Genomic DNA, 123,167 nt, shown 5'->3' with positions numbered 1-123,167 from the left:
ATACGACAGCGGTAATGGACAATTCCGTTTCCAACCTGTAGGGGGACCGAAGAGGAAAAGTGCTTTGTTGTTGCTTTAAGACTTCACCACTAAGACAGCAAGACTTAAAGGTGCAGTAAGTAAGACTTATGAAAGTAACGTTCTGTCATATTTGCTGAAACTGACCATATGTTCCAGTAGAACTACATGAAGCAGGTAATTAAAAAAGGGGGGAGGGGCTTAGGAGACCGTTTTGAGCTTCAGAAGAAACGGGGGAGGGACTGAGAAGTTTTCGGAGTTAAAATTTTTTGGCTAAGTCCTGGATCTTCACAATCCTACCTACAGCACCTTTAAAGCTGCTGAAAAGATAACATATTTTCAATGTCTTTTTTTTCTTCTAAAACCAGTGATGAACGACTACTGTAATGGATCTGAATAAAAAATGAAACCAGCAAAGAAAGTATGTATGGCCTTTTGTGGATTGACTGACTGATGGATCCTCAAATATTCTCAAATTAGCCAGTGAATATTGATAATTATTAACTTAAAATATACAGCCTAAATAAATAAATACATCTCTACTCAGAGGAGACAAAAAGTGGGACAGAGTTGTATTAGCATTAACTCCCAGTGTTTTCCTCATTGTAATGTTTTCCTGCAGATTATTTCTGCAGTTCATCAAATTGCATGCTTTCTGTAATGTTTTCTAAGATGTGGTAAATATAGAAGTGTAATGTGGGTTACTAAATCTTTGCATTTCAGAGACATATGCACTTTCTTCACTTCAAGAAGAGAGCCTCTGTTGATAGATATATTTAATTGGGTGTCATTCATCCCTCAGTGTTTCCCAACACATTTCTGAAAGGCTCCTGGACTTTAATAGCACAACACATCCACATCATGTAGCACCAGTTGTCTAAACATAGCATTGGGAAAAAAGAATAACCATTAAATATTACATTGTATGTTTGAAATAGAAATGCGGTAGTTCCAGCAGTAGATCAACTGGATAAGCTTAATTTGTGTATGTGGGTGCTCGTGCCCATGCACTCATTATTTCTTTGCAGTCGAGTTATGAGGCTGTGGTACAATAAAGGAGAGCTGTGAATCAGTAGTGACAGTGCACTGAGGTTAAGGAGACTGTCAGTCAAAGCAGACACAGAACAGTTAAGATGCTCGCACATGGGTGCCTGCATGTGAGTGGGCACCAAGGTGTGTGCGTGCGTCTGCATTATGATTCAAGAGTTAAATGGATAATTCACCTTGGTGTTGTGGAGGCAGTTAAGAGTGATTCTGGACAGTGCTAACAATAATGTTTTACTGTTTAAAATTCCTACTGGAAAATGTTCTTTTTACGTGCACTCTTCAAAGGAAGGTCTGGGTGAGGTGGTGCAGGGTTGTCTACAGGTCAGCACTGCTAGAACTAATAAGGATTTTAGAGTCCGGTTTGAGGACATTTTGTGAGGGTGGATAATTGGCATATTGGGGGCTTGAACTTGGTTCCCCCAGTTGAAGGATCTGACTTGTCATTAGGCTATGATGTTCTAAGTTTCAAAAACTGAGAAAATAAAACGTAATTGCTAGTTGTTCAAGGTCTCTCAACTTTAGATTTTTAATTGAAAGCGGGCCTCCTTTGACTTCAATTATTTTAAATGAGGATTTGATGGTGTTTATTTAACCTTGGGCATGGCAACCATCCGTGTAGGTGAATCATATCCAGGGAACAAAACTCACACCACTGAGCAAAACTGTTTGTCTTTGGATTGAAAAAAATAGTAACAGCAGTAACAGCAATAGCAGCAGTTAATAATCATTGATGCATTTTAATGTATCTATTCTCCAGCACCATTGACTGCTTTATCTTTTTGATGAATCATGATTAAAGGACAAGGGGATTAAATAAAAGGCACCCCAAGCCGAATTCAAATTCTCTCACAGCTGTTTAAATAAAGTCAGACAAAAACCTCAAAAGTAGCCTACTGGAAGTTTGAAAATCGAACTTCAAAATAAAAGCATAAGAAAACAGGTGCAGGTGGCTCTAAATGGAGGGGGCCAGTTGGTAGAGGCCTATATCGCTTACACATGGAAATGTGGTTATTATACAGTACAGGGTGGACATATAAGTAAATGAATAAACAAAAGGCGGCTGCATTACAGTAACATGTTTGTGAGCATGATCAAGAAAATGTAGTCTGCATATACAGTATTTATGTGTTGGTCAGATTGTATTAGTGTTTTTTTAGAAGCTATCTGCTGTAGTTATGGCTGATACTGGGGCAGGGCCATCACATAAAAAAAAGAAATTAAACGTAGAACAACTAAAAGCTAAACGTGAGAGTGACAGATGATGGGCAAAAACCCGAGTCAAACTTGGTCGGGCTTTCAACAGATGGAGACAATTACGGGATTGTAAATTATTCAAAACCAACACCAATTTGGCCCTCAGGTATGTAATATGTCTATTTCATTCATAAAATAACTTTACAATGTGCAATGTGGTTGTACGTCAGTAGCCTATATTAAATAATGTCCTTCTTCCATTTAGCACCCGGTTGTTATTTTCGTTTCAGTCCATGTTTGTGTTGGCCTACTATTTCCTTTACCCTTGTCCCCCTGTACCTGTGTAAAGCGTCCGTGGGTTTCACGCAATGCGCTATATTAATCTAAGTTATCATTACGTTGGTTGCTACAACAATCTCTTAATGCTTTGGCTCATGACACAGTGATAGTGATAAAGTTACCTGGTTTAGCTCATGATAGGTTAAGTTACCGTATGCAACACTTGAAATGCAACGATGCATCTGTAATGTATTCTCTTATTGTAAAGAATGATTTTCTGTCTGAGCAAAACAGTCGTTCCAGATATACTGTATGACCTTCCAGCAACTCTAATACAGTGGGTAATACACATAGACAGTAAAACAAATGGACAATGTGACGCCGTTGTTTTCTATGGAGACCAGTGACGTATATTAGAAGCACTTTTCCGGTGAGCGCTGAGCGTTACTGCGCAGCCTCGAACTGAGCTTGACGATGTAGATATGACGTGAGCAACCTGTCTGAAAGTTGGAAGTCTTCTGGTAGCTGTGCCAAGAAAAAACTCAATCATTCCCAATCTTGCAGAGACGGAGAGCGCAGGTATATGTAAAGAGATAACATAGGCACAGGCTAATTATTGCTAACTAAAATGCTAGTTAACATTAGTAATTTAACTTAAACAGCTAATGTAAGTACAAACTGCCTGCGAGCTTCTCCTGTACTGTACGGTAATAGACCTTTTTCACAGCAGACATTTTGACTTGTCTTAGTAGGAAAATCCCAGCTGAAATTGATAACCTTAACGATGGCTCAATTCCATCAAGTCTCCCAGTAAACTATTTCAGTGAGTCAGCATGCACAATACCAGGGCCTCTCCTAAGTGGAATGCAGCCATCATTAATGGTTTTGAATACTCCTGTGCTTTTCTTACTATGACATGTCAACATGTCTGCTGTGAAAAAGGTCTATTCCTCTACTATGCGACAGTAAGTTGTGTGGTTATGACACAATCATTAGCCTATTTTTCAAAAACATCTGCTACGGAGCCATAACTTGAGATACAAGATAGTGGAGCCTTTTATACATTGTTGTGTTTCTTTAGAAATAAACAATGGACAAATAAAGTCTTTAAACACTTGACGTCAAAATGAATGGCAGTCAGTGGAATGCTAACGGTGGGTGAGTGCTAGGTAGCATCAAAATGGCGCCATAGGAGGTACGCCTTGTGACAGCTGGCTTACCCCCTTGGTAATACAGCACTGTACAGAAAAGACCTTTACGACAGCAGGTGTGGTAAAAACACTACCGATTTTGTCCAAAGCGGCCGCTAGAATCAACACAAACTGAAAGTTACAACTAGTCACTTTAAACAATAAAACCCAACTAACTGAATTAGACTATTTAATTAACTTAATTGAGTTTATACATCTTAAGAGTAGTGCCTATCACAAGTTATTACAGCCCCGGAGATATGTTATCAAATTGTTTATATTGAGAACCAACAACCTTAATGTAGCCTAGGTTTTTAATTTACAGTAATATGAAACTGTGAAAAGCAGTAAATACTCGTAGTCTTACTACTGCAATCAACACATGTTTGGTAGGCTATAAATCCAGTAGGTTTACACACCAATTCAACAGCTCTGAAAACTGTAATTATATCTATCAATTATTTTAGCATAAACTTTAATAACTATCAACATTGGTCAAAATTAGTATTAGGCTATATTTGGGATTACTCATGCTAGAAGCTTTATCAGAGATCTTATTATCTTATTTGCTCAAATCCAGCAATAAGGATTTTATTTTGGGAATTGTCTCCGGAAGTGTAACAGGTTATTGTGGCTGGCTTGGGGTTGATCTCTGCTGCTCGCGACACAACCGCGCGCAGCTGCTTTCACTTCCCAGCGCTCGAGACGCTTCGACGGAGAGAGCAGCTCGCGCTTCTTTGCTCCAGGCGTATTACCTCTGATGGACTTGAGATAAGACAAGACTACGCAGTTTGTCTCTGTTTATGACCACTTAGTTAAGTTCCGAGTTTAGTTTTGCTGGACATAAACTGCTCTAATGTTTTTAACCGAACCCGTTTTAATGTGTTTCATGTGTTTGCGCTCAACAGTGAGGTAGACTTATATTCGGGAACATTTTACAGGAGTGTCGGCGTGTGATTTATCCCGTGGATGCTGCTGTCGGGGTCGGTGTCTGAGCCCTGCAGGATCAGCCTGTCATAGGGCATCATGGTTTCTCTGGTTCTTCACAAGTGGATGAGGAATACTTCACCGGAGATGCTGCTGTTGGTGCCGATATTGTGGCTTTTACCTCTGACCGGAGCGGCTCCGTCTCAGACTACCGAGCAGCTGGACATGGGGGTTGTAAGTGTTCTATATCCTTTCTACCTACTTTTGGAGAACGGGGGTGGGGGTCTAAAGTTTTATAGCACCAGTGAATGTGGGGTGTGTTTTTTTTTTCTTCTATCATACCCTGACGTGAGTGTGGGGCCGTGAAGTGGCAGGTTCTTCTCTCCTTTCCTACTTGGGCTACTCTTGAACGTCCAAGAAAGAGCAAGTGCTGTCTTCTCCGAATACTTGCTCTGAATTTTAACACCGCTCTGCAGTCCAATGCACGAGGCAGAGTGGCGGTACACACTGCATGATGAAACATCTATAGGCTATGTGTATCGGAACTTCATTTACCTGATCAGAAATCACCACGTTCCAAACATACTGTTGCCTATATTAAGAAAATATTATATAATCAATGTGTTAGCCAAATTGCCTGTAATAAATCAATGTAGGCCTAGCCTATAGGACGGGATTAGCCTTGGCGTTATATCGACCTCTTAGTATGCTGACATAGTGTGCTAATAAGATAACTGGAGCTCACTGGGACAGATAGACCTATGAGGCGTTATAGGTTATTCTATTCGCTTGTAACAGATCACCCCCAGAGTAGTCAGTGGCTATACATCATCCTCACCACAGTCCCACAGCATGTGGCATACAGTCAAGACTGAGGTTAAGGGAGCAATGCACAGGATAGACTGATGTGTGTAAGTGTATACTGTATGTGTGTGTGTTTATTCTTGCCCGTTATCTAGATACAGTATGCTCTATGTAAAATATGTGATTATTCAAAATTCCCTTTGAAAAAGCTGTAGTTCTTAGCTTGTATAGAGGATTATCATCTTCATAGTTTCATCTTCATTGAAGTTGCATTTTCCTACATGTTCCACTCCTCAGGGCAACATCTGTTTTTGTTGCTGCTCATCCCAACTTCTGTCACACTTTCTTTTAGCACTCAAACTCTTCTTTCTGAAAAAAAAAACCCACGCTTGGGGATTACGGTTTTCTTAACAAAGACTAAAACATGAGCACTAAAATAGATCAGTTTCTATTTATTTACTTTACTGTATAGTTTTTTTCACCCACCTTCAGGCTGTGTACCGTATCTTTTTTGACTCACTACTTTTACCCACACACCTAACACAACAAAAGCTTTAGTTGTGAGATTGTATGGACCATCATTTTTTATTTAGACTGTGTGTGTGGGCGAGACAGAGAGAATGTCAACTTAGATGAAGTTTGTACAGAAGTTACATGATCTAAAAAAAAAAAAAAATGTTTGTATAATAAAAGAACACACACAATATGCCCAGTAAGCTTACATTAACCACGTTTTATGTCAGTGGGCCTCATTGCTGAGGCGGATGCCAACAACCCTGACATTAGGACACGATGTGTTGAACCTTTCGCTCTGAATCAATTTCTGGTTTTCCAAAAGGTCAGTTTGGCCACACATGGCAGGACTTTCATCACAACCTGCTCACACTTCTTCCTTACTGTGTAGCTTTGGCCACAAACAACCAAAGCCTTGAAACAGGCTATTACTAAACAGAATAGCCCTCCTAACCGTTTTGTTTTCCAGTTGCAACATAATTCTGCTGCTCACTGTGAGCCCTAGCCATGTTTTCCAGCTTAATTTGACCATTTGGGGATTGAATGTTGCTGGAATCAATTTATCATTTTCTATTAATAAAAAAAGGCTTGTTTTCTGTTAGTTTACTTCTAGTGTGCATTGCCAGACCTTCCTCCACAGCACTGCGGAGGAAGGTCTGGTTAGTCCACACAACATTCTGGGATGGGAGAAAAACATGCTCTGGTTTATTGGCATTTCTTTTAACCAATCACAATCATCTTTGGCAGCGCTAAGCACTGGACGGAGCAACGGTGCCTCTGCAAAATAGCCTCAGGAAGGAACTTGTTTTGGTGGAACCCGTGTGCGTAGGGAGGCGAGCTCTGGAATTGAAATGGCTGTTGAGTGTGTGAATTTTACTCACAAAGAAAAAGATAAACATAATTTGATTCACGGTTCTAGCTTGAAGGATGTATGTCGAATTGACCGGAGTTTAGAATGCCAACAGAAATAAAGCGAAAGCTGAGGGACATCCAGCCGAAAATAAGGGACATCCAGCGGCACCGGAACAATCCCGTAAATGAAACATCGTAGATATAGAATAGGTAACTTCTGTTTTCTTTCTTTCTCTTAAGCACACGCATAACTTTGCATCTCTTTCACTCTGAGATAATTAGTACAGTAGCAAAGCAGAGGGGTAAGTTGAGGATTAATATGTAAGTCTAACTGAAAGTTAAAAAAATGTCTGTAGTCGGTTCGATTAATCGATGTCAGTGTCCTCCTGATCAGCCAATAATAATTATTGGCCGCTAATACCTTTCTTCTTTATTTGTAGATTTTACTAAACATAACCGGTTTTACTGTTGTACAGTAATTCTTGCACAAACCTCTTTTTCTTTTTCTTTTCTGGAAAATTGGGCAGACTATAACACTACAAACCCAGCGGTATCAGCAGATGAAAGGCTGTGGTAACAGCAGCGATTTTCCTCTGTTCGCCATGGCAGAGAAAATAATACTCAAGGTGGAAGCTTCCCTACATTTCTAGATAGAGCTGTATGACAAGCTCAGTCCAAAGTGGCGCTGCAAGTCTCTGTGCAGCCGGCAGTCTGAGGGCCATTACTCTTGTTTTGATGTCTTTGATGCCCTGTCCCACTTCATGTGCCGGTAAACGCAAAGCAATACTGCCAGTCCAGTGTCGGATTCAGACCCGATAATGTCCACGTTTGTTCTTTGGACCTAGAGGCACTAAATACGTCTCTTGTTGGAGGTCACACAGTTAGTTCATGCAATAAAAGTTACCATTTCCTTGATGTTGAGCCTCTTTTCCCAACTTAATTCTGCTGAAGAAACCCTTTCAAATGATAAATTCTCACTTTGGCTGTAAAGTTAGCAGCAAGTGTTACTATGGGCTTTTTTTTTTTACAAGGCTGATAAATGTCCTGAGCGCTGTCATCTCCCCCTTCCACCATGATTCCAACTTCAAGAAACGCACTGTAGGCTACGCAGTGCGCCCATGCGGCAACTTCAGGAGACTCTGATGAAGCTGGGAACACGCGGTTTCCACACCGTGGTAATCCACCGTGATAATATTATTTTAAATGAAAACGATAATTGTTCAATCATCAACATTTTTATCGTGGTTTACCGTTACAGGTAATCGTTCCATCCCTACTATGTTTTTTTAGTTTCTTTTTTTTGTAGAAGAAGAGCAGCTTTAGTGACCACGTCACATAGAAGAAGATATTCTTCTATAGCACTACAGTATCTTTATCACTGTGTCCACACACTTTGAAAAATAGGAGCATCTGTGCTGACCCTAAAAAGCAAAATGTAGGGACTTCCTGTGCCTAGAAAACACAAAGACATGAAAGTGCCTTTCAAGTGTATTGTTTTGAACCCAGCTTGACCACTTCTTAGGAGCAAGTAGGTGAATGATCTTCATATTTCTATTTTTATAGGATATCTTTGTAGAAGCTCCTGGGGAACTGTCCTCCTGCCTGCTGTTTCAGTGGAAGTAGAGAGCAAAAAGTCAAAATCGTAAAGTTATTGCACTAAAATAAGTGATCATACCGTACGCAGAAAAAGCACCGTTAGAGGGGAAAGCATGTGTGAAGTTGTGGAAGAGGATAAACCGGATGAAGGGGGGAATAATATAATTTAGACATACACTGTTCTCAATTACGTGTGCTATAACGGGGTTTTCCTGCTTTATTCATTGTAAAAACAGAAATTCTCATGTTTGATCACCGATAGCAAAGACACTTTATCTACACAATATAATCTAACTGCAGCTCCTAGTTCGTCATGAAAGACTGAGAGTATCAGTGTAGACAGCTCCGATCATGATTACTTGGCCAATGACTGATTTCTTGTCACTGGAGTGCAACAGGGAGCCACGTCACACACAGAGAGCATCATTCTGCGCCACTGGAAGGGCTGGAAAGTACAGATATGATCAGGTGTGTGTGTGTGTGTGTGTGTGTGTGTGTGTGTGTGTGTGTGTGTGTGTGTGTGTGTGTGTGTGTGTGTGTGTGTGTGTGTGTGTGTGTGTGTGTGTGTGTGTGTGTGTGTGTGTGTGTGTGTGTGTGTGTGTGTGTGTGTGTGTGTGTGTGTGTGCATAACTGCTATTCACTCAGGACTTGAAACACCTAAAACAACCATCTAACTGCAAAACAATCCAGGCAGTCCCATTTTCCCTTTATTTCAGTGATGCTCCATCATTTGGCATTTAGTTGAGATTGTGAATCTTGTTGTGCGTGTCTTCATCACAACCACACACAGAGTCCTTAAGTAAGTGAACCGCACACTCCGAGATCAGAGGTATTCATTTTGCTAGCATTGCTGCTATCCAGGTTGATATATCACTTTATAGCACCGATTTTCAATTTCAGCACCTGAGGGAACTAAGTCATAGCTAAAACGTTTTCTGCTCATTGTATTATGTTTCTCGTAAGGCATATTTTCTTCACTGAGATGGAACCGCCCAGCTTCCCAAAGGAACTATTCACCTGAACATTCAGGGCTTCCCTTCTGATAAGCGAGAGTGATTCTGAACAGATTAGCAGATGATAAATTGCCTATATTACTGTACATCCAGCCACCTGTGGAATTTTAGACATTAACGTCGCACGGCCACTAGTCATGCACAAATTTCAAGACTGTGTAAGGGTGTGTGCCCCCGGAAGTGCAACCACACCTCGCCAGTCAATTTCTCACTCTTGTTTTGCCGTTTAATTTCTTCATTGAGAACACCATCTGGCATTCTGGCGAATTCCTCTGGAGCGGTAGGCTCGCTCCTTCTGCTCCCCTATCTCTACCACTTACTCTCGTTCCCTGCTAGATATCAAAATGATGAGTTCTTTAAGAAAAGCAATGTAAAACAGACATTGTTTTCCGGAATATGTGGTGGGAAGATAAGGTTTAAAAAGAGTCCCACCAGGATACTTTTTGTGATAATTCCAACCCAATATTCCTCAATTTGTACTGGCTTTTCTAATATAATTCTGATGCAATTTACAATCCTTTTGGGTTATTTTGCCCGGTTCCAAATTGCAAGGTTGCTGAAAAGACAATGAAGATGGGGCTCACTAATACCCATAGTATGTTTAGTAATTAGGTCATTGGTGTCTTAAGAGAGCCACAACAATGACTCAAAGAGCATTCAGCACCAAAATAAAACCCTAGCTTTAAACATGCTCATGGAAGACCTCCTCTCACTCACTGCTGTGTGAATCCCGACACTTCATGTACCATTAATCCTCCACCTGACAATGGTTCAGGAATTTTTTTGTGTGAAACATAAGATGGGAATATGTTCATTTTAATCATTCCGTTTTTCTTCTGAAGGGTATAATAGGGAAATCATTTCATTTGCAAGCCCCACTACAACAGTACCACCACCCTCATTAGTACCGTGTTTGCCTGCAATGTGTGTACATTTCTTCCATTTTACTCCTGCACTTCACAGAGGAGGCTTTCTTTCTACTGGCACATCATGGTTGTTCCGATTACATCCAGGGGCCCACGGATAGAGGAGACTCCAAAAGTAAACAGGATGCAGTAACAGTCACGGGGAAGATGATGGAGGGATTTCTACGCTGAAATTACAAAGTGTCAAATAAGCAAAATCATGTGCTTGATAAAGAGGAAGAAGATGTTTCAGCCAAAATATGAAATGTTTTGTCTTAGATTTTTGGTTATTATAGTGATTGATTGATTAGGTATGCAGGGATGTTAAACCACACCAGAGAAACACTATGGATGCAGGTTTCCGTGTGAATCTGTTATTACACTCTCAGCCTACATCATAAGGATACTTTTAGCACCGCTGTCCCACTTCCATCAAGCTGTGTGACCTTCTGTCTGTAGAAATGCACCGTGGGACTCAAATTCAGGGCGAGGCGATTATTTCAGGAACAATCTCATGTGGGAGATGACTTGAATGTTGTAGAGAGTATATCTCTCCATAAAGATTGACAGAGAGTGATTGTTAAGCAGCATGTAATATACAGTATAATGCATTCTCAGGCAACTTCTCAGGCAGAGGGAGGCCAGTTCTTCAACCTGCTCATATCCAATCTCTCACCTCAGCTTTGTTAGGCGTAAAAGTTCTCCAGAGACATGCAAGTTTCTGAGGAGAATGTCAGTATTACTGTACTGAGTTTTTGATTTCCTCAGAAACCAATTCAACATGGGTCTCCAGAGGCCTGACACCTTGTTGGCCGCCACTGTAGCATGGCGGTTTGGGACTGATGCGAGGCAGCTACAAGACGTCTGCGTGACCCTTTCAGACAATGACAACACATCGATTTCCAGATCAAGTTTGACAGCATGAATTCAGAACTTGATTTACTGTAGGCAGTCCTCATGTTGACTTAGGAGAAGATCAATATAGGATTGCAAAATAAGACTTTTGGCCACATACTCTCATCTTCAAATTGAAGTAAAGCAGTTTGAGGCCTGAAGAACCATCAGCAGGTCAACAGAATATTGATGTATAAAGTACACGTACACATAAAAAACATGCATACACTACAGTATGTCCCACACCTGAACTGGTATTTCAAAAATTGCAGTTTCCCCCCCTGTGTGCATGGGCTTCTTAATTTTTTTTTTCATTTTTGTAAAGCATGCAAACTCACCATTGGTAGGGCTCAATCCGAGGGGCGGGATAAATGGTTTTCTTTCAAATTCCATCTGCACTCGTGGCCAACCAGAGCAATGCTAGTTGATAGATTCAACTTTTTCCATATCCGGTCAGCAAAACATTTTCCTTTTTTAAGAATGACTTCAGTGCCGTTTTTTGTTCTTTTTTCAAAGAAAAGCTTAACTCCAAGTCTTCCAGAGTCGCGGCCAAAGCCGATTCAAAAGACCGCTGTTCGCCAGCAGCGGCAGCCATCTTCTTTGTTTTCAAGTAGCAGGGAATTCACGCGGAACCGTTGCAACTCTGCTGTCATTATGTTAAGCCCGCCCACAGACTCTATACACGATGTGATTGGCCTGAGCAGAATTTGGTTTTTCCAGCTTGCAAGCCAACGGAGAGTTGCTTGACGCAGTGCAGTAATATTTTTTTTTGCACTGGGTGCAGGTCCGAACACCCCCCCCCCCCCTCCCCCCATGAAACGGGACTGACACTTTGCTGCAACACAAACAAATATATTTATTCAACTCTATTCACACACACGAGGCATATTTTCATTTGCCTCATTTGTTTTGATTTAACTGTATTTTTTTGAGTTACTATCATAGACTGTTAATATATGGTTACTATATAGGCCAACTTTGATCTTGACATATAGGCTAAGCATTCTGTAGCAAATAACAATAAACCCACTATTAATTACATTATCTTAATGCAGTGTAACTACTTCAGCATGTAATATAATGCACCTAAAATACAAACGTGAGCAATGGCTATTATAACAGCCACTTGCAATTTAGCTACCAGGTAAAGAATACAAACACGAAAATCACCAGTTAAGTTAATTTAAATTTGTATGACCAGGCTTAAATGAACTGACAACATAAGTTATACGACTTACAGTTCTCAAGGACGTACACACACGATCTCAACTGGTTTATCATCCGGACAGCGTCTCTTTTTCCTTTCTCCCTTTTTCTGCCGAGTGAGTGCGCTATTCTCCGACATGCACTCTAACAATGCAGCCCTATTTCTGATACCGTGGGGTTGCAGAAATGTTGCCGTGGGGGGCCGCCATGGTCAAATCAACATAGAGGAAACACTGCTTGACGACCCTGGCTTCAAATTACATTTGCTGCCGCTAAGGTGCGTCTAGATTTCTAGGCTAACTCTATTACTGAGTCTGCTAGAAACAAGATCATTACCTTTCTGACATGTGATGACGTCGACTGACATACAGTATGAGCCAATGATAGTGTGCAGGTGCTGCATATGTGATGGATGAATGCGTTAGTGACACTATGGGCTCTTTTTAAGTCACGCAAGCACAACAACGAGCACAATAGTGTGGGGGTCTTGGGCACATGGGACTGTGTGGGCATCTCAAAAAGTGCAAAAGGGCTATATAAACGAATATGTGTTGTATGCATGCGATTTGATAAAGAAGTAAACAATTGTGCATAATGGCACTGCGACACAGTCGGAGGCTGCGGATTTATCACATATAACTGTCCTGCTTACTTCAGATCACTGCAGGGATTTAATGAACTGAACAACAAGGTTGTCGAGCACAGTGTAAAGCAGCTGTAAATAATAGATACTGCACGAACCACCTATATTAAAGGTCCCATGGCATGCTGCTCTTTGGATGCTTTTATATAGGCCAAGTGGTCCCCTAATACTGTATCTGAAGTCTCTTTCCCGAAATTCCGCCTTGGTGCAGAATTACAGCCACTAGAGCCAGTCCCACAATGAGCTTTCCTTAGGATGTGCCATTTCTGTGTCCATAGCTTTAAATGCTATTGAGGAGGAGAGATGGGGGAGCAAGGTGGAGGGTGGGGGTGTGGCCTTGACCAACTGCCACTTTGCTTGTTTGCAAGGTATGATGTCTCTCTCTCTCTCTCTCTCTCTCTCTCTCTCTCTCTCTCTCTCTGTCTCTCTCTCTCTCTCTCTCTCTCTCTCTCTCTCTCTCATGGGTGGGCCAAATTCTCTGGGCAGGCAAAGCAGAGAAAGGGGAGGTAACTTGCTCCTTATGACCTCATAAGGAGCAAGATTCCAGATCGGCCCATCTGAGCTTTCATTTTCTCAAAGGCAGAGCAGGATACCCAGGGCTCGGTTTACACCTATCGCCATTTCTAGCTACTCGGGGACCATAGGCAGGCTGGGGGAACTAATATTAATGTTAAAAAACCTCATAAAGTGAAATTTTCACGCCATGGGACCTTTAACTTATAAATGAATGCATACTGATTTACCAACATTGTTGCTTTAACCACATTCTATTTTTATTTAAATGCATCTAGTTGTTGAAGATTGTCTAATTAAAGTAGCTTAATTACATTTTAAGTATTATTTTGGTTATTTCTGCGCATTTGCTGCAGTGGCGTAGTCAGAAATATTAATTTAGATAGGCATGTGGATGTAATGTGTGCAAGAACCAAAGTGACCTATATATCAACCATCACATTTTTTTTAAGATCTCATTAAAACATTATATAGAGTTTGTGCCTACTATACATTGTATATCGATCGCAGCCTACTGGTTTTGTTTACTGTTGCTTAGCAACGTGCGATAATAAGGTGGCAGAGGCGAGCTGCAACATTATTATTTGTATTTATTTAATGCTGCAATGATGCTGCAATGATTTCCCCAATAACATTATAGCACAACTGTTGTATAAAAGCAATGTCAAACCTGGAGTTGTGGCAAGTGCAATGGTCTACTCACTGAACATCTGCAACATTACATGCAACTACATCACCTCAGATTCTCCAATAGCAAGGGTAACCACACAACCATATGTTTTTAGGCTAAGCCTATAAGCTGTTTGTACGATGCAACTACATGGTGTAAACAAACTGACAGCGTGCAAGATCAACTAAATGGAGTTTAATTTATAAACTATCATTACATTCATAAATCTCCAGCCAAGAAAACCCTAGGCTACACCAGCAGGTCCCATTTTAAAAAAAAAAAAAAAAAAAAAAAAGGAAGTGCTACCATCAAAAAGCACATTAGTATGACTTAAATGTGTCCGCAAACTATAGGAGCAGTGTAAGCTACATACAACAGCAACACAGTGCAAGACCACAGTGCGTGGTTTTGAACAATGAAATGATGTAATCATAATCCAAAGTGTCTGGAAGCTCCTTTTTCAAATGAAAGAATAGATAAGTGGTTAAGTCGGCCTGTGAGCATATTTGTTGCTTGTTTTGATCCAGTTAACAGTTGAAAACAAGAACTCAACTGTGCAGCTTGTTATCAGACAACTAATGGGTGCCCAAAGTAAACTGTTCGTATTTGGAAAAATGTCTTTTGTACACAGGAGTTGAGAACCTCGATTAGTGAGTCAGCGACTCAGCGCAGGGCAACTTGGCAAAGAGTTTAAATGAGCGGACACAACTGGCCGGTCTGGCCTGCCTCCAACACTGGCTCAGAAGGTACAACATGGCACAGATGGATCTTATTATACATCCATGGCTAGGATGGATGGCATGGGAAGGGTCTCTGTCCATTAGAGCCTATTTTTCCAATTAATTTCAGTAGTGCATGCAATAATATTAAGACTTTTTTTTTTTCATTTGCAGGTAACTCAAACATTTTTTATGAGTGTGTAACCATAATTTTTAGATGGAACAGGCACACCCATGCCTAAACGCGGGATTAGCTGCAAGTAATGTAGTTTGATTCTTGTTTACAAAAATCACCTTTTGGTGACCAGATTGACTTATAAGCATCAGAAACACACGTGGTTCTGAGAAGTGTCATCTCAGTGCAACATGTCCCAGGGGTGGTGTGCGACTTTTAACAAGAGTTCAATATGTTTCTCTACTGGGGAGTTTTGCCGATCCAAACAACACACAGACAGAGATTTGTTTTTTAAAACAAACTTTTGCAGCAACTCAGCAGTCTTATCTGGTTACTTCAATCCTAAATTTCATCAGGAGTTTTTGGTGGTAAGGTGGAATCATAAATCTATACTACAACATAGGGATGAGCCAAACGCAATCTTTAAATTAAATCCACTACAAACAAAGGAAACCACAACGCAAACACAAATAAAAGGCTCTCTCCCATGCATAAAGTTCCCTTTTTGTTTCTCCGATGATTTTGGTGGCAACGGGTAGAAGTAGCGCTGCTTCCCTAACGTGTAGTAACTTGCAGCGTATAATAAAATGAGAGGCTTGACTAAAGGAGGGGTGACGCACCCAATTTCTACTGAAATGACTCTTTGAGCTGCCTCATTTGAATGAAGCACCCACCCACCTGTTTGCGCCTCTCCTCCCACCTGTGTACCATGCGCTCAGATCTGGGAAAAGCCAATTTTAAGGTCAGGACAAGGGCCGCCACGATAATCGGGCCCTATGGGTGTTACAACTACAGCCATACTGGTGGTTGAGTTAGCCAATGCAATTCTGTGAAATTGTGTTTCATCGAGAGACTGGAAAAGCTCGTAGAGGCATTTTATATGCAAACAGCCTGTGTGCACATAGGCCCCTTTTCCCAATGATTAAGATTTATTTTAAAACAACCATGCACATGCATGGCTTTATAATTTTGACAACAATAATGTGTTAATCCTGTCTACATGGAGTAGGAAGCAAATGTTAGAGTAGGGGAGTGTACAGAAGTAATGGACCGAACTGTGTAAGCAGTTGAGCAGGAATTACGGTTTTCCCCAGCTGCATATGATTCTCTCTTCCTGGTTTCATGACTTACTGTAACTGTCGGTTAGAAACAAGCTGGCCCTCTCTCAGGCTCCCCATGTAGAAAACCCCAAATCAACTCCATGTGGCAGTCCTATTTTAACTGAAGCATCCCGGCCCCTTCTAGTCATATACCCGATCGAGGTTTTGGTCAAAGCTATTCAAAGGACTGACCAGATCTTGTAATTATGGTGGTTTCTGGATTTGTGCTGCTTTCCTGTTAAAGTTAAAGGAACACGCCGACTTATTGGGAATTTAGCTTATTCACTGTAACCCCCAGAGTTAGACAAGTCGATACATACCCTTCTCATCTCCGTGCGTGCTGTAACGCAGCCTGACGGTTCCAGCATTAGCTTAGCCCAGCACAGATCCTTCAGGTAACTGGTTCCAACTAGCCTACTGCTCCGAATTGTGACAAAAGTGACAAAATAACGCCAACATGTTCCTATTTACATGTTGTGATTTGTAGAGTCACAGCGTGTACAAAAAACAACGTAACATGAGACACAGCCATCTTCTAACAGTAAACAAACCGGGAACTATATTTTCAGACAGGCTTGCTGCAAGCATATCACTCCGCCCAAGTACTATATTCTTCCGCCTGAGAATATAGTTCCCGGTTTGTTTACAGTTAGAAGACGGCTGTGTCTCATGTTATGTTGTTTTTTGTACACGCTGTGACTCTATAAATCACAACATGTAAAAAGGAACATGTTGGTGTTATTTTGTTTATTCGGAGCAGTAGGATTACTGGAACCATTCACCTGCATGTTCTGTGCTGGCCTGATGCCGCTGGAGCCGTCAGACAGCATTACAGCACGCACGGAGATGAGAAGGGTATGTATTGATTTGTCTAACTCTGGGGGTTACGGTGAATAAGCTAAATTCTCAATAAGTCGGTGTGTTCCTTTTTAAAATAATTCAAAGGGCCCGCCAACTGAACTGGAGGAAACCTCAAAGCAACAACAGAGCTCCTTTTGAAGTTTGTAATTAAGAACTGGAATAAATAAAGTATGTATGTATGGGTGTTTGTATACAAATGCGTACAAGATGCATACTGATTTCCGCCGACATTGGCACAGGAGTGATGGGCATTGCAGGCTTTTAGTGTATTTCATATCAAAGTAAAGGACAGTTGTGTGCAAAACAAGGGGGAAAAACACTTCGTAATGAAGTGCTCGATGGGTCCCTCAGAATTCAATTTCAGTACAGTATGCACTCAAGATGAAGGCCCATTTGTCTGTATATCTAAGTGAAATGAAGACAGAGTGAGAAAGACAGGCAGAGACACAAATTGCAACATTGTGAGGCCTTGGTTGTTTGGCCAATGTCTGTAAGTAATGTGTTTATTAGAATTATGATAAAAGCTTGGATGCATTAAGCATTAAGGCATACAATTCAGACTTTGCTACTGAGAGCAAAATCTCTTTGTTCCAACGCACATACACAGCCCCATTAATTTGGAGAGTGACTGTTAACATTCAAGATTGTATCTTGAGGTGGCCATTAACTCAGCAACTATTCATTGCCTAATTAGGTATTTGCAGTGCTTTTTCTCTCTCCAGCCCATGGGAAACAAACAAAAGAGTTGTTTCTCAGTATGCCTCTCCCTAAGTGACAATTAAACTAATTACATATCCTCCACAAAAGAACAAGTTATTTAGTGATCACACTGTTTTCCCAAGTACTGTAAACTCTACGAATTAAGTAGAAGAAATGTCATCAAAGTTCAGGATCATGGCTTAAGAACAGAAGTTAGCTCAGAGCAGGTCACCCGCATAAACACATTGCATAAGCAACATAGATTCCTGTTTGACCTTGATCAATTATCAATAAATTGATGATTACACTAGAGTAAAATAGCAACACTGGAAGTGATCTCAGAGTGCTCGCAAAAATTTGAATGGATTTGGCTGAGCTGTTCTTAAGTTTCCCCTATAATCTGGAACCATCCTCGAGTTCTCGGACTGGTCTCGGATTTGAGTAACACATCTCTCAGTTGCATATTTCGAACGATGGGAAAAATAATAGATTCCATGTTGTGATTCTATTTTGATTGATTGGTGCATCGGTGCAGAAAACTGCTCAATCTGAATTCAAAGGGCTGCCAGAGCCTCGACTGTCCGGGTAAACAGCTGACCACTCTCCTCTGTCTGTCTGTTTATTTTAATACACCATGATGTAGTCATGTTTAACTGATATGATGTAACAAATGTGATATTAATTAAGCACAGCCATTGATCTTGTTTAATTTAATTAACTGTTCCTGAGAAGTGTTTTATGGCTCTTCCGAAGACTTATTTGTTTTTATTATCCTCACTGACAAAAACATCACTCTGTGCATAGGCATTATGGATATGGTTTTAATTCAGCTTATATTAATTAAAGAATGTTTCAAGATAAATGAACACTTCATTGTTATTTATTTTGATGTCTTTTAATATAGGCCTAGTTGGACTAAACCTATTCAGAGACTCATACTGCTCCTGTTTCTCACACTGAGGTTTTTTTTGACTGAATTCAAATTTAAGGCTACTACAGGACAGAGTTTACAGCCAAGTCTTTCTGAGTTTGAGCTGTCATTCTGGATTTTCCATCAATCCAATTGGACACATTTTGGATTTTACACATTGATAGGGGGGGAAAAGGGAGCTGGATAAGAGCCATACGGTATGCAAAGTGGGTCATGGAAAGATAAAATATTTTAGCAACACAGCTAACATTCACATTGCACATTTCCAACTGGAGCTGGATGCATTGTTGATGCCAAGCAGAGAACCCTGGAGCAAGACGTGTCAAAGCAGCATACATTTCTTTTGTCTATTTGGGAATTCACACTGTTGGAGAATATACGGACTTCCCCACGCATGCACCACAAAGTTGGCTTTTGCTGTGTTTTTTAATCGCATCACCGTGAATTGGTACACTGGTCCTTTCACAATAAATCTGAGCATTTAACACAGGCCGTGGCTGCACATTGATTTTATTTTTGATGCTGACATTTATTAAAACTTGTATATGCTAAACAAATCCTTGAATCTGACAGCCTGTCTGTAATCCATTGTTCCTTTGACACTCACATTCATTATCATTGGCACAGAATTGGAGCTACACTCTGTGAGTAAATATTACACAGTGGCCTGTGCAGCTCTGTGTTCAGAGTAGAGAGTCTGCAGCGAGGCAGTAGAAGTGACAAGACCAACAGATGTAAGCACACGATAGAATATGTAGCATTCTATCAAGAGAGTTTTTTTTTTAGGATTTGTATAGTTAGCCGGCTCTGTGAATGCAGGCCCAGGGAGCTACAGTATACAGCGGTTATTTGATTAAACTCACTGATCAAATCAAATTTTAGAGACATCTAGTGCTGCATTCTAATGATTATTTAATACTCAAAATGGATTTTTCATCCAATTAGACTGGCTGTGATGTGTCCAAAAAAAACAACCGGACTTATGGTCATTGCAACTCCAGGAGCCTAAGGTGTTGTTTTACTTATTTTGTCTGAACGGAGGGATTCCGTTTTTAATGATCTAAGATAAAGAGAGGCTGTGCATCAGAGAGGCTGGAACCTATAAATGTTGGGCATTTTTAATGATAAACTACTAAAAATAAGTAAAAAAGTTGATTCATTTTCCCTCAGCCAACTAACCGCTCAATCGACCAATCATTTCAAAGACAACATGTCTTGGATTCCTGTCTATGCTGGAAACTGTTGTCTGTATCAAAGTGGGGTTGTTGGAGTGCATTGCAACTTCTAATGGATTTTTTTTATTAATGTTAGAATGAAGCTGCAGAACTGCAGAACCTACCAGATAATCTTTATGACTGTTCTCGCTTAAAGCTGCTCTATTGTTTTGAAGTAGTGCTGATGTAATGTAAACTAAAAGTCTGTAGCTCCACAACCTCTGCTATACTCCTTAGACTTATATGTTTCTCCCTGCTCCTATCTAGTGGTCTTATCAGTTTTGTCAGCAGGATAAAAATATGTTCATTATCCCAGGACTGTAGGGCTTTCCCTCTTCTTTATCTGGCTTTCCCCATCTTTGTTCCATGAACACAGGCTCAGTCTAAATCATTACTTCTTTTTTTATCCCCTGTGCATTTGTAAAGCAGATTTGACTAGATAAGGAATTTGTGCCTAAGGTTGTAATAGGACACTGTTCTGTTAGTTTCTTTCTGTACAGTATATGTATATGTACTTGCTTATGCATGTATTGTAGTTGTTGATTGGCGGGTTGGTTGTTTAGTTGGTTTAGTTTGGACTGTCTTTGTGGCCTTTTTTGCCTTGGTTCATTTACTATTATTTGATTGTTATAGTTTGGCAGCCTTTTACAGGTTTTTTTTGGTTTCTAGTGACAATAATCAGCAGGGATGTTACTACAAGATGTAATTGATCATTAAAGTGCCAATATGATATGTGTTGTGATTTTTGTAAGTAGTATAGTTTCATCACATTGCGGGATTCTTTTGTGTGATTTTTGGTGATGTGTTTTGCTATTGGACTTGGTTGAGTTACTGTCAGTGATTTTCGATCTGTAATTACATTTTAAGAAATAGAAAAGTAGAGTGAAAATATCTTTTTGATTTGATTTAACCTGGAAAGTTCCATCTCTGTTGGTGTACATTCACGTTTAAATGTGTTATTTCAGCTGTGCATTTTTAGTGCTGTTTTACCCTCTACAAAAATCATAAAAAACAACAGTTATTGAACTGAAATACTTTTTTTTCCACAACCACCACACTGTCTTGAGTGTAACATGAGCTCCACTTGGATTTCTTTTCTAGTACTGACTAGAATTCTCCTGGTATACAGTTTCCCACTTAGCAATGCAGCTGGACTGTGCTATGCTCGACAATCACCTTACTACCATGTAGCATCACAGCTTTTATCCACAGGAGGTGAGTTGGAAACACACACACACACACACACACACACATATATATATATATACACACACACACACACACACACACACACACACACACACACACACACACACACACACACACACACACACACACACACCACTACCCCCCCTGGCATCCAGCATGGAGAAATGGATGCATCAGGAAGGAACACATAGAAGAGTAACTGATAGGCCATGACATAAATTGGTTCATACTGTACACACGCCTGTGCATACACGCATTGAGAAGCTGTCTGTGTCAGTCTGGAGGTGTGGTTGGTTATGCACCACATTTCATTCCCAGGCCAGAGGTATTGCTGGAGTTTGAACTTTGACCTCATTTTTTTAGTCTACAGCCGTGTCGGATAGCAAAGCAAGCAAGCTCCCTCTGCACCTCATTTTGTCCAATTAAACTTTCCATTCTTCAGCCTTGAAGTTTGACTTTGTTGTGTTCCGAACTCACTACTGGAGGTTTCAGGGTCTGGCTGCGGAGGAATCTACATCGTGGCTGTGGTTTCTTTTGCAGCAGTCTTATTAGTATACAGTAGGTCCAATATAGCTCCTCTCAGCTTCACTTCCTAATAAAACAGCACATATCCAGACAGCTCATGTCTTGCTGCAGGTGCAGCAACACACACACACACACACACACACACACACTACCTCTTCTTTTCTTCTGGTACTACTCTTTTCTCAGATAATGCTTCAGTGTGCAGTAACAATAACTGCCCAATTGGTGTGTGTTTTTCACAGCTGGGAGTTGTGGGGTCATTTATGTAAAATGCTGATGTCCTTGTTGTCATTTGCTTGATGACCTTTTTTTGGGGGGGGGGGGGAGAAAGCTGCACGATAGCAGGTGATGAAGTTTTTGCATGCTGGAGGGTAAAACAGCTTGTGTGTGAAAATGAACCAATTAAGGTTTGAAGCCTTGTAGGGATGAGAAGTTTGTTTGACAGGTAAGGAGCTGTTTTTGTTTTGTTGTCAGACACACTGGCATGCATGAGGTATCACATAGGGAGACGGCATGCACACATATAAAATGTTAGGCTGCATTCAGTAGTAGCAATATCTCCGAGTGCAGCCTGAAAGAGAGTCAGAGTTTTAATAAAAATATATATAATAAATATTGCAATTGCAAATTCGAGGTGGATTACTTTGGGCCAAAATACAGTGTAGCTAGATTTACTGTTTACCAGGCAAGCTTTGAAAAGGATCAGCAAATTGTTGCTGCCATTGTTTAACAACCTAGAATTGGAATCGTATTGCCTCGAGAACCCCGTTTACACCCCAAATGCCCAAGTCTGACGTTACGCGGAGCAAGGTCAATTATTTTAATGGAGATTGAGGCTATGCTCTCCTGAGCAGCTGCATGAACACAGTGCAGTTATCTGCCCTGACTTTCTGTATCCCTTTGTGGCTAAAGTTAATTGAACTACAGTACAGTTTGATGGGACCGAAGAAGTACTAATTTAAATTTGGATTCCAAGTATTCTGACCTCCATGACATGGCATTCTGGCATTGACAGCAGGCAGATGTAATGATGTCAAGAAGTGATGGCATCAATTTCACTGCAGAAATTGTGCACCGGTAAATTCCTGGCGTTATATAACTCGTTGTTGCCACTGGGACTTCACAAAGAGGATGGAAACACCAGATTAGAAAATGAATACCACAACTGTTTGCATTCTGATGCAGTCCGTAGCATCCTAGTTGTTTTGCAGAACGGTAATGCTTAAATTAATTCTAATCCCTACACGCTCTACCTTGCACAAACCTTATCTTGCACATTTGGTGTGGAACCAGCATAAGCCAGTGTTTCATGTCTTGGCAGCTGATAATCCAAAACTGGACTTCCTACTTGGTATTTTAACTTCTTAATGGTACCCAGAGCGACATGTCCACGCCAACAGAGACATTTTTAGTTTGTATGAATTGTTTATGGGTTTAAGGGGAAGGACATTCCAGGATGGGAAGAGGTGTAGATAGTGTGTGTGTCTTTGTTTTTAAGACCAGTTGCCACCAGTTCTCAGTGTGTGTTGTCATGTTCTGGCCCCATAGCTAAACCCACAGGCCTAGTATAAATTACATACAAGATCCATAAATACACTTGTGTGTATTCCTGCAGCTTGTTTGAACTTGGGAGCCGACAGTGATACCATCTCTCATAACTTCACATAAATGCAATATGAGACAATAATCCTATAAATAAAAGTAAACAGAAGAGAAACACATCTGTCTTCATTCACCAAATTCATTTTGACTGTTATACAGTAAACTTTGCACATACTGAAATTCACTTAGAAATTCACCCTCTCAGACAAACACTTAAAAGTTAAGATTATTCTTGGCAGAAGATTGCTTTTGTGACAGTTGAGCAGATCAGTCATGCATCAAGCGCACGTGTCTTCTTGTGTTTGAATGCATATCTGTATGTGGTTGACTCTGCATCTTTCTTCTTTATTGTGGCATATGGGATAAATGCCACAGCGGGGATGCTGGACAGGCGTTATTCAATCCATGTGTTTGTGGGCTTTGGCTGGGTGCCATGCCACATTCCCGCCCACGGAGTGAGGAACTTCAAAGAAGGTTTGGGGTCTTTTTCCCTGAGTGGAGCCACTGAATCTTCTGCCTGTTAAAATAAACTCCAGTTAAAGGGGCATGTCCTAATTGGCTCCAAAAGCCATCAGTTTGTTTATCTTTAAACCTAGGCTGATTTATTTTTACTGCGCGCACTCTGTTTGAATCCCCTCAGGAGCCAAACCTAAAATATGCCATTTGGTGGGTAACTTTGTCCAATGTTGTTCAAAAGTCCACAACACTCTTGACAGTTGTGAAAAGACTGACACCTTAGTAGTGTTGTTGCTTTGCTCTCTACTTTGATAGGACCACAAGCACAATGTACTAACCCACACATTGCAGCTCAGACATATTAGAACAATGGATTCTACTTTGGTACTTCTATTCTTATTTCTACCTAATGTTGCATTGCAATGCAATGAGTGTTTCATTTTGTAACTAATATAAAAATGTATTCTTTTTACAATGTTAACTACACTCTTTACTTTTAAATAGCTTCACAGGAATGTATAGCCACTGCAGGGCTGTTTCCTCCTTGGTCTTCAAAACAAACACAGATGTAATGACGTTAAAGAGGGCAAAGAGGGACATGCTGCAACATCCTCTTTGGAAGCAGCAGGATTCATGAAAAATGTTGTTTTAGAAATAGAATAGCATTGTGTAATTAAATGTTTATTGTAAAAGAGTTTTTAAAAAAAAGTCCAGATCTCAGGTTTTCCAATTAAAACAAACTACATTTAAACCACTGCCTCATGGAAACATGTTATGACTCTCAGTGGGAAGGACTTTATCACAGTTTATAAAAGACTTGTTTCCAGTACACATTTGTTAGGCATTTGCACCTGGAATCAAAACATGTAATGTAATCCACGATGTTCCATGAGCTGGATTGGTAATGTTTATAGTACTGCCACAGTGTGCAACCTGGCCAAGCTTTTATTTCACTTTGTTGCTTCAGGGGACTCTCTCGACTTCTCTCGCTTGAAGAATGTGTTTTTTTTCTTTTCTTAATCTTTTCAGATTTTTGTTGCATCATGAAATGGCTCATGCTTTGACATCACAAACGTAAATGGAAGGTGATTATAAACTCCTACAGCTGGTTACAGGGGCGGCTGTGGTTCAGGTGGTAGGTCGAAGAGTCCCTTAAGCAAGATGCTGAGCACCAAATTGCTCCCCGAGAGAATCCTAGCACCTTTCATGGCGGGCTCCGCCACCATCGCTGTGGGACTACCTGTGTGCATGGATAAATGAAAGGCATTGTGAAATGCTGTGTAAGTGCAGTCTATCAGTACAGTGGTACAGATAGAATAGCGACAAGCCACCTCAATGATTACTAGTTTCAAAGTAGTAAAATGATAAACGGGATTAATATCTGTCAATGTCCATTAGGGGTGTTGAAATAAATCAATGTATCGCGATGCAGACCCAGACGATTCTGCATCAATGCAGTGACAGACCATAACCGATTATTGCCTATGGATGTTACTTGTTGATTTTCTAGTCACTGGTTGTCTGCTGTGTTCAGATGCTATATATATATATATATATATATATATATATATATATATATATATATATATATATATATATATATATATATATATATATATGAGTGCATGCATTTGTTGATGAAAACCATGCGTAGTAATATATATTAATATTGAGGTGATGCATCTTGATATCGAATCAACAGGATAATCGTAATCGAATCGTGAGACCAGTCAAGATTCACACCCCTAATACCCACAGACAAATGCAATGCCGTGTGTCTCTTTAAACCCCAGTAACCACGACAGTAGGTCACCCTGCCCTATGTGCACAGCTTGAGAGTCTTTACATGCGTAACATTACATCGGTGTCTTTGTCAGTTACCTCCAACACTGCTGTCTTTCCCTCTATCGCCAACTCTCCATCAATGCCTCCATCCGTATTTCTTTCACTGCTCCATGTTTAACAGGATTGAACAAATGGCAGACCCCATTAACCAGGCATGTCTAGGTCACTTAGTGTCTGAGATCTAAGAAAGAGAGGTACCAATTTTAAATCTCTCCCTGCTTCTCTTTCTCTTTTTTCTCTCCCTCAGTCAGCAGACGGCGGCTTGTGTCTCAACTCTCCGTAGAACCAGCTGTCTCTAAGCCAGGGATTAAATGATTCACTTACCAGCCGTATTTCTAATCCTCGCCGTCACACTCTCGCTCTCAGACGCACATACACACACACTTTGTTGCTTCACGTGAGTCCACTAAATTGAATTATATTTGAATTATATCGGAGAGTTAGATATGTGTAATTAAACATTGACATTCGGCTGTGAATGGAAACTGGGTGTTAAAACATGCACATCCAGCAGAACGTATCCTTATAACAAGTCAGCCATGTGTTCCATTATAAGCACATTAGATGGAAGTACTTGTCTAATGAGGTGATTGAGTGCTTTAGCAGACTGGGGTGTGTGCCATCTGCTTGCAGAATAGTGGGTTTGAATCCAACAGATGAATATTATTGTATGTCACTCCCTGGCTGTCTTTAACGCTTCAGTCCACTGCATGGCAAGGATGATGGGGTGTAGGGTTTGTGTGGGTGGCCAAGAGTATTAGAACTGAAAACGCCTGTGTATCTGAGGGAAGAAGAGAGAATGCCATTAGATGGAGCACGACGGCATTTTTTTGTTCTCTGCTCTGTTTTGGTATTTTTTTTTCACCTACGTTGGAGAAAAGGTTTTTATTTAAACAGTGTCCATGCTTGGGCTGCCCATGGACACAGCGTCAGCAATTCATGGCCCAGGCATTCTGCGGGCCCCGCCACCAGCATGGTAAGCCGACACACCCGCTCCTCTACCTGGTCCAGCCAAAATACCCACACACTGTTTTTCACTGTCCACTCATCTTTGTAGATCCAGTTTGGGTACGTGACAAGGTCATTTCATCTTCTATACATCATTGTACGTTTTATATTGATCTGTGGCATTTTGACCATTGGTCCGGGGAAAGTGTAATAGTTTACGGAGTAAAAATTGACCGATTAATAATTAAAATAATTCGGCGTTGCAACCCTGGTACAGTGTGAAAATAATGGTAAAATCATTTGGACACAACATCTTTATCATGGTCTTCTGACTGAATATTTTCTTGGTGAAGAGGAAGATAAGCATTCAAACACTGACTGGTTTTGGTGCCAACATTGGCTCCCTGTGTTTTGGGGCTCCTGCTTATTTAACGTTTCTCTCTGTGTTTTTTTATTTATTTTTTTAACTCTGTGCCATGTGCTTTAAGTCCTTCATTATGAGCCTGTGAATGTGCCAACTTCCTTTTGATTTGATTTGCTGCTGACCCAAGGATAATGTATAACTAAACACAGGAGAAGAAAAGGAAAAGGAGAAGAAGGAATGATGGTCCTCTTCGCTGGAGGAAATGGAAATATAGATTCCTTGTGGTCTTTGTTTGCGTCGTTTTCAGATGCCACATAAAGCAGCGGCCAGCTCCGCTGCACCACAGGACTACTCTTGATTCTTCCCGTGAACTACTGATTGTACTGTATGGCAAGTCTGGTAAAGTTTGCTGATGACACAACCCTACCGGCGTTACAGATGTGAAGTGACCCACTTGGCAAGTTTTGTGGTGCTCTGAAAGCTTAGACACTCAAGCTGAGGGTTGCGTTCTGTCATCTTTCCCTGTAAAGCAACAGCACAGCTGTGAATGCGGTGGACTCATTTCCAGCTCTCTGTCATGGGAGGAAACAAAGCCACTATCATCAGTCTGTGGCTTCTAACCTCTGTGAAAGTCCTTGTGTGCACCACAAGTGTGTGTGTCGTAACCTGCACTTGCATCAAGGACAAACTACAGCGTGTACTGTTGTACACAAGGCTAAGTGGTGGCCACCAACTGCTCTCAACTGAGAATCTGCATGAAAGTCAAAGCCAAGAAATAAGTGCTCGACTGACCCGCCGAGGAAACCATCTGTTTCTGAAGCACCTTCCCCCCCCCTCAGGAAAATGATACTGTTCTATCTCAGCTTGCAATATCTACCACATCAACAGCTCCTCATCCAATGTTGTCACTTAGCTTAGCAGGCCAAGTAAGATTAAATGAAGTCATATCGACTGAAATACTGTTGTCTAAAGATTAGATTCTATTAAAGGTCCCATGGCATGAAAATTTCACTTTATGAGGTTTTTTAACATTAATATGGTCCCCCAGTGGCTAGAAATGGTGATAGGTGTAAACCGAGCCCTGGGTATCCTGCTCTGCCTTTGAGAAAATGAAAGCTCAGATGGACCGATCTGGAATCTTGCTCCTTATGAGGTCATAAGGAGCCAGGCTACCTCCCCTTTCTCTGCTTTGCCTGCCCAGAGAATTTTGCCTGCCCATTAGAAAGAGAGACATGATGGCTTTCAAACGAGCAAAGTGGCAGTTGGCCAAGGCCACACCCCCACTCTCCACCTTGCCCACCCCCTCTCTCCTCCTCAGTAGCTACAGACACAGAAATGGCACATACTAAGGAAAGCTCAATGTGGGACTGGCTCTAGTGGCTGTAATTCTGCACCAAGGCTGAATTTCGGGAAAGAGACTTCAGATACAGTATTAGGGGACCACTAAGGCCTGTATAAAAGCATCCAAAGAGCACCATGTCATGGGAACTTTTAATTACAACCTGAACAGTAGAAAAGAGCACAAAAAAGTATTGTTTTAAACAAATTGTAAATTATATCTAGTCTCATATCACTGTATTAATAATTAATATGCAGTATGGTAAGTTGTTTTTTCAGTGAGGTAGTATGTGGTCTGGTCATAATGTGGTCAGCCCCCATTTTCCATTTTACTTATTGGAAGGCACAGACTGTGCAGAATCCCGCTGCAGTGTTAGTGATTATTTTCTCTCTGGTGTCCACTTGTAATGCGACATAAGAGCCTATATGTATCACATTTAATTAGATAATGACTGCAATATATCAGATTCCGTGTGAGAGCACTATGGCTACTGGAAGCGTGTGTGTGTTCTGCTTATAATCAGCTTTCTCTGTGGCTAAACACACTCCCAACCTACTCTATGTTTTTGTGTTCCAGCAAACACATTATCAGGGTTTCTTTATGTTAATTCAGAAAGTAATAGGTTCATAGTGTTGCAGTCCGCCTACATGGGAGGTGTTGTTTTATTTATTTATATTACATAAATTTTTTTAGGAAGTTTGGTGTTCAAGCACAATTTTACACAGCAGGCAGAACAGTGGTGTCCACATTTACATAACCCAGAAAGTTGATGAAACCTTGAAACGTGTACACCCCCACTTATGACCAAAAAAAGAACAATTTGCTATTAGCTTCAGTACACACACTGGTAAGCCCGAATAATTGCAGCACAGGTCATTTGCATGTAGACAGCAACCAACCTGGCCACTGAATTTGGCAGAAAGCCTCAACAACTAGACCCCGCTGTTAATGCTGCATCAGCTGGAAACTACACAGACATGAACTAATGTATAAAGAAGTAGTATGATTTAAAACTGTATAAGTCTCGCAGCCAAGGCAGGAAAAGAGAACGTCAACACAGTAGAAATGGATGAGAGATGGTGAACATTTGAAGTGGTTGCACTGATGGGCATGAACTCCAGTTACCCCCTGGATTGAACTTATCGTTTACACTACAACTACAAAATGCTCAAAAGGTTATGAGGAACTTAAAATGATTGCAAGATGCAATCCAAACTATGAAGCCTATTGCTCACTTGTTTTGCACTTTACATTTTTTTTTTTTTTTGTTGATGACATAACGGTTGATAGAAACCAAGTCAAATGTCTTTTTCTTTTCTATGGTAAATGGCTTTAAAAAATTGCAACATGATTTGTACTTTCAGAAGTCTTGAGGATTTAAAAATGTCGTTCTTACCTATGAACAAATGGAAAGATAATGTTGTAGAACGTTGCCTGAACACTTACCGCAGCGTGAATCTTTGACCTCAGCTGAAATTTATGTTAAAATGTCTCAAAACTCAAAATGTCTGAAGTCCAGTCTGTATTAAAACTTGCAAGTGCTTAGATAAGTGTGATTATTATCATGCACATTATGAATGGATTTAATATTTATGTGATTTCCAATCCTCTCTGTAATGGCTGCCTGACACTGAAGTCCATTATTCATAATTCCTCCATTATGTTTGTCCCTTTTAAAGTCAGAAGTACCTTGCCCTCAATCTGTGGCTGTGCCACTCCTTTGTATCCCTTTTTTTAAACAGTTTTTTATTTAATTGGATCTACTGTGCAAAGCTTTGCCGATATAAGATTCCTGCATATCACATTACTCACCATGCAAAAAAAAAAAAAAAATGTCTGGAGTACATTTTTTTAAAGTTTATATTGAGAAGCAAGTTCTAAGATGTGGAAGTCAGCATGCCTTTTTAGGATCTACATTTACTTAGCGTATTTATATAAAACTTGTGTATTAACTCAAAATGCCCATTTCTTTTTTGTAACGGTTTGACCCCCAGTGCAAAATGCAATAAAAAAAATAAAAAAATAAGTTTCTATAAATAGAAAAGACATAGAATAAACAAACAATTTAACATGACACAAAAATAAACAATCAAACAGACATAAAATAAGAAATCAACAATTTAACAGGACATAAAAATAAACAACAATCAACAAGACGTACAACAAAGGTCATAAAACCTACGGAGGTTTTATGGTGAAACTTTTCTCAAAAACAATAGTACGAAGAAAAAGATTGGTGAGTCAGAATCAGTGTGCTCACGTCAAATGCAAATGTGTCAGGTGTTTATGGCTTTAAACAAAAGGGCACATCTGGCTGTTCTTACCGACAAAGATGGAGGAGTGAAATACAGTACTTTAGTTCAAAATGGAAAAATACAACTTTTTAGTGTAGCTTTCGAAGCATCTTAAAACATCGCTTTAAAAAAACCTTTTGAAAAGTTTTTTAAAGCTACTCAGTTTCCAAAGAAACTGAAGGACCACGTCATTGTCATCAGCCTCCAAAGTGTGCTTTCAAAAGTGTATCTATTTTAATCTAACATCAGTCGTACATCTTCCTAAAATGGGCCGGTGAGACATCAAGAGAGCTCAGAAGAATGATGGAAAGGTGCAAAAAGACAGATAACGTCTAGACACACATTAAAACTTTGTGTTGCCTGCTTCAATTTTATTTGTGAGTGTAATGTGTCTCCAAGGCAGCCCTCGTCACGTCACCTTTTCAGACGTCGAAAACTGACACTTTTCCGTGTATCTCAGTAAGATTTACATGTTGATGGGTGACATGGATTGACAGAGTGCAGTGCACAAAAATAACATGACCCACTCTTGTTTAAATGTTTAATATTCAAAAACTTTTAAATAGAATTCAAGCAGATTTTATTCTTTAAAGAATTCACGTGTCAAGGACATTTGTACGGACGTCTTTAAGGACGGACGGTTTGAAGTTTTGCCCACAAACGATCCAAAAATGTTCTATATGAACACCACCTATAGTTATTCAACATGTGCACTTTATGTACAGTAATGGCACTCCACTGTAAAGTACACTGTACTGTATGTGTACCCAGCTGATCGGAGTGTTCTGTTGTCTTCAGAGTAGTAGGCTTGATACCAACTCATCAACTTTTAATTTTTCAGCTCAAATCTGATTAAATAGATTCACACAGATAAATATTTCCTACCCATTTTTAAACATTGAATTATGCCTATTTGTGTCATGTCTGCATGAGTAGATTTTCATTGCAAACAGCCACCCTCAACACCCTCTGCTCCTTTAATACCTGCTCCTTTAATACCTAACAACAGCCGGCATTGTATCTGTAACAGTATTGATTTCTTTTTTTTTTTCACTTAAAATTCTTTGGATTGGAATAGCAAGTTCTATTCATTGTATACATTGTTCAAACAGTTTAAACACTGTGCCCACAAACGGAGAAGCTGTGAGAGAGTGAAGAAGCGTTGGCATCGCGTTAGCACCAAATTTCCCCTGGTGAGATGATAAAGTTTAATTTGATGGTTGACTGACTTGAGATTACTGTAAGGGCAGTTGTGTATGTAACCTGCAGCAACTAAGGGTCTACAGCCGCTGCTAGTCCAGCAGTTCAAAGATGTGAACTGTCTGTGCAGTACAGTCCCTCCAACCATCCTCAGTGATTCTCTTTGTGCAGCGTCTCTGCCCTCTAAAGCACACATTAGATGAAGAGAGAAATGATGTTTCTCTCTCCAAGTTTCCATTCAACTTGTCCTTACTCTCTCTGACATCATGTTTGAAAGTGTGAATGCCACACACACACACACACAGAGGCGCATACTGTAGGAACGTCTCGGATTAAGCGGGACCGGGGGGGTCAACATATGCTGTTAGTCACCACTGTTTGAGTTTCTCACTCAGCGCACTGTATCACACACTCTAACCAGCTACACACGAGTCATCCACGAGCCTTCTGGCTCTAATACATCCGAGATTAAAGACATTCTTATGTGAAGATGTACCTTAAGATGATCATAACAGGAGAAGCAAGAATGTAAGTATTTAAATGAAAAAGCCTTTTGTGGAACTGCCTATACACTTAGACTAGACATTAGGGCCTTAGTGAGTTGTTGACCTTTGCTTTTCCAGGCAACAAAGAACAATCCCCTCCGTGCTGAGCAGGCGAATGGGAGTGAGAGAAAAAAGGAGAAGAGGTAGTTTAAATACTAATAAATAGTAGACCATTTATTATCATCTGCATTACAATTATTGCAGTGCATTTCAACCCAGTGAAAAGCATGTGCCTTGAATTCTTTCAAGGACAACATTCATGGGATTCAAGAAGGTGTTTTGCACAAAGCTATGCACAGATTAAAAAGAAATACCTTTGCCATTGTCCCGTGTTCCTGAGTGAGTGACTCTGTTGTCGAGAGTTGTTAAGTTAAGACATTTCACTAACAGAGCCCAAATAGAAAAACATTTTGTAATCAACCGTCTATTTGGAAAAGTAGGCTGATAATCACTCGCAACAAGAAGTGAACTAAGATTTTTATATTTATTTTCACATTTTGTGTGTCTGTGTTTTGACGGGTGTCTTTCGTCTCTGTTCTACTTCTCCTAATTGGTGGTGTAGTGTATTCATTTCTCCCCCTCGTCCTCGTCCTCCCTTGTCTCCTGATCAAACAGGTGTGGGCTGAGGCAAAAAGTCAGAAACTCAATTTGCTTTTAATTATGCATTTAGAGTTGCATTTCTGATGACAGAGTTATTTATTCAGCCTTTTCTTGAATGCAGACTAGGTAGGTAGAGTGATAATTCCCACTGCACATTGATTTACTGGCTCATTGGTGACTTTCAGTCAATGATGATCTTGTTTATCGTTTTGTCAGCACTGAGAAAGAGATTATCTATACGCCACTGAGACACTATTAGTCCTTCACTTTGGCTGTCAAGCATCCATGTTGTAGGTCAGACCAGTCGTGTGCAGGGTGTTACATTTACAGATGTGGATGTGGTCTAGTCAGTCTAGTTCATCTTTCTTTGACTGGAAAAAAAAAGTTTGTTTGTGAAAAGTGAGACAGCAGGTGGAAATGCATCGAAGAAAACAGTTGATAGCTAGGCACAGTTTAATTCTCACATTTTACTGCCTGGTAATGTGGCAGCAATTTCTTTTGTGTCACAAAAAAAGTGTTTCTAGGGCTGTGCAACCATCCCTGTATATCACCTGCAATTTCTCTCTCCCGCTACTTCTTATATCCTGTTTCTTTCACCTTCTCTTTTTTGCACAGGTGAGAGAAAATCCTTCATTGCTTCAGGAAATGGTGTTTGCTTTAAGTCTTCCGTTGGTTTCTGTTCTTATGAGCTCCTCAGTCAAAACACACACGCTGTCATTGCCAGCCTGTTATATCATCGCAGTGTAATGCTTTAAGTAAACGATTTCTCAGAATAAGCCGGTGATATAAAATGGAAAGCTGCTTCAGCTGCTTTTGAAAACGATAGCATCGCTGCAGCTATTGCATACACTCCCTGGGTGTTATGGAGGGAAACGTTTTGGAGAAAACTCCTCGGCTGATAGCGGAGATTGTGTGTTGATTGATGTGCCACAGAAGGGGAAGGGTTCTTTATAGACTTTTTGGTGCACTCTGAGATGTTTTTTAAACACAACAGTCAATCTTTTGTGTCACACTGTGGGTATTTGTTTGGATATACACGTATCTTATGTGTGACATTTTAGTTTTGGGCCTGTATGTATTCATTAAATTTCTATAAGATTTTTTTTTTTTAACTCAAATAAAAGAAACTTAGAAACCATAAGAATAAAGGGTATTTATCATTTAATTTTCTTAAGAAATACACTTTGTGCCTACCAAGTGGCTTTCTAAACATTTTAATGAGGAAAGAGACATGTTTGTAAGAGCGATGTCAGGGATGGAAACAGATTTAGATTTTAGATTTAGTTCACAAGAAAGCATCACAGGGCACCTTTTAATTGTTCACAAAGATGGTAGAAATCTCACACTAATTATATAAATTGGTATAATATAAAGAATAATGACTAAAGAAATAAGGATTTAATAAAAAGCATATATGTTATTCATCATTTGATCACTTGAGAGTTGCTTTTAAAGGTTAGCCCTTTACTGTGCTGTAAGTCCTTTGATATTTTTCCAAAAAACATTTTTTACTCAGCTTTAACTGTAGTTGGCTCTGTAGAGTTTACTAAATAATGTTGTGTGTGTTAGTATGAAAGAAAACATGAAAATAAATGCTGGATGAGGACTGCATTAGTCCAGCACAACTTCATGTCTTTACTGTAAAGCGTGACTCCATATGAACACAAAGAAGACAGACAAGTCTGCTTTGTAGCACTTTACTGCTTCACAACCTTTCAACAGACAGGAAAGTGAACGTCTGCCTTTTGTTTCTAAGGCATTCAAGAACAATGTAAACCCGAAGCGGCCACCGCTACTTTATCAGACTTAGAGAGACAGTGTTGCAGGTCGTAGGGTTAAACGTCTCTCTGTGACTCATTTCTTGTCAATAAGGCCGAGGTTGATGGGACTCAGCAGCTGGTCATCGGAGAAAAACAGAGGAAGGTTTTGTCAGACAAGCAGGGAGGATGAAGCAATCTGAGCTTTATATAGAGACTGAAGGAATGGCAGAGTGAACTTTGACCTTTTCGGGCAAGAGAGTTCGTCCCATCTGACAGGATGTGTCGCGTGATGTTGGAATAACTTTAATCAGTAACAGGAGGATGAGGGAATGCAGTTGAGTTAAATACAGAATGCTCTGTTCAAGGGCTGTTTATAGGCTGTTGTTGTCTACTTCCCTGGCTTCTGTGTCGCTCTGTCTGTGTCCACACTTGTTTTCTATTCTCTCATCTTTATGATGAGTGTCACTCTCATTTGTCAGCAAAACAGGCCAGAATATTTGAAGCGTTGCGCAAACAGGCAGAGGGAAAGGCTGTGAGTCCATGGGGCAAAGCAAAAACCTAAAACGAGAAAATGGTATGAAAATAATAAAGTATGTGAAATGTAAAATATGTAGCCGTTTACCTGCTGTAGTCCTCACTCTATAACAGGATTACAGTGACCAGAGCTCACACATTTCAGAGCAAACACATTTTATTTCACAGATATTGTAGCACAAAATGGAACAAACAAAACCTTGGATGATTTAATACCCACTTGAATACCCATTGACAATTAGTTTGAGAGGCTGAGAATGTGTGCATGCGCATGTGAGGACTATTAAATTATAGCAGGACTAAACTGACAATATTGTACGGATTGATTTTCAGCTCCTATTATAAAGAAGTGTGGATGAAAGACAAACTGGATTCATTGTTTACTGGAGCGGAGTACTTTTGGAGCTTTATCAAAGACTTCAGAATTGTGTTATACACTCTGGTGACCCACTTGTTGCTTCGCTTTTTCTGGGATGCTTAAACGGGTGGGACCTGGCCAGACACTGCATCTATTCCAGTAATGTTCCTGGGTAGATAACTTAAGTGGCAATATCATCTTATGCAATGGTTCCTAACCTTTTTGGCTTTCCACTTTTAAGCAAAATAATGTCTCCTCACAGCCTCCTGTCACAGGCTGTATAATGTCTAGTGATGTTCCAGACTCAAATTGTACTCAGGTTTTGAGGCTAGAAGAGGTGAAACTGTTTTTTTTTTTATCATTTCCATCCGCATCTTGATCATTTTCTTGGGACCTGTCTTGCAACCTAAAAAGACGATTTCAAGGTCCTCTGAGTCCTGAGTATGATAAAAAGCCTTTACAAGTGCATGGCTGGCTCCAGGCTGTTCTCATGAACCATTCGTACATAGTAGTTACTAAAAGTAATGCACTGTGAGTCGTATGTATTCCACATATTTATTACTGTATGCCCTTCATTGACTGCTGCTGTATAAGACCACGAAGATACACATGGGGAGGAGGTCGGGGTGGGTAGGTGGGTCCTGAAACACAGGGCTTTCAAGCGGTGGAGTTCATGTCCTGGAAGAAGTTAAGGGGGAAACACAAGATTTTTAGTCCAGGAAATGTGCGTTCTTGTCCCAGGAGTACTACTTAAGGGGATCAGTGTTTTAACCATAACCACAAAGTTTTGTCTAATCCTAACTAGTCGGTCAGCTAAACTTTGCCACATGACCCACGTTGGTGGACATAATTCCGTAAAATATCATACAAATTGTTACGCATACGTTTTCGTGCATCGCTGGCTTCTACACATTTTGGCTAAAAGTTTTCATCATTGTTTTAATTTATTAAAGCAGTACAGTGTAAACAATACATATAGCATGCTATATGTACATTTTACATTGTAAGCAATGACATCACATCTGAATGCCAAAATCAGACTTCCTCTACAAGTGCTTAATGTCTTTTTCTATAGTTTAACTCCATACCTTTTCTGTAAAGTTTAAGATTTTGACACATCATCCATGACAGTATACTCTGTATGTGTTTACAGGGGTTAGTGTCAGGGTAAAATTATACTCAAAACTGCTAGTCGGACTGTCGAATAGCTTCCGGCGGGGTGGGCTAATATGGTTATAATCGTATTTAAATGATATTAGCTCTCCTCCCTCTCCATGACAACTGGCTTTTCCCTCCCCCTTCCATTAAGGCAAGTCTGAACAACTGTAAACACTTTTGCCATCTGACACATTGTACTAGTTCTTTTCTACCATAAACTAGCCCTTTGTTAGTGTATGCTGTGTCTGTGTAATTACTTATTCATCATGCCTAAGGCATGATGAATCAAGGCTTGTGAAAAGCAGTGTATAATTAAACGTTTGCCATCTTAGTAAACAGTACACAGAGTGATGGGAAATATAATGATGTTATATAATCACTATCATTGTCAGTGAACACTTAGCTGTATTTTTTCACTCTACCTGTTTAGAATCACTTTTTGCAAATCCTTTTGAAATATATGGATCATTGCATAACTGTTTTACTCATGTGAGAACTAAGTGGTTTGATGTGTTGCACACGTAGGCACATGAAGGATGATAAATTAGTAAAGATGCACCAATTACAACTTTCTAGGCCGATTCCGATTTTCATTGAGTTAGGCCAGCCGGTACCAATTTTAGCCGATTCCGATTTTCATTTTTTTCATATTTATTTTCCATCTTTTCTTTAATAGAACATTTTGCACAGAGCATAGAACATTTTTTGAACAGATAATGGATCACTATAAAATAGAACTATATAAATTACTCCCGGTGTGGGAAATTCACACACATCTAAAGTGCAATGTTAGAACCATTTCCTTCTTTTCACATCCAATATCCAACTAAAAAAATGTAATTTTGGTTTTTGGTGTCGTCCCTCCACGCCCTACTTTTTCTTTGCAGGTGTTGCATATTGCAAACTTGTTATCTTCTGCACACATGCTGAAGAATTTCCAAACAGCTAACATGTTGCAGGTTAATTCACAATGTTCCCTACATGTGCAAGAATAGCGCGGACACACGCTTAACACACAGCGAACTGTAACTCGTATTACTTATGTTGTCAGTTAATTGTAACATTGACCGGCATGAAATCGGCATATGTAAGACTGACCTGCCGGTCGCCGGTCACGGCCGAGCATGTGAAGACTGGCCAATTCCGGTCACCGGCCGGTCTATCGGTGTATCTCTATAAATTAGGGATAGTAATTGTATAAAGAGACATAAAGGTTACACCAGGAAAAATAAATTGTGTTTTGTTTACTGTTTCTATATTTAAAAAAAAAATCTTGCAATATCTTTCTTTTTTTTATGTAAAATGTTGATTCTGTGTGTATTTATGTATTCCACATTCTCTCATCTTCCCCCAGCTGTTGCAGAAGTTCCTCCATACTGCTTAATTCCTAAATTTAAACAACTTGGGGAGATCAAAGTGTCTCATTAAGAGGCAGATACAAATCCCACAAAAAGCAGCAGTATGTCAGACCTTGCACAGTGAATGCAGATTGAGTTTCAACCAAATTATATAAGCATATAATGCTTTATCTTGCAAAAAAAAGCATAGCATAATGACCTAGCATCATTCTGGTTATTTTTCTCAATACAGGCCTATTACTGTTAACACACCTAATTGTGATCTCAGTTCAACCAATTTCCACATATCTCTCACTGTGCAGGTATACAGACAGACTGACAGATAGACAGACTCTATCTTAACATCATGCCACATCCATCTATACCTCATCTGTCTCTGTCTGACACTCACTCTCCATCTTTCTTTGTACTTGTGTAAGCTCTACTCTCTCCTTTGTCCATCTGACTCCTTGACATGCGAGCGATAAGGAGGACCAGATGAAAAGATCTGCTTCATGTTACGCCTCTCAACCGCTCTCTTCAATCAACGTCTTTTCCCACTCTGTTACTTTTCTCTTTCCCCCATGCCTCTGTTTTAAAGGCGCCTCAGTCAAATCATGTTCACCGACTAACCTCATGTTGAGATGTGCAGGATCAACACTGAGTCAGTTATGAGGCAGAGAGCTATGGGGTGAGGGAAGGAGCTGAGGGTGAAATAGAAAGATGAATCATCTTTGTCTTTGTAATTCAACATGTTATCATATTTGAATGATACAGCCGGCAGAAAGACATAATTTGATGTAGAAAAATGACCTAGTCAATGTGTGTGCAGGAGATCAAACCAGTGATAAATTAAATAGATAATTAAATTACATTGAACATGCTTCAATTATGTCTAACACCAAAGAACACTGCTGATTGTGTTCTCTGGAAAATCGACTTTTCTTTGCACAGCCTTTTCTGTGTGGTTACTGGTCCACAAGTATTGGTTAGTGCAAAATATGTCAAGAAATGCGGTTACTGAAAAATCTGCCATTTTCTCTTCAATTACCCCTTTTTTATGCTTCTGTCAAGGAATCCATCCATCGCTTGATTAAAATATCCTGTTAGGATGATTGGTCCCTCCACGCTAACCAAGACTCTTTTCATTCCTTGTAAAGAAGCCAGTCCACATTGGTGTGTGCACAATAAATTATAAAGCTTTAACGTTATTATCAATGCCCGTTATTCTGCCAGGACTTTCATTAATAAACTCTCTAAAGAATAGACCCAAATGACCCTGAGTGAACTATAAAACCACCTTCTTATAAATTGAAACTCTTTCTCCGTTTTTAATTATCCCTCCTTAATGAATACCACATTACTATTTATATTTAATATATGGTGAATCTATTTTAGTAGAACCCCTTAAACCCTTAAATCTGTCTTTTCAGTACAAATACTCTCTCCTTTGTTGGCTTTAAAAGTGGCTGTTAAAATGTAGTTTTTTTGTCCTTCATATAAAACCGTAGCCGCGCTCAGCTTGAATTAGGAAACATGTTTTACGCTGGAAAAAAAGTGGCAGAGTGCTCGCAGGAACTTCTAAAACAAGTCTGACTCGACCCGCAACGCTCCCCTTTTATCGACTCAAGTCTCCGTAAAAGTTGTTATTAAAACACACCAGGAGATGCAGCTACCTGTCACACACTGACCCGCTGACCTACCGCGTTCTAAGAGACTATACATCCGTTTTTTAGGAAGGTCAGATGGAATTAGGACGGTAGGAATCAACGGATGCCTTGATGAGTGTATATGCGCATCTGTGTGCTTTTTTTCTTCTTCTTCCTTTTTGGTCGATGTTATTCATGCAGCTCATGCATGAATAACATTTACACACTCCCTCTCTCTCTCTCTCTCTCTCTCTCTTGTGGTGTGTGAAATCATAGTCAGTGGTTTAGTTTGATGTTTACAATGCTGTACAACAGAAGGCTCACTTGAGGATGAGCAGATCTTAAGACACAAGAAGCCCTTCTCATCAGAGGTCTCCTTCCATCTCCTTCAGTGTCTTTCATCATCTTTTCCATCTTTTTTTTTTTCCCCCACGTCTTCTCTCACCTTTTTTCTCTGGTGTGTGTCTCCTCTGAGTGAGGTGTTTTGTGGGGTTAAGTTCTGACTTTATTTTCGCTTTCACACACTCTTACACACACATGCATGCTGACACTCACACTCACTGTACAGTCACCTTTTCTGAGCAGCGGGCAGCCCTGACAGTGAGATAGATGACAGAGTTTGGGATTCTTGACAGCACATAGAACAACAACCTTGCTGTGTGTCCACAAACACACACCGCAATGACATACTGCTTTCTAATAAGTAACCCTATCTCCCAACGGAAAGTTGATGTTGGACGGCTCTGAAAAACTCCAGATTATGTTCAATGACAACGTTTTTGACATTCAGTTGCCAGCCTTCTCTGTTTGGAACTTCACACTCTTACTTTTCGCTTTGTTCAATAAAGGTCAAAGTGGTTCCTGCATTGAACGTTGCCATTGGCCGTGAATGGTGCACTGCAGGAATCTTAAATATAAAGATACATTCCTGCTGTGACCAGATGATGAATTGTGTACTGTTTTAGCTGAACTCTTGAACTTTCATCTAGCACATTGAAGCTCATAACATTGTTGTTTTTTAGTGAAATATCTCAACAGTTGGGTACCCACATTCCTGTCCCCCTCAGGATGAATTGTAATAACTTTGGTGCTCCCATGACTTTTCATCTAGTGCCATTAGCAGGTTAGATTTTCACTTTGCTTGTTTCTTATGTTTATGACCGAATACCTATAAAACTATTTTTCTTTTTCACCAATATCCATCTGTCTCAACAGTACTTTGTGTCCAAGCCTTTACTAGGGTTGGACAATGTCTACTGAATTGGCATATGACAATGGCCACAGTAAAATATCACACCTTCTGAGTGCGGAGCACTCGGACTGCAGCTGTGTGAGTCATCCTAACTGAAACTGAAATCCTATCACCACCATTAAGAATTAAAGGATATCTGTCATGTCATCTTATCAATGGTTTTAAATCACGATGTTGGGGGCTTAAAACACCATCGAGCTATTCTGTATACACGGAGACAGTTTAACATAAACATAGTAAAATTTATTTCTGCTCATTTTAGCAACAGATAAATAAATAAAAACAAGAAGTGGTGATATGTATAAGAATGGGCAGTGTTTATACAGTGCTTGTACCAAGTGATAATGTGTCAAGGACAATTAATCTCTTGTTTAACTCTACATTTCTCTCATGTAGCCATTGGAATAAGTGTGACACTAGACAAGTACCCGAGCCAGTTGCTTACTTGTTTAATACTTGAAAGACATTGAAAGAAACTTTTATGCCGACCACAGCAGAGCAACTGAAACACGACGGCTTACAACTGTACAAAGAAGAGATTTGATTGTTCACAAAAGGAGCTCACTAAAGAGGCAGCAGGCTTGGCAGAGCATGTTTTCTGAAAACACGCTTCTCATTCGAGGTACAAGAATGGGGAATAGTGGAGGGTTAGACGTTATTCTGTGCCATCGCTTCCTATGTCTGCTTGTCTCAATAAAGCATGATTAAAGAAGACTGGAGTCTCAGCCATCTGCGTCAGCCCCCTCGTGCTGCAGTTAATCACAGATTTAGAGAGAATAAAGTTGCACGGGGCAGCTTTAGCTCTTTCATCATATAGGGCCTTTTCTGCTTCGCATGAGAGCAAGATGTTTTTTTTATTTTATTTATTTTTTTAGAAAGTAGTGATTATCTTTAGTTTAAATGCAGGTACTGCACTTACACTGTATTCTTTGCCCATCATTTTTTTTTCCAATTTGCATTTTAATTCTTACTTGAACTGATTATTTTCCATTCAGTATGTCTATAAATATTCTAATGCATTTTCGTGCCTCATGTAAAGACCCATGAATTGCCTCTGGGTTTGAAAGGTACTCTCTGCTTTAAGACAGTACTTACAGTATGATAGAGGCTCTCTTAGTTGTTTTAACACCGTGTGTGCAGAAAATACTCAGTTGTAGTCCAAAGGTCCACTAAAAGGCATATTGCCTTATGTAGTTTTATATATATAGTACCGATATTTCTATTATTTTGCATTTTGCTTTTGGGTGAAGTAAAGAGGCAGATTTATGGATATGCACACCCAAGCTGATGTCACATCGATGTTGTTCTTTTCTGCACCAATATATACTTTTTTATTGAGCATTAGCAGGTTGGTGAAATAAAATCATCCTTCTACTAAAGGGACTGCGTTCAAGTATTAGCAAGCTGAATCTATAGCAGCTGCAGGGCTTTTATTCTGTAGCTGACCCTGCTGCGACTGCCCTGTGGATAGGATCGATATTGCCTGATATCATTATATTTTTCTTAACATTCTGCCAATACGTTCAGTATGCTGACATACCATTCAGTTACTGAAAAGTGGGTTGGGTGGCTTTTGAACCTTAAAGTGCTTAGCTTGAAGCTTCAGCTCAGCATAACCTGCCCCAGAATCCCAATGCCTTTGACCCAGACCACATACATACAACATTTCAACAGTATCAGGCTGAGCCTTTGCCTATGCGGTTCAGACTTCAGAATCAGCGGTTTCTTTTTTTTTTCTTTTTTCCGGTTTTCCTACAACTACCACATTTTGTTCCATCATTATTTTTTCTCATCTTTCTAACCTTTTAACGGCTGGATATGTAATGTACTCAGATTATGTCTCAATCATAAACCTGCCCTCATCCACCTTTTAGGCTATATCTAAGCCAGGTTTCAACCACCTGGCATGAGAGCAGACGCTAAAAGCACATCATGACATAGACAGTTACTTCAGTTTTATTAGTAAATGAAAAGAGGCTTGTCTTGCTGACATTTATCAGGACATTAAAATAAAAGATGGTGTGCATAAACACAGGGACTAGTTATTTTTCAGACATCAGATAGATAATATAATTTAGTGCTCATACATTGTGGTAAACGAGAAGTTAACTCTGGAACAGAAAGTTGTTACGTTATTCGGGTACACGTTCTTTGTCTTCTGCTTTCTATACACTTCTTCAAGAATTGTTTTTCTTTCTCATAATCCTTGATATTGGATCATCCATATTCTATAAACGTCGCTCTTTCTGTTAAGCAAAGCCATTGATGAGGAGGCAATTATCAACTGTCAACAGGCCGCTAAAGTTAATTATTAAGTTAATGGAATTTCCCCAGTGTTGTCAATCGATAGCAGTTGCCTTGTTATCGATCTGTGTCACTCATCTTTGGTGAGTGCTTATCAAAAACCCATTAGAAAGCTGATGTGTCAGACTGGCTATCAGATCATGGAGGGGTAGAGCTCAGAGATGGAGAACAAGAGACAGCAAGATACCTTGTGTTTAAAAAGAAAAAAAAAAGGACTTCTAATGAAAATGAATCCTTCAGGAAAATAATAGTTTTCACAATCATTACTTACTTTCAAATACTTTCAAGTTGACACAACTTGTAAAATATCCCAAATGGTCTTGGCAACTTAAGGAGAGACTTTTCAGTTACAAAACACTTTTAAACAAAACGTATTATGTGTCATACATGGAACATTCCAGGCCAAAGTTTGCAAGTTACAAAACCAAGCAAAAGCAATCCAACGGTAATCAGAATATGGGGAGGCAACTGAATAATAGGGCTTTTCTTTACAGAAAGCACATGTGCAAATAATGAAATTAATGATCTTACTGGGACACTTGAATACAACAGAGCCTTCGTTAATGTTATTAGTAACACCTGTTCTCTAATTCCTAGGACTAAACAAAATGTCTGCTCTGAAAAAGACCTACGGAGATCACCAACAGACCCAGATCTTCTTTCATTTTCCTGCAACTTTTATATCTATCTTTTTTTTTTTTATCCTTCTCACTTACTACTACACTTACTTTAGCAATCTAATCTATATATGTGAGTCACTGGAAAGCATAGTCTGTCATTTATATACAATATTGAATAGCATTATACACTTACCTTGTCATAACCGGAAACGAGCATGTGTTACTGCTAATGTTATTAATGGCTGTGTTCTATATACATTTCCCTGTAAGACATGAGTAGTGAGCCAATATGAACAATACCAGGGTCCTGGATGTAGAACACCTCAATGGAATGCAGCCATTATTAATCATCATTATTCAGTTGCACCTGTGCTTTGCCTTTTCTTTGCCTATTCAGTTCAGACTTCAGAATCAGCGGTTTCTTTTTTTTTTCTTTTCCAGTTTTCCTACAACTACCACATTTTGTTCCATCATTATTTTTTCTCATCTTTCTAACCTTTTAACGGCTGGATATGTGATATTGTACTCAGAGTATGTCTCAATCATAAACCTGCCCTCATCCACCTTTTATATCTCTGCCAGCTTTCACAGTTCACACCAAATGCAGAAAATCAGTTTGTGAAATTGGACATTATTGGTATTTTTTTATCCTTCACACTTGTATGATTAATTTGATATGAACAATACCAGGGTCCTAGATGTAGAACACCTAAATGGAATGCAACCATTATTAATCATCATTATTCAGTTGCACCTGTGCTTTGCCTTTTCTTTCTATGACATGTTGAAATATCTGCTGATCTTTTTTTAATGGTTCATTTTGTGTTAAGAGTGATGGGGTTTTAGATAGTGCTCACAGTGTCAGATTAGGAAATATGTACAAAGATTGCATTCATATGCACATAGACACACAGTATCCACAGACAGTAAACATGAACAGGTGTCAGACCTTTTCAGCAGTTTTGGGATACTTGGAGATCTTGGAATGCCTGGGATGACTCTTGAACTCTCTGTCTGTGGTTTCCCTTCCAGGACTGGCTGAGTAAGTTTGGGTACCTCCCGCCCCCTGACCCAGTGACTGGTCAGCTTCAGACCAAAGAGGCCCTGACCAAGGCCATCAAAGCCATGCAGAAGTATGGAGGGCTGAAGGAGACTGGAGTCTTAGGTATGTGGCTGTGTGTGATCGCGATAAAAGGGGAGGATTATATTGGCACTTTGGATGGATGAAGGCACTATGTGTGTGTTTACTTCCTGATTACAGTATGTGTGATTGAGAGAGGGACTAAAGTGTACCTGGGGAAGAAAATACAACCTACAATTTTACCCTATCATATTGAATACAATCCAAGCAACACAAACACAAAATGTGACTTTAGAAACTGCTACTGGGTTGAGTCAATCATTGTGACAAAACAACCATTGAACATTAGAAAGGTAAAATGTATTTCAGCTCCTTTGTATTGGATTTCATTAGATTGCTTACACGCCTTGAGACACCTTGTAAACATAAATCATACTTCTCTGTCACACACAACCACAGTAGAATGACAATACTGCATACTACGTGATTGATAATAGTGGTATGTGTAAAACAGAATAACAGTATATTGATTAGTATACCTTCTGCTATTGTCTTGTACAAATCATTTTTCGCACATACAGAACATACTGTCAGCCTCACATGAACATGCACTCCACGTGCAAACACACACACACACACACACACACACACACACACACAAATTCTTCTCGTCTAGAAACATCCTTCTTTATCATATTTATAGAGGCTATAAAGCATGATACTTTAAATGGTTTTATGACAGTGGTGTGTGTGTGAACAAGTCTAATTTATGGACAATAGTGTGTGAGAGAGAGTGTGACTGTGCATGTATCGTACAGAGCAAGTATGATTTATGGCCAAAGCGCCCACTCATAACCTCCTGTACATGCACATATATATATGCATATGAGCACATACAGTATAGTATGAGTTACAGCTACTTAAACAGTCATTTGCAAACATATGTTGAACCGTAGTGGTGGATGTCTTCCACTGTGTTTATGTTAAACATAATCTGTATTCATTCTTGTAGCTTACGTTTTCCAGCTGTCATAAAACTGTGTTGTAATAATATTAGGTTTATTTAATGTCCCTTCATTATTCTGTATCACAATTACATCTCCTCTCCCCTTTAGACCACGCCACATTGGGTCTTATGAAAACACCCAGATGTTCTCTGCCAGATGTTTCTGAGGCGGAGGTGACAATGGGCCGCAGGAAACGAGGCTTGAACCCTCAGAACAAATGGAGTAAGCGGCATCTATCCTGGAGGTAGGGATACAGGAAATGCACACTATGATTAGGTGACTCTTCCTCAAGAAATCTTTTGGTTTCTGGATCAATTTTGGCTCAGAGGCAAAGCATGAAATGCATGGAATGGTTTTTGCACACAGCCATAATCGCATCTCCACGTCTATGCAGTTCTACTCCAAACTCATTTGTATGACTCCTAAAGATAAAAGACTGCGTCACAGAGTCATTCTGCAGTTTATACTGTACGTGATAAAATAAGATTCGTTAAGTGCAGCTGGACCATCTGTTAGGGATACAGCTTAGTGTTAGACAGCAGAGGAAGAGGCAGTGAAACATGGTTGGCCTGAGCTGTTTCACACACACTATCAGGAGTGATTCAACAAGGAGATATTCTAATCTGGTGTGTCACTGGTTTGTGTAATGTGTAATCTCCACATTATCGCAGTAGATACAAACAAACATGCACACACAAGCACATGCAGAAAATGCAATACAAATACACCCACACTGTCCACTTCCACGTGAGGTTGGATTTCCCATATTCTCTGAAACCATGCATTGTACAGCCACTGCTATTATGTGGCTTACTGCACATGCAGACACTCGGATGTTAAGCACTTTGTGTTTAGTGCTAATTAGAAAATTATAGCATGCTAACATGCTGAACTTAGATGGTGAATCTGATACACAACAGCATAGCATTTTCACTGCTCCTAATTAGTTAGGATGGGTAAAATGCAGAGGATGCATTTCTCATACAGTATATGTAAATGAACTTGGCAAATAAAAGACATCTTATTATCATTACATTTAGTCATGCTAATGAGACATTTTGGCAAACACATTAAAAATAACCCGGCAAGTAGTAACCACAACTACATTCAATGCTGCTCTTCTTTTTTCCATTTTATTCTTCTCCTCTCATTAATTGCTAGTGTTGAGCCATTTTTCACGAGTGTAAGTGGTTAAATTGCTTAAGTTTAGATGAGGAGCAGGTTGTTTACTGCTGACAGTTCAGTACGGCATCTCTGCTCAGTGGCGTGTTGCTTTGCCAGGAGTTGCAGTGTGTACTTGACAGCAGGAACACACTGAAAAAGACAGGCAGGCTGTGAAAGACCTGGCTATGCTTTCAGAATATGTGATGCTGAGATATTGTTTATCAAGAAAGTAAATTTGGTTTTGCAAGTGTATACACAGCACTGAGAATGCACGTGAGTACAAAGCAAAGGTAGCAGTGATCTGTTTGGTGGACAAGGGTCGATATTATATTGATATCATGAGACTAGATATCGTCTTAGATTTTGGATATTGTAATATGGCTTAAGTTTTGTCTTTTCCTGGTTAAAGGCTTACAGTGACAGCTTAAGTGATGCAATTTTCTGAACTTACCAGACTGTTCTAGCTGTTCTGTTATTTGCCACTTGGCCACATATTTATATCCACATTATTGATGAATATTTATCTAAAATCTAATTGTGGAGATATTTAGTTAAACCTACATTGTGTAATTTTTTGAGTTGATTCTTAGCAAAAACCCCTGTGTTCTTTCACAAATATATACTCATTCATGTGTACTTACTTCCACCAACTAATCAAAGTATTCTCGTAAGCGTAGAATCTGACATTCAGAATCATTCAGAATACATATGAGCGTTCGCTTGAATGACGGGAGCCATGTAGCGCCTCCATCTTTAAAATACATTAGCCAAAGAGGGACATACTTACGCATTTCCTCCTCTTACACCTTTTGGCACCGTGATGAATGCAAGGAGGAGATTACTCTAACCTGACTCTGCCAGATGGATTGCTTCACATTTGCTTGGCATATCCATCTGGGAACTTGCCGTTGGAGAACTTTTGGGAAGGGGCGAAAATACTGGTTAGCTGATTGGATAAACCATCTGTCTATCGATAGACAGGCCAAATGAACCAAGCAGATCAACGAAGCGTATGCAAATACAACCACAAGCCAGGCTACCCCTGCTGCTGCAGGCAAAGCATAGCTCGTTAGCTCAGCAAGCAAGCAACATGTCAGTAAAGGATATTTGCAGTTTGTGTAACGGGAATTTACGAATAAAAGGCACCATTTCAGGTTCCCGGTCCATATTCCTAAAGAAGGATCCAAGAGAAAAAAGCATTAGTGAGTGGCTAACAGAATTAGGGCTACCGCTGTCTGAAAATACTGGTTAGCTGATTGGATAAACCATTTGTCTATCACCACCTGTTGGTGATAGACGCTTCTCGTTGCGTCACACCTAAACCCGCCTCAAAACGGTCAGTCGGTCGGTCATTTGGCGAACGGCTCCAAAGATGCCAGACTGATCTGCGAGTGGAAAACTGGAGCTTGTGAGATCAGGACGGTCTCACGAGGCTAAGATTACTCGCCAGGGAAGCGAAAAAGAGAATTAAAACGACAACGCGACAGACAAGACCAAAGTTAATACTGGAGTGGCTAGAACAGCATCGACGTGTAAACAATAGAGAGACCTAGTTTCGGGTTCAGTCGGTGTAAGAGGAAGGGCTAGAAAGTAATATTCAGTTGGTTGTCATATACAATTTCACCGCTAGATGGGAGAAATTCTTACACAATGTAGCTTTAAAGCAACAATAGTCAACCCTATAATATGGTTGCAATATCAACATTGAGGTATTTGGTCAAGAATATCGTGATATCTGATTTTCTCCATATCACCCAGCCCTATAGCAGACAAGTACCAGTTAAACAAGTATTTATGAACCTGAGAAAGCCTTTATTTCAGCCATTGCAGGCCAAGTTAAGGAGAGTAAGTACACGGGCCATATGGGCCAAGGCAACTTGCAGAGGAACAATGACCTGAGGAGGCTAATAGATCTACGGTAGGAAACAAGAACAGCAAAATGAAGCGAGATGCGGAGGGAAAGCAGGACATCAGGGCACTGGAGGATTGAAGAAACCGGTCGATAAGCAAGAAGGATGGGAAGGCTGTGGGAGCATGAGGGAGTGAGGGGGGGTGCTTTAGTTACTGCAAAAGCAGGACAGAACATAAAGTAGAGCTTGGCTGAGAGAAGATGGTGAAGATGATGAGGCAGCAGGACGAGGACGAGTTGCATAATATTGTGTTGAGTTCATTTCAAAGACACAAAGACCTAAAAAAAAACATCTGTCTGCTTATTTACTGAGCTCCCTGCCCAACACTGTTTTGCAGCGGCAGAAGCAACAGATCAGACTGCGAGAGGGATGAGTTCAGAGGGATGAATCACTTGTCACCGCGGGCAGGATGGCTATAGCTTATTGATAATACCAAATTACCTGGTGACTTTGTCCCTGTGGCATTGCCTTGTTGAAATAATCCCCCACATCCACCCACGGGAGGATTTCTGTCAGAGATACAGACATTTCTTTGGGGTCAAGATATGATTGCATGGGGGCTCTCGTGAGGACTCAGCTGACCTGGAAAACTGAGTGGCAGCAATCCAGCATCTCACTGCAGCGAAGCTGTTGCATAGAGTCTGCTTCGGGGGGGGGGGGAACCAGCATGCACGCTGCTGTGAAGACCTGCTGTTTTATGACTGGAACATTTTGCCTTTTCTCATCACTGGCTCTCTCTTTACTCTCTGCTTCTCTCCGTCCTACTGCTGCCCATCACACGCCTCGCGATGCTCTTCTGGCCCCACACATCTTTGTGAAATAAGGCAGCATGTCTTTTCAGTCCAGCAAAGCCACCTTTCAACTCACAGCTCTTACATTTGCGTGCAAAGAAGCCAAGTTTTACTGGAAATTGAGACATACAGTATGGAGCTTGTGTCTTTTGTAGATTTCTTTTCAGCCTGGAGCTCCTGCCAAGAAACAGATGGTAAATTTATAGTGCTTTTATTATAAACACTTGTGGATTACTTGTTGGTTTCAGATTCAGTCACATTTTGAGAGGTCGCCATATGGTGTGGTTTATCAAAAGAGCAAAATAGGAAAGCATAGATATTCTATACAGAATCACAGCTACCCTCGGGTGTGTTTGGGTGCAATTTAATGAAAACATTTCTTTTTATCCAGGTATTTTGTTTATTGTGGAAGATGTATTGTTCCTTGCATGCTTCTTTATTGGATAAATAGTTACTGTAATGTTCTGGTGCTCAACTAATTTGTGAGGTGCAAAATCATCAGTTACACACTCATACACTCAAAAGTATCCACTGTACACTCATACAGAGTTAAACATTTTGACTTCTATTGTATCCTGTGCCTTTATTCAGCTCCAAGGTCTGTGTTTATCTGCACTAGATGAAGTGCTGAGGTACTGAATTGTGCTGAAATACTTTAACATCAGTTTGGGAAAACACCTACCTAGACTATTGAATAGGTATTCACTTAGGACTGTATGTGTGGCTTGAATAATAGTGATGTTAACCTTAGAGTGGCAGTCAGAACACACACAACTCTTTTTAGTGACTTTATCTTAACCAGGGGTGGAATGTAACGAAGTACAAATACTTTGTTACTGTACTTAAGTACATTTTTCACGTATCTGTACTTATGTACAATCAATAGTGCATACTTTTGACTTTTACTTGTAATAAATCCAAAAATGACACCAATGCCTCATCAGATATTAAGGAAACATGTTAAACTGAAATCCTATCTTTTCTGACAACAATGCTAATGTCGGTATTTTTTCTTTTTGAAATTTAAAAAGCATCTAACGTTAGCTACTCTGCTGTGCTGTGTCTGGCTATGTGAGAAAAGCGTCCAGCAACCTTGTTGTGAATGCTGCAGTCTCAGCCTGGCAACCCCCGTGAACTTAGAGTCTGGGCAGGAGGGGACTCTCCAGTATTTTGAATTGGTAGTGCAGTAACTATTTTAACCGCTAGCTGCCAGTATTACATACAATATTACATATTGCACCTTTAAGAGAATATATCGTAATGCAAGTACTTTTACTTTTAATACTTAAAGTACATTTAAAATCAGGTACTTTTTACTTTTACTTAAGTAGGGTTGTCATTGTTGTACTTCTACTTTTACTAAAGTAAATATATCTCTGGTTATTTGTACTTTTACTTAAGTACTGAGATTCAGTACTTTGTCCACCACTTATCTTAACACAACAGCACATTATTTGCAAGCACTGATGCTTATAGGTTTTGAGTTGAAGAAATATGAACAAATGAAAAAGGCCAAATATAATGAGAATTCACATAAGCATATGACTTAAATGGGTTATTACTAGAAATACTAATGAATTTGTGCGATCAAGCTACCAGTGTGCATATGCTCCATAAGCTTAATCAACATATAAACAGTGAAGTTATATTTATCCAGTTTCAAATACACACAAGAAATAAATTATACTTACTGCTCCATTAAGTTGCAATACAAAAAGACTTTGATCCCATTTACATACCAGAATGCCAACATTGTCCAAATCAGCTTAACTACCACTGGCATAAGCAAGCCGCACGATAAGTAGATTAGCTCGGCTTCTGTAAAACAGCCTTCATAAAAATCAATGTGCAGAGAAAGACTCAATAAAAGTTGCGTTCAGTCAGAAATAACTGGTTTTACTCGCGGTTAGTCAGAGACACACACAACTCATACCACTTGGATGCAGTATAGTGTGCTTTGAGCTCTGTTCTGCCGACGTGTCTCTTGCTATGTCGTTTTACTGACTCACAGCACAGCTCCACATGCTCAATAGCACAATGTGCAGTTTGCCACAAGAGGGCACATGGTCAACATTCAACAGCCTTTTGTACTGTACATATTCTACAGGTGTGTTAAATCAGTACCTCAATATAAAAAGCAACATATTGTAAATGGACTCCTGAGATAATATTTTGGAATGGAGTCTGTAATGGCATAACTAATTATAACTATTAATTATAACTATTAATTATAACGTAGTTTGGCTAAAGACCTTGCAAGGATGGTTTCATAGACATTCATCTGTCAGATAAGGTGTAAAACCTCTATAAGCACATACTGTATTCACTCTACGACTGTGAAAAAGAACTTCCCACAGCCATTTTATTTACCTGGTATCTAGAAGGTTTATTAGGTTTACTTGCAATAACTTAGTTATATTTGCTCATACATGTCATTACATGCATTATCTTGACTGTTGGGAAATGAATCTTATTTTTTATATATATATATATATATATATATATATATATATATATATATATATATATATATATATAAAGTTTTTTATGTGTATCAAGTCTCAGATACATTTTACTACTGTGCTGTTTTGTTTTTTAATTACAGACCTCATTATATTTCTACATTTTTTTTTATACATTTCTTTGATTTCCCAGTAAAGGGTGTAAAAGCACTCGCAGAGCTAGTTAGGGGTCCCAGCCCGAGGGGGCTGGAACACGGTCCACAGATCCAGCGGAGCTGTGGAACCCTATTGCTTTCCTATGGTTTCTTATTATTTTTCTCTGCCTAAAACAGATATTGCTGCCTAAACCGTACATGGTGGGGGGGTGCCGTTTTCAGGACTGGTCCAGATCCCCGCACGGACCTTGGACAAAAAAATTTAGCAGAGATACACGTTTGGCCTTACAACTCCCAAACCGTACATTGCACATTAAAAAACACATATCCACGCGTTCCCTGTTTTCAGCTGAATCTCGTGATATAGGGCACGGCCATTTCCGCCTAGAATTTTACGCACGTAAAGTCTTGATTTATCGTAAACCTACCTTCTCTAACTCCTCCTAGACCGTGCAACCGATCTGTACGAAACTTGGTGGGTAGCATCCCCAGCCCGACGTGACAAAAGGTTAAAAAAATAATTTTTATCAGATACAAATGACCAAATTTGTATAGCTAGCTACGAAAACACAAACTTTGCCATATCTTGGCCAAAATTAATGCTATCAACCTGAAACTTTAGATTCTTGTTTACCATGACCCTCTGGGGCCAGATTATATGACATTTGGCCACTAGGGGACGCTGCAAGTACAAAAAGTTTATATCTCATGAACGGCTCATCCAATATTTACGAAATTTTGAGGTTACCATCTAGGGCCACTCCTGAGCCTCCTCCCCCCACCCCTACAGTGGGGTACTGATTCGTCAAAGTGGGCGTGGCCTATGGGACCCAGGTTTGGATTTACAACTTACACTAGGGTGAAGAAGTTTTTTCGCAGTATTGCCAAATGCGCAAAACCAACTTTTTCTATTTCCTCCTAGGCCGTGCGACCTATTGGCACGAAACTTGGTAGGTAGCATCTCCAGATGGACATGAATTTTGCTATGTTAAAGTATTCGCAATTTACAAGCAAACATCCCACTCCGACTCTATGTACCAAATTTGGTGAGGATCGGCCATTAGGGGGCGCTATAATGAACGTAGACGCGTTTTGGCAAATAAGTCAATGCATTTAAATGGGAAATTTGCAATGACAATATCTCTGCCGCAGTAAATACTATCATCACAAAACTTGAGATTATTGTTTGACATGCCACTCTGCGGCTCTATACCAGATTTGGTGATGATCGGCCGTTAGGGGGCGTTATAATTGAGGTTGAAGCGTTTTGGCCTTTTACTCAATGAATGGGAAATTTGCTATTGCTATTTCACCACAGACTTTGGAGCTCGCACTTGGTGAAATTTCCTGACTTTTGCCTTGCCGCTATCGTGCTTTGGCTTCTCCTTTCGTGGCCTCCGCTTTCATAGGCTCCACGTGTCATCAGGGGCGACTTGCGCCAGGGGGGACTCGCAACGGGGAGGCTTGGACCCCATCATAACTGCTTGCAGTTCTAGTTTCACTTAAAAAGCATCCAACTCAAATACAATAACTAGAGTATTTCTTTGTTTAAAACAAATCAGCCAGATTACAAATATTAATTTACGTTTTTTTTGTCAATCAAGGATATAGTTAATAGTCAGGTGTAGATAGATATTATTATTATTATTATTATTATTATTATTATTAAAAGCATGAATAAGTGGTGAATCATCATGAATACTGCATATTGCATATTTTAGCTTGCTTACTCTCATCCCTACTTCATTCCCATCCACCTGTAACAGTGCCCCTTTCTTTTCTCCTTCCTCGTGCTATTTCCTCCTCTTCCATCCTCTGTTTGTGAGCTAAGCACCATAGTGAAAGATTCGCAGTCCGTCCAGGACTGCCTGCTCAGTAGTGTCAGGGTGTGCTTTGATGTAAGCAGTTCTTTATGGAGGTATTATATTTGATTGATGTGGAAACGTCTGACGGTACACTCTGTTCTCAGATATTTATTTGTGAGTCAATGATGCACACTCAGAAGCTCTGCTGCTGCTAAACAGCCCTCAGCCACTGAGCCAATGATGACTCCTGCTCTATGCTGCAGCTAAAAACTCTGACATCTGCACTTTATTTTTCCTTTAAACTTTGCTGGCTCATGTGCTTATCACTTCCTAACTGCTCATCAGTCACGGCCATTAAATCTAAAGAAAATAAACATTCACGCCGTGATCACACAGCCATCAGCTTTGACCAGCCACAAGTTTATTCTTTTAGGGCTGAGCTGAGAAATCCATGCAATGAAATGACTTGATCACAACTTTTGCCTATTATCAACAACTTTTTGGTCTGACTTGTTTTAACCTGGCGATAATTACAATTTGAGAGCGACTGTGATAACCTGGTTACGAGAGCAAATTCAAGAATTGTGTGTTGCTTTTAAAACCCTTGTGACCACATCAAAGGAATGCACTAAAATGTTAAAATAATAATTATAATAGCAGAAGAAAACAACTGGAATGTCCACTTGACTGTCCACAAGATTTGACCAACAGCTTCAAAATATCTTCCTTATTGAGAACGCTTAATCCAACAAAAAGAATGTGCTCCCCTCCCAAAACAAAACTCCAAAAGGAATCAAACTCGCCAGCCTTGGCTTGATTCGCTGCTCAGTCTTTAGGGTCCTCAGTACACACTCGTTTCCACCATGGAAGGGAGCTAAATGTGTTTCTTTTTTTATAGCAGGAGGCTGCCTGGCTCCAATCTTTCTCCTCTGCCCCCCTCACAAACAAAATTAAAAGATTCCAACAGTCCCGTAAATAAAACCATTCCAGTCATGACCGAAAGAACGAGATCCATGGTACAGGCGGAAAATGCCGAAATGGGATTCCTCAGGAGGGTGGCTGGCGTCTCCCTTAAGGCGCTGACACACCAACCTGATTATCGGCCGTCTGGCAAGGTCAGTGACCCGAGTCTTTTTTGGTGTGTTCCATGCCGTCTTCAGCCAGAGGAGCCGTCTGCTTTCATTTTGGCCGATTTGACATGTTGAATCGGTGGGTGGGCAGTCAGACTCAATGACCAATCTGATTGGTGGAGTGCTAACCCGGAAATGACGAGCGGGGTGAGCGTGACAAACGCCTCTCAAAATCTGACGAAAATCTTTTAAACTGACCTTTGTCGATCTGAAATGAAGACAGAATCAGACACTTCCTTGGCTATTTCTCGCTTAAAATGTTTTCAGAAACACGTTTCGGTGAACTATTTTTTGTAAAATTTGAGATCATATTCCGAACGAGCCGCCATTATGGAAGCCAGACCCAACGTGACGCTTTTGTCCAATCAGCTGCCGGTTTTCATTTTTTGGGCGACAATACAGATTAGCGCCGCCTGCTGTTATGGAGACGTATTACGTCTTGCGCATGCGCAGAACGTACGCTCAACTCAGCGTCACTTTGGTGTGTTCCGAGGCACTTTTTTGACCAACTCAGGGAGGGAGTCAGTCCGACTGCCTTTTCTGCTGACGGTCAGCCGTCGGGTTGGTGTGTCAGAGCCATTAGAGATGGGGTGAGAAGCTCAGTCATCCGTGAGGAACTTGGAGTAGAGCCGCTGCTCCTTTGTGTCAAAAGGAGCCAGACCGTCTGAGCTAGAGGTTGCCCCAGTAAATAATTTTCTTGCCGATAGATAGAGGAGAGGATCGATACCACTCTCATGTTTGTAAGCTATGAAGCTAGCCAGCATGGAATTAGCTTATCTTAGCATAAAGACTGGAAGCAGAGCCGGACTCCATCCACAAACTATACCAGCATCTCTAAATCTCTCTAACTCTCACATTGTATTTAGTTGTTCAAACTGTACAAAAACTGAAAAAGTTGTGGTTTTATGAAGAGTTACTTGCTAAAAGTACTTCTTGGCCAGATGCAGTGACCTCCTGGAGTGTTGTCATCACAGTTAGGTTGCCAGGCAACTAGAGGAGACTCCTCTAGAAGAAGAAGAAGTCAGAAAGCAAATAGGTGTGTTTTCTCACATGTCAATTCCTTTAAGTACACTGCCATGATCAAACGGGTGCATTGGATAGATGTTGCAGTGAGACTTGTAAAAGGTTTTGACTTGGGTCATACAGAAAATGACAGTAAAAGATAGGTCATTACTGGAAGGATAATTTAATCATGTTTATTTGTTAGAGCATTTTTATGTCATCATAATCTCAGTCTTGACTTGTCGTTGTCAAATGTATCCTTGAGGAACAATGTTGTCATATTTTGGTGATGACATATTAATTCAACATATTCAATTCAATTACTCACTGAAAAAAATTGCTCATTGTGTCAAGTAAAATAAGACTATATAATTAAGGTTGGTATAAGGTAAATATATCTGCTTAGGTCACCTGTAGTTCAGTTGTAGTTACTGTTATTAGGAGGAACACATACAAAACTAAATACTGGGCAAACTGACTGCACGTCGTGGCTTAATTAAAACATAATCAATAAGGTTGTTAAAATCAAGTTGTATTATTGACAAACTGACAAGATCCCAGCCATGCTCCGTGAGGTTAACCAAATTTAAAGGAGGCACCACAGGGATATGACACCTGGTTTATTTACTATGCACCTACAGTATAGTCTCCTTATGTAAACACAAGCAGTTCCCCGGGGCTCCTCACTTCATCTGAGATGCAGGTCAGGAATGTTGTCACCTTGGCTGACCTGCCGTCAATTACACACACACACACACACAGAGACACACACTTTCACAATCTGACACACATAATGGATGCACATACATACTCGCACAGTGACAAACCCATGCACTCTGCCTCTCCATCTTTCTCTCTCATCAACACTCTCCCAGACGTACACAATCGCCCACCCTCGTCCGTCTGAATTAGGACTAATAAGCAGCGATGTTGTCCGTGGAGGTTGAGCCATTTGCACTGACCTTGGCTAACTGCGGTTTGCAGTGAGGGTCAGACACTCAGGCAGTATGAATAAGTGGACTGTGTAGCACATGTTGTGTGAACAAATCAATCCAAGAACAAAATCATACTCACCGCACACCACAGTTCTCCCCAAAGAATAGGCGATCTAATTAGATTTTGAAGTGACTAGCTGCATACATTTTTGTCTTAAATAGGTAAAAACTCTCTCTTCAAACTACTACCACCTTATTGCTTCAAGCTGAAGTGGCTAATGCCGCCCATGTGTTTACTGACAACATGTTGACATAGACATATTTGCTAATTAATACATTAATTAGCCGCATTAATAAAACTCATTCGCATCACTGGGTGTGTTAAAGACACCGCGGTAACGGCAGAACAGGCAGCTCAAGTGTTGACTGCAGTGGGGAGCAGGAGAAAATATCAGCTTATGTAGGCAGAAATTATGGAGAGAGGTGACAGTTTCTGTTTTTATAATTAAAGGCTGATTATGCCCAAACCCTATCCTTTACTGTTTTTTTACATGCATATACTGAATCATAAAAGAGGACACTTATAAGGCTTGGAGCTCTAAAAGAAAAAAATGATATGCTGTATACACATACATCATATGGCCTCACAAGGTGAAATGGGGATTGACTTCATTGCAAAAAGGAGTAAATTGAGAATGGTGATGGAGAGAATAACTGTCTGTCTGCCTGGCTGTATATATTATGTATGTACTGTAATAGTGTGTATAGTATGTGTACCAAGATGAATCACTGAACATTGAAGAGCAGATAAAAAGTAAACCGTGATGAATGAGAACAAAACTGAAAGAAAGATGAAACCGAACAAGCTGACTTTTATGAGTGTGCCTTGAGAAGTGATTTGAGACATTAAAGAGACCTCGCTGGTGTGAGCTCCTCTGGCAGGTGTTCAGAAGTTTGACTTTGACAGTAAAGGTCCGGTCACCCTCCGCTACAAGCGGAGTCGTTGAAACAGCTGCTGTTCTGGCTCGTGTGGATGAAAGGTCTGAAATGTAGCTGGTGGCCAAAGTTGTTTTCGACTCAGAAGTTATCAGTAAAATATACTTATAGGAACAATTTATTCCACTCAAAACCTTTGTCCGTGAGCCTAAGACGGCGTTCGAGGCAAATTGTTGTCATCAATTTAACTCTATCCCTTTTGAATACATTTCTACAAAGGGAAGGGAAAGGGAAAATTATGCTATAAACCAGGGTTCTTCAACAGGGGGTCTCGGACCCCTAGAGGGTCCTCAGAGTCAATGCAGGGGGGCCTCCAAATTGTTGTTAACTCTTGAAAGTAAAAAAAATATATATATATTAAAAGTCTTAACATGAGTCCAACATATTACTAGTAAATATAACTCCCCACTAATGATAGGCTTACTGGCCTATAGGTAAGGTAGTCACTAAGGCTACTAGTCACTAAGGCCATCCACAGATACAGTTCATCGTAAGGATTCACTGTGCCTGTATGTTTAACATTAAAACATGATTTATAAAATCATGCAAACAATTATTAGGCTATGCAAAAAAGGTATGTATAAGGCTCTAGGCCACCCTACGCGTTATTGTACGCTCAGTATAATATGCAACTTAATTTTGTACAATATGTAGAAGGGGTTCCTGTTTTGTCTCCCTTTCATTTAAGGGGTCCTTGGCAAGGTGAATTTGCTGAAAACTGCTAAAACAGGCCTGAGAGTGAAAATGTGGCTCCTAATAATCCCCACATCTTGCCTTTCTTTCCTCTCTCATGTAACATATCTGCCTCCTTCGTTTCTTCTCAGAGTGAGGACCTTCCCTAAGGACTCGGCCTTACTGGGCAGGGACACTGTTCGAGCCCTGATGTACTACGCCCTGAAGGTCTGGAGTGACATCGCACCACTAAACTTCCACGAGGTGGCTGGCAGTGATGCAGACATTCAAATTGACTTCACTAAGGCCGACCACAATGATGGATATCCCTTTGATGGGCCAGGGGGCACCGTGGCGCACGCATTTTTCCCTGGAGAGAGGTTCGCAGCTGGGGATACACACTTTGATGATGATGAGGCCTGGACCTTCAGATCTCCAGGTGAGGAACTATTGTTAAGTGTCAAAGTGTGTATGCATGCATGTGAATATGCATATTAATTAGGGAAAGTCGGTGTGTGTTTGAATCAAAAGAAGGGTAGAAGATGGAAGGGTGATGGGGGGGAGAATGGATATGGACTGATATTCTGGGAAACATCTCACCAAAGCATTTCTTAGAGACTCCCAGAGTACTATAAAATGTGTCGAGGAAACTTAAAGAAAAGGAAAAAGAGCCTGGAAATTGTTTTGAACTTTCATGCTCACTAAAACTTCTATATACAAAACTAGAACACTGAATGCATTTTGGAGCCAAGCTGTGCTTCTACTCTTTGTTCAGGCTCCAGATTCTATAATTAATATTTAATTTGTTAGTATGAATATAACATAGAATGGCTTCAGACACAGAACTCAGAGTAGTAATTAAAGCAGTGGTTGTTATCACAAGCGTATTAGGAGGCATAGAAGGTGTCCTTTAATTTCCTTAAACTGTCATAAACAAACTAGTCTACTCTAATACGCTCTTCTTTTTTTTTAGCAATACTTACTTATATGGATCCCACTTGATTGTTCAAATAACCATGGGGTTTTCACAAGAATTGAGTGCTTTGCATTTCTTAACAGATGATTGGGCAGAAAGAAAAGGCATGTTTTGAGTGATCATAAAATATTTCCTTTCTTTGATTTATGGCAATAAAATCTAAAAGGCACATGTCTCTACTAGACCTCGAAGTAGCAGTATTATCTGTGATGTCAACTAAGGGCTGCTCCAATGACAATCGATAAAAGAGTGATCTGGACACAATGGCACAGTGATGAGATTTCCAGGGCTGTGGACAGACTCTTCTGTTCTGTTAGAATTAAAGTCCTTGTGTATTTATTGCACATTGCACTATTGCACTAAGATTTAGCATTAGAGTTCAGCAGCTCGATGGAGGCTGGAACAAACGATAGCTTCAAGCGGTTTGATTTGCACGTTGGCACACAGTCTTCTTCCGGATGGCAGAGGTTCATATTCACAGATGAGGGGATGTTGAGACTCTGTAATGATTTTTGTTGCTTGTTCCATGACTGCCTGCCCGTACAGGCTCTGTATGGGCTCATATTCCTTCTTCCCTAGTACCTTTATAGCTGTTTTGTGCATGCTGGCAAGTCAGATTTTTGTTTGGTTGCCAAACTGTACTGTAATTCTGCATCTAATGATGCTAAATAGGATTGCCTGGTAGAACAACAGCATGATTTGGCAGCTCGCGCCACACAGCCTCAACCAATCACCTTCGAAAGTAAAGTCTCTGCTGCAGTCCATTGCACAGGTTAGCAATGTGTGTATTCTATGTGACATTTAGAATGGGATAGTTAGTGTCACACCACTATCAGGATCCGTTTACTTCTTCCACAGCTGGTGAAGTTATCACTTGTATAACCCATGCAGATCAGGCACTTATTTCAAAGTGTGCAATACCATGATGATCACTTACCTTGAGACAGATAACACACAATTCTTCATGACACATGCTCCTCTCATGATTGTGTATAAAACCTCAGGCTGAAAAAGAATAATCTCCTCGGGTGTTACAGGCTCACTATCCTCTCCTTCTCCCCTGAGATGGAGCTTAAAGCTTGTAGCGGGGGTGTAGATGACACTGGCTGCACCAGCTGCTGACTCTATGATGCAGCCAGGACCTCTGTTCATTTCCATTCTTTTGCTTTTGCCCTCGTAAAGCTGGGAACCATATGTTACAGCAGCTCAATCTGCTCCAATTAGACCTCACTGCAGGCCGCAGCAGGGGCAGGACATGATGGCATGATGCTGTAGTAGTTCACAGAATCATCTGCACACATAGGGGGTTAATGGGAGCAGGGCGCGGAAGGAGGGAGGGGTCAGAGGTGGGTTCTTGTCCTGCACCCAATCTATTTCTCTATTCAAAATGTTCAACATAATGACCAACAATGATTTAAACTGAGAGATTAAACAAAGAAAATGATCTGTGCAAATTAAAAGAATTATGTTTCCAGTCATAAATGGAATTGTCAGATGGAAGACAGCCATGGGGTTGAAAACGGCCTTCGCTGGCAGCGAGAGTGAACAGGTGCTGGCTGTGAATCATCTTACCTTGTTAGATGTTCCTGCTTTCAAGGTCCCTTCATTCACTCACTTCACTTCATGAAGACAGACTTTTTCATTTGTAAATAATGCATCTGCCTCTTCCCATTTGGCGGCATTTAAGCCCTCTGTTTCTTATAAAACAGCCACTTGTATACTGCTGCCTTTGATTTTGTAACATTATTTTAGAACTTAATTAGGGTTTATGTGATTTCAGATAAAGATACCATACCATGGACATTTGTACGCTATAAAAACAAGATATTGATCCCCTCCTTTCCTTTTGCCCTTGCTATCTTTGTCTTTCCTTTAAGACTGTCTACTCAAACGCCTTTAGCAATTTAAGATTTACCTCAAGGCCAGCCAGTGTCATCTACACCCCCGCTAATTACACAATGTAACATTTTCTCTTTCTAATGAACTAGAAAGGATAATAGCTACACAATCATCTCTAAAGCAATGTGGTATTCAAATGTTTCAGCATGACATTTAGGTCATTTCACAGTGCTAAGAATGCACTTTTAGTAATAAATCACCTACAGCATGCAGTACCTACGATTCTGACTTCAGGATAGCTGATGATTCTTTCATTGTATACTTGAATTCAGCCTTTTTCTGTTTCTTAAACGTGCATTTAAAACATGTTGTACACTTGGGGGCAGTGCAGAACTTAGCTGTAAACACAAGATTGACATATACTGATGTTAGGAAAGTTGATATGGCGAACATGTTAGGAAACAGTTGCGTATTTCCACATCCTGCAAACACAGAGCAGCGTTAGCATTCCTTCAAAGTCATGTTTCACGCCCCCGAATGAATGCAAATCCAAAATTCACTATCCTTTTAGATAAATTCTCCACTATGATAGTCGCTAACTTTGTCGGTGTGCTGAGCAGGTAGCGCACAGTGGATTTTTAGAGCTTTTTCGCTGAAAAAAGTTGCCCGCTCCAGCTGAAAACGATACTGAAGACAGCGTCTGAAGTGTTACAAAAGTTGTGGCGCGTAAAACCAAAACAATGCACATGGGTGATGCGATACACATTCCTAGTAATGGAGTCATACTATTTCACTGATCTACATGTGGTGGTAATGTGCCATGGTATGAAGAAATACCGCAACAAATGCAGAGAAGAAGAAGACTGCTAGCTAGTAAACAGGGGTGTTAAAGGAGAACTCCGGGCAATTTTTACGTTAATCTTGATTGCTATATGTATATGAGTACTGCCGATAACAAAAAAAACAAGCCAAATCGGTGCTAGCAAGACGGAGCCGCTGCAGCTAATGCCAAGAGCTCCCACTCAGCTAAAACGGCAGTTATGGGGGCATAGGATAAAGAGTGCCTTTGTGCCTCTTAACAGACACAAAATGCAATTAAAATGTCTGTGCAAGACTGTTCAAGCCTTCGCGGCGAAAATTTTTATTTTATTTCACCCTCACAAATAGGTAATTGAGTACTGTAGTGGTTATGACCATATTAGTGACTATGTAACTAAAAACTCAAAAGCCTCTTCCATGTGTTCAATATCTTCTGTATTCTCCATAGTTACGTTACTCTAAGCTTCTTTCCTTGTGAACACCTCCGATCGTCACTTTTCACACACTACGCTCCACCAACCTGCACACTGCTATGTACCTTTTTCACGCTACAGCTGAATTCACACGGGACTTCAGCGCGAGACTGCAGCTAGCAGTCTAAAACACTATTTTACTGTACAGGGCATAAACATAATTTGGTCCGTTTCCATGTAGTTACATAGTCACTAATATGGTCATAACTACTACAGTGCCAATTACCTATTTGTGAGGGTGAAATAAAATAAAAAATTTCGCCGGGAAGGCTTGAACGGTCTTCTGGAAGACCTCCACCAGAGCAGCGGGCGCTTGTTGGATTGTTATCCAATTTGTTGAATTTAAACAATGGCTAAGTTGCTAATTGCATCTTGTTGTCATGTAAGGGCCCTGTTCATGTTGCACAGACATTTTAATTGCATTTTGTGTCTGTTAAGAGGCACAAAGGCACTCTTTATCCTATGCCCCCATAACTGCCGTTTTAGCTGAGTGGGAGCTCTCGGCATTAGCTTCAGCAGCTCCGTGTTGCTAGCACCGATTCGGCTTTTTTTTTGGCTATCGGCAGTACTCATATACATATAGCAATCAAGATTAACGTAAAAATTGCCCGGAGTTCTCCTTTAACAATACAGGATGGAAGGAAATTCATTCAGCACTTGTGTTAGACCTTGAGAATACACTCAATGGGGTTTTATTGAGAAGCACTCAATGTAAACATAACTTTTGTTTGTTTATAACCACAGGGTGCCTTTTAATATTAAAATATTGATTATAGCCGTTTTAAAGAGATTATTTTATTATTTTACAATTTTTATTTCATACTGAGACAGTTTTGGTGAATTCTGGGTACTTTTATAATACTAGACCATGAAAAACAGTTGATTGATACTAAATCCTAAAAAAAAAAAAAGTGTGGGTCAAGAAAAGCAGCAGGTTGCATCCTCTCTTTTTCCTGCATGTTGATTGTTGCTCATTGTTGCAAACTGAAAATGTATTAATTCAATTTGGACCCTTGATGTGACAGCCACACTTCTTCTGTTTTGTATAGCTGCCATCAGTCGGTTCAGTAGCTTAAAAGATTGTTACTCTAGAGCTGCCAACTTGCCTAATTTAACACACTAAGAATTCACAAAAGAAATCGATGAAGACTTACATTCCTCTCAATTAATTTTTGACATGACATAATAGCTTTTTGTATCCACTTTGCCTGGGAATGCCAACATCTCAGAGAGGGGAAGTGTCTCCAAACACATAGGCTACAAACCAGCTGAAAAGTCAATAACAGAGTCTGACCAAAACATTGGCATGTGGGATATTATCAGCCAATCATCTGCCTATTTCCCTGCGGATAAGTAACAACTTATTGCATTATAGGGATGCCAAATATATGATCATTTGGAAACAGGGCTGCCATTACACAGTTTGTCCACCAGAGAGCACTGAGAAGTTCATTTTTCAACTATAAAATGTTACTTAGTACATGTTGTGGGCAACATTCTCTGATTTCCAATTTTAAGTTACTATAACTCCTAACATAAATAAAAGTTTTGCTTTAATTTTAGTTTCACTTCTTGGGGCCTAGATTGAGTTCAATAAACTTTGATAAAACTATGATTAATATTTCAAATTGCAGAAGTGTAATTTTCATTTTGTCTGGACACCTTTTTCATATATTTCCAGGATTGAAGTCCGTTCCTCCCCCCAGAATTATTAATATCATGATCAGCCTCCCATATGAGTTTTAGCGACTTAAAGGTTAGAGGAAGGAAGGCTTAAAGCTGTACTCGAGCATGGAATACAAATCAGCTTTCACTGTACTTTCCAATAATCTAGAATATAGTATGGGTAATGGCATCCTCACTTTCGAGGTGAAAAAAGTAGGAAGGAAATATGTGGGTCAACTGGGGCTGCAGATATTACTAGAATAGATTTTTAGGGAACTCGTGAAATAATTTCAGTCTGACAAAATAAGATCAACCGCTACAGCAATTATTCTGCTTGAGCAACTCTTCCATTAGAATTGATACCGCTTAATGTGTATCCTCGGCCATTTGCACTATGTTAGACTCTTAGAACCGATGTTGTCTATTGATGACGGTCAGTTGAAGCTGCCGTCTCTCATCTCGTGTCACTGCAAAATGGGGAGGGCACGAAACTTGACTTTTCCATGACTGTGTTTGCATGCAACTTTACTCATATTAAGCTTCTGTTCAATCTTTTAAATGATGAAAGCCAACTTATTTAAGACCTGTTATTTAAACTGCATGAGTGGGGGGCTGCTGGAATTGCTGTATCATCATCCTCTGTTAATTTCACCGACATGAACAAATTACATGAACAGTAAATTCTCCCATCGCCTTTAGCATGTTTTTTTTTTCCCTGCTTTGAACATCTAAAAAGCTATTATATACCTCAAATGTCCTGATAAAAATATTGACTCTCGAGTGGCACAAGGTAATGCAAGGCACTAGGATTCACATCAAATGAAATGAATAGCCCTTGGCTAGTTGTGCTCTTGCTTCTTTCCATCTACCATATGGTATACTGTCCTTATTAAACTTTAAGTTAAATGCTGCAGGCTGTTTGTAGCATTCTGGATATTTTATGCTGTGTCCAAGGTAGAGGTACCCCATTGTCTTTACTGTGCGTCGAAGTAATACCATTTTTAATGCAATATTGTACAACAGTTCTGTTAGTTGGATATGTGTTACTGATTATGCAGTAATATCATTTTGCTTCTGTGTGTTTACTCTGAACCTCTCTACTTTCCTGCTCTCTGTCTTTCTACCACGGATGTCTAACTAAGTCAATGAGTCCCGTTCATCCACCCAAATCTCTCCGCTCTGACTTTGTCCGCAGGCATTAGGATTTCTTTCTGTCAACCTCAGATGGACCGTAAATACGATGACATGGTACCTACTTTGTTCTGAATCCCTGTTCTCTCCCCCTCGATCCTTCCTTTTATCCACCTTTCCTCTCTGCGCCATGTGCTCCTGTAGATTAGAGTTGGCATTTGGTTTCGGAATACCCCAGGTTTTGTAAACACAAGTGCATGTCTCCAATTGTCCTTTGTCTTTTGACCGAGCACAGCACTGAGATGTTCCCAAGTCAAGGCCAACATAAGGTTAACAGAATGCAGACTTCAGCCTAGCCACCAAGGAATTCTAAGCTAGCTTGGCTCGACACGCTAGCACTCACATTTTTGCAAATCTAAATCTCTAAACCCCAGGTTTTGTCTTGCTTAGCAGAGCCAGACAAGGAGTTTTTGGAGGCTTTGCCTTTTCTTTTTTAGTTGAACATCGAGGGAAATGTGCTTTAATAGCCTGCGGCGTCTTTAGGTGTCTTTCCGCACTCAGGTTTTGATTGGCAGCCCAGGGGCTCAGGCAGAATTACCATAGTTATCTCACTACACCACATGCCTAACAGCACTCACAGCCACCAGAGCTGTCTGTCATGCCTCTTAACTTGCAACCTATGGAGTTCACTCATAAAAAGGGATAAACATGCAAACAGGGGTTGTATTGGTTCGACAAAAGTGACAAACTCTAAGCCGGAAGGTGATCTCTGTAAAAGCTGAAGCTGAGATTATAGTGGTTAAAATAAAAGTAATTGATGATTTATAGTCATAGTCATAGGTACTAAAAATGCTTGTTTTGTGAAACTTTTATTATGAATCTCTCATTATGTCCTATACAAATATTTGCATCTCTTGCTTCTCTGTCTATTGTTTCCTCTCACTGCCTGACAAGGCTGCTGATTCATTTTGAAATCTTGATTGAGCGAGGAAAGAGAAGCTGTGTCTAAAATTTTGAATGTCCAATTTTCTTGTTAAGTCATTTACTACTACGCTGGACAACAACAATTGTAGGGAAGAAAAATAAGCTGTGTGCAGCAATCTGTAGCTGCTTCTTTGATTGAATTGACTGCTCACCTTAAATAACTCCAATTTAAAAGATGAGGGGAGAAAATTTACAATTGGAGGGTGTGTGGATATCTCTTATTTCTGGTCCAAGTTCAAATATGCATTGTTATAAGATGCAAGTACATGACACAAACATAATGCTTATTTTTTGGAACAAATTGACTAATGCTGCATAGCATAGCATTTACATTTACATCTACATCTAACAGTAAAGCAAGGAATCTCTGTCTGTCATTTGCATAATTTGAGAACTGTTGATCAGATCTACTGCACACGGGTGTATTTGGCGGGTGTATTGCTGGGGACCCAAAGACAATTTGGCCAGATGGTGGCGCTAGAACTTTAGACTTTACGTGTTGGCCTTTTTCCTTTGAATGGCATCATGGCCATTTTTCTGGATTCTGTGGCTCCAGAAGAATCTATCTATAGAAGCCACGCCCATTTGCACCATTTTCGCTTTATTTTCTTCTGTTGTTACTCCTACAAATTTCATTTGGTACAGAACATCGCTAACTAAAACTAAAAAGTTTATTTTTTCAGATTTTTTGCTATTCCATACAGTTTTGCTACAGGGCAGTGTTGAGTGTGAAGTAAAAAAAAAAAGGCACTGCACTAGTATCGCTGAACAGGAAAACACAACTAAAACAACACAAACAATATTAAATAAAGTTACCTCAGACTCTTAATCAAAGGCACCCAATCAACTTTTTGATAGTTTGAACTTGGGTTTAAAATGGTCCCATTCATGCTCCATTTTTAGCGGGTAAGGAGTTCAATATTTCGATATTAGATGTATAAAAACTGTAAAAAGAAATATGCCTGGTGATGATTTCAGTGTGTATCTCTCTCTCTCGCTATGTCTCCTTCAGACTCTCATGGGATGGATCTGTTTGCGGTTGCAGTCCATGAGTTTGGTCACGCCATCGGCCTGGTCCACACCTCAGCCATAGAGTCCATCATGAGACCGTACTACCAGGGACCTGTAGGAGACCCTCTGAAATACGACCTACCTTATGAAGACAAGATCCGCGTCTGGCAGCTCTACGGTACAGCAGCTCTACATCCCTTCACTGCTGTGTGTGTGTGTGTGTGTGTGTGTGTGTGTGTGTGTGTGTGTGTGTGTGTGTGTGTGTGTGTGTGTGTGTGTGTGTGTGTGTGTGTGTGTGTGTGTGTGTGTGTGTGTGTGTGTGTGTGTGTGTGTGTGTGTGTGTGCGTGCGTGCGTGTGTGCAAGTGTGTGAGCAAGTGTGTGTCTGTGCGTGTGTGCAAGTGTGTGCGTGCAAGTTTGTGTCTGTGCGTGTGTGCAAATGTGTGTCTGAGGCAGAGAGAGCAAGAGCAATTGCTCTGTAAAGCGCGGTTATTGATTAATGAAAACAGGGATTGAGTTAATTGGACCTCTTTATGCCATATGACCTTATCACACCATTGACTGATATAGAGTGTAGCAGTGTGTGGGGGAAGAGACTAATGATCATGAAGACTAGAATGAAATGCAGGAAAGAATGCTGAAGGCCAGGACTGTGAAGGAGGGAGATAAAAAAAAAAAAACACAGATACTAAGACAAAGCTAAGAGTAAGCATTTTATACTGTATATTTCATGTCATACCGTGGTGCAATGAAATAAATGCATAATACAAAAGAGGAGGAACTGAGCCAACAAGTAAAAATCAGCAGAATGTCTATTGGTTAGTAATTTGATTAATAGATGGCTTGTTCGCAGAGCTATCAATTAATGCCATGTCTTTTGAGGGTTCATTTCATCTTTAATCACATGTTCTCCATAGGCGTCAGAGACTCAGTGTCCCACACAATCCGACCAGGCAACCCCTCCCAGACGGCTGAACCTCCTGTCCTGCTGGACCTTCCTGAAAACAGATCCACTCTCCTGTAAGTAAAGGATCTGTTGTCCATTTAATGCAACACAATGAACTCAACTATTCTGGTTGTCTTTATTCTGATTAACTGGTCTCTTGAATTAATAGGATCAAGAGAGGGCAGCTCTTTTCGGGAGTGGTCTACCTGTGTTTCAAACTACACTGACAACTACACCCAATGCTTGCCGACGTCCATGCATACACATACAAAGACTATGCAGCAGTTCTAAACTAAACAGGCATACAGTATAAAGCCCTCTTTCTCTCATTGGTGCCGGCCTTCCACTGCCCTCATTACTCATTTTGCAGCACCTCCATCTGGTCGTGATGCGTGGAAAAGCTGGATTATGCTCGAGAAGGGTCACAAACGCTGACCACTAGGCAGCGATTTCGTGTTAATAGACCTCTGAATGGAGATCTTTGTTGATAATGCGAGGGCTGGCAGCCTCCCACTCACAGTGGCAGCCCTGTGATCCTAATGGCTTCATCTTTGGCAGGCTGGCCACGTCAGTGCTTTAAATCACTTATTAGCCCAGAGGATAAATGAACTGGGGGACCTCATCGTGTCAGCGTGATAGCATTTCACCTAATGTTTATTAGCCTATTTAATTGAAGGAAACGTGTGCATAGGGTGACCAAACGTCCTCTTTTGCCCGGACATGTCCACTTTTTACCTACTGTCCGGGGCGTCCGGGGGGGTTTTATAAATTCATTAAAATGTCCGGTTTTCACTGTTTTTCATGGGACCATTAAGCGTGTACTTAAATTGACTGGCACTTTGCTCAACACAATACTACGGTAGGCTACTTTGTTGTGTGACGTAATTCCCGAGAGGCTGCCTTGTGAGCGGCTCTGTGACGCGCACATACACAGGGACCAGGGCAGACAGACAGGGACCAGGGCAGACAGACAGGGACCAGGGCAGACAGCGGAGCAGCATTACACACAAAATGCCCAAGCGTTTCGTGCTAAAGATTTCCCACCGTGGTCAGAAAACACAGGGGAGACACTTTGTTTCTCTCACTATGACTCTAGAGTCGGTAGGACTCGCTCGCTGTCACTCTCACTTCTCCCCCGCTCTATATCACCCACTCCCCACACACACACATACACACACATGCCGTCTCGACGCACACACTAGCGCACAAGTATAAACATCAGTCCACTTACAACCATAAAACAAGACTAAAACTGCAAAAAAATGTCCCACGTACCATCCTGGTTGGGACCGGACAAGTGGGAGGCGGAGTGCACCGTGTGCAAAGCTGGCACATATGTTTCAGTGTCTTTATTATTTATCTTATTACATTGAAAAGGTATTAAGAGATATTTTGTTGAAGCTGGATTTTCTAATACAGGTCATATTTAGAACATTATTTCATATTATTTATTTATTTTAAAAGAGAGCTATTATTTTGTTACATGTTGTTACAGATTTTATTTTATTACAGAAGTTATTTTTGCACAATTGAGGCATAATAAAGCATGTTCATTAACCTCTGAGAATCACCACTGTCTGGATTTGTCTCGAGGCCAGGCCGAGTGTCCTCTTTTTTGGAAATCAAAATATGGTCATACTACGTGTGCACATTCATGCACACAGTCAGACTCTCTCAGTAGGTGGGTGCAATTATCCCACAGTTGTTTTTTTATGCAAACGGTTTAATTGGTTTGGTTTTTTTTTTTTTATTGAACTACATACCTTACAATAAGTGAGGTTGTTCTATGTGAAGATAATGTAGGTGTGCATTTAGCCGCAAGCACTCTATGTTCAGAATATCAATTTGAATGTAATTTCTTTTCTTTTTCACAAAAGTTTTCTTTCCTCCAACTTTTCTCTCTCAGGCTGGCACAAGATGCCCCAGACCGATGCACCAGTCACTTTGACGCAGTGGCCCAAATACGAGGGGAGGCCTTCTTTTTCAAAGGTATTCAGGCCTAAATGGAGAAAGTGAACAAGAGAGACTGACGGACAGACAGATAAGTAGAGAGTGGCAGTGAGAGAGAAGAGAGAGAAAAAGGGGGTGAATGGAAAGGAGATAAAGTGAAAGAGTAAGAGACGGGCTGGGCAGAGTGGTGGCTCCAGCAATCAATAGAAAGCCAAATCATGTGTGGCTCCCAGGGCTCGAATCACAGGCTCATACACCGTCACATATTCTGCTGTCTAAACAAAATGGTCCTTAAGGGGCCAGACTGTTGTTGTATACTTGTTATCTGCTCAGCTTGAAATTGATCTTTTTTGGCTTATTGGCCAGCGTGGTAGGAGAGCTTTCGTTAGCCAAAACATGTTAAATATAGTCATATTGAAAAATTATTTCTTAAAACATAACAGTACATGATGTGTATTGGTTATTGTTTCTCCCCTCCTGCTAATTAGTTATACCCCTCCTCCTAAGCACAAGACCAACTGCCTAATTTCCCAACAGTGTTTTTCACAGGTAGATAAAACTATCCAAACAAAGGTAACAAAATTCAAATTTAAAGAGTTTAAATAGACATTTAAATTCACTTTAATGGTAATTGTTGGAGCTTTAGTTCGACCATTAGCCCTGTGGATGTGACCTGCAATATATACAGCGCATTGTTGTCAGACTGAACACAGCTTTACTTGTCATAGACTCCTATAGGATATTGTAAAGACATTCCAAGCTCTAACCTGTTCCTGTCTGTCATAGGGAAGTACTTTTGGCGACTAACTCGAGAGAAGCACCTGGTGTCTCTGCGTCCCGCTCAGATCCATCGCTTCTGGAGGGGCCTCCCACCCAATCTGGACAGTGTGGATGCTGTGTATGAGAGGCCCGGGGACCACAAAATAGTCTTTTTCAAAGGTCGATATCTCTATCGGATTTCAACTGTCTCTTGTATCTGTCTGTGTGGTTTTAGTTGATTTAGTAGAAATTGCCATTTTGCTACTCCATATCGGGCACAAATGATATTGATGATTGTTTTAATGTATACATTCCAATCTATGAATGTGTTATTTCTAGGGATAGGTCGTTTTTTGGCAGTTTGCAGATATCTGTATCAGTGTTTTATTTACCGATAAAGTTCATTACTTAAAAAGTGTTCTACTTTGGCTCGGCTACAGCTCTGTGTCTGTCCCTCTGCTTTGGTTTCATTCACCACTGAGTCTGACTTAATGTCCCGCCCACAACACTATCTGACTATCTTTTACTGGGGATTATGTTGAAAATTTCTAATTTATTAAATAATTGCTTAAAGCATTTAAACTAAAACTAAAATTCCAAAATCTTAATTTTGACTTAAAGATTTTCATTTACAACGTATATTCATATCGGTTCCAAATATCGGTTATCGGTTTTATTAACTACCAATAATCGGTCGATCCTTAGTTATTTCTCCCTTTTAATTATGATCTATGTGTCCACCCTCTTCAGGTCTAAAGTACTGGGTATTTAAAGACAATAACGTGGAGGAGGGCTACCCTCGACCAATCAGTGACTTTGGCCTACCCTTGGAAGGAGTGGATGCAGCCTTTGTTTGGCTGCACAACGACAAAACCTACTTCTTCAAGGACAACCACTACTGGCGCTACGATGACCACCTGAGACGTATGGACCTGGGCTACCCTAAAGACAGCACGCTTTGGAAGGGCCTGCCGCCACAAATGGACGACGCCATGAGGTGGTCTGATGGTGAGTAGCCATAAGAATCAACACTGTTTTTTTGACTTATTATTTTACTTTAGTTAAATTACTTAGTTGGTCATCTGCTGGGTGTAATTGCATAAGAAGATTCAGTAACTGAATGCCACAGAGAGTTTTGAAAAACCTCTTCATCTTTATGTTCGCTACCAAAATAGTTACGTTAGTTTTAAAATTAACCAACATTTAAACACAACCACAAACATGAATTTGCCCGTCAGTGGAAAATTACTCACAATGGGAACACAGGTTTATAAAGTATCATGTGGCTCTAAAGGGAACTGTAAACATTTAGGGAACTTGACTTGGACTTGGAAACGGCACATTTTATATGGAAAAAATACGCTTAATAAAACTGTTGTGAAAAACTGGTGTGAAATTTGGCAGACATTCCAGTATTTAGGCCTGCAGCAGTATCTGGCACCACCACTTCTAAAGGCTACAAACAATTAGCTTAGCTTATCTGAGCATAGATATTTATATCATAGCTGTAGCAAGGTATTGGTTGGAAGCGAATGATCATTTTTAGCAGTCTTAACAAATACCTGCATCTGTGAAGTATTTTGTCATGCAAGTAAACACTATACACAAACTGCACACTCACACAAACATACACGTACGTCCACACAAAAACTCATATAGATACTGTATATACTTTAGGCTCTTGGTTATATGATGTGTACATACACAATAACAAATAACTGGTGACCCATAAAAAGTGAGCTGTGGTTATGGAGAACGTACAGCTGTACGTTTGACTTTAGGGTTTTAAGTTTTCAGACAACAAACTTTTTAGATTACAGACACTGAGTCAGTCTACCAGAATGAGGTTGTAAAACTGGCATCTCAGCTTGCCAACAACAGCCCTGACCTGCAAACACAATGGAGAGCTGTGTTGGGTGTGTTGAATCCACAAGCAGGTCTCCCCTTATTAATCCTTGCTGCCACTGTGAGCTCAGTGGAGTCAGTCAGATTCATGGAGAGCACACTTTTGAAAAACACTAAGGCTACGCTCACACTGCAGGCAAAACTGACCCAAATCAGATCCAGAGTTTCTGTCATAAATGTGTGAACAGCACAAATCATATTGAATCCGATCGTTTCATTTCTGATTTTGGCCACTTTTCTACTAAATCGGTCAGATTTTCTTTCTTTTTTTTTGCAATGCGACCTCAGTCTGAACTGTCATATCAGAATTCATGAGACTTTTACGTTACACTAGATCGATATTCGTCACAATTCTGCACAATTCTCTGAGGTCTCGATTCCATCACTCCTGGCTCCAACTCCGCATCCACACAGACACCTCAGTTCAGAAGTAGCAGCCATTGCTCAACAAAAAGCCATACTTGTGCTGTCCATCTCATCATCCTCGTCCTTGGTATCATTTGCTCACAAATTCGCTGGCTTCCACTGCACAACAACTTATAAATGAAACTGTAAACGCTGACTTTAGTGGCCAGAGTGCTGCATGTGATGTCTTTCTTCATTTATTATATATCAGGGAAGTCATGCTTCCAGTTTGGCTTTGAACCTCCATGTGTAGCAACGTCAATGTTAAAAATTGATACAAGTTGAAAATACAGTCAATAAATTACTTTACAAACAAAAAATGTCAGCTTGGTACAGTAGTGTGCGTTTTGTGTTAAACTTTGTCTCTGTGTTTGGTTGAACCACACGATGTCTGTGGCGTATTGCCGTTGACTGTGACTGAAATGCACAAAAGAAGAAGCTAATATGGTAATTTTAAGAACCATTGACTCATAATCAAAAATAGGTGCAGACAATGCTAGAAAGATGCATTCGCAGGCCCAGATAAAATCATGTGATCTATTGTTTTAAGTGGAACACAAAAATGGTTAATAAAAAGTATGCAGTATTTATATGTTCTAAGCATTATGACAGAAGTTCAAATAACTGTTTTAGTAGTTTAGTTGAACACTTTTCTCCTCTCCATGCTGCGGATGGATTACAAACACAGGCATTTTATCAGGCTCCCAACTTGTCTCTGCTTATCTCGACTTTCAGGCGGAACTTTTAAAGTTCAATGTGTGAGTATCATCCTCACACATACTGCAGTATTTGAGCTGATTGTGGCTCTCAGTGACCACAGCCAAGACTTCATTCTTTCTGAGAGTGTCCTACTCATCTGTTGTTGCTGAGTGATGGCACATGAGAAATGTTTCACTGTTGCAGCATGGTCACTGCCTTCTGTTCAGAATTAAACTGGTTCCAGAATATGGTCGAGAAATTTCTGAAACACATCAGGGAAGAAGTGGCAGTGGCAGATGGACGACACAAGTATTATTCTCTGCTAACTGTCTTAAATTGGCTCAATTGGCTTTTATGACATATGGCCAACCACTGACCCGGCAAGGAACTATACCTTTTAAAAAGTCAACACTGATAACCTTTCAAACAAAAATCCAACCAATTAGGATCTTTGATCAATCAGTGTAGCCTAAGTGTTCACTACTAAGTCGAAATTGTTCCAAAACACTTATGCAGAGTTGGCACAAACACTTAATACAGTAACAAACAAAAAGATTGAAAATAGTTTTGGGGTTTTGTGAAACACTATATGTAACATACTGGAAGCAATACATTTGCAGTCTGATTTAGATGGATGTCTAATCCGTGTCACACACAGAGTACATCAGCAGGATATTAATATTAGGTCTCAGATCTATGGCACGTATGTATGACACATTTTTTTACCTGCCTTTGTTGAATGTTTCTAATTAACACGCTGAGGTGGCTGGAAGGAAGTAGTTTAATCTAGGACAAGAAACATGCTTAGAATATTCCTGCATGTCCATATAATGATAATAGACAAAGTAGCTCATAAATAAAATGGTTACCTTACATTTAAGATACGTCTTTTTTAATGTCCTCCATGTACAAATAATGTCCCAACTCGTCAAAACAGATTGGATCATTAAAGAAAGCCCAAGGTGATACTCACACGCAACAATTTAAATTAACAACTGATACACCAATTAAATGCGTTAGCTTAAATGCATATTTCATTTATATTATTCAATTACTGTGTGTGTTGATGCGTGTGTGTTCCTCTCTTCCTATCTCTCTCCTTCACCTCCCTTTTACACCTTCTCCTAACCTCCCCTTCCTCCCCTCTTCATTCTCTGGCTATAGCTTAAATACATGTAGGAGGAGGTGGGGTAATGTGATCATTATTGGAGCATGTCACACCTGAATCTGCCATGTCAGTAATCTTGGCAGACTGGTTGCATCTGGGCCTGTAAAACATTGTGGTCTTTCACCTTCTATAAAATGTCCATAGTGCCTTCTATAAAACGTGTGTGTGTGTGTGTGTGTGTGTGTGTGTGTGTGTGTGTGTGTGTGTGTGTGTGTGTGTGTGTGTGTGTGTGTGTGTGTGTGTGTGTGTGTGTGTGTGTAAGCTCACAGCTGGCCCTGTGTAATAATGTGTGGCATTAGCATGACATTACCCATTATGTGGATGGATTACAAGTGTATGCTGAATCAAAATTGCAATAATAAAAAAGAGAGGACAATGAATGATCTATCTAAAAGAAAAATAATCATCAAAATGTACCACTCAGAACTGTACTGTATGAATGAACTTTTTTTGTGTTTGTGTTTTAATTACAATAGTGTGCATAACATACACAATTTCTGTCTGCAGCCAGAATTTAGTTTTAACGTTTCTCTCACAGTTAGAACCTAAAACACTGATTAATCAAACCCCCTGGCTAAAAATGTAGAAACGTAGAGTCTGTTTCTTTAACCACTGTGCAGCATAGTGGAGGATAATAGCATAAGTTAATCAATATGGCAGCTGTTATACTGTCAATGAAAGTCTTTATTAAAGAAGTATATTAACACTAAAGCACACTAATGCCATTTTCACACCAAAAGATATTTTTTTCATTGCTTTGAGATTTTTTTATTTTTAAATAAATCCATTCAGCTTTATCATACGGGGATACATTACATATGTTCTGTATAAAAAAAGTTTAACCTGTCAGTCCCAGTATGCCAGTGCTAGGTGCACTGTTGCACATGAACCAATTGGTATTGGTGTTGATCTTTCTGTCAATCAACATATTATAGCTCTGGTCCTTAAAGTGCTCAAATAATGCTTTTTGGCTTTTTTCCTTTCCTTTATTGTGTTATATATCTTTTTTGTGCATGTAATAGGTTTACAAAGCCCAAAGTCCATCCCAAAGGGACGTACGATCTCCAACAGAAAACACTGTTCAAAAAACTGCTCCAAACAGCTCTATTGTAGTCCAGCCTTTACTTTCGTGATGAACGTGCGTCACTTTGTAACACACGTTAATGCTCGCCTAGCTGCTAGCGTGGAACGTCCTCATACTCTGCTTCTGACTGGCTAGTAGTCCTTACCTAGCTACTGCGCATGTGCGACTCCCACCAAAGATGGTACAGAAGTGAGATGCTTCACTCTGTAGCTAAAAGGGAGAACTCAACACACAGGGTGAAAAGAGGAGCTGCAGTAATGTGCAGTACAACAGAAATATGGTGTTTTTTGAAAATTAAACCACATAAACCTATTCTGATATAACCTCTAAATACAATTATGAATCTGAAAATGAGCATAATATGAGCACTTTAAGGGTTAAATGAGCCTACATGCTTGGTTGTAACTGCATGTCGTCATAGCAATCCAAGTAACATCTGCCCATTTGGTTGTTTCCCATTTTCCCTAATAAGGGGAGAGGATGTTACCAAGTTATTAGACTGGTTATGGTAATAAGAGACTTATTTTTTGTATAGGCACATAGATAGGAAAATGACAGAAATAACAGTTTTTGGCCTAAAAACTGAAAGGGTTAAAAAGAGATATTGTGTGATATAAATATAAGTTTAAGATGGAATGTATTATTGCAATGTTATGACTAAACAATGTCAGAGATAATCTCATATATTTTGATAATTCTGGCTAAGAAAAAGACCCTTTAAAATGATGACAGTGGCTTGGTCCTGGCATTTCCTTTAACTAGACAAGGGCCTTAGATCTGGAGTCGGTCCCCTGATGCTGGAGAAAGGTTTCCTGCTGTTCCTCGCAATTACAATAGGTCAGATGCTGAGGACATATTGCCCACCCATGGAGATTAATAATGTTTACTTTAACTTGCACTTGTTTTTGGAAGCCTTTACCAAGCAAATCCTATTTAAGCAATGCCTCCACCAGTTGGCTGTACAGATTAGGCTTTGATAAAGCACTTGTAGATGTTCAAAACTGGCACAAAAACAACAAATTAGCAGCAGGCACTCAGTCCTTATTTCAGGCTACTCTCAAAGGGAGCAAGCAACATCACCTCTTTCCCCTGCAGCAACTCCCAGCTGAATGTGTGGAAGCTCTTTTTCCTGTCAGGTGTTTATAGGTCTGTGTTATATCTGAGCTTTTGCCAGCTTCAGAGGTCCTGCTCTTAAGATCTTTGATGTGTGTGCGTGTGTGCAGGTTTGTGTGTGCTGGTCTACCGCTGCCTCAATCAGTTAGTTAGTTTGTGTTATTTTGTGGCTTTGATGAATCTGAACTAACCCTGTAAAACACCCAGTCACAATTAAACAAACAAACTAACCGATCAATATAGCCTACACCTAAACCAATATAGATTTTTTTTTTAGGTGGGCCTTTTTTAGGTGGCTATTATACATTTTGGTGCTGCCCCCGTCAACAGCAGTACATTGCTTAGCTTCCATGTCGGCACTTCTGCCTGATTCTCCAAACTGGGCGCACTGACCGCTATGTACTGTAGGTATACACTGACTATGGATAAGTACCTCATACAACCCCAATTCAAAATATGTGAACCATCCCTTTTAAAAGATGGATAAGAAATATGCAGGAGGGAGGAGAGGAATGTTATGATGAGAACAATGCTGGAGGGCGAGCAAAAATAAGTTATAGGAAGCAGCAAAAGAACATCCATATTGTTAGTTTTACATTTGTCTGTCTCAATAATCCTGCTAATATATTTGTTTTCTGTATTTTAATACTTCATTTGCGTCCTTGCACTTTCATCTGCCTTAAGGGCAAAGACAATGTAAAGTTAGTAATTTATTCGGTTCTATGTTGTTCTGTTCTAGTATTTCACTTTATTTTAAAACGTACACTAATACCAACCCTTTGCTCTTTCTCTCCTGAAGGCTCGTCCTATTTCTTCAAGGGAAAGGAGTACTGGCGAGTACCGAGCAGCGACATGGAGGTGGAGGCAGGATACCCCCGCCTCATTGCTAAAGACTGGCTGCTGTGCACCCAGATGCAGTCGGACTCTCCGGACACAGAGCCCAAAAGCACGGAGACGAGAGTCAACGTGCACCATCACCCAGACCACGCAGAGAATGGATACGAGGTGTGCTCCTGCACCTCAGACACCGCCTCGCCTTTGGGCGCCCGCCCCTCCCCATCTCCCCTGTGGCTGCTGCCACCTCTCTGGACGCTCTCGCTGGCCCTGCGCTCTGAACTACTATGATGCCAAAGCATGGGACAAAGTTCTTGAACTGGGTGCAGGAAAGAAACTCTTTGGTGGAGGGCCGGTCGACACTCAGTCTAAATACTAACTGGAACATTTTGTTCATATAAATATCAATTAGTATGTTTTTGCTATTTTGTTTTTGTTGCTGTTATTTATTTCACGTGCCATTGGATGGGGTCATCTGAAGCGCCTTGCAGTATGAGTAGTACACACAGTTATCATTGATCATACTAGGGTATGTCTAGTGGGCATCAATTCACTGACATTGATAATGCTCGTACCGTGCAACACAGAACCATAAGTTCTATCTCTTAGTTTCCTCTTAAATGGCTAAACTATCTCATCTTTGCAAGGAATTGAGTGGGACTGTTCAGAAATATCTTCACATGAAAAACAACAGTATTCCAACAGCACCCATAAAACATATTAAAAAAAAATGTAAAACAAGTTTACAGCAATAATGAAGGGCATCCTGGGATGTAGGCATGTCAGTTTTCCCCCCTGTTTTCATTGTTAAGAGCTGCAAATTAAGCTTCTCTAACCTCATATTTTTCATATTTTTACAAATATATGACATCAATTTTCTCCTCTAACTCTTGGCAAAAAAAAACGCGTAGTTCCCAAAATGTCTGAACTATTGCTTTAAATAGTAGCCTCGTGAGACCATCCTGATCTCGCGAGCTCCAGTTTTCTACTCGCAGATCAGTCTGGAATCTTGAGATAGAGAAAATTTTGAGCCGTTCGCCAAACGACCGACCAATCGCCGTTGGTTTAGAGGTGGGTTTAGGTGTGACGCAAAAAGGAAGCGACTGTTAGTCTAAACAACATGGCAGCTTCCACGGATGAGATGAGAGTAGCGATTGCGCAAGTTTTATCATAATTAGAAAGTATTTCTTCATTGAAAGAAGAGCAAAAAAAAAACGGCCACTGGAGGCTTTTTTCTGAGGAAAAGATGTTTTTGCTCTTCTCCCGACTGGTTTCGGCAAGAGTTTGATCTGATTGGTTGAGTTGGCCCATCTATCACCAACATAGGTGGTGATAGACAGATGGTTTATCCAATCAGCTAACCAGTATTTTCGCCCCTTCCCAAAAGTTCTCCAACGGAAAGTTCCCAATCCATCTGGCGGAGTCAGGTTATTTAAATAGTGCCTGGCAAGTAGAACTTCCTGCCAGGCTGATTACTGCCTCCCAGCACTCTCCATCAATCGAATGGTTATGTTTAGGTTGGTCACAGATAAGGTTACGGCTATGACTATGGCTGGGGGTTTGAGCCCACCAATCCCTAGAGAAAGAGACCGTATTTTAACTCAACAGGAAAAGCTGCCGGCTAGAATTGAACAGAGGTGGAAAAAAAATGACATCTGGGATATAGATACTGTAGTTAGACAGGTGACTGACACCCCGGCATGTATCCAGGCAGACAGGTGAAAAGTACCCTGAAATGTAGTGCAGGTAGATAGTTAGGTTTACAGATGAATGGCCCCGTGGGATGTTGACAGGAAACCAAATGAATGGCATGCTGGGATGTCGACAGGTAGATGGATGGCATCCAGGGCTGTAAGCAGATAGACAGGTGAATACCATCCAGTACAGCTACACGAAGACAAGGGCAACCTGTGCTGTGGGAAGTAGGACGAAAGAAAACTTCCTTTTAAGACAGAAAGTTCAAATCTTAAAGAGTTTCTCGGTGTCGCTTAACGCCGTTATCCTAGCTTAACTCACTTACCTGTACTCCTTCGCTCTTTGAGGAACTTCTGCTCATGGATCTCCATGAAACTCATCATTTCCAACCCTGGTACAGAAGCATTCCCTGCCTTTTATAAGAGGTATATTTGTTTTGTTGTATTGTTTTGGTAATAAATATGGATAGATTGTGATTCCATATTGCTTTGATCAGATTATAGTTTCCGGAGCCTTTTCTTTTTCCTCACAGCTGGACAATTTCCTCCATCAATCCAAGCTCCTTCTGGTGACGCCGTTAGCAGACCTCACAAGATGGCAACCGGATTTATTCTTGCCGATATATTTACCTACCGTTTAAATATAGACACAGATATATTTGTGTTGAGATGTTCCATGGTTACTTCTAAACCAAGTGGGCTGTGTATATTTCAAGGTGTGTTTTCTAATGTAAAATATTTTTGTAGAAAAATAAAAGAATATGAATGTCTTTATTGGCTAACTGACATGCATTTGTTTTGGAGACAGAATATTTTAGTAGTCAGTGTTGCGGCTGTTTGGGCGTGAGTGGGTAATTGTTTAGCGTCATTAAAAAGGAGCCCGGCCTTGAAGACAGATGAAGGTAACATGACAGCTTGCAGACACCAGCTGGGAGCTGCTCTCCGTCTCTCTGGCGTTCTTAATGTTTCCTCGTGTAATGGTCAATGCTGTTCATCAGGAATGCAAACCACATCGTGTCAATCACACCACACACTCCCTCTTGAGTGGCTTCAAGAACAGATTTGCTGGCGGGGGATTATACATCGGCACTTTTTTCAGGGAAGTACATCAGAGGAGTAATGCCACCTGATCCAAAAGATATTCAGCAGCTCAGACACTGCTTAGTTGGGGATCAAAGTGAGCTGAATTGTGGGTAAACAACTAAGAAAGGGCTTAGTTACACTGCGTACCACAAGAACCCCATGTCAGTCACAGACTTTTAAAATGAAAGCGACTAAGTATAGAGATAACCTCCACCAAACTTCACCATAATTACTGCTGTAATGACCCTCCGGCTCGATTGTTTATTATTCTGTTCCGGCCGAGGTTAAATGCGCACGTGCAATTGTGTTTCGTTGTAATAGGTTGTACTCCTGTTGTGCTTTTCAATATCCTTTTTTTTCCCAAATTTGTGTAATTTATTATCATGTTAGTTTAAAATGAACCCATTGTTATTCCCCCTGCATCTCCCTTTTGTCACGCCTTGCAGGCCGGGGTGTGACACCACCAAGAGCAGCCATTTTTCTTCCCTCCTCTTGACACACTCGAGTGGTGTTAATTAACTGGTGTTGCTCGGCGGCCACCGGGACAGCCCCTGCTCCCTGGGGGCGAATGCAGCACGTAGGGTCACTTTTCAGCAGTCTGTCCAACTGATCCTTTTGGAGCTGCTACTTTCAACAGAAATAACTGCTAAAAATGTAAATATCTGTTAACAGGTATTTGATCAGGGAGGTGCACTGAGCATTATATCAACTTTCTTTTTTTTAAACGGAACTGTTCAATTTAGTTTATTGCTTTTTCAGAAAGCCTTTTTTTATTTTAATCAGCAGTTCCACATTCACTGAATTTAATTAATACATCAGAACCTGACTTGGTCTTGATTGGCACTGCAGTCTTAACGACTGTGTTAAATATGTCCAGCCAGGCAAGACTTATCTGACTCCTGAGGCTGTGAACTGTGATTGTTTTGTGTTTTAGGGCCAACAGCATAATCCAAACTGATTCCAAATATTACAAATACACACACAGAAGATACAAATAAGATATTAGGCGTTTTACTTGTATCCTGGTACATTTAATTTCATAAGAAATTGATTTTTTTTTTAAATGAACCGTAATCATGTTATGCAATGAACATATGGGTGGAATCCTCATTCAAACCACTGATACAGCTCTAATGATGAGGTATGTGTTTCAGCATAAAATACAGAAAAATAAACTAAAGACAAACATGTCAAAACATTTGCTACTTGACTGCTATGCCAAATATCTGGAAGAAAGTAAATAACTGCGGTGGATTATTACTATTTTTTAAATGTAATTACAAAAGAATTGACGACTGCAAACAGAGGAAAAGCTTCTACAACAACAACAACGATTTCCGTCTGATGTCTGTGGTCCCTTGGCAGAAAGATGTCAAACTCACAAACTTACCAGTACCACAGTGAACAAGATGAAATGCATAATAGCCTGTGCAGAATAACTAAGCCGTGGAGCCCCTGTTAGTCAGCGTTCATGTGTAGAAGTATGTGTCCATGCACCAAAGTGGGCTACAACTGTTCCCACAGTCACTGCACCGTGGAGAAGTGATGCTGTCAAGAGCCCGCTCCCAAATTGATGCATGGCAGTGAGGTTGAGAGGAGGGTCCGCAGAAGGAGCCGGTTTGAGCTTGCATGGCGAGAGAATCATTTGGCAGACTTGTCAGACTGGACTCTGGCAGCCCTCTGCCGTCACAGTCCTCACAAGGTGATGTTGAATTCAACTCTTGCCCACACAAGCCGGGGGATTCGGCAGAAAGGAAGGAAGGAAGGGTGCACCCAATCGTCTCTACTCAGTCAAAAGTTTAAGCAGAAGCATCGCCTCTACTCTTGACGTCTGGTGTGACAAATTGACAGTTTTGGACAGGATCTTGATGGAAGATGTATGCACTAATGTTGCAAAAAAATCGACACAGGGTACAGCTACAATATAATGTGGGTAGTCAAAGCACAAATGAAACATGTAAGTATGTGTGTATCAGCTAGACTGTCAAAATATACAGTATATAGCTATAGTTCATCATTATTCTGCTACAGCCACGCTGAAGAGTAGGGTGGTTGATGTTATTATGACACACAGGCAAAGTGAGCAACAGAATTTCAAAAAAAGCAACACACAGCACAGTTGATGAGAGCAGAGACTCTTCTGATCTTGCTGGACTGTCAGTCTGGCCTTATCTGGTGAATAAACTGACACATTTTATCAGGTGATAACTGTCAAATGCCCCCGAGGCTCCTAATCCGGTTGAGATAAAACAGCAACAAGTGACTTTCTAAAGCCTACTGTTCTCATTTCATATCCACAAGGTAACAAGTCAAACGCAACTCTTTAATGCATTCAAATCAAACAAGGGGTGCTGCTTTGCATGTAAACAATTTATAGATATGCAAGCATGTAGATCACATGTGTCCAACTCAAGGCGCGTGGGCCAAATCCGGCCCCTTGCAGATTTACATCCGGCCCGTACATCAATTTGGGTTCACAATCAATTTTGGCCCGCCTAGTTGTGCGCCAAACCAAAAACACAGGAAAGTGTTGTTTTTTTTAAATGAATTACCTGACATTCAAAGCAGAATATGGCAGATTTGCCAGCTCAGAGTTTTCATATTCAGAAACGTATCATTGTTTTGCTTGATTTGCTGAATTCTATGATGGCTAAGGAACTCTTTTGATGACTTTTGTAGGGCTTCATGTCAACAAAAATGCGACAAGAAGTGCACAAAAATGTCGGAAAAAGCAACAAATTTATAAAAAGGTGACAAATGTCTGAGAAAGACACAAAAAAGGTCTGAACAAAAAGTTGGATACAGCCTAGTACAGCTCCAGAGGGAGCTGCTCAAAATCTGATAAATTGCCTTAAGTGATGTCACTTGAGTCAGCATTGGTTGGGGCTGAAGACTACAAGTGTGAAAATGAAAACAATCTGGGGGCTTGATAGAAGAGATCATACTAGAGTTTGCTACTTGATGCTAGCGGATTTAGGCTACATTAGCTGTTAGGCTACTAGAATAACACACCCGAATCTCCAACCAAACAGTCGGCGGTTGAGCTGCATTATGGGTAATGTACGTAGGTGCCAGGTTTTGAAAAGGAAGAAAATGTGTGGAAAAGAAAAAAGATATTTTTGGTTCAGCTTCAACGATTTTGATCTTTTTCTTTTTAAACTGTCCATCTTGAGTCTGTCAATGTTACAGGAGTGCAATGCGAAGTCTGTGGAGTACTCTTTTACTTTCTTTGTAGGGCCTTGACAAATGAGCATTCAAACTGATGGTTTGTTGGTGTTATTGAGAATATTTAACACAGGTCCTTAATACTGTTGAACATGACTGCATCCCTAACTCCATAAGAAAAGCGCTAGCTACTTTCATCCTCCAGTAGCAGAATACTGGTTAGAAATGAAGCCATCTTTATAGTCATTGAAAATACAGTAGGTTAAGGGTTGACGAGAATGATCAGAAGTTTTTGATTTTTAAGAATGTTCCTCTTCATTCAGCTACAATACCATGTTATAATATACGGTATATGTACTGGTCTGTAATGCGACATCTCGACTTGTGTTTCCAGTGGGAGTTAGAGATACTTAATGCTTTAGAAAAGCTTTATATCCAGTCTCTGAATACCAAAGGCTCCCCTGAGTCCAAGGTTCCCTCAGTTGTAATAGAGCATAGGCCTATTGAATTTCCCTCAGCTTAGCAGTTTAATTATCTGGCATGACCTATTGGCGGGGATCACATGCTTGAGCATTGCAATGCAGTATGCAGACAAAACTATTATGCTGATAAAGTCTTAAAAGTTCATTTCAGTGCGGAGATGGGTTTTGATAGAATTTGATCAGATGGCTTAAAATTAAAGCCACATGAAAAGACAAGATAAATAGTCTTTACAAAAATGCAAACACACACAATCACATTCATTCATTCATTGTCTCCCACAGTTGTGAGGAATTGTGTTGACAGGCGTATCCTTACTCTACCGTACCCTTGCCTCACTGAAACATGTAATCATATCCTATCCTAAACTTAAAAACAAATCTTAACTCGTAACGGTTGACCTCACCTTGTGGGGACCGTGTTTTGAGATAAGTCCCCGTAGAGTAAAATAAAGAGTCAAAGAATGTTGGTTGGGCTTTTGTAAGGGAAAATATAATTAAAAATAAAGCAAATATTATAACATTACTTTGTATGCCTAAGTAAGCTTATGTGCTTTCCATAGTTGTCCTGAAGTGATCATTAGTGTGGTTAAACATTGCTAAAATGTATGGGGCCTAAGAAAAAGGGCATTATTACTACTGTGTTACAGTAGTGTGCATGGATGTCTAATTACGGATACAGAAGTTGTAGTCATAAGAATATTTGTGTATTGTTTATTCATTTGTTTTACACATAAATACAAATCACATTAAATAATTATAAAGTGCATGTGGGGGTCTGGTAGAAAACTAATGGCTTATATAAAAAAATAAACACCCAAGGACATACAAAAGGTGAAATGTACACATATAAATACATTACATAGCATTGTACAAATTAGTGTAAAAACATTTCACATAAAGTAAGTGTAAAAGTATAAACATGGCAGTATTGAAATTGGATAATAGTTTGTAAAGGATCCTGGATCACCTGTTTTAAATAGAGGAATAACTTTAGTCATTTTTAGGTCAGACGGTATAATGCCAGTTTCCGTGGATATTGCAAAAATGAATGTTAAAGGCTCAATAATAGGAGTTATGATCTCTTTGATGAGGGAGGTGCCAATTCCATCCTGTCCGGAGCAGATTCTTTTTTTATTCAAATACAATATCATTCACCTCCTTAATGCCAGGCAGATCAAAACTACCAAAAGATGGAAAGGAACCCATTATATAATCTAATCTAATGGATTCACTTTTGTATCAACTTTCTTTTTGGCAAGAGATGCTCCAACACTGGAAAATAAATTATTAAACCCTCAAGCTATATCAAAGGGATCAGTGAAAGAAGACTTTCCATCTGTAAAGGTTGAAGGAAGTTGTGAGGAGGCCTTTTTTTCTTTGAAGTAACTGATTAATAAGTTTCACTTAATATTGCTTTCAGAATTTGTTAACTGTTCACTGAAGAACTTTTTCTTGGCTGCTCTAAGGATATCTTGGGACACTGCTGGCTATGGAGTCTTATCCTGGAACGAGTGAATATCTGAAGGCCTTTTGCACCAACTGCCACCAGCAGACACCTAATGTGGGCCAGGAAGAACCAATCAATCATTTTGAGGGAACCATAGAGCAGAGCTAAAATATTAAAAAGCAGAGCAAACCCCATGCAGAGTGGACACCTGTGATGGTGGCTGGTGGGCTTACAGCAGATCACACCAACTGCCCTGTTTAGCCAAACTTTCTGACACAGTTAAACACACCGAAGAGTGGTAAAGTAAAAGCTAATTTGCATATATATATATATATATATATATATATATATATATATATATATATATATATATATATATATATATATATATATATCCATGAACACATTGCAGCATCAACCGAGCTGTCTTTGGTCGGCAGTGCATCACCTTGCAGCCCTGCACAGCACCGTGAATGTAGTCAGATTATTTGCTCAGGAAAACTACTATGACTAATTCATAATAGCAAGCACCAGGATTGTTGGACAATACTGCACCAGTATTATACAACAACCGGCTGCCATCTCATTGGTTATCAGCTAAGATACAATAGCAATTTGATAACAGATTGCCGGTGAGGGTGGGCTGGGAGTGGGATGTTTTAAGGGTGATTTTACTGGTCCTTCCACTATGTGTCAAAACATCTGAAAATATAATTCTTAAAAGGTCATCTTCCTTAAAGAACTGATATAAGACAATGCTTCCACTACAACTCAGCTTCTCTGAACCCCCTCACATGTGAATTTTAACAGTTTACTGTTATAACTTGCCTCAAGTAGTGAAGATGTTCACTACTTCAGACAATTGTTTCCAGGTAAACTTTTCATGATACTGTCACTGATTACATGACATTTCCTGAGTGAATATTGTTGTTGATTATTCCATGTTTAAGGAGAATGAATATCCAAGGACTGAGATCAAATAAATGGCATAATGACCTAAGCGGAGACATTTTCAGACAAGTGCTAAAGAAAATGGTGGAGGACGTGAGCAGACTACCAGTCTTTTGCAGTCCTCTACCGCCCTCCTCAGGCCCAGAACGTGTTATGAAGGGTGAACTGCCTTGTTGTGTTAATGTGTGTTAATGGAATCTGGCCATCAGGATCTAAATTTACACAATTTGTATTCAAGGATGTGTTACAGCAAAAGCTTCATGGCATCTGCCATGCATACACTGAACAACACACCCCTCAGCTGAACACCTTGTGGCTATACGATAGTTGTAATGTTAAGTTATGAGCACATTTATCATCTGCACCTGACTGTGCAAAGACTTTTCTCTTAAGGACAAAATATTATAATGAAGTCAGCTGTATTTGTCAGAAATGCATCAACTCATTCAAATAGAAACATAAATACCTAACATTAGATTTCGTCTTTCTTAGAGACCCATACAATTAATGAATTGTTCTGTGTTTATAGCAGGCTTGTGATCTGAGTTGTTATATTACTGCAACATACAGTGATGTTGCAGGCATGACATAATAATTTAGTTACGTACCAGTCTCTTCAATCACTACTGCTACGCCTGTTCAAAACCAACTTACATATTGGCTGCCATCTTAAATGAGGAAAGGTTAATGCACTGGGAAATGGGAAAAGTGAAAGGTCAATATGTCTATGATCAATACAAAGGGAAGTAAAACTTTGTAATAAGGTAAAGGCAGACATCTTGATATTTCACCCTAAGGGAAGCAGTTACACTCTGTCTTTTGTGAGTTTTTTTTTTTATTGGTTGCATTTTATTTATTTCTTTTTACATTTTCTGTACAGATTATTAGTGACCCCATCATTTTGGCAATTTAGGCACGTCAGAGGTCTTTCCCGTATCAGCCCTTTTCTTCTATTCTGCCTTGCTTTAAAGGGCCTCTAGTGTTCTCTCAACATGTAATGTTCACCCAGATGTTCTCCAGCCTTAAAATAGCCCTTGAAAAGTTGGAAAAAAGTTGATTAAAAAGTAATTACGTTACATAATGCTGGACACTGACTACACCGTTTGGTCAGTTGTTTTTGCTCTTCCATCCCTTTCCCCTCTACTGTTCTGTATTCTACTGCTTTTGTTTCACAGCGAGTTAAACTGCACAATAGTTGTGCAAAGTTGACACTCCTATAATAGCCTTCATAGCCATGTAACAAATAAGGCAGATTGTTTTTTACCTGGTGTTGGTAACTTCCCCTCAAAAGGCTGACGAAAATGATGATGATGATTATGATGATGATGATGATTATAGTCCTAGTCACCTAGTTGGGAGTTTAATTTTAAAAACAATTGTGATGTCACCAAAAATGTAGGGGTTATTTCCTCCTATTAAAAAGTGATTGGTTTTTATTAATATTGTGGGACAAATTCAACACACACTTCAAACCATTTTAAAAGCTACTTTCTTTCAATTGCCTCATTGCATATATTATTTATAGAAAGCAGTTGTGAAAATGTCAAGGCTGTCTGAAACACACAGACATTGTATACTGCCAAAAGTCTCTGTATTATTTTAGACACACATTGTATTTTTGTCATGTTTTTCACAAAATTATAAAATTGTCATCGAATTCTGAGGACATCACCATGTTGTTTCTATTAAATATTATCGATCACTGCCCTCTACATCCATGACTGCCCTGCATTTACTGGTTTTTTTTTTTTAAATATTTTTTTCCCACGTTAGCCTGCCCTCAAATACACATTACAAGCCGTACAAGCACACATGCACATATACTGCCTCATGGTGTATTTTAGGGGTGGCCAACCAGTTTAGCATAAAGAGCCACAAAAAAACACGCACCATAGCAAAAAGCCACACAACACATGCACGTCCATATTACAACAGCAACAGTGACTTCCAGATCTAATGACATTCATAATACATAGCAGTTTTCATAGTTTTTTTCTTTCTTTCTTAGATTGACTCAGTGTGAAACCTGACAGTCTTTGTTATCCACACTCCTTTTTAGGTCTGGTTGTAGCCTACTCAGTTGTGGCCACTCTAAGCGACTCTTTCACTCATTTGTCACTAGAGGGGCTTTCACACAATCTGATTCAGCAGTAAAAGGGTTAATCAGGAAGCTGTTTTCCTCAGGTTGCAGAATCTGTCCATAAAAACACTCCGCTGCATTATTTTTTATTTTAAAATAATTGGCAAATGTATTGGCAGATGCATTCAAATGCTTTTTTTTTTTTTACTTATCTGAAATGTTTCAAAAAGTTGAAAAAAAAAATCCACCAATAACACAGTACACAGTAAGAGCCTCAAAGGAGCAGGCAAAGAGCCGCATACGGCTCAAGAGCCACAGGTTCGCCACCCCTGGTGTATTGTGTTCCACACATTTCATATTAAGAGACAGTTTCTAATTTCCAGGTCTAAACTAAACTTGTTTAACCAAGCCAAAACAGATGTCCAAACACTTTCATTTTATGACCAAGGACCCTGGTCTGACGTCATCTACAGCTGTAGTTGCTCTGCGCATGCGCTTTGATGCAGAGGCTAGACGCCAGTCTGCTTTGTTGGGACCATCGATGCTACGACTTTCGGAGAGTCAGCTGTGAATTGCAAGAGATTCAGGGGCATATTTGCAGCATTTAACCGGTTATTAGCCATTTTTAGCTCGTTTTAAATTCACAGTCAGCGTTTTTGTCGCCTTGTGTACGCTTCAGACAACAGAAGTGAGGAGCTCCTGTATATAAACAAAACGCAGCGAGCTGCTTTTTTTTTTAAGGTGGCACGTCAGAGACAGCTGCAACAACAAGACTCATCCGATCCTCGTTTGTTAAGTTAGCTAACTTCGTGTTGGCGGCGTTGTTAGCGATGGACATCACCATACAGCTTTGTTAGGAGTTAAACTCCAAAACGTGTGCGTGCGAACATGAGAGAAGAGGACAGTTTGTTGTCAGGAAGGCAGCCCATGGCAAGTGAAAGAGGGGGTGAACGTCCCTGCTGCTGCCCCTACTTGACAGAGGAGAAAGGAGCACTTGCTGTCCAGAAGAGTGACCTGAGGCCTCCTGGTCATTTGTCCGCCTAGAAAATCTGACTTTGGCACGATATGGAGACGGTGGGGAAATTTGAGTTCAGTCGGAAGGACCTGATAGGACATGGCGCATTTGCTGTCGTCTTCAAAGGCAGACACCGAGAGGTGAGTATTTTCCTCGTCTACTATTTGTGTTTCTTTTAAAAATATATACTGTTGCAAAAATAGACGAAATTAAAGGTCGCATAAATGGCTTAGTTGTCTTGTTAGGCACGAATCGCATTTTATTGCCCATCTGGTGCATTTGTTTTCATTGTACGGCCTTAAGAGGCCCGGAGCACAAACAGGAGTTCCTTAAAATAACAGGCAGTTAATGCATTAAATAATCAAGATTTTTTTTTAAATGCATGTGACACCTTTTCTTAATGCATGGAAAGTGATTTTGTGAGGGGTTTTATTTTTCGGCTGATTCGGCAGTTGATGAACGTCCATAATCCTGGTGAATTAGAGGCTCCATACTGAGACCATTAATGAACATGTTGAAACATATCCTACACCTGGAATGAAAGAGTATGAATTATAAATGGCTTTGCAGTAATTTGATTACACTTCGGTGATATAATGTAACACATCTGCTGATACAAATAATATCCTAGGGGTAAGGTAATTTGGTCCTTTAGCAGCTTTGTTGCTTCATTTGTAAATTGGCACATAGATCAGTTCCATCTATAATACAGGATTATGGCCTCCAATACATTCAAAAATGCTGTTAATTCAGAAAAATCCACTGAAAAAGGAAATGCTGCTCTTCAAATCTACCTCAATAACCAGTCCTGGCTGATTACAGTCTCAGCAGGTGGCCAGTAATCTGTACCAAATTGCATTAGGAAACTTGTCTAACCAACAGGAGGGAAGTGTGTCACCTTAATAAAAGGTGTTATAAATGTGCTAGAATCTGTGTTTTGACAAAGGACATGTTGAAAATGGAACTAATTTGCTTATACCTAGTGCAAAAATAGATATTCATATAACATACAGTGTTACACATACTACACATGCTGCATTGTATTTGTTTTATCTGCCCAAAAATGATTTTGCATGCAATATTTCCTTCTAGAAACATGACTGGGAGGTGGCAGTGAAGTGCATCAACAAGAAGAACTTGGCCAAATCCCAGACACTGTTGGGGAAAGAGATCAAAATTCTCAAGGTAAATCCGAAGCTCTCAGGAAAGTACTATTGTCCACGAGTTCAATGGTAATCAGATTACTATAGGTATTTAAAATATTATTATAAGGAACACATTTCTTTATTGCTTTATGTATATCTTATATTTGTGCATTAACAAACCTGCAGTGGTAAATCTCAGAATTACTCCGCTGGTTTCTCTGTTAAAATGTGTCACTTTGACATTTTAAAGTCTTATAAAGTGTTTATTAGATCATCTAGCTAGTAGTGCTTTAATAAATCATGCTTGCTGTAGTGAACATTTCAGTATAAGGTGCCATATGTTAGAGTGAAATATGAGCAAGGATTATCTCAACATGATCATCTCGTGGAACATGGAGATGTCATAGTGAAAGTAAAGGTTACATTTCCTGCAGACAACAAGGGGCCTTAGTTGGACATCTGTTTAAAGTTCAAAAATGTATCAAGCGTATACCATCCAAATAGTGATTATCTCTGTAATTACTGCAGGAACTGAAACATGAGAACATCGTTGCGTTACTGGACTTTCAGGTATGTAATACCACACCCACAAATGATATGTAGATCATGGTAGGAACAGGCTGATTGCACATCATGTCACGGCCCCGTTTACATACACTTATCACACCTCTCATTGTCCCAGTTTCCCCGATCAGTCTCTGCAATGTCAGGGCCCCGTTTACATACATAGTCATCACACCTCTCATTGTCCCAGTTCCCCCCCATCAGTCTGTGCTTGCAAAATAGAGCAGATGGGTTGTTGGATGTGTCTACATGACCCACTTCTGTTTCATGCAGCTTGAACAGTTTTGTATCCCCTACTTGTTAAATGAGGCTTTGCTACATTTGTTTGTTAAAAAAATTTTTTTGTTTGTTTCATCTGGTTCAGGCATGTTTTTCTCTGCTCTTCCATGTACAGCAAATCCTTGTATATTTTCAGTAAATACTTCTGCCTTTGTGTTCTGTTGAGATCAGTCATCTCTCGTGTTTACATTCTGTCTACACTCAAATGGGCTGTTCCTGCTGTTCTCCTTGATTAAGGCTTTCTTGGAAGTTTAGTGTCCTTTTGAGTCCATAGCACATACACTTTGGAATGCTCTGCCTCCACCTTTTTGTTTCTGTGGGCTCTAAAAACCTACCTTTTTAGTCAGGCGTTTGGTTGACCTGTCTGCACTTTATGTATTATTATGTCATTTTAATTGCGTATGGCGTCTTAATATGTATTATGTTCTCTTGTATGTTTTTTATGCAAAGCACTTTGTGATTTTATTTGTGAAAAGCGCTCTATAACTACATTTTACTTACATATTTACCTACTTAACTTTTTGTTTGCCTCAAGTGTCTCTGCTTATTACAAGAGATGTGTTGCCACCTTTTCAAGACACAAGCCTGATGCCTAGGGTGTAGACTAGGTGTTATGCTCCCATACAACATGTGCATGTCACCCTCATGTGCAGATACAAATACCAGCACTGGTAACACACTGCCATCTGATTAAATCATTTCATGTGCACAATATTCTTATTGTAACATCTGACAAGACTACTATATTGCACAATGACGTGTGTTGCAGAGCGTGTTGCAGGAATTTTGACACACATCCTGTTGCATTACTGTGTCTCTTGTCATAAATCCACAGACTTGTTTATGGTCTCAGTGTGCTCTTTAGTTTTGATGCATTGCTTAGCTAGTTAGCTTTTTTTTAATCCCATATGAAATCTCATATATGAGAACTGCATATAGTCTGATGAGAGCATATACTGTAGGCTTTATTACCTGAGCCTGATTTGTTTCTTTTATTTAAGTTGATCTTTCATCCTCTTTTTATTTTTTATTTTTATATATATCTCAGGGATCTTAGTCATTATGCTAAGCAAGTTACAAAAAAGTCGAGGCCAATGATGCACACTGTCATATGTTGGGCACTGTTGCTGCTCAAACATCCCAGCACAGTAACTTTGTTGTGTTGATGGCAAATAGGGATTTAACTGCTTTGCCCAAGAGCTCTTTATCAGTAGCTTTAAGGAATGTATTTGCGACTGGTTATAATGCCTCAGCCCAGGTAGAATTTGACAATATTCCCTCTCTTATCTTTACACTTACTCACAGTGGCACCTCCCTCTGTGCATTGAGAAAAGTCCAAGCTGGACTCTAAGATTACCGGTTTGTTGTTGCACAGCAGACAGTGTAGATGTTCTTGGCAGGAGATCCTACCATCCAGCTATCTAATTAGGTCAGGAGGAAACTGAAAGCAAACCAAACACTGGACACCAGAGAAATGTATTTACTTTGCTTTTCACATTTTATCTGATTGTCTTATCCAAAGTGACTTATAAATTAGTTTGAGAGTCGAAATATCATTCTAGGTTCTAGATTGTCCTAGAGTTACACTGGTGGTATGGTCACAGCACTAACATATTTTAGTTTCTATTTCTTAACAGGTTTTGAGCAAGAGCAAATAGCAGATAGATAGATTGACCAGAGATGGTAATTGATTAATGATTGAAGTCATTTTCCCAAAAAAAACACCAAACATTTCCTTGTTCCAGCTTCGCAAATGTTAGGATTTGCTGCTTTTCTCTTATATCACTGTAAATTTTAAAATACAGTGTTTCCCACAGATTAGAAAGCAATTAGTGGCGGGGGGGGGGTGCCACGTATGGGCACGGTAGGCTTGATGGTGTTTTAAGCCTCTAACGTTGCCTTCCAGGCAGCTAACCCTCACCGTAACCCTAACTATAACCATTGCCGCGGTGCCTGGAAGGCAACGTTAGGGACTAAAAACACCAAACACCGCACGGTGGGAGGAGCTGTGTGTGCGTGTATGTGAGCGAGACACAAGTGACAGACAGACGGAGGAGAGCAGGGCAAGGAAATGCTGAAGAACGTGTTTTAAATAGCTTTAAAAAAAAGAATAACATACAGTGTTGATAGTGTGGCGCACCGCCACACATTAGTCTATATGTGGGAAACACTGTAGTACATTTACATTTAATTGAGAAAGTAACTTTCAGATTAAATGCAAATATAATGCAAGTAATTGTTTAGTTGCAGCCGTAATGTTTTATTTATACATTTTTACTCCGAGAGAAACAGAGGACACATCTTGCTGTCTTTGGGAAAATCCACCTTGGGAATGGGAAATAGTTGCAACGACGGAAGTGACTCTGTATTTTATAGCATGAGCTGAAGATAAACCATTAACGCAACGGCAAACTTTTTATCGAGCAGAAGTTTGGTGCTGCAGTACCACACTTCTGTCTGAGAGACAGCCAGTAGAAATCAGATGGTTGTCTCTCCAAATGAAACCGGCTGGTTGGTTGCCATACAGCTTCAATAAAGCCAAAGACAACCAATTTCAAAAGGCCTGACTCAGCCGAACTATAGAAAACAGTCTGGCCTTTGGCTGGTGAATTCAACAAGATACTGAGATGAGGTCAGAGTGAAAGACTGCAGTCATCTGTTGCCGTGTGATAAGAGGGCTTTTTCAAGCAGGCAGCACTATGTTTTCCTTTTTACAACTGGTGTCTCAGACAGGTTGTCTGAGAGAGAGGATAGTCGAGGGGAAAAGTAGATAACAGATGTTGAATGTTTCTGGAACTCTAAATCTCACAAATGTGCACTATTTAAAAAAAAAAAAAAAAAAAAAAAAAAAAAAAATGATCCAAGTGGTTGGTAAATGAATAGCTATATATTGTTGATTGGTGGTGTTGTTGTATGAGCTTATGAGTTAAAAGTTTGCGCGTGATTTACCCATTGTTTTATAATGCTTTTGGCAGCAGAGCCAACCATCTGATTAATTGTTTTTGGCTCATTATTAATGTTGCAGAGTAAATTGTTTTCATAATTTCTCACTGATGCCAGGCACGCATTTACTTTTTAATAAGTTAATTAGTCATTCAAACGTATGAAAGAGCAGACCACACAGTCCAGTGGAGTCTGGGATAGAACCAGTTTTACTAAATGAACATGTTCATGCAGACTACTACTGACTGCTTTGATTTGTCTTCTTTCTCTTTTTTTTGTCCCATGTCTTTCTTTCTCAAGACTCAAACTGTTTGTTTTTTTGTCTTAGCAGTTAGTCCTCAATTTTTGAGCAACTCTTTAGGCAGTTATATATTTCTCCAACCCAAATTACCAGCTTAGCTTGCTCGAACATTGTGGGTCAGCACAAGAACCACCTTGTTCTTTCCTTTGTCTGTCACTGACATGTGTTTGTTTACCACAACTCTTATCTCTTCTCTCTTTAGGAAACTGCCAGCTCAGTGTACCTGGTAATGGAGGTAAGCTCGCTGTGATGTTTGGCTTTGTTTGCTCAGCTCTGTATTGTCTCAGCCTTTGCAGGCAGCTCTGACTGAGCCTGGGCTATAATTAGCCGTGTCCCGGGCATCAGGGGGATGGGGGGGTTAATTGCTGCCAGTCAACATCCAAATGTTGCCAGTTTATTGCTGTGACTTGATACTATTCCCCTGATGAAGAGCCACAGGTAGAATCATGTTTGTGAATCTTGTAACTACCACTTTACGAATACTTTGGCCCTTTTTTTGGGTGTTCATCTAGGTAGAAGGAAACATCACAGAACTCCGATTGTTCCAGGAATGTTTAACAGTGTTAGTTAGTGTTTTGTAATGGTTTAGTTCTTTTCTCTGACCAGTTTATGGCTTTGAACATGTTGATAATTTCAAGGTATGGCAAAAATTAAAAGTTCCATTTCAGTATTTTAAAGTCTTCCTGGGGTCCACCTAATCTCCACGATAATGATGACATAATTCTCAAGTTGTTTAATATTTTTCAGAAGAGAGTTTTAAAAGGCCCTAAAGATCTTATAATATTCCAATTCAATAAAAAACAAATAGGATAGTTGCTGGTTAAAAACAGTGTTAGAGAAGCAGAACGTAGATGTGAAGTAGCTTGAAAGTGGACAGCCAATACATTTCTTGAACTTGTTTGATTCATCATTATCGTCATTGTTTCCTGCGTATCTCTTATCTGTGTGTTAGAAAAGGAAATGACTCGTGAGACAGCCTTTCAGAGCCTCACCTTTCAGAGCACACCTCTTCTTTTCCCGGGTTCATTCATAATTGATGCTAGGAATGAGAGCAAGGGGATAAATCTGTAAACACGTCACTCTTCAGCAAATCACTGCTCTGATCTCTTTTGCTTTCTTGTCTCTTCAGAGGCCGGGTGATGTCAGACACTCAATGCACTATAGTCACAGATCAGCCCTTCATGTAACCTGTGTTTCCTAATATTATTCCTTTTCATCTCCCTCTCTTTCATTTCCTCTCTCTCTCTCTCGCTCTCTCTCTCTCTCTCTCTCCTTTCCTGTCTCTCGTTCTAATCCCAGTACTGCAATGGGGGCGACCTTGCTGACTACTTACACTGTAAGTGCAACAATTCATCTACTGAAAGCTCCAGGTGCTTATCAGTAGAAAAATCAATTGAGTTGATGGTGAAATGTCATCTTTGTTGCCTGATGACAAGAAAGTGAGAGTTCTTGCTCTATGAAAAACTGTCTGTCAATGCCTGTCTCTATTGTCTAAAAGCCAACATCATAAATCACAGCACGCACAATGTCCAACAGTAGAATCATTGCTACAAGCAACCAATAAAAGCATCTAAATCCCAAAATCAACTTCTTAGGAGTCCTATGACCTTTGGATAGGAACTGCCAGTTAAGACATCAAGTAGAAGAATTATTTTTCATCTGTGTTAGACATGACTGAAAGAGTGCAAATAAAAGGGAACAACTTTACAGTCAATTATATAATTATATAGACACAGATTTTGGGCTTCTGAAACAGCTTCAGGAACTTTGGAGGACCTAAGGCTTAAAATAGACTTTGACATGCAATGTTATCAAACCACAATGATAAGTCCCTGCTGTATTCTCCTGTCTTCACACAAACAGTATGTGGGACATACATCACATCCTACACAGACAGTACACCACCTTCTGCAAATATGCTTTTGAGTCAACACTATGCTAACAAACTGGGAGCATCATGTCATTAAAATAAATTCTACAATTCTGTCCAGGTTTGCCACATCTCAAAATTGCAGGGCTCTCATTTGCCAGTGCACTCAAGTCGTCTGAGGTGGGCCTTTGTCTGTCAACCTGAGCAGGGTGGGAAATAAGACATCAGCCTCTAGACGTTTGCAGTATAGCTCTAGCTGCTGACTTTGTCTGCCAGGTACCCATAGTCTAAATAGAGGACCTATTCCAGTAATATAGTTTTTGCCTGCCTGGTTAAAAAAAGTGTTTTTGGATCACTACCCACCATGGTCAATGAACAAAACTTTTTTCCTGGCCCAAGCCAAGCCTGAGTCTGGCTTTTACAAAATCTGTTGGAAAGGTAGGTGGAGCCAGAGAGAAATTCAAGACAAGGGAGGGACTCTCACATAGAACCATGCTGTACCACCGTGAGCTGAGGGAGATGATTGGAGTGAAGGAAGAGACGGGGAGCAGGAGGTGGCAGTGGGGTGATGGGAGAGAACAGAGAGGAAAAATACATATTGCAGATATTTTTAAAGGTGAAATGAGATACTGTTGTGTAATATGATCTGACTCCAGGTTAGTTAGGAAAACTAGTCTGATTTGCATAGATCAGTAAATCTAGATAGGAAGGGCCATTCAGTCCCCATCTGTTTACTATACCCCCACCTCAGTCAGTAATCATGTTGTACACCCAGCATGCCAAAGTTAACTTGTAGTCATAACCTTGTTTCTCTGCAGCCAAAGGCACCCTGAGTGAGGACACTATTCGGGTTTTCCTGCAGCAGATTGCAGGGGCCATGAGGGTCCTACAGGGCAAAGGCATAATCCACAGGGACCTCAAGCCCCAGAACATTCTGCTCTCCTACCCACCAGGACGCAAGTCACACTCTAACAACACCTGCATCAAGATTGGTAGGTTCGATGGTGTGCGAGTCTGCAGGCATGTTGCTAGATTTGTTAACTATTTGAGATTGTTTGTAAATGTAGCCGTGCTTGGTCTAGCCCAGTAGTATCTATCGGTTAATATGGGCAAACAAGTGTTTAAAGATAGTCAGTCAGTCAGTCAGTCAGTCAGTCAGTCAGTCAGTCAGTCAGTCAGTCAGTCAGTCAGTCAGTCAGAAAAAGAGCAAACACATTTGACCATTTCAGACAGCTTGACCACATTAGGACCTAATAGGAAAGCACTAGAACCCTCTACAGGAGCAAGAAACTAATTGAATCTCAAGAAGCAGCACATAGAAATCCCTATGCTGTAATCAAGCTCTTTACAGACAGTTTTATTGCAACAGGACCTAATAATGATTTCCCAAAGGTAATTAATTCCACCAAGATGATAAGACTAAACTGCTTACAGGAAATTGATTAGATTGTATTTACAATTTTACATTTTTCACTCAGCAATGTTGGTAGTCTTCCTCTAAATAAAACACTGAAAGAAAGAAAAAAACCTATATTCAAAGATACATGATGTGCGTGTGTCTCATCCGTATCGAGTTTGGCTGATGTGACCATAAATGATGACATTTGTTAAACAACAAGTATTTGCCGTAATGGAAAGTGTCATGACCAAGTACAGACAGCAAGTGTGTGTTGTTTAGCTGTTTGGAAACTCTGCTAATCCTTAAGCCTATTAATTTGTGTTCCTCTGGAGAGAATGTATTGCCTTGAGGCTCCCAGTCACTGCAGAATGTTATTATCCTCACTATTCTGGGAAAACTCGCACAGACACACTGTTCACACACACATACACTCATCGTGCCTACATAGATGGAGTAACTGACACACAAGCACATGCAGGGTGACAAAGGGATTACTAAAATTTATTTTGTTGACTTGTTAAATCGGCTGTGTGTTCAAGGATATCAGGTATCATTTGTGGAGTTGGATGTTTTAAAATGCAATAACACGAGTAACACAATGAGCTGCACAGACATTGTTTAGACTATTTTCTTTAATTATCTGTGTGCGCTACTGTAGAGAAAACTCAACAGTACTTTTAACTCCAGTGTGATAATGCTGCATTGTCCTCATACTTGTACTCACAGTGAAGATAGTGAAGATCTCCCTCTCAGCCATTATTGGTATTATAATGTATAGTTTTATTGGTTTTCAAAATAGGTTGAGCTGTCAGTTGGGAACATGTAGCAGACAAACATTTATTTTTGAGAGCACTATAGATTTGCAGTTTTTCTTTGGGAAGTTCTTTTCTATTCCCCTCCCCCCTTATTTGATCAGTTTGTGAGTCTCAGCATCTGCACATTTTCTCTCCACAGCGGACTTTGGCTTTGCCAGGTATCTTCAGAACAACATGATGGCAGCAACACTCTGTGGGTCCCCTATGTACATGGTAAGCACTCTTTTTCATAGATATGATGGGAAATAATAGCCGGCATACTCAAATGTTTTGCCAACACAAATCAGATTTGATGCCTACTGTTTTTTAAACTCAGACCAAAGGTTGTAAGAAAGAGAAAGTAAATAAATAAGGATGCTTTGATGGTGTCTGAGAAGGTGTCATTTAAAAAAAAACCATATTTGTTGATCATCGTTGGTTGAATTTGGATGATTGCTTGATTGCGTCTGTGATCATTGTCCATGTGAAAAAGCGGAGGTCGGAGCTAGTTCTCTTAATTTTACAGTGTTAGCTGAACACAGTCTCAAAAACATAACATAGCATGGGTAACTTAATCATCTCATTAACTGTTCATCAAAGAGTTTCACCAAACTAATCTCAATCATTTTTTTCCTCACCAGGCTCCTGAGGTCATTATGTCCCAAAACTATGATGCCAAGGCTGACTTGTGGAGTATAGGAACCATAGTGTTTCAGTGCCTGACTGGGAAGGCTCCTTTTCAGGTAAACACACTTTTCCAGTTGGTTTGCAATATGACCTGCTTCACACATAGTTACCTACACTGCCATTTAGGGATGAGCCATTTCAAAACTCCACCGTTTTTATAAGAACAAATTAACAACAATCATTATGTTATATAAGATTTGCTGTTATCACTGGCTTTTAGATGAGACATAAGTGTGTCTACAGAAAAGTGAGGTATGTATATGTATTCATCAACAGCCACATTCTCCCTTCCAGCTTTTGTACTGCAGTACTTCCTCTCCACAATGTTCCTCATCTCTCTCTTGACTTTTCTTAAACCATGCCACACACTGTTTGTCTACTGTTTTCAGATAGGCTTCAGGCTAAAGATTGTGTAAATGTGCCTTTAGCCTTGATCTCTGTGAAAAACAACTTTTTAAATATTCACAGTTTTGTAATGGTTGTATATGTTGTATCTACCTTATTTTGTGGACACCTGCTGCTTATCTGTATTCTTTACATATCTATTTGACCGAAATAAGAGTATGTAAACAGTATGCACAGAAGTTTGTGTGCCATTTTGCACAAGAGAATGAACTTAAAGCAAATATTTCAATGTGATTAAAGTGATGCAAAACACATGCAGTGATTTTAATAGTAACACAATGAAGTGCATTAACACAAAACTATGTTGAATGATCCTTTAAAATATTTTCATCCTTGTCCAGAAAATGCACTTCAGTCTATGTCTGTTGAAAGTTTTTAAACAGACTCCTCTCTCCGGATCATGTGAAAAATGAGCAGGCACACATAAACCCAGCAATTAGCCATGGCTAATTTAAATGATTCTATGAAAGACGGAAGACATAACGTCTTACAAAGTACCTTGTCTAAACTGGTCCAACAGCATTTCTGACACTATCCGAGTGGCTTCACTCTTTGCTTCATTCAAACGGGGTATTGTGTCGTTACACAAGTGATTAAAGCAGCTGGCTTTAATATGACCAATAAATGTGTATGACTATGTGTTTACGCACATAAATCTGCAGACATTTACATGTTTTGAACTATTTCTCTGACCCTGTCATCCCTAGGCTAGCAGTCCCCAGGAACTCCGGCTGTTCTATGAAAAACACAAGACCCTCAGCCCAAAGTAAGGAGTTACAGTGAGATGACGGCATGTTTATTTTTTATGTGATTAAAAGATGTTATGGCAAAAGACAACATACATAGTGACGTTGTTTTTTCTGCATTTGTTTTATAAATTTTGCTTATAAGAAATGAGAAACTTTGCTGTCATACATCTTTAGGATAGAATAACCAATGAAAAGTGAAGCTCTAAACTTTTTAGAAAGGCCCCATTGTCTTTGAAATGTGTCTGTGTTGCTACAGTGCTGTTAAAAAAAACAAGTCATCAACAGAGATTCTGCTAGTTACGGCAATGCCAGCTGGGTCATTTTTTTCACAGTTGAACAGCAGTTGATTTAAAAAATTATTAGAAATGACAAGCCCCTAGCAAATCTCCAACAACCCAGTCTTTTACAGCACAACGTATGTAAAGGTTTAACATTTCAGTTTATCACAGCTGCCGAATGAAACCACACTAACTAAGAAAGATACCATGTATTCTAAAAAGATGTTAATTAAATTTTCTTTAGAGAATACAGATTGTTTTTGGCAGTAAACCAAGTATCACTAAAAGTGTTGCTGTATCTGCCGTTTAAGTTTTCTTTTGTGTTATTTAACCTTTTAATTAAGTTTTGTTTTTCCTGCACAGCAGCACACACTGATGGTGGTATTATTTATTTGCAGCATCCCCAGAGAGACGTCAAGCCATCTGAGGCACCTGCTGCTAGGTCTGCTGCAGCGCAACCACAAGGACCGCATGGACTTTGGTTAGTGAACATTGAGTCCAATAGAATGAATGAAATAGTTGACTATATGGTGTGGGTGCAGACCTACGCTAGTAACCTACTAATATAGCATTTCATAAATACTTAATTCAGGGCTGTAGTACTTGAGTCCGGACTCGAGACGCTTTTCTGTTGTCTCAGACTTGTCTTGGACTCGTTGGTATTTGGACTCGGACTTGTCTCGGCTCTTAGAGAAACCTGCGAGCAAAAGTTGAGAAAACAGCGAAGAAATGGCCAAAACTGCATAGCGCCCCTTTAAAATAGAAGATATACTGTCTCTCACATCACATAGCCTACATTATGAACAGGCAAGTAAGTGGTCTTGAAGAGGATTCTTTTTTTTTTTTTCTGTCTCGGTCTTGACTGTCTCTCATTTGGACTCGGTCTTGACTTGGACTTGAACCTCTTTGGACTCGGTCTTGACTCGGGCTCGACTAGTCCTGATCTTAGACTTGTCTTGGACTCGACAAAGGTGGACTTGACTACCGCCCTGACTTAACTAGTCATGTTTCCCGGTCAACAGATGTACAAATATCCCTGTTTATGTTTGTATCTATGTACTGTATGTTGCTGAAATGTTGCCACGCTTCACTACCTCCTACTAATTCTAATTCTTCTTGTGTTGTTGGTAGATGAGTTTTTTTGTCATCCTTTCCTGGAGGCTAGCTCATCCATGAAAAAGAGTAAGTAAGAATAAACAATGCACTTTTTAATAGAGCTTGGTTGGATAACCGTCAGTAACACACAGAAGTGCAGGACTACATCTGTATTGTATGATGTATATAGACATCGAAATGCTTTGCACCTATAATGTCTCGCACCTTGACTGTAATAAACATTACACATTTTCTGAAACCATGCCACATTTTCTTAAAGCAGAAAGTGCAAAACTTGACATCCCTTTTTTGAAAATAATGCAAGGTTGAAATGATTTCAAGACTGAACTTTTCATCCAAATTATACTTTTATTTCATTGGGGACTAGATGTAGTAGTAGAGCCAGCCACATAGTGATGCAAACATGAGAGAAACAAAGCAATTATTTGTCAGCAAAACACCATAAAGTTATGCGATAATATGTGCCCTGTGGGATTTTCTTGCTGATTTTTTTTTTTTCACCAAACTGCCTTGTGCGTATCCTTCAGTTTGTCTAAGAAATGTGTTGCATTTTGTTACAGCAACGCCTACTGTGTCCATGACCTGCTTCCCAAGCTCTGCATCAGCCAGCTCTTGTAGCAGCTCTTCCACCTCTCACCTCGCCTCACCACCGGTTCGCATTTATTATTCCTGTATTATTTCCTCTTTGTTTCTCTGTCTGTACCTAAGTATAGAGGCTGTGTTTTATGTGTAGTCATATAAACCAACCAAGTCAACACCTATTTGACCTTCTTACACAGTTTGCTCTTTCATTATTTCTTTTGGGCTTTCTTTCTTAGTTTATGTACTAGTTTCTGTCTCCCTGTCTCTGCAGCAGTCTCTTGCTGAGGTTCAGCATTTGCGTGCCAAAGCTCTCGCCTCCCCTACCCAGGAGGCCACTGGTTTTCTCCTCAAGGACTCATCTGGAGGGGGCGGCAGCAGCAAGAACTCCTCCTCCTGTGACACAGATGACTTTGTCATGGTGCCTGCTCAATTCACCAGTAAGACTTTTTTATTTTCTTCTAAATGGGATGCCTACCCAAATGTCAAATGCAGCTGTGCATCATCCTAGCCTTGGATCCAGCTCTATAGGATTACTGCTGAAGTATTTGAAGTCATCTTTTATTTATTCTTCATAGACTGGAGCCCTACTCTATCTAGATATCAATTCTTTAATCTCTGTTCTTAACGTTTTTGCTGGTTTTCCAGCAGGTGAGCTGACATGTGAGGGTAAAGTGCTGCAGGACAGCCTGATGAACAGCGGGTAAGATGCAAGGATTGGTTCTTCATAGATCACCTGTATTACACTGCTTTAATGTAGTTGTGGACAGTGTTGCAGAATATAGTAGCATAATTGAATATCCCTACTGAAATTTAAATCAAAGTGAGAGCATATATTGTATTCCTTATTCAAAATGGCACCTTGATAAAGTCCTGATGACGTGTTTCCTGTGTCCCCTTTATTTCAGCTCTCTTCTGGCTTCTGCTGGTCTGTGTAGCCAAGTCAAAAGTCCTCCACACTCACCTTCCTGCAGTGGGTCTCCAAGTCCTGTCAGGTAACAGCACAGAGCTAGATGTTTGGGTGTGGTGGTAAGATATGTAATATGAAATAAATGGGGGGAGTAGATTAAATTCCCTGATATCTGGTAAATTAATTAATTTCTTTAATTAACACCATTTCATGTCATCCTTGAACACAGTTTAATTTTTGTTTTTACATTAAAGACATTGTACAAGTTTGGCAGCATTGTCATTAAGAGAATATCTCTTTTCAAAAAATATTTGGTCTCATTCCTGTTAAAAGTGTTAAACATGTCTGTGTACCCACACACACACACACACACACACACACTAACACTAACCCTAACCCTCTCATTTCTTGTCTAACTGATTCCCTCTGCACTCTCTGTTCTTCTCACCATTGTTGGCAGACCCAGTGAGTTCTTGGGAAGTAACTATATTGGTAGCGATGGAAACCATGGTCAGTCATTGCCTATCCCAGTCCCCACCCAGGTCCAGAACTACCAGCGCATGGAGCAGAACCTTCATTCTACCAAACAGGATTGCTCACCACGGTCTGTATCCACAAAGACAAACACACATATACATGTGTGGGACATGTGTATGCTTCTGATGTAAATTTGTATTTACATATCTTAAACTGTAAACTTTGTATTATTAGGATGTCAACACCAGTGCGTCGTTGCAGCAGTGGAAGCTTGCTGGGCTTTGCTCGGACCGGGCCTTCACCACCATACGGGCAAGGAGCAGTCACCACCAATCGCAGGCTTTCTCTGGGAGGTGCCAGACCTTTTCAGCTCTCCCCTCAAGGTAGCTCAGAGGCTTTGCTTTGTTTTGTGTACCACTTTCCCAGCATTCTCTAATCTACTTTCTATAAAATTCAACCAAAGAACCTTTCAAACACTCTCCTTCTCACAACCAGTTGCTCTCTACTCGTCTGCGCCTCATGCTGGCACAGTCCTTTATATGTCTGGACATCCAGCTTGGCAGCGGGGGAGTTAGGCAAGCTTTGTCCATCTTTGCTGTCTCTTGGTGGATTACTTGTTTTTGCTGTCCTGTCTGACATTTAATTTTGCGATGCCACCTGCCGTCTAAAAGCGGAAACATTCTGACCTCCTTCTTCTGTCCCACAGCTCCTCAGCACATTGAACCCCGGCCGACTTCTCAGCAACACCCACAGACGACAGGACTGGGCACACGGCTCCACAGTGCCCCCTGTTTGTTGGAGTGTGCCAGTGGTGGTGTCCAGCAAAAGATCAGGAAGCAGCACTCAGACCCGGTGGTGGCACCCTCAACCGGCCTGATGACTGTCCGCCCTCTACACTCGTCCCCCAGACTCAGTGAGCTGATGCAGCGTAGCCCCCTCCCCACCATCCTGGGCTCCCCTTCCAGGGTAAGTTAGCTCTGTGTGTGTGTGTGTGTGTGTGTGTGTGTGTGTGTGTGTGTGTGTGTGTGTGTTAGAGAGAGAGAGAGAAACTAATGTGTGTGTTTAATTCTCTGGAGATAAACAGATCAAGAAAAGACTACCAAACAAACCTCTGGTACCACTCTCCTCTTCCTCTTGTCTCTCTCCTCAGGCCATCCCTCCTTTTGAATTCCCCAAGCCTCCTAGCTCTACGAACCTCGTGACCTTCCTGACACAACAGGGTTTGATCATCGGCTCCCCATGCAGCAGGACTGTCCCAGCAGAGCCCAGAGACGCAGGACAACAAGCGCTTGCACAGGTCACCCAGCCTGCCCACTGCATCCACAGACTGAATGATGATACCAAGGGCTTTGGAAGGTTAGATTTTTATTTTTGCTGTTAGATTCCCACGCTGGTGATGTGTATCCAGGAGGAATTGCTTTATCTACAGATACAGGATAGACAGCAGTGCTTGTGCAGTTTAAAACAAACTTTTCAAGTCTCTTCTTTTTTTGTTTTTAATATATATATTCCTCTCATATATTGAGAAAAAAAGAAGAAGTAAGTAAATGAAGGAATATTAAAAACATGTATAATTCAGATCACTTTCTTTCCTTCCATGTTCTCCTCTCTGTGTCCCTGTCTCCTGTCTGTTTGGTGCAGGTCTCAGAGTGCAGGTCGTCTGTCTGACATGCTGCTGATGGCTGCATTTGGACCAGGTGGACCTGTGGGTGACCGAGGCAGCACAGAGAACCTGACCTCTGAAAAAGCCATAGACATAACCGGTAGGAGCTCCTGTCCATTCACATTTACAAACATATGTATGTGGCTCATTCCAACGTGTGTCTATAATATATTGCAAAACAATAGAATGTGATACAATGCTATTCCAGTTCAATCTTTTAACTCGGTAATTTACAGGGTGATCTTTGAAATACATTCTTGCAGTTTTTAGTATTTATTGGAAAATGAAAATGGTCAATAATATACCCAGCCCTACCTTCAATCATTGCTTTGTTCTGCCATTTAGTGTCCCCCGGTGGTGGGGGAGTCCTTGCAACTGGCTCCATCAGCCCAGCACATGTGGTTTTCACTGTGGGCTCTCCTCCCAGTGGCAGCACCCCACCTCATGCATCCAGACAGAGGAAATACTCAGGTAGCACATGCACCTCCTAACACAACTAAAGTACTTTTCCTCCACATCGCGTCTGCAGCTAGCGGGAATTAAAATTCCACTTGCACAGCAGCATTAGTATTATGCTCTGCACATCATACAACATAGAGCACTGTCAAGCTATCATTTTCCATGATGTGGAAACTTAATTAAATGTCATGGAGGTAAGTATTAAAGGTTGATTTTATTTTATTTTTCATTAAGTCCAACTGTGGAGAGATGTAGACACATTTAGGGTGTAATAACCCATATGACGAACACACAATTTTACAATTGGTAATTGGCACTTAGAGTATTTAGGAAGAGAAAAATTAATGTAGCTGCTGGCAGATGTTGATCATTAACTGGAATACATCTCCACTCAATACAGTGGTCAGCAAAAACAACAAGCAGTATAGTTGGTAGAAATGTAATTCACACACAGATTTTGCTGTTTATTGTACAGCAATTAAAATCCATTTTGAATGCAAATGGCATTTAATGAAATATGTACTGTATGTATTAAAATAAAATGAGATAAATTTTTTTTGCCATCTCTTTTTCTAACTCATGCAGGCTCCTTCACTTCAATCAGCCCCGCTGGCTCCTTCACAAGCCGCTACCCCCAGACAGGAACCTATCTGGATGGCTTTGAGGCTCCTTCCAGTCCTCGCTACAGTTTCACAGATCCTATCACAGCCAACATGGGCGGTCATGTAACCTTCGAGGCTCCTGACCTGCCCGAGGAGACGCTGATGGAGGTGAGAAGTGGGTTTTATACACATCTCTGGAAAGTAGGGAAAAAGGAGTCATCCCTTAGATCCTGTGTATTCTGTGTATTTATGCAGCGATGACTTCTTATGTTTTGTACATCAATCAGGGGTTCATTCTCACAAACCTTAGGAATGAATAATCCCTCTAGAAAGTGTGGTCAGTGAGAAAAAGAGTGAGCATAGTGTAGTTGAAGTCTCTTTAGCTCAAGTCATCATGGCAAAATAGCCTAAGGTGGAGTCTGAAAATAATGAAATGCATTGAATGACTTGTCTGCTGTTAAAGGACAATTCCGGCGCAAAATGAACCTAGGGGTTAATAACATATGTACTGAGTCGAACGTTCTCTGGGATCTGTTTTCATGCTAATCAAATACGTCTCTAGCTTTAAACAAGCAACCTGAACGCTACCATCTTTATAATCTATCTTTTTAATAAACTGTCTGTACACTTACAAAGTTGTCAATGCTTCGGTTTACATGTAGGGACCCTCATTATGCTACCATGGAAGTGTGGTGATATTTTGAGCCTTGTTAGTGGTATAAAATAGTGATTTACCATCTGCTCCAAAAGCTAGCGTTAGCAGCTAACCACCGGTTTGCGGTAGCTTGTTTAAAGCTAGACACGCATTTGATTAGCATAAAAACAGATCCCAGAGAACGTTTGACGCGGTACACATGTTATTAACCCCTAGGTTCATTTTGCGCCGGAATTGTCCTTTAATGCTTGGGTTCATTTCACCCAATTCTATCACACAGTCATTTGTTTTCCCCTTTCTCTGTCTCTCTTTTCTCTTGTCTCTGTCGGAGTGCAGCAGGAGCATACAGACACTGTGCAAAGCCTGCGTTTCACGTTGGATTTTGCCCGCTGTCTGATGGAGGTGGCTGGAGCCCGTGGGGTTGCGGTGTGCGGGGAGCAGGGGGACATTTCTCATCCCTCCCTCCTTCAGCAGCAGAGCCTGGTAGCAGATCAGATAAGCTCACTGAGCCGAGAGTGGAGGTAAGGCCGTATCAACTACGGCTGCAAGTTTTGTCGATTGCGGTGATACTGTTTATCCAGTTAGGGTAGGAAATAGAAAGTAATTTCAACATGGATATCATGCCTCTGCACCATGTTCGGTGAAAATTAACCTTGGGGATAGACAGATTTTTTTTTAATTGGCAAAAAGATCAAGTCAGACTTCAGTGTTGCAGTTTGTGGATTTGTAGGGCCTATTCAGGAGTATTGATTGAAATATGTGTGTGTGTGTGTGTGTGTGTGTGTGTGTGTGTGTGTGTGTGTGTGTGTGTGTGTGTGTGTGTGTGTGTGTGTGTGTGTGTGTGTGTGTGTGTGTGTGTGTGTGTGTGTGTGTGTGTGTGTGTGTGTGTGTGTGTGTGTGTGTGTGTGTGTGTGTAGTCATGCAGAACAGCTTGTTCTCTTCCTGAAGACTGCAGAACTCTTGTCCACTGCCTTACACACAGCCATGGAGCGAGTTAAACAGGGCAAACTCTACCCATCGTCTACAGTCAAACAAAGTATGAGCTGATATTTTTATTTTGTAAGGGGGAGGGTCTTGTTAAGGCATCTAATGTGTATATTAAACAGAATGTACAATGAGCGTCTTAGCAGCATATTAAAATCATTTCTGTCCATATACAGTAGTGAGGAGGCTGAATGAGCTGTACAAGTCCAGTGTGGCGTCCTGTCGCTCACTCAGCACCCGTCTGGAGCGCTTCATTTCCAGGAAGCACCGTCTAATGGACCAAATCACCTCCATCACAGCTGAGCGGCTGCTTTTCAGCCACACTGTGCAGATGGTAAGCCAGGGGGGGAATTAGACAGTTGGTAAGCAGAGAAGGAGATGGGGGGTTATTGACCAGCAGGCCACAGTATAATCATCCAGATACTGCATGTGTGGGCATCCAAGAAATAATTAGCCCTAGCGTATGTTACAAACTTAAGTGCATGTATGGCCAAAAAACACACACAAGCTCCAAGAATGTACTCTAAAATGATTGCTTTATGGTCACATGAATATTTTAAAGCCACTTACGTAAGTCACTGGATGCTCAATAGTGTTATATAAATGGCTAAAAGGTAATGCCATTGTATATTTGCTCACGAAAGAATAACAAAAAAAAATGTAAATGACCGCATTACTGCTTTTTAACGGAGGTGCATTGCATGTCCCATATTGATATTTTAATCAAGACTAAAATTGAAGTATATGAATTTAAGCATCCTTGTTTTTATATCAGGTTCAGACTGCTGCGCTGGACGAGATGTTCCACCAGGGGGAAGCATCAGTCTTGCGCTACCATAAAGCTCTCCTGCTGATGGAGGGCCTGTCTCTGCTGCTCACTGAACAGGACGACATCCTCAGTGTTAGCAAATGTAAGAACGTCTGTCAGCTCCTCTCACAAAGAGAAGGGATGTCTCCACTTAGCATCAGCCCCATAGTTTTTTGTGTGGTGTCCCTGCAACTAAACATCTTTTATGATTTATATTTTAAAAACTATTTTCTATTTAGATCATCCCTTAATTTAGAATGTTTCATCTATAAACTGAAAAAAACTGACCCTGTTGACACTCTCACTGTCTTTTTTTCCCTCTGTGTCTGCAGGTAAGGAGTGCATTGAACGGCGCCTCACAGCTTTGCAGTCCGGACTCTGTGTTTGAGAGCCCTACACTGCTTCTTGGACTGTGCATACGATGTCATTTGCACCCGGCACATCACCAGTGAACCAAACCTCATGGTCTTCACTTAGGAATGCTTTAGTTTTCACAAGAAAACCACAAGGCTTTAGTTTTCACTGAACCTCAAGGGTTTGTGCTTTTTAAATGGCTTGCCATTCATCTCAAGTTCGAGACAGTGGTAGTGACTTCCCTGACACTAAACTTGTACCAGTGTTGGACATAAAGTGCTTGTGCTGTGCAAGAATGTCTGCACTCTAAACTATGTAAGAGGACTTAGCTTCTGGCACTGAAAATGGTAGAACCCTTTCACTAGGCGTAACACCTGCAGGAGCAATTATTGCTAAGTTGTCAGATACCCACATACATTACTTATCTAAACATAAACAGATAGCATTTTATGATGGACAAATATTCGTGCTATGAATTTGCAATAGGCTTTATAGACAAAATGTTATCTTTTACCAAGATCAGTAGCTGGATGGAAAGCACAGTATCTGCTGTACACCTACATATAAAGTAAGGACGTGTTCTGTTGAAGATAGGGAACGGCCAAGTATCATTCTCATCAAACGTATGTTTGTCTTATACCCCTTGTTTGCTTTCCTGGGTTTATTTTTTTGGTATTTATCTAATTGTTACTTGCTCTGCTGAAGGAAAGTTTAAATAGCAATGCTACATAGGGTGGCTAGAAGTGCATACAAGCACTATTACAAAACTGTTGCCAAAATGACTTGTGTTACGTTTTATTTTAGACTCACTGCAGGTAACTATGCTGGTTTGGAGAAGAAGAAAAAAAACCCTAATGTTTAATCATTGACACAATAATGTAATAGGGATTTTGTTTTTTAAATGGCAGCACCAACAGGCAGAAAATGGGTCCAGGAAACACTCATTACCCCACTTCTACATGCCAAATATAGCTTTTAATTCAAGAGGGACTGAAACTGGTCTGTTAACATCCTTGATCACAATCATGTTAAAGATGCTGCAATAAGATGGGATGTATTCCTAAGGTACACAGAAGCTTATGTACTGCTGTTGCTGGTGATTTCTTCACCAATTCCATATTCTGTCTGATTATATGTCGTCAGTCAATCACGTCGGAGTTTAGCAAGTATAATCAAATTTGAGGGCTGACAGGAGAGAAACAGCGCTAATATTAGCCAAATGTTACGCAAATTTAGGGTCATCCCAGGGTTTAACGTCTGAATGTTTTTGCACTGAAGTACTGTATAGAACGATCTTGGGTGGAATATGCTGAACATGTCCAGTTTTTGTAGATACCTAGAAAGATAAACTTATTTAGAGCTTTCTATTCCATGCTTTTATTGCAGTTTTAGTTGTATTACAGTTGCTGTCAAAAGATGTGTGTTAGATGTGAGAATGCTGACAAAGAGATGGTATAAGTTATGAAACCGTAGAAAGAAGAATTCGCTTTACACTGAAAAATAATTTGCATTGGTTGTGTTGTGTTCTGTTTCAGAGTAGTCAGTGGGTGGCGATTGTGTTTGATTTTGAAAAGTGACCTAGTGATTTGGAGTGCTATTTGAAAATGTGTATTTTACCTGAAATGTTTGTAATTGCCGATATTGATCTTAGCCATATGTCCCAACAGGATACCTTTACTCTCCTAAATTGTGGGTCAATGGGAAGGGTCACCTTCTACTCTGGTTGCTGTCAAAGAGAAGTTTGTGTGCATGCATGTGTGAAGTGATGGTGTTTGATGTTTTAATGGATAGTGGGATTTGTTTGGTACAGAACTAATGACATTGGTTTGCAACAAGATATGAATGATTTGATTTTCACTCCAGTTGTGAATGTAGTTCAACAACATCCACTGAAAACCAAGGGTTCCTCTGGTGTAACCAACTGCCAGGACCCAGTACAACTTTAATTTTTCCTGAGGTGTATTTTCCTCTGCCTTTTTAAGTTAATAAAGATGGTTTAGACTAGGGTGTTGATGTATGGTCAGTGCTGAAGATAGTTTACACTGAGATTTTTGAAGCTTATAGTAGCACTGTCAGCAGAACAGAATGGAGGAATGGTTTTGTCTCAGTGAAAAAGTCTCTAAATATACATAATGTGTATTTGCTTTGTGGCCTTTTGTCTTTTGTCAGATAACTTTTTCAAACATTTCCATAGGTATTACTCTACCTAGAGCATTCTGCATGTGTAATGTGATGTTTGTTTGTCTGTACATTCCTAATATCAAGTCATCCACAGCCTCTGTCTCTTACACATGCTGTTCTGTTCCATCAGTATGTAGTCTCAAAGGATAGCAGATAGCAGAAAGCAATGACATCTTACTTTTATAAAACTGATGCATGTGTCACTTTTTATTGTTCCCTACAATCATTGCTATTGGCCATCCTAACAATGAGTATCTGGGGTAGGAGTCATAAAATAATGTGTGCAGCAGTTGAAATAATTAAAGAGTACAGCAGGTTGGTGTAGGAAGTGCGGAGACTTGCTCAGCTGGGCAAGCTGGTATCCACTCTGCTGAAGTGTCCTTGAGCACAGCTTTAGTGCAACTGTTCTGATCACATAAAGATCAAATTAAGTATGTGTGCACTCCCATAATAGATCTGTCATTGATTTGGATTATTCTTTTTGAAGAACATACCCGAATGTTTTCATTTTGTGTTTCGACTTTACAAATTCTGTATTACCTGTAAATATTGTAAATTAAGTTATTGTTGTTATTGTATATATTACGCTGCAGGCATGGAGAAAACCATACCATCTATACATTTCCAAAGAATAGGCTGATCTTCCATTTCGTCTCTCACTGTTGCAAAAGCATTTTAATGTTGTCATATCTATGACAGATACACTATCTCAGTGTCCCTGTGTGTGATGTAACCTTTACTGTTTGAGTTGCAACATGAATAAAGTGAAAGGAAAGGCAATTTGTCTTTAGAGGACATTAGTTTTCTCTGCTGTCCTGACACCTCAGGTATGGAGGTACACATTTTATTATCCCATATGCCTGAGCCTGAACTTACTCATTTTAAACTTAACCATAATCAGTTTGGCTTTTGAAGAATCCAGATTAGAATTTAACAACCACATTTCTCATTAGTCCCCATAGCTACAGAATAATGTAGGCTGGCATTAAGACAGATGCAGCTACTGTCCTGCTGCTGACCTAGTAAACTCGCCAATTAACCAATTAAACTTGGGGATTTAACATTAAGTCTAATTAAAGGAGCATGCCAGTGTTTTGGCATAGTTTAGACCATTCATTAAAAGTCACATGTACTCAGTGGTTAAATTGGCTTTTGTAGGGAGGGGGAGCCCTTATTTACGGAGAATGGTCGTCATTCAAAATCGTGCCGTAAAATGACTTAATATGTTTTTACACCAAATGGGCTCTTTTTCCAGTATTAATGTGTAAGGTAGGGTTGATTAGTTATTCAAACAAAGAGAAATACTTCACAATTCACTTACTTTATTATTATTATTTTTTTAACCTTTTATAGGCTAATGTTAAGCAGGCAATAGATTTCACCCTTGGAAAATGTATGAAATTGAACATGTTTGAAAATATTGGTTGGCAAATATGTAAACCTCTTTTTAAACAAGAAAATTATGTTGATTTAAGAGAATCAGAAACCACTATTATAGCCTTTTTAACAGTGATTGGCTGGCCCAGTGAGTGTATGTTCATTTTAGCTTCCAGTTTGTTAGATGGCACCAACATTTGGTCTAATAATAACTGGCCTGGCAATTCAAAGGCCAAGGTTTTGCTTCCAGATTTGTTTGGTGACTTATGATGTGGGGGTCATAATTGTTTTTAGCATTAAACACTTCATTTTCTGCATTTTTGTGAATTTGTATGCACCTATTTCTACCTTTTATCTTTATGAAAAGGAAACATTAGGCTACAATCCAAATATAACAACATAATGGAAAATATTGCAGTAAGGAATTCTGTATTGCTTTCATCTATTTATTCTCCTTTAGATTGACTTTTCTAATTATATCTGAGTCAGCACACATGTAGCTTAGGCATCATTTATTCTTCCCTTTTTTGCATCTTTTGTTGGGGAAGTAACCTCCGTAAATGTGCATATGACAATTATTCACCTCAGTGATACATTATTCATTTAATGTATTAATAAACCTCTTGATTGTAATATTTCAGATGATTGAGCAAGATTTCTGCTCATGTCCCAAACTTTGTGCACATTCAAAATATAACTCATCCCATCTGTGCTCTCTGAGATTTGAAGGAGTCGTGATATTTTGTGAAAAAAATAAAGTTATAATATAGGCTATTACGAGAATAAAGTCACTATATTTTAGAAAATAATCTATAGGCTACCTGCACCGTAGTCTGCTGTGCATTACGTGATTGCTCTGCTGATATGGTAGATCTCAGACCTTCTGACAGACACAGAGCCCCGTTTGAGACGTTTAGGGAAGTGGCTGTACGCTGCTAAACATCGGAGGTGGAAACCCGAAACTTATGGCAGAAATACACGGAGCTCAAACGCGACACATCTGCCGCAGCATGTCCACAGCAGAGCGCATCCATAAACCTGAAGCTGCGCAGCTTTTTACAGCGAGAGTGGACCATAAGCGACGTCCGGTTTCATATTTCAGTCAACTTTTCAAAATACATTTGGGGTTACACTCAAAACATTCGGGGCTGAACCCCCGGCAAAATGTTTGATGCTGAAGGAGACGGAGCTGAGCTCCGGCAGGTTGTGTTGTGGCCCTGAGGAGGGGGAGCTGCGCTCCGGTGCGCTCCGGCCCAATTTAACCTCTGCATGTACTCACCATTACAGCTGGTCATTTCCTAAAACAAACTGTTGTGTGTTTTGTTTATCACATTACACCAAGTGAGTGTTTTTCATTAATTTCATATAACACATTGTATGTTATACAATAATGAAAGTGGATATTTTTGTGGCCTCCAACACGTGTGGCTATTGGGGAATATCTGAGAATCCCTAGTACTGGGACCGTTCCTCCTTTTGCGACTGGATTGTTTACATTTTTTTTTTCTTCACTTTCTCTTTTAGTTGTGAAACCACTGAAATCATTGACCTAACAAGCTCCACCAATCAAACGGCTATGTTTAAATGCTTCGCCCATGCCGCAGCCAATCCTAACCAAGGAGGCGGGACTTTACGGCAGCTCACTGAGCTTGAGCTTCATCAACTGTGGGCGAAAAATAGCATCGTTAAATGTTGGTTGTCACGGCAACGTTGTGTGTGAGTGGAGCGCATGTCAAATGAGTGCTAAGGTAATTCATGGTACTTGAGCTGTTTACATGCTCCAGACTTTAGCAAACTAGTCAGTCGGCTTATGTAGGATAACAATGTAACGTTAGGTTGACCTGTTTTCACTGGAATACAACGGTAAGAGAATAAAACAGTTAGCTAATGGTGCTAGCTAGTTAGTTAGCTAGCTAGTTAACAGTGAGTTTGTGCGGAAACAATTCATCGCCTGCTTGCTAGCAGATTAGGCTAGAATGGTTCGTTAGCTAGCTGAATGAACCAAAGCAATGTCAAGTCATAACCTTCCACCGGTGCGGCATTTGCCACAATGGACTCGGGTTGGGCGCCTCGGGAAGCTCTGCTCCCCTCGGCGTTTACCGGTGAACCATCTGCAGCCGCTGCCTGTCGCCCCGCCAGCGGACACAGGAGTGTGGAGAGCAGCAGAGGCGTCCTTTCACAGCGACATGGACCCCCGCGTCGCATCACTGCAGAGGAATATCCAGTTCCTTCAGCAACAACACAAGGAAACTCTTGAGAAGCTCCATGCAGAGATAGAGTCTCTCAGGCGGGATAATAAAGGTGAAGGAACCAGTATGATAGCTACAAAAAAAAAGCCATATTGTTATCTGAACGTCGTTTCTAACGTTACCCATCTTAATAAATACTTTAACTGAGGTCACCTGAATATGTAATAATTTGGATTCATAAATGATTCACATGTGTTGACAATTAAATGAGAGACCATTAAAATAGTTGATGCTGCTTTGCTGGGTTAGCCACAAAATTATGCTATACCATGCTCATATCAGAAGCGTATAAAGTAAAGAATTAAGTTCAAAATTGTAGTTAGTTAGTAGTTAGAGAAAATAAAAGAGAGAATTTATTAAAAACAACACACTATATAAAAGTTTAATAAACGTTTAATAATGTGATCTGGTTTGGCCTCTCTCTTTGCATGATTTTTTATTTTAATTTTTTAAATTGAGGAGTAAAACAGCAAAGAATGCTAAATGGTCAATATTCTGTTTCATAGATAGATAGAAACAGTACCGTATTGTTCCCAAGAGAAAATTGCAGTGTTATGGTGTTCATCAATTAATTGGCTACTTTATGGAATCCATAAGGGGTGAACTCCGTAACCTGTTGTGTCCACATTCTTTACGTAATAAATTACAAAGACCTGACTGTCCGTGACTGGTGCTGAAAAGAGAGACATTCAATCTACCGTGGTCGCATAGCAACTACAGGGTTTTGATGGTCTCTCAGTGGGAGGTGGACAGAGATCCAGTGTCACTTTACTGAACAGGTCACATGCTGTTTTCATATAAATGCATCTCACCACCCACCAGGAGACTCCCCAGTCATCTGTCTTCACGCCGTCACAGCAGTTAGGCACCAATGGAAACATGGGCTGTTTGTCGGGACTGTGTTACAAGAATGTACCTCTTCTGTGCCTCCCTACAGTATGTCGCACACTAAAATTCTCTTAATATGGATGTTGCAGAGTTGCAGTATAAGCTGATAATGGAGCCTCCCAAGTCAAGTAGAAAAGGTAAGATGTAATCCTGATTTATTGTTTTTTTTTTGTCCTGCTATTCACAGCCAATGTTCTTTTAGGATTGGGATAATTTAGTAGTGGACAATATTAATACAATCTTCTATCACGGTATATGTAATTTTGTTTTATGATATTGATACTGAGATAAAACAACAAAAGTCATTAAAGTGACAGTGTGGCAAAATCTCTGAAAGGTGACAAATCTCACAATGTAGATCATCATATTGCCCAACCCTAGTTCAAAGGCATCTATCTTAGTCTCGGGTCCTCTTTCTTCTAGGAATGACACACAGTAGACGAGGCATCAGACCACCCACTCAGGGGAGTGAAGCCCGTACAGGACTCTACCTGGAGGAGCCACTACAGGACACGCGGCCCGCACAGGACCAAGCAATAAGGTGGATTTCTGTGCCGCCTTCACCTGCCTTACTACCTCAATACTGACATAGTGTGATTAAATTTTAGGAATGTTTTTTTAGAAGATATTAACACACAAAAATAATTGAAAGACAAAATCATTAGTAACATGGATATGATGACAAAACGGGTAGCATCATTCATTGTTAATTTCACGCAGCTAGGTAAGTCAGATAAGCTCAGACATTTGTGTCACTCAACACACACATTCATACTTAAGAAAACACTAACTTCAGTTGTATCATGATCTTACAAATAATTCAGACAATATCTCACGATATTACTGTTCAGGTGTGGATGAAATTATAGCAAAACACTGATAGGAAATAGGATATGTTGGTTAAGATATGTGAGATGGGACAAATTCAGCAACATTAAGCACATTTTAGGTGAAACATACTATGCAGTACTGAATAATATACTGTAGCACATAAAGCAAGTGAGATGTTCATGTAAAATTATATTAACGACATTAATCACACTAAGAAGATGTGAAACAAACACACAGTAATAACTACATGCAGTGGTATAACACAGCTACAGCGTGCAAAGAAGCAAAAGACACATTCACAAAGTGTGAAGCATATAGTTTTCATGTTAGTCATAGAATTGACTGTTTAACATTTCCAATGTAAAGATGGCCAGTGTGTGTTTAATTCTTTGTCAGTCCTAACCTTGTTGCACCTCTGATTATATAGTAATGGGTGCTTTGTCTTCTTACGTTAACAAAAGGGGCATATGGAAAAAGATACTACATTATTATTTAAATACTTAATCGGGTGTTCCCAGCTCAAAGAGTTCTATTTGTTTTAAAAAATGTTTACCTTGGTCTTAATGTGTGCTTATGCAAAGACCCAACTGGTTTTACTGTAGTGTAGTTAGTCTTGTAAAACAGTCATGAAAAGATATGCATTATGCATAACTACATTCGATTTGTTACCATTGAAATGTTGGTCAACTTTCCAGCAACATTTCCTCATGTGACTTGAAGAAATCTCACAATTTTTTTTGTTTTTGGTGCGAAATATATGTAATTTCTTGTACTGCTGTTTAAGTCACACAATCGACAAATGTCGCCTTAGTGACATTTTGTCGCTGGTTGATCAGGTTTACATTGTAAGTTCTTAAACTTCCCAAAGCTCCGTGGAGCCCAGGCAGGAAAAGGCATATTGCACATCTTGTCTTGTTGTAAAAACCACATGCCGATTTCAGTCTCGATACGTACCTGTAGGTGTAGCAACTAGGCATTTACAACCAAAACTAACAGTTTGTATGTTACTCACTGACTGCTGGGGAAAAGCAGTGAAGAGGACAGCGACATTCTGGGATCTGCCAGACAGGACCATGGCCCAGAGGGGAAGGGGGGCCTCATCACCTCATTACAGCCTCTACGAATTCACAGCAATCCCGCCCATCCACCGCGTGCCCCCACACTACAGGAGTGTGAGGTCATCATCCGGCAGCTCTACAATGCTAACAGTTTACAGTCTCAAGAAGTAAGTGCCCACCGTTAGACAATATTACTCTAAATACATTTGCTTTACAAAGTTATGGAATTTGGAAATGCAGGATATATTATTATAATTTCTGTGGAAATATTTCATAACTTTACGACTCTGTACCCTAACCCTAACTCTGTCATTTAGATTATACGTGTTAAGGCATTGCTGAGAGATATTGTTTTAAGCAAGAAAATCACCCCAGAAAACTACATTCTGACCAAGGCCTACCTTGTTGATGGCACCCGGTAAAGTGATGACCATTTTTTATCATTTTTATTGTCACCAATATACAGTATTTCTTGAAAAAACTACCACTGTTGTGATATGGGTTTCTCTTTTTTGTACTCCTCAGCAAATCTTCAGAAGAAAAGAAATTTCCAAAACTTGGTCTTCAAACATTTCCAGAAAGAATGTATGTAAATCTGTCTCTCCCTGTGCCTCTATGTAAAAGATTGCTGAAACCTCAATAATATTGCATTTACTGTCTCTTGTAACCAATGCAGAGGCTTTTCAGGACGCTATTCATGTCGAAATACTGTGGCGATCTTGGTCCTCTCAGTTAAATTTACACACATATCATTTCCCAGGTCTGGACCCTCTCAGTCTGGAGTGGTCCTCCCAGCCCTCAAACAGAGCCTCAGCTCCACCATTGCAGAGAGACAGAGGAGGACCCGTGCTGTGCAGAGAGACCGTTTCAAAAGGACGGTGCATTGACAGAATCAAAACTACCACACAGCTTTTCACAATTTTTCGTATGGATATCCATATAAAATAATGATGTCCTATGATTTGATTTTTGGTCTTTTTTTTGAAAAAAAAAAAAGATCTATAGACTTAAAAGCTTTTAATTGTGCACATGTCTCAAATCTAGCTTCATACTGGGAATGGTAAATGTATTTATTTATTTTTTACTAAACAAGGCATTTTAGGACATTTGAAGTTCAACATCTCTAACTTAACTTAACACTGGCTGCTTATTTCCACCAAACTGAGTTAGATTTGAGTGAGTTTTAGTTTAGTTTTCACTGCACATTTGTTGTAATTCTGCCAAAATTATGGTGGAATTGTTGTATTCCATATAACTGTAAAGAACTAGTCACCTGTTACTTTTAAAACACTTTTATCAGTGCAAACAACCAAAGGTAAGCCCTTTAAAAGCACATGCAATTAATGAGACCGAAGAAACTACCTGGCTAATTTCTCAGGCACTTTTTTGTATTGGTTTGTATTTACATTGTATGGAGCAGTGTCATGTTTGTTAACTGGCCAGTGAACCTACAGTAAAACTAAGTGCAACTATACAAAACTATTAAATTGTCTTGACACAAAATAGCTCTGTCCTGTTTTCTTTCCTACTGGTGCCTTTTACTGTTTTTGTTTTTTTACTAAATAACTTCAGCTTTGGCAATCGGGAAAACATTTATCAATGTAAATGCACCTGGTTTATTTTCATTACATGAATCAAAACTTAGCTTGTAGTTGTGCAACAATGTAGGGCAGGTTAAGAACTGCACGCAGCCAGGCGGGGCAGACAATTCCCGGAATTAACCTGAAGTAGCATACTCCCCCTCTAAAACCTTTCAGAGGAAATCCACAATCAAAGGATTTTACTGCAATCTGGTGCATTCATCTTGGCACACAATTTAATACGCATTTCCATTTACCAGAGGCAAATAGAAAGAATAAGATGGAAGTTACTGAATTCTGTTCTTGACAAGGCTCCACAGTAAATCATATCTTAAACTGCATCTCACAATGCCTCCTATGTTCATCTAGACTTTGTCAGCAACATCTCGTGCAGTAACTCTGACTTTACCATTAATCTCCACAACAATAGATTAAGGGATGGCTGACCCAGCAGTGAACACTCAGAAACTTAGTTCAAAGCTCAACTTCCACACATTCTACAAATCCACTTAATGAAGTATCCACAAGGTGCACCCCTAGTTTTGCTGTGTACTTTTGCCTATACCTTTCTAATGACGTTCTTCAACTCTCATGTGCCTTGCACAATTTAGGAACGTTTAATGACACGTGTTTCATTAAGTGGAAAACAAAATGATAAAAAGCTACATTTGCCATTATTAATTTCCCCTCTGAAATATAAAGAATAACTTCTAAAGAAAGTAGTAAAATGGTTTAACATATGCAGAAAAAAATACCATTGCAATTCCTGAGCGGGCATGTGCTTTCTATGGTGTATAGATACATACCATAAGGCACATTCTTAATACAGCAGTGACAGCCAGGGGGTAATGGTTAGAAAAGCAACCCTGTGCCTGAGGGGCACTGATTTTGCTCCTAGACATTTGTTAAATCAGAAAAGTGAGCAAGATACCCTTATTTCCTTTGGCAGGAATTGCATATGTACCTTTGTATGCATTTGTGCTCAAGGCTACAGTTGTGCTCGACAGCTCTGTGTCTGTCAATTTGTATAACATTTTCATCTCCTTGCAAAAAACACTGGATGTTTATGTTTAAATAAAAGACTCTCTTGCATGCGCCCACTAGATGGTGGTGTTTCTGGAAAACTCTCAGTGAGCGTCCATTCAGTCAAAGCCTACGAATGTTTGACAGCAGCTTACGTGCAGGTATGTCACAACTTACCTTAACCTCTTTTCCAAAAATGCCATTATGTATATGTCCAAATTATGACCTCCCAAAAAACTATCTTAATGAATGGCTGGTATTACCTTGAGGTAACAAAATCAGAATATATGGCTAAGGCTAAGGTTTAAAGCACTTTGTGAAAATACACAACAGCCATTGAAGTTAAGCAGCATGTGTTGTTCTAAATATCCACATTTTTTTTTGTATACTCCTGAGGAGGAAGAAGCTCTGTTTGTTTTGGTCTTTCTAATTTGTTGCATCACTGCGTCTTTGTGGAAATGTGGGAATTGGCAGGCATTAGCTATTAAGACCCAGTGGGTGCGAATCTATTAACATTCAGACAGCGCTGCGGTGATGAGGGCTGGTCTGTGCCATCTGCAGCCTCTATGGCATGGTCAGTAAAACCTCAATAACCAAAGGAACAGAACTACATCTTCATATATTTTACTTTCATCAATGAGCAGTAGTTGGCCTGCCACATTGGACAGCTTGCCATGCTCAACCAGTGTTTTCTGTCCCATTCTTTGTTTTTTTTAAGGCTTCTTTTTAGGTACTACCCCCTCCATTTAAATTATTTCTTTCCCTTTCAACATATTGTGTTGTGGGTTGGGTAGGTTGGGGAGCTCCAAATCGATGTGTCACAGTTCTGTGCCAGATAATACTTATTATGAGATTGAATGGAGGAGAAGTGAAAGAACAGGAAATTAGAATAGCGAAATATGTAAAACTTATGACATTAACTAGCATTAAATACAGTAAGTGTTGACTGAGCAAATATACTGTACCTCCAACATACAGTATGAACTAATACTAATGAAACCACAGTAAGCTACAGATATACAATATAATAGGCTACAAAGAAATACATCATAAATGATATGTCCACATTAGAACATGTGACTTGTTTACAGGACAGCCTGTGTCCTCAGGGAATCAGTCTGAGATGATTGAGTTGTCAGATATGATTGGGTGTAAAACTCTCATCAGTTATAAGCATTATGTCTGCAGTCACTCATTCATCATTATACAGTAATAATAGTGAAATTAAACTCTGTTTATTAAGCCCAGGGAACACTCTTGAGGACAGATACATACAGTACAGTTTTGGCATAGGCTACTTATTTTCATTTG

At 40.0% G+C, this 123,167-nt stretch overlaps 3 protein-coding genes across 7 annotated transcripts; all 3 read left to right on the top strand.

The window, feature by feature from the left end:
* Positions 1-4,384: 4,384 nt before the first annotated feature.
* mmp17a (matrix metallopeptidase 17a) lies at positions 4,385-79,661 on the top strand. Of its 2 annotated transcripts, XM_028601881.1 has the most exons (11): positions 4,385-4,542; positions 4,637-4,889; positions 44,895-45,027; positions 46,059-46,194; positions 59,125-59,411; positions 67,872-68,048; positions 68,786-68,888; positions 70,721-70,803; positions 71,551-71,703; positions 72,274-72,531; positions 78,697-79,661. In XM_028601881.1, exons 2-11 carry the CDS (start codon positions 4,755-4,757, stop codon positions 79,020-79,022), a joined length of 1,791 nt encoding a protein of 596 aa, XP_028457682.1. In that variant the 5' UTR covers positions 4,385-4,542; positions 4,637-4,754; the 3' UTR covers positions 79,023-79,661. The 2 variants fall into 2 exon arrangements, with proteins under 2 accessions (XP_028457682.1, XP_028457681.1); XM_028601880.1 differs by having other exon boundaries at positions 4,385-4,889.
* Positions 79,662-90,130: 10,469 nt separating this feature from the next.
* ulk1b (unc-51 like autophagy activating kinase 1) lies at positions 90,131-113,630 on the top strand. Of its 3 annotated transcripts, none has more exons than XM_028601858.1 (27): positions 90,131-90,788; positions 91,741-91,833; positions 92,322-92,363; positions 96,083-96,115; positions 97,180-97,216; positions 98,569-98,742; positions 100,104-100,177; positions 100,585-100,686; positions 101,743-101,801; positions 102,461-102,543; positions 103,194-103,244; positions 103,739-103,830; positions 104,035-104,197; positions 104,406-104,460; positions 104,666-104,752; positions 105,128-105,271; positions 105,379-105,527; positions 105,851-106,110; positions 106,295-106,500; positions 106,786-106,907; positions 107,153-107,278; positions 107,852-108,036; positions 108,860-109,044; positions 109,441-109,559; positions 109,684-109,841; positions 110,283-110,418; positions 110,648-113,630. In XM_028601858.1, exons 1-27 carry the CDS (start codon positions 90,699-90,701, stop codon positions 110,701-110,703), a joined length of 3,081 nt encoding a protein of 1,026 aa, XP_028457659.1. In that variant the 5' UTR covers positions 90,131-90,698; the 3' UTR covers positions 110,704-113,630. The 3 variants fall into 3 exon arrangements, with proteins under 3 accessions (XP_028457659.1, XP_028457660.1, XP_028457658.1); XM_028601859.1 differs by having other exon boundaries at positions 104,032-104,197; positions 104,409-104,460; XM_028601857.1 differs by having other exon boundaries at positions 104,032-104,197.
* Positions 113,631-115,924: 2,294 nt separating this feature from the next.
* On the top strand, positions 115,925-120,219 carry ccdc74b (coiled-coil domain containing 74B). 2 transcript variants are annotated; one of them, XM_028602280.1, is made up of 7 exons: positions 115,925-116,528; positions 117,454-117,501; positions 117,788-117,905; positions 119,228-119,420; positions 119,571-119,671; positions 119,779-119,838; positions 120,014-120,219. In XM_028602280.1, exons 1-7 carry the CDS (start codon positions 116,237-116,239, stop codon positions 120,138-120,140), a joined length of 939 nt encoding a protein of 312 aa, XP_028458081.1. In that variant the 5' UTR covers positions 115,925-116,236; the 3' UTR covers positions 120,141-120,219. The 2 variants fall into 2 exon arrangements, with proteins under 2 accessions (XP_028458081.1, XP_028458080.1); XM_028602279.1 differs by having other exon boundaries at positions 119,225-119,420.
* Positions 120,220-123,167: the final 2,948 nt, after the last annotated feature.

The sequence above is a fragment of the Perca flavescens genome, chromosome 16 (genome assembly GCF_004354835.1).
Source record: "Perca flavescens isolate YP-PL-M2 chromosome 16, PFLA_1.0, whole genome shotgun sequence".
Taxonomy (NCBI): domain Eukaryota; kingdom Metazoa; phylum Chordata; class Actinopteri; order Perciformes; family Percidae; genus Perca; species Perca flavescens.
This window is presented reverse-complemented; position numbering and strand designations above follow the sequence as displayed.

Bases quoted from the DNA above. Each gene is read 5' to 3' on its own strand.
- mmp17a (XM_028601881.1), top strand. From the start codon at position 4,755: ATGGTTTCTCTGGTTCTTCACAAGTGGATGAGGAATACTTCACCGGAG. The intron at 45,028-46,058 runs GTATGTGGCTGT...TCTCCCCTTTAG, and splicing joins GAAGGAGACTGGAGTCTTAG to ACCACGCCACATTGGGTCTT. The intron at 46,195-59,124 runs GTAGGGATACAG...GTTTCTTCTCAG, and splicing joins AAGCGGCATCTATCCTGGAG to AGTGAGGACCTTCCCTAAGG.
- ulk1b (XM_028601857.1), top strand. From the start codon at position 90,699: ATGGAGACGGTGGGGAAATTTGAGTTCAGTCGGAAGGACCTGATAGGA. The intron at 104,461-104,665 runs GTAAGATGCAAG...CCTTTATTTCAG, and splicing joins GACAGCCTGATGAACAGCGG to CTCTCTTCTGGCTTCTGCTG. The intron at 108,037-108,859 runs GTGAGAAGTGGG...GTCGGAGTGCAG, and splicing joins CCGAGGAGACGCTGATGGAG to CAGGAGCATACAGACACTGT.
- ccdc74b (XM_028602279.1), top strand. From the start codon at position 116,237: ATGTCAAGTCATAACCTTCCACCGGTGCGGCATTTGCCACAATGGACT. The intron at 117,502-117,787 runs GTAAGATGTAAT...TCTTTCTTCTAG, and splicing joins TCCCAAGTCAAGTAGAAAAG to GAATGACACACAGTAGACGA. The intron at 119,672-119,778 runs GTAAAGTGATGA...TGTACTCCTCAG, and splicing joins TACCTTGTTGATGGCACCCG to CAAATCTTCAGAAGAAAAGA.